General features: G+C 42.3%; 3 protein-coding genes across 5 annotated transcripts; 2 read left to right on the forward strand and 1 right to left on the reverse strand.

Annotated features, from left to right (window-relative positions):
• Nucleotides 1-5,202: 5,202 nt before the first annotated feature.
• On the forward strand, nt 5,203-55,402 carry MAOB (monoamine oxidase B). 2 transcript variants are annotated; one of them, XM_053935746.1, is made up of 16 exons: nt 5,203-5,280; nt 22,608-22,702; nt 23,532-23,669; nt 34,466-34,570; nt 35,286-35,377; nt 38,645-38,786; nt 40,073-40,222; nt 40,876-41,035; nt 41,773-41,869; nt 42,644-42,697; nt 46,752-46,809; nt 47,693-47,790; nt 48,882-48,993; nt 50,579-50,641; nt 51,052-51,213; nt 53,875-55,402. In XM_053935746.1, exons 1-15 carry the CDS (start codon nt 5,235-5,237, stop codon nt 51,205-51,207), a joined length of 1,566 nt encoding a protein of 521 aa, XP_053791721.1. In that variant the 5' UTR covers nt 5,203-5,234; the 3' UTR covers nt 51,208-51,213; nt 53,875-55,402. The 2 variants fall into 2 exon arrangements, with proteins under 2 accessions (XP_053791721.1, XP_053791722.1); XM_053935747.1 differs by lacking the exon at nt 5,203-5,280 and adding an exon at nt 21,932-21,957.
• Nucleotides 55,403-64,397: 8,995 nt separating this feature from the next.
• On the reverse strand, nt 64,398-98,533 carry LOC128784299 (amine oxidase [flavin-containing] A-like). Of its 2 annotated transcripts, none has more exons than XM_053935771.1 (15): nt 98,466-98,533; nt 88,269-88,363; nt 86,833-86,970; nt 79,629-79,733; nt 78,301-78,392; nt 75,875-76,016; nt 74,199-74,348; nt 73,072-73,231; nt 71,718-71,814; nt 70,349-70,402; nt 69,334-69,391; nt 68,812-68,909; nt 67,539-67,650; nt 66,184-66,246; nt 64,398-65,709 (listed from the first exon to the last, which is right to left on the reverse strand). In XM_053935771.1, exons 1-15 carry the CDS (start codon nt 98,509-98,511, stop codon nt 65,554-65,556), a joined length of 1,566 nt encoding a protein of 521 aa, XP_053791746.1. In that variant the 5' UTR covers nt 98,512-98,533; the 3' UTR covers nt 64,398-65,553. The 2 variants fall into 2 exon arrangements, with proteins under 2 accessions (XP_053791746.1, XP_053791747.1); XM_053935772.1 differs by lacking the exon at nt 98,466-98,533 and adding an exon at nt 88,046-88,188 and having other exon boundaries at nt 88,269-88,334.
• A 15,323-nt stretch (nt 98,534-113,856) lies between these two features.
• On the forward strand, nt 113,857-116,691 carry LOC128782588 (uncharacterized). Its single transcript, XM_053932997.1, has 2 exons — nt 113,857-116,159; nt 116,425-116,691. Exons 1-2 carry the CDS (start codon nt 113,857-113,859, stop codon nt 116,447-116,449), a joined length of 2,328 nt encoding a protein of 775 aa, XP_053788972.1. The 3' UTR covers nt 116,450-116,691.
• The last annotated feature ends 27,488 nt before the right edge of the window (nt 116,692-144,179 follow it).

Raw genomic sequence — 144,179 nt, forward strand, 5'->3', positions numbered from 1 at the left:
GCCATCTTGGACTGTGGAAATGTGCAGGGAACAACATCCCCCCATTATTCACAGCAGCATTGCCATGTACACACATTGTAACACCTAATACATGCACAATAACCTCCTTATCAATACATGATAGCCTGTGTCCTGTTGTTCATTACTTTAATTCTTTCCCAAGTTTGCACCTTAGGAGCTTCTGGAATATCTTCCTGTATGTTTTTTCCTTCAGATTAACATGAGTTAGGGAGTGAGGAAGAAGAAACATGGAGGCAAGACAAAGAGAATGAAGAACCAGAGGAATGCAAACCCAGAGCTTCTTTTGACTCCCATAAAGGTGAAATAAGTCAGCAATGAATTAATAATGAAGGCTGGTAGTGGACAGACTTGTCTCTTTAGGAACTCTTCGGATTAGGTTATTGGTGAAGGACATGGTAGATTTTTTTGTTAAAGGGATGAAAGTGTTTGATTTCCTCATGTATTCTGAGGCATGCCAGTGCATTTGCACAGGACACTGTCTGTTTAGAGGTAGGAGATGGAATTTAACTGTTCTCATCTGCTTTGCATCTTTAGCTTTTGCTCATCTAGTTCAACAGAAGAAGAACTGAGCTGAAATACATTTTAAACAAGGGTCAGTAAAAAATAGGCATTACATAGCAAAGACTGTTGGTTTTCAGTTCAGAGCATGTCTTCTGATTACTACTTAAAAAACACTGATTATTTTTGAGCAAAGCCCTTTGATTAAGCCTGTCCTTAGGTCTGTCTCTGTCTGAAGCAGCAATATGGTACCTGCTAAGGCACTTTTGTAACTCCTTTACATCTACATAAAACCTTATTTTCCATTTTGTCATTATCCATGCCTGTATGGGTGACCTGTGGGCCCATTCCCCAGGAATTCTGCATGGCAAGAACTGACATTGCCCATGAACAAATGCAAAGTGTCTTTACAAATTGGCACAAGTCCACATCACAGATGCCATGGCACTGCCAAGCACCTCTACATGCAGGTATTCATGCTAATAACAATAATGAACACCACCACAAACCTGAAAATGGATTTCTTTTGGAGGAAAATTTTACAAAAGAAGAGAAGCAATAGGAAATTGGATCAGCCTGAACTGTAGCTAATGTTCAGGAAAAGATTAGCACAGTGCAAGGATGAGCTTGACTTTGGGGAATTAATTTATGTTAGTTTAAGGGTTTTTCCCTGCTTTATCTTTGTTGGTTATATTAGTAAGTATGCATATATTTGCATGATTGCCATTATTGTTTTTAATCCTTCCATCAGAATGGTGGTTACACCAGTCACAGATTTGCAAAAGTGGGCTCATTAGGATAAACAGATGGAAAAGAAACCAGAGACTATGAAGTAGTCTGGAATGCTTTGAGACTTCACATCAGTTTTCTTCCACTTCTTCTTGGGGTTTCATTACACAAGCAGTCTTGATGAATGGCTTCTCTGTGAGATCTAATGAGGGGACATGTGACTGACTCCTTGTTGTGTTAGAGCCTTCATGGCCTCCCTCCACTGGAGAGAGGCTGCCTCTATACCCTTTTGACCAGGACGATCCTTAAGTCCACACAGACAGATGATAATAATAAGAAAACAAAAATTATTTTGTTCTAAAAACTTGTGCACTTATATTAAATAATTGTGGCATCAGTAGGGACCTAATTTTGGCAGCTGCTCCTGCCTGGGGGTGGAACAGGCCTGGGCTGTCACCCTCCCTTGGGGGTCCCCATGATCCTTGCCCCCATCCCCAGGCCTGGCTGCATCATGGTAATCAGACCCTTGCTCTGTTCTTGTGCTGTGGCTCTGTGTGTGCTCAGAATGTGACTGTTTACATTCATTCATTGCTTCTACTAATAGGCTTAATCTTGTAGATTTTACATTTAATGATCAGTCCTACTTTGAACACAATCAGATTGATAAGATATTCAATTTTTGCTTATTAGCTTTAGGTGAATGTCAGACTGTGTATGTTGGATTAAAACCTCTGGCTCTTAACATTTACCTTTCCAGTTAGCATTCACTGCTAATCAAGATACATTTCAGTCATGGCTGATGTCACTGCAGAGTGCAGGGGCAGAGCAGACAACCTGCTGAGACACCTTGCAGCAGTTTTCCCCTAGTGGAAAGCCTGGCATGCAGCTCATGCTCATTTAATTGTGCAGTATTTCAAAAGCTGTCACAGTTTCTGCACTGATTGCATGAGGGAAATTTGAAGCGGTGTAAAATATATGTTTAGCAAGGTATTTAAATCTGCCTGTCTTCTGCAACATCAGTATTCTGCAAGCACAAAGGCACTAGGCAGGAGATGGCTTGGTTGCAGATGAGAGAGGTGTCAAGCCATGTTCACCCCTCCTTTGAGGGATTCTCTACCAGGGATGAAGTGCAGGCACCAGATTCACTGGGGGCCTGAAAGCACCAAGGCTCAGGGCACGCTCAGGTTATGTCAGGACAGTGGGGGAAAAGGGTTGGAGGAGGATGAACACCCAGGGATCGCTGACAAGGACCTGGCACAGTGGGAATTTGCATTCAGACCAGGAATTTAGAAGAATTCCTGGCTTCAATCACACCCCTGCACCTGAAGCAGCTGATAATGGAGTCTGCAGGTAACAAAGGAATCCATTCTGATGCTTTGACTGAAGGTGATGTTAATATCCATTTACTTGCCAGCAGGAAATTTCAGAGATGTTAACCAGCTTGTCCTGAAGAAGAGACTTTCCCCCTGAACACGTTGAAGAAAAATCATAACACATAAACAACATAAAACTGGGTTTTTAAAATACACTTTTTAAGGAGTAGAAACTGAGAGGATGTGTAGTTTAAAAAGCTGCACAGTGATTTTACCAGCTACTGACCAGACAGTGATAAATCATGTGCCTAAATTCTACCTCTTACACTTTGTAAATGTAGAGATCTTTGACTTTGATCCCCTACTTCATCAACTTTCCACTAAGTCCTCAAAATTTAGTCCATGGCTGTATGTACATTTTCTACCAGAGACAGAGACAGCAGAGCTATTATGCCATTTCATTGCCACAGTGTCAGAAAGCCTAAGAAAATTTATGAAAACAATGTATTTTATCTCAGACAAGCTCTAGTCTGAGGTGAGAAAACGTGGAGGCTCTCAGCTGCTGTTTTCACAGAAAGTTTGTTTTGCTTTTAACACCATGCATTCAAAGGACAATGTGCCAAAATCCAGGCACAACACACTTTATCTACTTAATTAGTTAGAACCACATGGGATAAGAGAAGTAATGGGAACATAAAGACCAGAAGGTAAATCCTAATGTGATTAGATGTGAGGGTTCCAGACCAAAAAAAAAAAAAAAAAAAAAAAAAAACAACAACCCCAAAAAAAACCCAGAACAAAAAATCATCTTTATGCCATCAAAGAGGCTTTATTAGAGTTATGTACACCATCCTGCTTGTACCTGTTGAAGACAGATATTTTTGGACTGGGATCTGTGTATAAAATTGTTATTAGGATCAGCAAATATGTATCCCAATATTTGAGGATCTTAAAGTGCTTGACAAGCATCACAACATTGCAAACAGAAAAGCAAAGAGGGGAACACCGAACCTGTTTAAATGTACCATGGTGTGCTACCTTTTGTACTGGCTGGGGTTACCATCACACAGGGTGCAAACATTTCAGAAGCAGAAGCTACTGAGATGAACAAAAGGATCTTTGAACCAGACTTATTGCAGGAGAGAGGAGGGAGAAAACACCAACCTGGCTTTGGGAGAGCTTTGGCCTGCTCTAGACAGTGCTGGATTTATTCACTAGCAGGATTATATAATGTGTCCATGAACCTACAGAAACAGACTTAAAGACACAGATGTTTGCTCTGTTGTGTCTTTGTGCCCTCCAACACTCCCATGGACCTTCATAGGACGTGCACCACATACCCTTAAATGCAAGCAACACAGCCTTCTGTTTCAAACACACCTATTGAAAAAGAAATAAAAAAGATATTGATTCTTAGAGCAATAGGAAGAGAAAAATAGGAACTGGAAGAATCCCAGGAATAAGTGTTATATATTGGGAACATTAGGAGGTTGTGGCACCCGGCATTAAATACGTAAATATAACCATAGCTACCCTCGACAAGAGTCCATAAAATTTCCCACTTCTGCTTTTGGAATAGCCTTCCCCAATTTTCAGTGTTTCATATGGGATTTGAAATGTCTCTGCAACCATCATTTCTGATAATTTGATAATTGTGCCTCTCTCAGAGGTCTTGGAGATTGATTTAATCAGACAGATTCTTTTAATCGGAGTAAGAATATGCATTTTTGTTTTTATTCTATTTCCTGTTCCTTTAATTTTCTTCCCTCCCATTTTGCCAAAAAATTCAGGACTGTACCCATTGTACTCAATATTTGTACTTCCATCACAGATGCTCCTGTCTCTGAAACCCAAAACCTCTCACTAGAGGCATTATGGAAGAGGGACAGGGAGCCCTCTCCAGACTCTCATGGCCTGCTTTTTGCAATGTACAGCTCCATTCTCAATGGAGAATGACAGAAACTGAGCAAGTGTCTTTGGCTCAGAGGATGTCCTGGAGCTGGGAACCCTCTGCTTTGAGCCTGCCGGGTGTGGGAGGTCAGGTATGACTGACACGACTGCTGGATGGGATCCCTACAGATACACCAGACCAAACATATTTCCATGCTTTGACCATCCCCAAAGCCACTTCTCCCGGTGCCACCCTCACAGTAAAATAGAAACCTGAGCAGTGGAAAGCCCTGCTGGGTGCGTAGGGGACCAGCCTAAAGCATCCCGGCGGATTTGATGATACTGTCGCTTCTCGACGAGCCAGTCTCTGCCCTGTGGGGATGTGAGCCTCTTGGGGGTCACACTCAGCTCTGTGTTCGGAGGTCGGTCTGCAGGAGCACTGACACATGTCAGAGTCCCTGCCTCGGCAGCCACAGGTCCCCTCTGGCAGCCCCAGGGCGGCTGCCGAAGTGGATTCCAACAGAACCAAGCAGAGCGCCCGGACCGCTGCGCCTTGGGAGCCGCGCTGCTCCACCACGGCCGGATTCCCTCCGCAACGCGTGCGGGAGGCAGCAGAGCCCCCCCAGCCCGGCTGTCCCCGGCTGCGGGTCAGTGCCCGGCGGCAGCAGCAGCCGCGCTCCGCCCGCGCCCGGCCGGGTCCCGCAGCGGGGGCGGCGCCAGCGCGGGGCGGGACCGGCACAGCCCGGCCGGAGCCGCCGCGGGAGCAGCAGCGCCCGCAGCGCCATGGCCGAGAGATGCGACGTGGTCGTGGTCGGGGGCGGCATCTCAGGTGGGTGCGGGGGCGGCGGGGCGGGGACGGGGCAGCGCGGCGGGGGATGCGCGACCCCCGGCCGGCCCGAGCGCATCCCCAGCGGCTCGGTAAAGCCGGCTGAGCGCAGCCCCACCGGTCGGGCGGAGTGCCGAATGGTGCAGGCAGTATTTTATTATTATAAACTATTAATCATGTCAATGGTAGTGTTATTTTTATCTTATTTTTATTTTATAATTTACTTTGTCTTTAGTTTTGTTATTATTTTTTATTAATATTTTTATTATTATTAATTATTATTATTATTAATTTTATTATTATTTCTTTCCATCATTATTGATTTCCATTATTATTTATTTCTATTGTATTTTTTATAATAATTTATTTTTATTATTGTTTATATCCATTACCGTTCATTTTTACTACTATTGTTCATTTTATTTAATTATTTTTTTTTTATTCAATTTTATTTTATGGATTTACGTTTTATTTTTCTGGTTCTTCCACCGTCCAGTCCTGGCATCCTCTGATCATGTGCAATTCTTCCAGTACCCCTGGATCTTTTGGACAAGCGAGGCTAGAAGCACTCAGCATCCTCTGCACCCAGTCCAGGGGTGTTAGGTAGAGGCCCTCGGTCACATGTGATTAATTTGAATCCTTGGCTGCCTTTTGTTCAGCGCAGGTAGAGGCATAAAAGGAAAATGCCTGAAATCAGCTGGGTGGATAGGAAGTTTCTAGGTCCCCTTTCAGCACAGGTATGGGTTTGAGAGCACGAGCAGCCTGGCAGAATGGACAGACAGCACTGGGGCCCCGGAGCCTTCTTGTACTTGAGTGACAATCAGTTGGTTTTAACCCAGTCTGGGCTAGAAAACCTCTGTGCCTGCCCACAGTGAATCTCTCCCCTGTGCATTTTGTTCCGAGATACACGTACCAAATAAATTGTGCATGGGCAGTAGATTTTTTTCCCTGTGCCTTTGGCATATCAATAGTTGCTTTTTGGCCCCTTAGCATAAGGAAGTATGGAGTGATAGCTCCTGTCCCATTGGTGATCTCCTCAGAGCATGAGGAGTGTGCACACATCCACAGATCCAGCAGTATCTCCTGCCAAACCACAAACAATTACTTGAGATCTGTTACAAAATGTGATTTTGTCCATCCATTTTTCACATGCCTTTTAATTTCCACTGTTTACTTATATATAATTCTAGATGTCTGTTTAACCATCCTGTTAAGGTGTGTAGCATGCAATTTGAATGATATACAAAATCCAGAGACAAAATCATAGGCATTATTTCCTAAGGATGATTTTCTGATAGCAAACTGCTGAATAATGTTTGAATGTTTCAAGTATGTTTATACAAACAGCAAAAATTGACCATTGCTTTTCTATAAAGCACAGTGGATTCTGAACACAGTGCTATGGCTAATTTTTAACTTATACTGTATGTCACAGTGAAACTCAATTAAAGTAATTAGCCCGTGGTAAATATCTGTTCATGCCTTGTAAACAAAAACATTTCCAGTGGCGTGGTTTTCTACAGCAGTAGTGCTACATTTCCTCTGTTGAATGAGTTGGAGCGAAAGAGTCAGCGTAACAGCTTTTAAACTACCCTTGTTTTCCATGGTTGCCATGGGAATATTTTTGTGGCCGGCCTGCACAGTCCACTTAGGTTTTTCTGGAAGAGCATCAGAGCAGAGGAGCAGTGCTAAGCTCTGGTCAATCGTGTGCTTTGTTCTTTGCCACCTGTAGACAGCAGCAAGTGGCAGGGGGAACCAGTTTTCTATTTACTTCTCTTTACACCAATTATCCACCAAAATGCTCCTGTTGCTGTAGCAACTTTTCTACTGTCTTCTCACGAAGGCTGGAAAAATACACAGGCACAAAAATTGCTATTGACTAAGTACCCCTCTTCAGTCCTTTTTCTGTAGCTGTTGTGTACAGCTCCTGCTCACCTCTGATCCACACTTGTCTGTAAATCATTGAACTTGCAGCCAGGTGATGGAACTGTGGTTTTAGATCTCCTTACACTGATCTAAAACCCCTGCTAACATGCACAGCTGCTGCAGAGAGCTCTTCTTCTGTCCACCAGAGAGTGAAGTGTATGATTTTTAGAATGAGGCACCCCTTGGAGACCGGGGTTGTTGCTGCTCCACATTCATGTGTGTTCCTTCAGAAAGTCTCTGGATTTGTGCTGCCTGAGGCTCTTCTGACTGAGGCTCTGTGGCTGCTGCCTGTGAAAACAGCAGAAGGTTTTTGTCACGTTGAGGTGGCTCAAGCCACCTGCTCCAGCCCCCAGCAAAGCAGGGAATTGCAGAGCAAACAAAGACTTGCTGTGCCAGCAGGAGGATGCACACAAACAAGTGTCACGGAGCTGCCACTTGGCCATCTCCTTTCTCTTTGCTTCTGCAGGTAAAACAAGCTGTGCATTTGCAGGCTCAGACCCTCTTTGGCAGCAGCTCTGCCTGTCTTTTTATCCAGATGTCATTAGTAGGGTTTAAAATGTAAAGACTGAAAACCTGATCATGAAATAACAGTGCAGGGGCCTTCACAACCCTGGCAGTCTTTGTTCTTTTATTTGAAGATACCACTTCCTTTGCTGAATCATTTTTAATGTCCTTTAGTGCAGGTTTGGTAAAAGGGAAGAATAAAACTAAGGAACTGGCCAATTTAAATTTTATGTAATGAAAATCTACTCAAAATTAGTCTTCATTTCTTACAAGTCAAAGTAATGGTCTGTGGCTTTTCTGAAGATGTCAGGTGATCTCAATATTGATGATAATGAAGACCTTTGAGGAACAGGAGGATTTACTAAGGGTAGATTCTCTTTTATGGGTAAAACTTCAGCAAAAGTTTTTGAATTTTTTTGCAAATGGTGCAGATTAAAAAGAAATATTTTAAAAGAAAATTTCCCAGAGTCAAAAAGCATATATGAAAATGCTTAGCCACACATTGCATGCAGTATGCCTGGTACTAAAGAATATTTAGATCAGAAGCATAACAGACCCTCTTAGAGCTGGAATATGCATTGTGACAAATTCTTCTCTTTGCTTGGAGTCCTGTCTTTTACTTTGAAGGGCTTCTCTAGCATGAGGGTCAAAACAACTATGAGAAAACTATAAGGTTGCATCATCAAACTTGTTTATCTTAATTGAGACACCAATGACTTCAAATAAAATCTTGAAATCTGTTCAGAGATTTTGGTTACAGACTTTCTCCTTTTGTTTTCAAAAGTGTCTTCTTGTCCCTGCTTTTGCCTTGGGAACTGCTTTCCTTGTTTGGTTTTCAAGTAAATTATCAGATGTAATCCTAATCTTATGCCAGTCCTACTTAAGAAAATGCTTCTCTTAAATCCCGGTGCACAGATTTTACAATCAAAGTGAGGTTAATTGAATTTTTTTCTTTCCTTAAAGGTGAAGTCTTTTCTTAATTATGGTGTTATTTGAAGTATGCTTGGTGTTTTGCTGTTCACAAGCAACCTGCCATGTTCCTGTAAGCTTAAAACCAAAACATACTGTAAGATAAAGTAACTCTATTGTTATGTTGGATTTTAAAAATATTTCCATACCTATTCTTGCATTATATTGATGCCACTGTGCTCTCTACTCTTCTTAAGCCTCACTTTTAATTTGTGTGACAATTTAATGTGCTGTGTAATTACAGTAGCTCTCACTGCATCTGTGAACCACTGTCAAGTTACTTCAAAAATAAAAACTAAACCAAAGCATCCCAAAGCAGACCAGGTGTTTTGAGGGCTATTATCTGATGGTATTCTATCTGTTTAAAAATAGACTGATGCAGAGGGCAAAATTATTTTTTAAAACAAACCTGGGACACATCGTAGGGAAACTATAGATGAAATACATGATTTTCAGTAGATACTTGTTTCTTTTTGCCCTCTGGTAGTAAATTACAATGTCTCAATACTCCTCCTCTGAAAAGATGGTTTACCAAACAAGATAATGTTTTTGGAGAACATTACTAGTCTGGGAGTCCTATGCTAGATGTCCATTTGGAAAAGAAAAAAACCCCACAAAACCAAAACGGGGGCATGGATGAAGCAGCTGTTCACCATGAACCAGATTGGATCGGTCAGTGGGAGGACTCTGACCCTCTGCAGGGAATGTCACCCTCTCTGGGATGCACTCTGGCAAAGGGAATCCAGGACATTTTTCTGTCAGTTGGCATGATGAAGCTCTTGGTTCACATTTTCAGTCACCTGTCTCTGTATCTGACAGCAGGAATTTATTCCTTTTGTACTCAACCACTCTCATGGCTAAAGCAGTATGAGCCAGTTAGATTGAATCTGCATTTGACTTCTAGACATTTCACATAAAAACCTTGGCAATGCACAGTAAACAGAACAGAAAGCAGCTGCATAATGTTGTGAAATGGTTTGGTAGCCTAGGCAGCAGGGGCAGCTCTTGTAATTCACTGTCTGAGACCTCCTAATTGGTCTGAGGGTTGATTTGATAAGAAGCTTTCCAGCCTACCTGCAGGAGCCATCTCACCTCACAAGGCTCAGGGTGATGCATCATTAAGGAAAGGTTTTTCATTAGCTTATTTAACCATTATGAAAGGGAAAGTTCATTCAGTCTGTTCAGCAAAATGTGAAAACTACTGTGGAAGGGGAAAAAAGGTAAGTTAGGATGGCGAAACTTTGGGAAAGGAATTGCTGTTGTATCTATTATGGAAAATATGTTAAGCTATTAAGGGAAATAACTGGTAGGGAACCAAAGTTTTTGTGCAGCAGTGGGTTTTAAAGCTACAAGCTGGAGAGTCCACAGGTTTTTCTTATCTGTGCTGCTGAACAGCTGTTTTTTTTGTTTGTTTGTTTGTTTGTTTGTTTTTTGTTTTGTTTTGTTTGTTGTTTTTTTTTTTGACAAAAAAGATTTTCAGGAGAGACTGAAAGCTCTTTGTAAGCAAGTTCTGTGCATTGTTTGCTTGGACAACCACCTGGAGGGGTGCTTTTAGTTGGTGAGATTTGTCAGAGCTTGGTCTAGTGTTTGACTAGAACCTAATCACACTGGAGGTGGTGATTGGTGTTTGTCTGCACTAGGGAGTTGGTTCAGATCAAGTGTTTGATGTTCTGCACTATTTTTTCACATGGTCATTTCCAGCTGGTTGTCTTGGGAAACTTAGTTTCCCTGATCAAAGATAGTGACATGGAAAGAGTAGGTATTTCAATTTTGTGCTCTTCTTCCTTCCATGAAGACATAGTTAAAATTTCTTTACTTGGTCATCTTGACCAGAGATGTGCACCTGCATCCTCTATGTCCATCCTCTCTGTTTTCTCCTTACCTACTTCTCTTTCTTTCATTTTCTTGCAGCATCAAGAGGTTGCCAAAAGATCACATTCTGCGTACTTTGCTAATTTTACTCCCTGACACCATCAAGTTCAGGAGTTATTTTAGAGAAATGCAATTCATTGTGCTTCCCCTGCTGTAAGGAGTGTACAGTGTCAGTCTCCAGCAAGCAAAACCATGTCAGACACCACAGTGACACAGGTCTGGGTCAAACACTGGTGCCTGTGGTCCCAGTGGCTGTGATGAGCACCCCTCTGCTCTGGCTCCATCCTGGGGTGTTCAGGCTGTCTAAGATGATCTCAGGAGTGTGTTGACAAGAATGCTGTTGACTACTGGAGGTACTGTTACTGGTGTGTGTTTGTAGTCTTATCCAAAGCTGGAGAGATGTGCCAAAAAGCTGTGTATTCATGTTTGCAGCCTGAGCAGTGTGGGTTTACACAGCTCTGATAGTCCCAGAGGTAAACTTCCAATGCTGCTTGTGTAATTATAAACCAGCAGAGAGTTTGCTCTATATTTACATATCTTACACAGCAGCTAATGACAAAGAATTGGGCCTTACACTTAATTTAATCAATTCAGAAGGCTTTTCTTCTTCAGAAGTTATTATTCTGTATGTAATCTGGGGGATTTTGGCACATTTCCAACTGCCACAGTTTCCTTCTCCATAGCTCAACTGACAACTGCAATGAACTAGTTATGTTATTTCATGATAAAAAGCCATGTTGTCTCTCTGCCCTTTCCCAAAAGAGGAGTTGTTTGCCTTTGTGTTCTGTCTCTGTTCTGTAGCAGTTATTTCACAGAGTGCACTGATACAACAGTGAAGTTTATCATGCTTATAAGAGTTTACTGAGCAGGGTCCTAGATTATTGAAGACCTTCCTTTGCTGACAATGTGTCTTGATGTACTTACAAACCACTCAGGGATGATTCTAAAATCAGTCATCATTCCTGAGGAACTGTAGTCATAGGACAGTTTGGGCTGGAAGGGACCTCTAAAGGTCATCTATTCCAAATGCCCTGCAATGAGCAGGGACATCTTCAGCTAGATCAGGTTGCTCAGAGCCCTGCCCAACCTGGCCTTGAATGTTTCCACCACCTCTCCTGTCCAACCTGTTCCAGCTCTTCACCATCCTCATTGTAAGAAATTGCTTTCTTTACATCTAATCTGAATCTACCCTCTTTTAGTCTAAAAATCATTAACCTTTGACTTATTGTGACAGGCCCTACTAAGAATTCCATCCTCATCTTTCTGATAAACCTCTTTAGGCACTGGGAGCTGTTATATGGTCTGCCCTGAGCCCTCTCTTCTCCAGGCTGAACAGCCCAAGTTATCTCAGCCTTTCCTCATAGGAAAAAGTGTTCCATCCCTTGGATCATCTTTGTGGGCCTCCTCTGGACTTCCTGCTCCTTGTCTTTTTTGTGGTGAGGACTCCAGAGCTTCCACCAGGCTTCAGTTCCTGGAGGAAATTCCATTCATCTCATTAAAGTTTCAATAATTTAATTTTTATATAACCACATTTGAACTTGATGTGATTTTCCTTCTGGGCAGATAACCTGTTTCATCTTTGTAAACTTATGTCAGATATTATTATTATCTGCCTTGAAGGATGGTTAAAATGTGATCATTCATCTAATCCACTAGTTTTTTTTTTCCCCTTGTAGACTGATTAATGTCTAAGGTTTATAATTTTGTAATGCTGCATTATTCTTGCTTAACATTTTTTTGCTGTTTTTAGTGATCAGTGAGGCTGCACTACAAGCCATTGGTATTTAAAACATGAGTGACAAGCATTCTTCTAAATAACCCACCCATACTCTTGTATTTTGCACAACTTTCTCTGTCTTGTCAGCTTTCTGTTCGAACAGCTTGCTTAAAAGGAAAATCAGCATAAAGTCACTTGGAAAACTGTATTTTCTCCACACACCATTATTTGGTTTGGGGCTGGAAGAGAAGAGAAAGAAGAATGGTCATCAGGGTCTCATTTGGGGAGACCCTGGGTTCTGGATGAGTTAGTAATAAAAGAGATGCTGAAAAGTGCCAGAGAGGAATTGCATTGATCTAGTCAAGAAACAGTGATAATATTATTTATGGGAAGAGCAGGCTTCTGTCCCTGTGCCACCCACACCCCCACAGGACTCAACTATGTGAGTTTTGTGGGCTCTTAACAGCATCGGGAGCAGCAGCAGCAGTGGATGGAGGGCAAGGAGCTGCCCAAGGAAATGATGAGCATCAGGATTTTGTAGGGGGTCCGTGTGTGATTGTGTAGGGGAAAGGAGAGCAAGGGAAAGGATGGGGGAAAGCAAAGTGAAAACCATCCCTGGAAGAATAGGTGGTCTAGTCTAGAAAGCCTGAGACCTTGTGGATCACTTCTAGTAGCTGGCACATCTGGCAAAATAAATCACAGATGCATTAATTTTTACCACTGAAGAGTCTGGCTGTGGCTCATTAGAGGCTTGGGCATCTTGCAGAGATTAAGTTATGGTGTTGTCCTGGCTTCTGTTGGCATTTCACTTTTCAGGTGTTTACAAAGTTCCCTGAAGTTTTGATTCATTTTAAAGCTGCTCATCTTACAGATATTACTTTGTACTATTCAACTTCATGCTTTTCAGTTTCACCCAGCTGGAAGCGAGGAGGGTGGGAGGAAAGATGCCCCTGTAGCTTCCTGCCTCCCAGGCAGCTGCTCTTTATCTTGATGGTATAATTCTTATATAAAACGTTGAATTGAGTCTGTTCAGTTGACTGCACACAGCAACAGCTGATCAAACAGCAGGTTCACGCTGTGTACCATGATCACCTGGATTACTAGGATAGCTTGATATAAACTGGGCTCATTTTTGCTTGAGTAATAAACCTGTGTTTGAAGGTATTAAGTATTGGAACAAGACACCTTTTTTGTTCCAATATGAATTAATTTTTTATGAGGTAGCTTGGCCAGAGGCTGAATCACTGAGTTATGATAAATAAGGAGCACAAATGAGGAAAGGGTGTAAATGCTTTTTTCCCCCACTTTAGATATTTCTCTTTTCTTCTATGCTTCCTTCACCATTTTTGTCCCTACACATTCTATCAGAATGGTACAATTCTAGTGGTAGCATGTTTTCTTTCATAGCAGTGATGTTTTTATGAACTGTTTGGCTCAAACTTTCTCCTGCCTGCACTTAGAGATGGATGAATGGAAGTCACAAGTCATCTTATTTAGTGGCTCTCTTTTGGGCTTCTCTAGATGACATGTGCATTCTCAGCCTTTGGTATCTCAGCTGGGGAACGGTTTGGGCTTTCAGCAGGGTTCATCTTAATTTTTTGGTTGTTCAAATAAATAAAATGTTCACAAATCCTTGTAGGCTTTTCAATTTAGCCTCTCTGTGTGTGTGCACACCTACATGTATTTGTGGGCTGTGATGATGATAGAAGTTTCCAAAGAGTCTCTGGGGGGTGGCTGTTTGGAAGTGACATTGAGAGGTGCTCAGTATAAATCTGTAATTATTATGTGCTATTTGTGTGAAAATCATTAGCTGAAGATCAATTAAAATGTGAAACAAAACGGGTAGCCATGGAATGAGGACATGATGAGTCTGCTGAGCTTTGCTGTTGTCTAGCCTGACCTAGGTGAACACCTGTGAGTCATTAGATACTGAGAAATCTGGGAAATTACATGTTAATCTTTAATGTCAAGATATGAGATTTATACTCGGCTTATTTTTTAAGTTCACTTCTTACAGTTGATTGTTTTTTGAGCATTTACTTTTCTCAGAGGACTAAAAAAAAAGAATTTGGTTTTTGAGAACAAGCAAGACTTGGCAAAACAGATGAGCATTTCTGTTCTGAGGCAACTGTTGCATAATTTTGCAAAGTTTTCCAGATGCAGCATAGCCTTTTTTCCCCCACATTGCTTGTAGATCTCTTCATAATAGTAATGCCTAAAAGGATGCCTTTAGGAAACTGCCTGTATAGACCCTCAGCCAGTTCACTGTGTTCAGCTTTATTTGATCCAGTGCTATGATCTGTTTGCTGTAGCATTTTCAGTTCTCTCTGTCCTTTTTTTCCCCCTCTATTATGTCTGTTGTGTTTTGAGGCAGCCCAGATTGTAAACTAGCAGAAAAGGATGACCTAAGCTGAAGGAGGCCCTGGGACTGAGGGTGTGTGATAATATCAGAGTATACATGATAATTATATTATTAATATTATTATTAATATTAACTTTTTCAGTATATCCTGGAGCCATAGCAAAAGATGTGCAGAATGTGTTTGGGTTTGCTTTTTTTTACCTCACTGAAGCCTAGAAGAAGACTTCTGACATGCTTTTAAAGTGTGAGGTGGCCATGGCTGCTCATGACAAGTCCATAAAATGAAGAGAACACAATAAACGATTGATACCAGGAATACTCAACCTTTGAAAATCTGGAGTGCCCAGTTTTGTCAGTATGAAGTTTCAAGGGGAACTTCAGATGTAAAAGTGAAGTGGAAATGAGGGAAGCCTTGGGCAGAAGAACTGTGCCTTCAGTGCTTAAGCCTGAGTACCACTGTACCAAAGGTGTTGAGTTTCCACCCAAATGCCACAAATTGTCTTCATCCCATGCTTGGCAGGGCTTGAGCTTTACACCCCACAACTTTGGTCATCTCACTGATATCTGCTCAGGCTCTGTATCACCTAACCAGCTGCAATGCTTGGGACAAGCGTAGGCTGAATGTTTGTAATTCTGGTTTCAAGAACTTAATAAATGCTTAATAAAAGCTGCTCCCTGCACCATGGATGGATCATCCAGGAGCTCTTGCAGGGAGATCATAGAAAGCTAGGACTAGAGTTTATTCTCCCATGAAGTCCCATTAACTCATGAGAATGCTCATACTGACCTCGGTGACAAAATTACAGAATTAGAGCTCAGACAGAAAATCTCATTGCCTTGGCTAGACAATGAAATGCCAACAGAAATAAATTATATTTGCTCATAGAGTGCTGTATCTTAGGTAGAAATGTTAGGTCCTTTGTACAAATATTTTAAGTAAATGTACATTTTAAGCAGATAGGTTGATAATGTCTCTTTTCGCTCCTTGGGGTTTCTGAAACTGTAATTTTGTTGTTTTCCTAAGCTCTGTAATGTTCTAGGTGACTGATATTCATTTTAATGGCATTAATTGCAGCATGGTGATACAATTTAGGAAAACAGAGTATCTCCCCCCATGGCCAAAATACTTGGGTCAAAAAAGAGTTGCTTTGCTAGTTTTCACTGTAGTGTTTAGACATGAAGGTAAGGCATGACTGAGAGTAACAACTTACATTGGCCCAGCTCTGCCATGGTTTTAGGTTCTGAACTATACTTTTTGAATTTTCTTTGGGAAGATTGAGTCAGATATTTAAATTACTATTGTTAAGACGACCCAAATTAGAGAAGTTAAAAAGTTACCTTCACACTGAAGGCACAGTATTCTTCACACAAGCTCAACCTTCCTCAACCTTTCCATAATGTGAGGAACCTTACAAAACAATCCTGTACCACCTTAACTCACCCAGACCCTGGGTTTTGCTTTTTTGTTGCTGTTGTTGTCTTGGTTTTTGTTTTATTTACAATCCATATCTATAATGCCTTGCAGGCATTATTGTCTCAAGCCATTATTTCAATTAAAACATTTTAGCTGGCTGATGCTGAGTGACAGAGCTAAAGGTGACCAGCGCCAGGTTCAATCTCTCAGTGCTGGAGCAGTAATCGGATTGTGTTCATTAGAGCACAGACAAGACCAAGGCTATTAAATTGCAGTTTCTAGCACAGCAATGTAATAAAGAAGCTGTGGAGCACGAAGGAAAAATCCCATTGGTGCAAAATGGCTGCTTGGCTGTGGATGAGGTCTTTTCCCTGCTCCTGCCCTCCATCCCTCCAGAGTCACAGTGACATGGAAACTGTAACTCATGCTGGTGGCACTACAGGATGTTGTGGGGACATTTCTTAGAAGGAGGTCAGAGAGCCCTGAGTATAAACAAGGAGGGGTTTTGTTTGAATATTTGAGTAATTAGATCTAAACAACAGCAAACTGGATTCTTCCACTAACTGATCTAATTTTTTCATGCTAGAAAGTTAATTCCTGATCAAGGGAGTGCTTTTTTTTTTTCTTTCTCCCACAATTTACCTCATCTGTCTGGGGTATGTTCCTCTCAGTTTCTTGTTATTGACCTCATTAACTACAACTGTGTTGACCACGAATGGTGCTGTCCTTCCTAAATGTCCACCTGCAGCATTAACAGATGGATTTTGTTTCTTTGGGTACAGTGCAGCAGTTTTGGCCACATTCTTTTATTTGCTGTATGGATTTTGCAAGTATTCCTGAGCATCAAAGGTGATAGATCAGGGATACTGTACAAAGACACCTAATAGCAAGGAAAGTTGTATTTTCCATGTGATCCTACAGCAATAGCAGCTTCTATAACTTTTTATAGGTTTTGACAGATTTCCTGTTTTTTTCTTAACATTTTAGATACTTCAGGTGGGGATTATTAAATTTATTTATTTGGGTTTGGGTTTATTTTTAGTGGGTTTGTTTGGGTGGGTTTTTTTGAGACTCGTCACTTAAATTAAGAAAAGAAGTTAAATTCATGACATCTCTGGTCAAAATGAGACATATTCAAGATAAAGAAGAAGAATACAAAGATTACTAAAATAACAGCTTCAATGTGTTAAATATCCATGAACATCCATCTGTTGAATAATTTAATAATTTTGTTAAAAATACTTGAATTCATCTACCTTAGACCCTGAACTGAAGTCTTACATGTCTCTATATAATCAATTGCAATATGTTTCCTTTTTTTACTGTCAATCTTGTGAAACATTTCTGCATCCCACAGTTTCTCCATTAACCCCAGGGCAGAGGACTGTGCTTATTCTGCAGGCTGTTATCCCATTTCCAAGGTGCATTTTTGGGCACATCCTGGTGCTGATCCTGGTGCAGTGATTGTCCACTGCTCTGCCCACTGGCTCTGTGCAAAGCAGCATCTGCTACCTGACTTCTCTGCAGACTCACTCATTTAGATGTGGCTGAACAGGTTGACAGCCAGGAAAAAAAACATCCTTTGCAAACATATCTTTTGTGTCAAAATAAATACAGGGAGGAAGATGTTGGCAAATTCCATGAGTTGGAGGAAGTTCTGCATTAAGACCTGCAAGTTAATACAGCACAAGTACAATGGCAGCATTTCTTCCTGCTCAGTGTACAATTTTAGTTAAAGGGAGGAATTTTTATGGTTATAAAGCGAACAATTTTTTTTTGTGCCGGCCATTTTAGAAGCTATTAATTGAATGCCTGTGGATCAGAACTTTCTCTGCTCCCTCCATGAATTAAAATTTAGAATTTGTAGATGATTTTTATAATTATATGAGAGAAGCAATTTTTTTTCCTAGAAAGGAGATAATAATTATGGAGGAACTCACTACATGATAAAGTAGTGAGTAATACAGAGAAAGTAAAACAAGAATGCCTTCAGAAATTTACAGCTTTTCAGAGATGCAATTTCCAGTCATGTCCTTTCTAGTGTTTTTTTTTTTTTCTGAAATACTAAGATTAAAGGGTGTTTCAGTAAAACTGATGATTCCAGGCAGAACAAAATGGTGTTATTAAATTTCAGGTTTTTTTAGAAAATATACTTTAAACTACTCTTTAGATTGTCAGATACATTTGATCATAGGGCTACATTGTAGGGCACTTGGGGGTCAGATGAAAAATGAGATTCTTCTCACATTTATCAATTCAAATATAAATATAATAAAGATAATGTTTATATTATATATAATGCATGTATATGGAATCCAAATATACACACATAAATATATAAGCAAACATTTATAATAAAGCTTGGACTCTGTGATCTTGGAAATATTTCTAAGCTTAATGATTCTATGAAATAGCAGTTTGGATTTTGCCGTAGCAAAAATATTTACAATTTTTCTGTTTTAAAAAAGAATTAAAAATCTGAATTAGTCATTCTCTCAGGATAAGAAAACTGTTGATGTTAGGAAGTGAGGTTGTAATGAGGCTGTTTAGTGAAATGGTGCAATTTAAGGTGTTTGGTAGGTACAGAGACATCAAACAAGAAAGAAAGAAGTTGGAACTGAAGACGAAATAATTACTGTGATGATTACATTTGAGTCCAATCTGTGTGAATGCACAGTGCTGCATGATGGGGAAAGAAATGATTTTCGTGACTTGAACTTGTGTTATAAGATTCTGGGGGAAGCAATCTCCCACCAGCCTCTCTGGGTGGCTGCTTTGGGTACCGGGTTGCCGTGGTAACAGATGGAGGCTTGCCCAGTTGAGCATCCTCTAAACACGGTGGTATTTTCAGTCTAGGCCTTCAAATAATCATTTTTGCTTCTTTGCTGTTTGCATTAATTATCTGCCCATTGGTTCTTTGAGCAGACCTGCAGGTGAGGCTGCTTAACTGTTTGATTTCTGCTGTATCTCTCTCTATATATTTGTATATGGCTCTCTGTGGCTCCTTGGAAAAAGCTGACCTGCGCTGGAAACTGCACCCAATTTCTGTCTTCTGTGAAGTGGTGGCAAAAGTGGCTGAGCCCTTATATTGCAATTCAGATCTGATTCTACTGAAATGCTCCTGGGGAGGAGAGAAAGCTGCCTCTGGGTGACAAAACACTGTACATAGGATCAATAATAACATCAGTCACAGTTTTGGATGGTTTTTGCATTTGAATGCAACTCTCTGCCTTGCTTGTGAGGAATGGGGACAATGTCAAAGATCTGCCTTTTGTTAGTGATGTGTTAAAGTGGCAGGTAAGCCAGAGGCAGTGCTGGAATGTGCAACGTGAAGGGTTAAATGTAAAGGTCTCAAGAGGAGACCCTGTATCATGTGTGAGTGATTTTTCCAGGCTTTGCTTCACAGGTATTGTGGTGCTCTGTTTGCAGCAATCGAGGCACAGAGAGGCCACTCTGACTCTTACCCAGAAAAGAGGTTGTGGTTTGTGAGGTTTTCTGCAGCAGTTGTTAGTTTGTGAAATGCAAACCTGAACCTCATGCGCCAGTATTCACAGTCTAGTGTTCATTTCCATTTTAATATGCTTTTGTTGCTGTTCCTGGTGCCTTCCCTGCCCTTGTACCACTTTGGCTCAGAGCTCTCCCTCCACAACATTCAGTCCCCTCACTGTTATTATAGTGGCAGTCCATGACTCCATTTGGGGCCTTGGGTCCAGCTCCAGGAACAGGTATGGAGTGATGTGGCATTACTGTGATTCCCAATGTGCGAGGTACCAAAACCAGCAACATTCCCACCCACTTGCACTGTAATGTGGTATCTGTCACCAGCAGCCTTGAGTTTTCCTGTTCTGTGTGTGCTAAGAGACCTGCTGTGGTCCTTTGCTGTGCCCTCTGACCCTCCTGAGTCTCTGCCTTTGCTTCTTCCATCTTTTTCCTGTTATGTGTTTGTGACGATTTCTGCAGCAAACCTGGGACCAGAACAGAGCTGTGATGTGGCTAAGAGGAAAGGGGGGGGCCACCAGCCCTTGAACTGATCAGGTGATGCTCAGTTTGGGGACCCTGAAGACTGCATCTTCCAAGCCCCAGGGACACATCCCTCCCCCTGCAGAGATCAGATCTGCTGGAGGATGGGCATGGATGGGGCAGTGAGATATAATGAGCCTGATCCTTCCCTCAACACTGATCTGGTTTTTGTTTTTGCTTCAGGAAAGAGGAAACTCTTGTCCATCTTTAACAGGTCCATGTGTGAATGTGGCAGGGGGGGAAATAAACACTGGAGAATAACTAGTAGGTGGGTGCAATGAGGTGGAGGAAAGTTGCAGGAGGAAACGAGGAGGTGGTACCTGGGCTGCCAGTCAGCTGCAGTTCAGTGGAATATAGAGTTATCCTTTCACAAACTTCTCTGTTGGTTCAGCTCCTGGGAATAAACTGCTTTTGTTCCCAGCTGCACTGAAATGTTTATTCATTAGATTTTAATAAAGAAAGTCAAATCTCATATCCCTTAATCAGTGTTGGTAACTGAATGCTATTAATTGATTACTCAATACCTGTTAGCATGAAAAGCCAGCAGAGACCTTCAGTGACAACAGCCTTCAGTTAATGCATTCATTCTGTAAATTATTAATAACTACTATTGATCTTCTCCCAACTGATGAAATATTTGTCTTTTTTGAGAAATAGCTCCTTTTTCCTTTAACAGATAAGGCAGATTTATTTAGGAGTTTTGTTGCTTATTTTTTCTCCAGGAGCCAATCTCTCCTTGCAAGTTGTTCGAAGGGGTTGTCCATGTTTACATACCATGGCTGTTTCTGTATTATGTTCTTCCTTGGTATCTTCAAATATTTTTGAGTGTAGTCAAGGCCATGAATCCAGCCAGATGTTTTTGCAATATAATTTCCTCAGTAGGAAGTACAGAAAGACCTTTATCAGTTTCATTACTGATTTTCTCACCAATACTTCCATGAAAACCCAAGATGAATAAGCCCATGAAACTAGGAAAAAAAAAAAAAAGGTGCCAGGAGGATATGATGTTTTAATGGAAACATCTGCAGCTGTTCTTCAGAAAATGTCAAATTCTTCAGATAGATAATTCTACACTATTGTAACTTTTTTTTCCTTTTTTTTTTTTTTTTAATTCTTTTTTTCAGATGGGGAAAGAAAGAGCTTAACTGCAGCACACTGCAGCAGTTTCACTACAGGGCTAGGAACAGGACTGGGTTCTCCTGCTCCCAGTCCACGAGTTGGTGACCAGAATGTTCTGTAGCCTCTCCCCAGGACTGCTATATTTTCTTCATTTTCATTTCATTCAGTCCTGCCATGTTAGCTTGGGCCATCTGTTTTTGCTGTCAGTTCTTTTTTGCCATTTCTTCCACGGCTGCTTTCTGCTTGGAACAATCTGTTTGGATGACAACTCAAAAACTGCATGTACTAGGACACACAGAGGGAGCTGATTGCATTCTCATGGTAACAAGGCAGGGAGCCAGAAAGAGTAGATAAATTGTGATGTAGGAGTGTGGCTTCCAGCCTGGCCTCTTGCTGAACTTTATTCAACACATCCTGTTGGTTCAAAAAGATGATACAACCTGCTAGGATATAACTCTTGTCCTACTAGAAATTCACGTGGCCAAAGTAAGCACCTCGGTTTATTTAAATCTCAGTTTGTGTGCTGAAGTAAAAGGCAGAGATGATCTCAGGAAGTTGAGAGGTTGTGGGCTGGATTCCTTCCATGTGCACCCTTTCTAGTTCTCTTCTTTCCCACAGCAGCTTGACACACTTGCTGCAGGGCTTGACTCTGATATTTTCCACTGCGATTGTGAGGATTTATGACATCACAACTAAAAAGAGATATTGCTTCCTCTGTTTTTAATGTTCCTCCACTTGGGTGTCTCAGCTTCAAGAGCCGCAAGATGGAAATAAAATGTATTAGAAAATGGATGAGAAAAAAGCAAATTTTGGGGGTTTTCTTACCCATACTTTTAATTCTTGTTGCCACACACAGCTGCACATTCTATCTCTAAGCCAGATCATGTGTTCTTCTGGAGATGAAACCTCTGACCTGACTGTGTGGGAACTTTGCTACTGTACTTCAAAATATTCAGAACTGGAAAGCAGAGACACAGAACAAGTGTCAGGAAAACCTCACAAATTTAGGACAATCCTAATAATGCTTCTTCCTTTTTTGTTGTTTTGGGGGTTATAAAAAATGGAATGTTGGGGAGGTCAGCTTTCTGTTTACAAACAGTAAAGTCTGTAAGTTCTCTGCCTGGCTGGGTGACCATCATACCAAGTGCTGGCTGATGTATCAGAATTCCTGAGCACGTGGTGCAAAACTTGCTCAGCATATGAAAAATTGGACAACAAACTGTTTAATTAGGTGGCTTCAGTTCCTTTTAATGATTGTTGGGTTTTGAGGGTTTTAATTCCACCATTTCACCACTCTGGCATAGTGTTTGAATGAAAAATTCAGGATTTGGATGGACAGCTATGAGAGTATTTGCATATCAAGACACAAGAGCTGTGCAGTGCATATGCAGAAGTATTCTTTAATTGCTTTTCTTTTTCTCTTTTAGGTCTCTCAGCAGCCAAGCTACTGACTGAGTCAGGCTTGAATGTGGTGTTGCTGGAAGCCAATGACAGAGTTGGTGGAAGAACTTTCACCGTAAGGGTAATTATCCCCAGATCCATTTAAATACTACATATTCATGCTTACAATATGTGCCATGTGAGGGAAAAATTCTAGGGTACCAACAGGTAGAAAATTCCTGATATTGTACCAATAAGAGAAGGGAAAGACTGGGATGATGGTGGGGGCAGAATATTTCTGTGATCTTCAGGCTCTGGAGTCATCCATCTGGGAAGCAGAACACAATGAGCTAAGTTTCAAATTCATTTCCTGGGGAAAGACACTGCAGAAATCTCTACGCAAGAAACCATGCTGTGAAGAGTCTTGAGCTGAACTGGGGCATGGCCCATACAGAGTGGTGTAGGGCAGGGCTGGTTGGGAACTAGAACAACTCCCTTCTCTCCTTTCTTCTGCTCTGTCTTGATGTGGGACACCCCTCCTCTCACTCTCTGCCCATTATAAAATATTGCTTGTGCTGCTTCCTAGGATAGTGTGTTTTAAACTGGTCACTGGTGAAATGCCTGACTGAGCAAGAGCTGCACAGATGTCTCTGACTCTCTCCTCTCTCTGCCTGCCAGGCTCTTTTCTCTTTTTTAAGGCTGTAATGTAACAATGGGTCACCTATTCTGGTTATGAACTCCAAATTATAATCAACACACTGGTTTTGAGCTCAGTAATCATCACACTGGAGCTCTACCAAAGAATTCCTTTTCCATGGGGAGAATGTTGGCCAAAATGCTCTGGGAGTATTTAATTTCATTTCATTCCTCTGGATTGCTCTTTTAAATTGTGTGCTATTTACAAAGGGCTTATCTCTTTTGGTTTTGGTTTTTTTCCTTCCCTTTTTTGTGTGTTGTGTGTGATAAACCAGAATAAGCAAGTTAAATACGTGGACCTTGGAGGGGCTTACGTGGGGCCAACCCAGAATCGTCTCCTGCGGCTCTCTAAAGAGTTGGGAATAGAGACATACAAAGTGAATGAAGTTGAGCACCTGATTCACCATGTCAAGGTAAGAGATGCTCCTAAGCTACTGCTGTAAACATGAATGTTGTAGTGCTGTCCTTTCTCCTTGTTTTCCACTCTTGCTGCAATGGAGAACACCTGTTTGAGTATGCAGCATCTGAGTTTGTTGGTCAAAAAAACGTGTTGATAATGAAATCACCAACAAATTGCTATACCAGTACAAATTATGACACACACACATATTTATGTGTGTACCCTGTGGGTGCATCCTGTTAGCTCGTGCTGTGGTTCAGGTTAGATGAAAGCTCTCAAAAAACTTCCTTGTTTTTTGAGAGTCACAGCAACTCTGACTCTTCTGTGCAGGTCAGCTCTGATATGCATTGCCCAAGGTATTTGAAAATCCCTTTCAGAAGTCCTGGATGTATCTCCAGGGGGGGCTGAAAGTCTCTCAGGATGGGCTTCCTAAACCAGTGACAGTAATTATGCCGATGAAAGAAACATGAAAGGCTGTGTCTGTTTGTGCTGGTGGGGAGACTTAACATGCAGAGTAACAAAACAGTAACTGCAAAAGGCTCTGGGAATCAGACAGTCTTGTGGAGGCAGATCTGAGCCTCCACATGGTCTGAAATAGAACAGCTATGGCAAAGCTGTTAAAAAGCCCACGTATTCTCAGTAGTCATTCTCCAAAAGAGCATTCTTTCTCCTTTCCTGATATAGACTAATGCTGCACTTGCACAGAAAGGAAACTTTCCTTGTCAGACCCAAGGAAGTTAACTCTGGGTTTCATTATATGCTTAGGAAAAGCCATTGTGCAATGACTGGCAAAATATTTGTAGTCGATGTTTGATCAAAGGTTAAAGACATTGACAGTTTTTAAAACAGCAATAGAGAAAAGATGTCCTCTCATGTTTTCCATTATTTTTTTCCACTCAACTGTTATAAAAAAGAAGAGTGTTCTCAAAGTGCTGTGGTTGAGTGCTTTCAATGGTCTGTAGTTACCATTTCTGCGGTAGAACTAATGATACTTCTGCACTGCTCTGATTTGCGTGCCTCTGGCATTGTCTTCAAAGCCAAATTTTCTGTTTGTTCACAGTATTTAGCCTTCAAATCCCCCCAACAATGACAGGAGGTCATGCCACGAGGGGAAACACTTGACATGGCCAGTCAGGATGCCCAGCTTTTCAGGGCCACCTGCTGTCCTCGCATGGTGGCATTCCAAAATACTGGCAGAAATCACTGTGTCTTGAGGTTGTTCCCAGTCCAGTGTTCAAAGTCTCCAAGGGGAGAGATCCCAGCTGCTGGCTGAGTACTCCCAAGCCATGCTAAGAGCCTAAAGGTTGTATGGAAACATTTTGTAGGCTCAATTGCCTGTAGGAACTCCTGAAGAGAGGAGGGAGAGAACTGTGTGCCAGAACTCCTTGGTAGCCAGGCAAGAGGTAAAGAGAAGAGATAATTCCACAGTCAACAGCACATCCTTTGCATTTCATGATTTCATTCATTTTAGATCCTTTATTTCCATTTTTCTCCTGTGTTTATACAGTTGTGGGGAATCATTAACATGGTTGAAGTATTACTCACAGTTAAATAATTGGCATGTGAGCACTATATAATAAACAGATGCACTGGCTAAATCTTTAGCATTCGTGTATCTTCAACAAACCTTGCAGGTTTTTGAGCCATGTGACTTGTCCATGATTTCCCTGAAAATGAACAGTGCTCGTGTGCTCCGTGACATCTAGGCAGTGCTCCCAACTCGTAGATTCAAAGCACACAAAGGGCTGTGTCCCCTGTGTGAATTTGAATTCACATGCTGACCCAAGCTTTGTGACTGTGGTCAAATGTAATTAAATTCTGGACCACAAAATTATCCGAGCCCAGAGAAGCAATGAAACCTAAAGGTTTTCATTCTTCTTTTGCTGCACAAAAATCAGGCATCACAGTGCATCTTGTAAAATCAGTCACTGTTTTTACTTATACCTAAAGGCAAAATAAAGCCTTTCATAGTTAATTAAATTCATTTTAGAAGCTTTTTAATACAAGTAATATATGCAGCTTCTTTGTACTACAAAATTAAAAGAATTCATTTTGTTGATCTCTGGGTGGGTCTCTGCTAATTAGGCTTTACCAACTTGATTGGGTTGCATGGTTCTTTTCTCTTTTAATCTTTTTTAATGCCAGGTTCTATTGTGAGATTATTTTTGGTCTTGCTTATATTACGTGTGATATCTTCACAGAAACTCAAAATTATGTTTCTTGCCCTACATTTTTTTATTTTCCCTCCACTTAAGCAGCCTTTTTCATGGTCTTTGAAAAGAGATTAGTATGTTCTTTTCATTTTTGTAAATACTGGTTCATCAGCCTTAGTGAGAAAATTAGTATAGCTCTGTAAGTAATATTTGGTAGGCAAATTGCTGCCTGAACACCATTGATTTTTCAATAGCCTAACTGAAATTAGGTTCATAAATCCAGATTTAAGAAGCAAAAGCATAACTGCCTGAGAAGTCTTCATCTCCTAACAGTTCTCCCAGTGGACAGGTAAGCAGATGTAAAATCTGTAAAAATGCTTCTTAAAATGAGATAACATCTTAGCTGCCCAGGAGAGGATTCAGGGTCCTACCTTAGATATGCAAATTTGCAACTTTTGACTAGTGGTGTTTATTTTCCTCACCAAAATGACAGCTTTTGTCTTTTAAAAAAGCAAAGCTAAGAGCATATAGTCATGGTAATTTTTACCATGTAACAGTCTCTGGAAAGACCGAACTATGAAAACGTGCCAATTATTGTGGGGGTTTAATTAACAAATTTTCCTTGTTAATTCAAGCTGTACTTCACTCCCGTGGAGTCTCATTAGCTGTGCCAACTTTGTGCATTTTAAAACATGAATTTACCATATTTTCAGTTGTAATGCAGGTTCATTCTCCAAGATAACTGTGGAACTGGTTTACTCTGCTATCCTAAGTCTCTGTGAGGAAACATTTCTTTATATGAATGGCTTGCCCAGTGAATGTTTTTACATGATTCCTTCATGTGCTGTGAGGATGATCCACTCTTTTTCCAGCTGTGGTGCCAACTGAACATCCTCTGATCCTATTTTCTGTTTTTATGGGATAATGTCATTGATGCTTCCTGCAAATTCCATATTATAAAAATTGGTAGAAACACTTGTTCCTTCTAATCTCTGTGTTGTCTCAGGGCATGCTGTGGATAGTGCCATCAGCTGGCTGAAGTAGCTGGGTATTTTCACAGCCTATTGCACCTGAAATATTCCTCATGTGGTTATAACTGAGTTGTTTTAGCACCAAAAAAGCCCCATTGCCATGACCCCAGTCCTGGGAGGTCTTTCAGGTTAAGATGCTGGAGGAAACATGAAACATCCCCTCCCCAGTCACTGGAAAAGTTCTTGACAGCGACTTGCAACCATATCATGACCTCAGTTAAGTTCCCTGTCAGAGGATGGAGTTTCCTCATGCTCATCCCTCTGCCAGCAGCACTGGCTGGAGGTGTCTGAATGCATGACATTCCCACTTGAAGTTTGGCACCACTTTCATACAAAGATAAATAATTGACAGCTCTGGAGAGAGTGATAATGTGAACCCTGCCTGCAGTACCTCATGCAGGTGAATATTTAATCCTATGCACAAAATACTTTTAACCAGGATCCCAAATTTGCACTGATTTTGCCAGGTTACCAACTGATCTACGGTAGACTTGCAGAACAAAATTTTACAGCCCTCTTGGGTGTCATTCATTTTCATCAGTATTGTGCTTATTAAAATGCACTTTGCAGTGGTCTTGTTCATGAATTAGAAATATGATGGTCACGTTGTATTGGGATTTAATTAGCAGCTGGATAAGTGACTGCTGTGTCTAAAGCTACTGAATTTAGTGGTGTTTCTTCTGTGATATCTGTGATATATGCACTGAAGCTAAGCAATATGATTTATTTAAGCTGCTCACCTGCCTTGTCTGTAAGTCTAAGGACAGTATCTTCTGGCATAGTCTGTAGTATAGAACAAAACTGCTTAAATGCATTTTTGAATGACTAGATAAAAGTGCTTTCATTGCTCTTTGTATATCTCAATTAGAGTGCAGTGAGAGAATGGAAAGACTGTGAGACTCAGTAGCTATCAGTTTAAATGAGGTGAAATAGCCTTGTGTCTTTTGTTTGCTCTCCTTTTTGGTGACAATTTGTGAACAAGAATCTGGGGAACTGGGAAGACATCTGAATGTTGAAGAAGCTGGGCATCTGGTGTCTTGAAAGGGAAGCCAAGTAAATTCAAAGACACTTAAATTGCTGCAGGGCCTTGATAGTGTCGCGTGTCATTACTGGAACACTGATCTATGTTCTTTTGAGGATGCAGACAATCCTGCCACAAGATGCTGTGTCATTATCACACTCACCTGTAGCTTCAAAAGTGAGTCTGAGGTTGACCAGGCTCAAGTTGGTGAAAGCATCTCCCAGACCCCCAGAAGGGATGTCCTCCAGTTGGAGAATGAAGAGCAGCTTTTGGCAGGAGTATAGGAAAAGCTGGACTTGTTTGGTCTCACTGGACCTGCCCTGTAAATAGAGGGGCATCTTTTCCCTTTTCTCCATGCCAGCCAGCTAGCAGTATTTGCAAAAAGAAATCTCCTAATTAGGACTTTTTAAATTAAAATATAGATATTTGTGTTAAAGCAGCTTAAAAGAAGCAATTATGGACAGCAAATCTGCAAAGTGATCTCTGTCAAGGGGGGCTGTAAAGCAAGGTTTTGCAAAGGGTGTTTATTGATCAAGAAGATTGAATGGAAGGCTGGAAGCTGTGACCTAATGGTAGCATGAGGATGAAAGCAGTAAGAAGAAAAATTAACTGTGAATAAAGTATGCATTTCTTAATTAAATTTGAGGGGAAAAAATCTTCCTGAGTCTTAGCTTTCCCAGGCTCCATGGGAAGTCTGTTCATGAGGAGACAAGGAAAAGGACTCGTTCTCCCAGCTAGATTATTTAATTGAAGCTGCTGGGAGAAAAGCTTCAATTGCATCTGATTGTAGAACTGATTTTTGTTTCCCTTGAGAAGCTGATCAATGTCTACGGGAAAACAGAATAAGGGAAATGTATACTTAATACTAGAACAACTGGCTGAGCATACTGGGTTTCACATGGCTGTAAAATTTTATGTAAGCTTTCATATTTTTAGTGACCCCAAAGTCATGTTCTACGTAAACCCAGGGCTCTTGTTTTGGGACAGTGTGTCTACTCTGTTATACTGTGGGCAAATGCTCTTTTAAAGGTTTTCTTTCAAGTGAATCCCCACTTTTCTCTTGTTTTCATTTTCATGCCCTATTTATCTGGTTTTTAGAAGGGAAGGAAAATTTTTCTTAAGAATAATTCTAGAAATACTGAATAATTTTCAACTGATTTTATCCATTTTGTTGACTGGTTTAATTCAGGTGTTGAAAGCTCACATAAAAGCTCAGTATCAAAGAGTATTTAGAAATTAAGTCCTTATAAATCTGTGCTTCATAAGATACCTTAATTTTTTTTTTAAAGGTGTTTTTCAGTGTCTGAAAACAAAAAAAAAATCTCATTCTAGTAGGAAGGACAGTTGGTTAATTATTTTCAGAGCTGATTGGAACAAATAATTATGTATATATGTAGTTATATGTAGACTTTAAATTCAGAGCAGATCCTCAAGATCTTCAGTTTCACTTTCCATATCACTTTGGTGGTGTTTCTCTAATTCTGCTTTTTTTCAAGTATGACAAGTATTTAACAGATTGCATGACCAGTGCAGCAGAGTGAAGATGGACTTCATTTCCATAATACAACAAAAACAAGTTGGTTCCAGTTAGCTCCTTTTCAGAATGCATATTTCAAGCCTCTGTGTCTGGCTCTGCAGCACTTAACATGGAATTAGTTTTCTTAATGAAATTCCCAAGATGTGTTGGCATCCACAGCTGATGAACTCAAATTAAATATTGAAAGATATTTGGAGGACATTTTGGCATATCTTAATGTTCTAGCTTTGCGCCATCAGTTGTAAAATTTCTTTCTGCTGCAATTATATTTTCTAACCTATAGATCTTACTTGTCAGTATAGTAACCAGCCAAGCATTTGAGATCCTGAACAGTTTTGCAATGAAGGGAGCTTTATGGTAGCTCAGCTCTGTTACAATTTCTAAGTAGGTTGTAAAATCCCTCTAATTTTGGTCCAGCTACTTGCCATTTTTTAATTGAGAATTATACAAGGGGCTTAGTTTCAAAAATGTCTTGTTAGATGTTATGAATTAAAAACAAACAAAAAAAAACCCAAAAAAAAAAAAAAAAAACAACAAACAAACACACGCATCCCCCCCAAAAAACCCCAAAAAGCACCCCCCAAAAAACCAAACCAAAATTATACTTTTCCATAAGGCAGCAGATGAGAAACAGCATCTGAGACAGGTACAGAGTTACAGCCAGAAGTGATGCTTTTCTGTTTCTGATTTTCCTTGTCACAGCTTGGGGTCTTACGGTTCCTGAGCTTTGTATGAATGACATTACTGGGATTTTAAACTGAGAAAACAGTGTGTGCGTGCTGTACCAGTGCTGTGAATCAGCAGAGGGCACTACGTGCTAATAAACCTGTGTGGCTGTGAATTAACATGCAGAGTGACAGTCTTTGTGAAGTGAGCATCGGTTAGTCCAAGGTTTAGATGGTTTAGGTGAGGGAATATCTGTGCTCAGCGAGAGCTGACTTTATTTATAAGATGTTTATACTGTGCTATGAAAAATGCATGGATCATTGTCACCAGGGGCTTCAGTTCACAGTGCTGCATCTCACTCTGGCACTACCTGGGTACATAATGTTTAGGGGAGCCTGAAGTTGTCCTGGGCCTGCAAAGGCAAGTTTTCTCCTGAGACTCCCACTCTGCATTGAGAAACTGATATTTCCTGGCAGTCCTTTCTCAGCCAAGCATTTTCTCACTGTCACCTTCACAGGAGAAGGCATGTGAGATCTGGTCCCTGTGACCCCCTGAGTGCTGGGGCTGATATTCAAGGGGCCACTGATATTCAGTTGTCATGTTATGGGATTTTTCCCCCTGTAATAACCCATTTCTTATGTCAGCTATTTGAACTGAAACAGACCTGATGTATAAAGAAATCTTATTTCTGCATGACTTACACGGGTCCATTGTAAATCAGGCAAATGTTGGTTGACATGAAGCAGATGGCTGAGGAAAATCTACTGGGAATTGTAAAGTTTGTGACAAACATTGGGTTTCTCATTTCCCTACTGGTTTATTCCTGGGACAGCTGGGTTGCATGAGTTTCCTCCCTTTAGTTTCATCTTCTTCAGAGAGCTTTAGCCCCCACTGCACTACCAGCCTTTGTGAGCAGCAAGTGATCCCTGCAATGGCTGGTAGATCTGCAAGTGCTGATGCTGCTGTTGTGGCTTTTTTTGAAGCATTACAAGTGGCATCATGAAGCCATTTCTAAAATTTTACATGCAGATAAAAAAGGGTGAGAAATACTTCTGAGCATCATAGAACTGGTGTTGAAATACCGTGTCAAATGATTGGAAGGGACGGTTATTGTTGGCAGTTTCATACAGCTTTGATTTAGGTATAAAAATCTTTGAAAAGGAAACGTTTTGTGCATCTTGGGGCATGCAAGTGCTTTGTTATTCTTTAGAGATTACACACCACCAGGAGGCAGAGAGAATGCTATTCCCAGCAAATAAGCAAATTTTGCCTAAATATCAAAAAGGTTATTGTGTTTGCAAAAATGCAAATTTAGCACAAGTGAAGCTGAAATGTTTTGGTTTGTTGGTAACTACTCAGAGCCATCTGTAGTCTTTCTTTGCTGCTGCTAATTTTGTTTCTGTGTAGAGCCTAGTCTGGCAGTCTCTTCTCAAACAAAATTCTGATTGACAGCTCCTGGAGTTTTGTTTGTGAAAAAAATAAGGATCAGGCCTTAGGAGCTCTTGAAAGTAACTTTCACAGGAAACCCGCTACCTTTGATGGCTGCTTTTATTTTTTTCAGGTAGAAGTTTGTTCGTGTACTTTATGAGACTTACCACCCCAGATTCCTACACAAGAGACATACCCACAGTTTTGCTTTTGGCAGTTCAAATGCAGTGAAATAGAAGAACAGTAAAACAGAAATATGGTTTGTGTGTCTCTTAGCAGTGCGCTCATGAGGAAGCACCGCAGGGAGTTCATAAGACTTGAGTTAACTCAGAGGGGATAACTGGGTTAGGGTTGCCTCTGGCAGACCAGGAAGCTCAGAACAAAATCAATAATTAGAATAACCCATTCTGATGCTGTCCTGGTTTTCATGAGCACAGCAGTATGTTTGTTTCATAAACCTAAATTTGGGAAATAGCAGGTACTTGAAACAAAACTGATAAGCTCTGGCTTTGGAATACTTACAGGATGCTGACACTAGTGAAGGCTCCAGAGTGCAGAAGAAGCCACAGTAAAACTGACTTTTTGAGCCATAGGGCCAGTTATAGAATTTTAATGTGCCCCAAATATCTAAAAGATAATTTCCAACATGGTTGAGATGTTATCATGTGGGACAGGAAAGCACTTGGTCTGAGAGGTTTTGCTCTTCTCTCACAGCCCTATATTTTCCTAATTCCAGATTTTTTTTTTCTGATTCCAATATTTTCATACAGTTGAGTACAAAAAATGTAGAAAGGCACTTTGATTTCATGCTGAATGAAAAAAAAAATAAAGACAACCCTTCATTTTCTGGGTGAACATGTGCCAAAATGTCCATCCTTAAATTGGAAGGGCTAGGTTTAGTGGAAGGTTTTCAACCTTGGTGCCTCTGGCACATGAAGTGACTGGAGATCTACTCTGGCTGTGACAAAACTTCTGGTTGAAAGCTTCTAAAAATTTGATTTTGCTATTGTAAAAAACATAATTTATCCTCCAAAGAACTACAGAATTAAATTGTTGCCTTGTAGCTACGACTTGTCCATTTACCAAAGAATTAAATCCTTTCATCTACATTTTGCTTTCTTCCTAACTTTCATTGCCTTAGTGTTTTTGACATTCCATTAGGGTCTTCTATCCATAAAGTCTAGGTGAAAAAACAGTTTCTTCTTCACTTTCTCTGACCTGTTTGGGACTTTTGTAAACTAATTTTCTCTTATTCATAGGTTTGATTTTTTTTTCTTACTGATTTTTGAGTATCCTTCTCTTTGAATTGAAAGTCCTCAAGGTTATTAGCCATCATTTTTCAAAGTTATATCTCATTTTATTATTTCTAGACCAAGTTTTGAGTGTTTCAAGATCCCTTTGTGCCCTTTTACTGTATCTTCTGGTGCTTGCAGACACCTGCAGATTTGAATAATATGCTCTCTGTCCCTTCTTCCACAGTATTAATAAAGAGGCTAAATCAAATCAGGCCTGACATTTCTTTGAGTAAGTGGTCTTTGGATATTTCTTTTCAGAAAGACGCTGCTGTTGTTGTTACCTGGTTATAAATATTAAATCTTGGTGCAGTATGATTTTGTTAAGCCAGTGTAAATACTTTTTTAATGATGGGTTGGTGTGGCACTGCATCAAATATCTATAAAAATTAGTAATTCTACTGTTTGACATTCATGCTCACACAGTGCACACTTAAATACAAATATAATATAAATTAATATAAATTAATATAAAATTTGAAAAATAAGCTGTGGCCTACAATATGGCTTTTATTATTTTTATATGTTATGGACTCCAGAATGCACTGTGAAAAAACAATATCCAGATAATGCTAATGAGCCTTTCTTTGTGAATTTTTAAAGCTATTAGGCTGCCATCCATATAGCCAGATAGGGAAATCCCATGTAAATAAAACAGCTCTAGAAATTACACATTGTCTTCCACTCTTAATTAAGCTCGACATTCTGAACGTCTAGTAATGGAGATTTAGATACAAAAAAATCTGACTATTAAATATGTAATGATGTAATTAGGACATTGGTATTGGTAACACTGTCCTACTCTGTAATTTACAGCTAGGGGTCTTGGGCTGGAAGAATAAGTCTTATCTGTAAATGCTACATTTTCTGCAATGCTGGTAATTTTTAGGTTAGCTGGGACTTTTTTTTTCCCCAGGAAGGTCTCTGAGCTATGATTTAGTGTATAATAAAGCTTACCACAACTACTTTTTTTCTGATTTTTAAAGGAAAAAAAAAAAAAAAACCACCAAACTGCCAAATGCAACTAACAGTGAAATGTTGTCATGAACAGTTAGGAGGGAAAAATAATTAAAATAGATAAATAAATATATATATATATGTATCTCTCCTTTTCAGTAGCTAATAGCCAATTTTTCAACTCAGTCAATCAGTGCTGTTTCATCTCATCTTTTTGGTCTGATATTAGTGGCTCTACTGCAGGGTGTTAGTTTGGTTGCCCAGAATTACCAAATGTGAAGCTTTGAAGGTAAAGTATCAGTTCTGCTCTGGCTTGCTAAAGTCTGACTTGCTAATTCAGCTGTGTATCACACTAAATTGCACGTGCAGAAGAAAGGAATAACAGAATAACCCCCTAGAGCTGATTTCCAAGATCATGTTCAGGCAACCTTTGAGTATCTCCAAGGATGGAAGACACCACTTCTCTGGGCAATCAGTGCCAGTGCTCAGGCACCCTCATGGTGAAAAAGCATTTCCTGAAGTTCAGAAGGAACCTCCTGTGTTTTTGTCCTGTGTCCTGCACACACAGACAGTGACCCATCAGAAGCTGCCACTTGCATTGATTAAATTTGTGCTTTTTTATGAACACTTAACCTTTTGGCGCCGCTTCCCATGCATGGAACCCATGATTACGGTTATCTTTTGGGGTTTTTAATGATGTTTTTGTTTGGTTTTCATCTTTTAGGGTAAATCTTACACCTTTAAAGGCCCATTCCCTCCTATGTGGAATCCCTTGGCCTACCTGGACTACAACAACCTATGGAGGACCATGGATGAAATGGGAAAGGAGGTATGGCATGAGCATTGCAGCTGAATCAGCTCAGCTTGTCTCCATGAGGGGCAGAGGGAAGGGATGAGGGTGCAGACAGGCAAAGCTGCTCTGCCTTAAACAAACCCAGTGCTGGCAAGAGCAGCCACACATTTTGGTACCCACTGATGGCCAGAGCACATCTGAGAGTGGCCACCTGGCAAGCTCTTCTGAATCCTGTGCTGCTGAGGCTGTCTGCACGCATCCCTTCGTTTTTCTGGTTATGGGAATGTCAAGGTTTATGCCTGTGATTGATATTTACCACTTTTCCTGATGATTTGGTAAGTAATATTTTAAGACGCTTGCAGAAGTCAAACATTTGCCCTTTTCTACCCTGAAATTCAACTTGTCTAGAATTCATTCTTGTCTTGTTCTAGTTTTTTACCAGTTTTCCATTGACTGAGCTACAAAATTTAGAAGATGTTGCTCTTACTTGTCTAGATAAATGTGAGAGTTATAGAATAACTTGGAGACATTTCTTAACTCTAAAACTGTTCTCTATTTTTCAATATGAAAAAAAAGAATAATGTTAAAACAAGCAAACAAACAAATCCCTTCCCCCAAAAGCATTCTCTGTTAAGTTCAGTGCTACCTGCCAGAAATTTGCAGGCTGAATTAGCATTTAAAGACAAGAGTATTTGTATTTCTTTGCCATTCATTCACTAGCTGATAAATGCTTTTATTTATGTCTCCTTAGATTCCCAATGAAGCTCCATGGAAGGCTCCACGTGCAGAAGAATGGGACAAAATGACTATGCAAGATTTCATAGATAAAATATGCTGGACAAAGTAAGAAACTTTTTAATGTGAAATATAATGGCTTATATTTATGCACTTTAGAGCTCCAAATAAGCATTACTGCTTTGCAAACAGATATAGCTATCACTAAAATACAGCCCTTTTAAAGAAAAGGGGTGAGAAAGTCCTGTAATATTGAGCCACGACACTTGTCAGCACACTCAGAAGATTCTGTTACATTTCCCTAACGTTTTAGACAAAAAGAAAAAGAAAAAAGAAATACATTTGGGAAGGGATGCTTCTGAAGAGATGGATAGTACCCTAATCTGTTATGTGCACTTTCCTGCTCTTTACTGTGTGTTTAGCCTTTCAGAGAAAAATGTTATGGTTACAGCAGGTTTTTGAATCAAACTCTTGATGGAACAACACACATTTATTCTGTGCTGGACCAGCTGATTTTACCACAGTGCTTTAAAGATAACATTTGTCTTTCAGTAGCACTAAATCACTTTAGAACTCATCATTCTATTGTTTAGCTGTTGCACTATATACCACCCAGGGAAACTGAAAATGCTTTCTGTTTTTATGAATACATCAAAGCAATTTTTCTTTACTTGCCATTCAACAGCAGTTTGATTGTTTTTCTTCTCACTGTAGGGAAAAAAAATCCCATTAATCCTGGTTGCTGTGGAGCAGATTGATTTCTACAGCAACCTCTTCAGAATTGCTGAGTATCTGACATGTGGCTGCCGTGAGCTTGGTGAAAAAACCTGTTAGTGCCCACTAGGGCTGGAGCTGTCGCTGATAATTTTATGGGGCATTTTTATGGCTTCAGGCAGCCCCTAGAGAGCAACATGGCCTTTGTTGCTGGTGTTGGGCCTGTTGGAGTGAGTCCAGATGAGGCCACAAAGATGATCTGAGGGCTGGAGCGCCTCTGCTGTGAAGATGGGCTGAGAGGATTGTTCAGCCTGGAGAAGAGAAGGTTCCAGAGAGACTTTAGAGCAACTTCCAGTGCCTAAAGGGGCTACAGGAGAGCTGGAGAGGGACTGTGAATGAAGACATTAGTAATAGGACAAGGGGTTCTGGCTTTACACTGACAGAAGGCAGGGTTAAATTTGGTATTTGGAATACTTTTTTTTTACCACGAGGTGATAAGGCATTGTCACAGGTTGCCCAGAGAAGCTGCCCCATCCAGGGTAGTGTCCAAGGGCAGGCTGGAAGCCACCTGGTCTAGTGGAAGGTGTCTCTGCTCATGACAGGGAGGTTGGAACTGGAAGTGATAAAGGACAGGACACTTTAAGTTCTTTCACCATTCTAGAGTTCTGTGATTGTTAATGGACAACAGGCTGTTGTCCAAACACTTGGAATCTTCCGGTTCATGGTTTTGCTTTCACAAGAGTGACAATTGTACAGAAGCACATAGAAAACCTTTCTCATTTGTGCCATGTTCCATATTGAGTAAAACCAAAGGGAAATGTTTCCAAAGGGAAACCAGCTGTGCTGGCCCTCTGAGCCTTGGACAGGGTGAGGAACTGTGCAAGTGAGCAAAACACCACACACTGGTGCTCACTCAACATCCAATAGCTCCTGTGACTACAGTCATGTTTTTTCCAGCTCTGATGGAATGTGACTTGACATTTTACCTGAATATTGGCATAAACTGAAGATGCTTTTCAGATTTTATATGTGCATCTTGGTTTGATTTGCTCTGTTTGCTCAAGACTGAGGTAGCAGGCTGCAGAAACATCCTACCCTGGAAGGTAATGTTCCAGAAGGACAATCTTCTACTCTCCTCTTATTTAACAGACTGTACAGGTTTGCTTTTGGCTAGAGCTGCATGCTGGAAATATCCTGAGTGCTCTTGGTTGAAATCATACTGCCATTTCTAGATAAAACATCAGGAACTGAAAAGCAATGGGAGAAGGTGGCAGAATCTGGTAGAATGTAACCACCGTGTAATAGCATCTGCTTATAAAGTATTAATAAATACATATGCATTAGGCAAAATATCTCCTAGAGTTGATAGTATTTTACATGATGTGTTTATACAGATGAATAACTTATTAAAAATTCCTGTATTATTTTTGGCTGTCAGGAATGAATTCACAATGCACCCATATTTCAGAAAATGGACCAGTTTTGTACTTGAGTGGGACTTTGCATCTTTAGAAAGAAAATAAGATTCCTTTTTATGTATAGATCTAGTGTTCTTTGAAACACTATATTAGAGTTACTTTTTTTTTCCAAGGTTGAAGACTAAAAGAAAAAAAAGAAGCAACCAGAAGTGGATTCTGCACTGGGTTTGATGCCTTGCATATGAATTATCTATAGAATCTTCATCCCTATTAGTTACAATGCAGTTAAACTGAGAATCTCCTGGTCCTGTCCATGTCTCTTTAAACTCCTCCTCAGAGTGAAGGCAGAGGGAAGTGTTTGCTTATAACAGGAGGAATATTTCCCTGAGTCTTAATTAATCCTCTGCCTTAGTGCACTCCAAAATCTTGTACAGGCTTATACAGTAATTTACAGTAGAGCTGCTAAGAAAGAACAGCTTACAGGACATAAAGCAGTGATCCCTTTTCAGACACAGGTCAATTTTCTGTTTCTGTGTTCATTGCCACTGGATAACAAGAAACTGTTTAAAATACTGAGTTGAGCTACCAAAAGTATCCTTTCCTTTTTCTTGCCAGACTTGGCATGAATTCTGTCACTTCTGCTGTGGCATCCTACATATATTTCTTTCCTTGTTGTGTTCCAGCTGCAAAACTCTCCCTGAGCAGAGGATTGGACAGTGAATGGATGCTGAATAATCCACTGATCTTAGATAACTAGCTTAGAAAAGACTTCTAACTTTTTTTACTATGGGTTTTGAATAATCTCTGTGCTGTGTTCTTGAGGGAACAAGTGTTCAGCAGGGGCAGACAGGGATGCAGATCTGGTTTGTAACCCAGAAACTGAGGACAGGGTGGTTTGAGAGTCCAGTGAAGACAGGAGGGCTTGCTGTGTTTAATCCTGAAGCTAGGATGACAGGCTAACTTTGCATTAGTAGCATAAAGTGATATCATCTTGGGCTTTGTCTCTCAGTGTCCTAATTTTTTTTGGCATACAGGAGTGTTTCATTAATATCTTTTTGCAGAATTACTTGAAAAATGTTGCATAAAAGGAATTGATAATTCCTTACTTCAGCTGATATTAAGGAATTCTTTACTCCCACAGTGAAAGAAAAGGTTGCCAAAGAGAGGCTCCTGCCTACTCAAGAACAATCTTGTCAGCATTATTCTGTTTTTAAATTAACTAGCTTTCCTGTCTTTGTTGCAGAGCTGCCAAGAGTTTTGCAACTCTGTTTGTGAACGTGGATGTCACTTCTGAACCCCACGAGGTCTCTGCCCTTTGGTTTTTGTGGTACGTGAAGCAGTGTGGGGGCACAGCACGAATATTCTCAACGACCAACGGGGGCCAGGTACTGTCAGCCATCACCTCCTGCAGCTCTTGGCAGGACTTGGTTTAATTTCATTCTTTGGCTGGTTTATTTTAGTCCAGAGACATCCATGACTTTTGAGCAAGTAGCACACTGATAACTAGTTTTATTAATTTACTCTTTAATCTGGAACTTGCAAAACTAGTGCTGAAGATTGCTCCCTACTGATGGCATTGCCCCCAGGGATGAGAAGATTTGTATCTGGCTTTTTTTTTTTTTTTTTTTTTTTTTTTTTTTTTTGGATACAGATTAAAGCATTTGCCTTGCTTATCCTCATTGAAAAGAGAAAATTTTACTTATGGTTATTTGTGTCATGAGGCTGAAACCATCCTAAGTACTGCAGAAGCACTTAATGGAGATGGCAATGTCAGCTGCAAGTTAATACTAAATATGTAGCCCTGAGCTGGGTTCCTAAGATGCAAATTTCCAAGCATTAACAACATTAAGATTTCAAGATCAGTCTAAAGAAAATGAACACCCCTACTTAAATATGGTATTGCTTTGAAATGTTTGCAATCTGGTATATTAGAACTGCTTCTGCATTTGAAGAAAGTAAAGACTCTGTTAATGGTCTTCTACTTGAGTAGTGCAGATTTCACTAATTGTATTAGAAATGGATATATTTTTAGAAATACTAATTATTTAATCATAAATAAAAATGCAAATACATTAACCATATTAAAATGCATAAATATGCATAGATAAGCAATTACTGTAGATAATTTAAGTTAAATATGTTTAATTAAATATGATTTGAATTCTGTACTATGCTAGAGATGATTTGTGTTTAAGTTGGGTTGAATTATATAGTGCAGCAGACATTTTTGATGTGAGCTATGTGACTTCTTACACCTTGTTATTTATTATGAAGATCAAGTTTCCTAGTTCTGATACACAGAGCTCTGCAGGGATGAGTGAGCTCAGAGAAAGGTTTGAAGGTTTAAGCACTTTTCAGAAGTCTTGCTGATTCACACAGGCCTGTAGAATCTTTTTGGAGACCACATTTGAGGAAGGGATTTTCTTACAAGGTTACAATTGCTTTTAGTTTTGACTAGAGTTCAAATGGTGGTCAAATGTGGGAAGGATTTGAGAAGCTGATGGAAAAAGAAAGAAAAATGGGTGCATTTCCAGGTGAGACTGCAAAAATTCACAAAAACGGCTCGATAACAATGGAAGAAGGGGGTTTGTTTTGAATGCTGAGAGAAATGCTTGCCATGGTACATGCTCCACAAGCACTGCTCTGCTGAGCTGTCTTTTCTGTGCTTCAGGAGAGAAAGTTTGTTGGGGGCTCTGGGCAGATCAGTGAGAGGATGATGGAGCGCCTGGGGGGGCGGGTGCGGCTGCGGAAGCCGGTGGTGCGCATCGACCAGTCCGGGGACGGCGTCATCGTGGAGACCCTGGACCACGAGCTGTACGAGGTAATGGCATGTCCAGTAAGAAATCCTTAGTGGTGGGATGGGTGGCTACAAAATCTTTAGCTTTTCCTTTTTGGACTTCTCCAAAGTCCTGTACAAAAATACAGCAGATATTTAAGTGGCTATGACAAAGTCACACGTTCTCATTGTCCTGAAGTAACAGCAGTGTAGGAGCTTTAAAGTGCTGCCTAAAAGCAAAGTGTGAATTCAAACTTTTCCTTTCCTGGCATCTCTTTGTGTTCAGTTGCTTTCTGAATTAGAGGGCAATTGTAAGGTGTAAAATGTAATTTAGCAACAAACTTTGAGTGAAAAACACTGCAAGCTTTGCTTCCAGGTTGTAACAGAGGAGTCCAGATGGAAGGGAGACCAGTGGACTCTTAGAGCACAGTGCTTTTTTTTAAACACCAGGGGAAGGGCAGCTGCCCATCATTTGAACAGATGGCTGTTTATGTAATGCTTGTTTGTTATTTAATGAGCACGATTTTGTGAGGGTTTAGTTTTGCAATTCTTATGCTAAATGCCAAAATTGCTTCACAAGATACACCCTGCAGCCTCCCCAGATGTCCTCCAAGACTATTAGAGCAGTACTAGAGCAGTACATACTTGGGCTGAAGTAGGGGAGAATGTATTTGGCTTATGGATAATTTCTTTTCCAGGGCAAATATGTGATCAGTGCCATTCCCCCAGCTCTTTGTTTGAAGATTCATTTCAACCCACCTTTGCCCCCAATGAGGAACCAGCTCATCAACAGAATCCCCATGGGCTCAGTCATCAAGTGCATCGTGTACTACAAGGAAACTTTCTGGAGGAAGAAGGGTATTGCATTTTAATGAAAGGAATATTAGTGACAGAGAGAGGGAAGAGAATACCTGGCAACAGAACAGACTCTTTGTTCAGAGCATGCTAAACCTTAGAAGGAGACTTCATATTCTTCTATGCCTTTTTTGCCTTCCCCGTGAGAGAAACTTGAGAGATCACTTGGGAGGAGAGGGTGGGTGAGGGAATGAAAAATGGAGGCAGTCATGAAGGGAGAATTCATGCCTGTTGCTTATTGCCTTAGTTGTTCTGCTGTCCTCTCCTTGAGTGGCACCTGGGTATGGGATGAGTCTCTCACTTGTGCAGGGCTGTAAAGGTACAAGTGATGTGTGATGGAAGGGTCTGTAAAAATTCTGCTTTCTGGATGGACTGGTCAGCATTAACTGAAAGTGTCTGCACATAGACACCCCAGCTGGGCTAGTCATCCTGGGCTCCTCTTACATGCTGAATGCTTCCATCATGACTCCTCTTTTGGAATTCACTGAACCCAAGGCAAACTGCAGTGCAGTAACACCCACTTCTCATTATTGGCTTTAATGAGCCCACTTCTGTTTGCCTACAAATGTCATCCACCCCCAGCCTTTGTAAATGAACTTGGGAGTTCTGGTTTCTGTCATGTTCTGGCTATTAGTCTTGGGATGGATCAGCAGGAGGTGACTGAGGATTTTACAACTTCTTGGAAGCTCCTGTGTTTTGATTCATGGATCATGGCTGCTTTTCCATCCTGTTCTTACCAGGGTATTGTGGTACCATGATCATTGAAGATGAGGAAGCAGCAATTGGTCTAACACTTGATGACACTAAGCCTGATGGCAGCTTTCCTGCCATAATAGGGTAAGGGACAAAGAAAGTGTCTTGTCTAGTTAATGCTTTTTATTTTGTCTTAGAGGCAACAATTGAAGTGGAAAATGTGATACTTTTGAAAGAAAATACTTAAAAATAATTAAAAGTTGAGTTTCTCAGTACATGGTAATGTTCTATGATTGTTGTACTTCAAAATTTTCCTCTATTTTCCTCTCTCAGACCTTCTCTATGATTTCATTGCTAATTGAAAAAATTAAATTCTACTTAACTTTCTACTTTTTATCACTGTAATCTTTCACCTTTGTGTGCGGCAAAGTACAAACTTGGAGAAGAGGAAAGGAAAGAGAAGAAAAAAGAGGATAATTGAAAAATGTAAAGTTTTCTCTAAGTACTTCAGTTCTTTAAATGATAATTTGTTTTCTATAATTAAATTTTATTTTGTTCTGGTTATTTTAGCAACCAGAGAATATGATCAGTCTTAAAAGTTTTATTAAAAAATTATTTCCAGCTCAATCCCAGGTTTTGTGTCATCGCTATATGCCTTCACCCAAGGCTGTATAAAATTAAAGTAATTGGGAACCAGCTCATGCAAATATTCTAACATGAATTTCAGAGTGGTTCCTTCCTAAATGAGTCCTGCAAGCAGCAGGTAGAGCATTATGCAGAAAGGTGGAATGGATGGTTTTATTAGAGACCCTGAAGCTATTACTGTGAATCACAGCATCTCATCATAAGTTATTGGCATTTTAAATAATGCAGGCGATGTAGCAGCATAATGGGAGTAAATTGTTTGTGGTCTTCCAGCTTCATTCTTGCTCGGAAGTGCAGAAGACTGACAGATCTCACGAAAGAAGAAAGGTAAGTACAAACCCTGAAGATCTGTGTGGAATTCGAGTCAAAATTTTTTCATAAGTGACCAGAGCAGGAAAAAAAATGCCCTGATTTGAAAGAAGTTGTCTGTAAGCTTGTGCCAGTAGGCAGACATTAAGTGGTTTTGGATGAAGGACCATTGAAGGGCCATTACTTGGTTTTGGGTGAAGGAATCATGGAATTCCCACGTAGCTCTTGCACTTTGGAAACTCTCTGGCCCTGGTTCTTATTTTCCCACAAGGCTTCTCTATTTATGTCACTCTTGCTAAGGAACAGCTCTAAGGTGCTCATTATGAAAATATTGTAGATATTCTGCTGGAAAGTGTCCAGGACCAGCCTCCTTTTCCCGCTCCTTCTCCCACTGCTGCCTCCCTGGCTTCCTGCAGGTGCCCTGAGCTCTTGGAAAGCTTGTCAGAAGGGAAAGGTTTGACCTCTGCATTTGATTTTATCTTTATTTTCTGTTCACCCTGAGGGTCCTTTCAGTGTCTGTAACTTAGTGCAACTTGAACCTGTAGCTGCTATGAGCAAGCTTCAGCATCATGAAGGGATCAGAAATCTGCCTCCATCTCTGCAGCCTCAGTATGGGGAAAAAATGCCCTTCAGGCACAGATGAAGGTCATTTTACTGTCTTCTTGAAACAAATCTCTGCATAAAGTAGTGCTCTTTGGTATATTACTAAAATGGAATTTATAAAGTAAAGATTTTTTATTTTCCATCTCACTGATTCACTGTATCTGATCAAATCAAAGCTGTAAGTAGAAACTGTGGATTATGAGGAGAGCCTTGGTTTAATAGGGAGAAAATACATTTGATTTTAAAATATGATAAAGGAGCAGTGTGCCCAAGTAAACATTTTTACAGTAATAGCTGGTCTAACTAGAGAAGATGCAGTCATCTCAGGTAGTCTGGCAGTCTGGGGATAATGGGTCTAAATGGAGCTGTTCATGTCCCAGTCTTTTCAAATGACAGCCTGGTACCACAGAGCCCTTTTCATTTTGGCAGGAATGGGCGAGCACTGAGGCTTTGAGATAGAGGCCCAGCAGGTGCCAGATGATAAAAGTCATGTAGGTGTTCTGAAACCCAGTGTGCCCAAAATTTTGAGCCATCCTAAACACCAAATGGTGTCTTACACTGTGTGTCAGTACCCTCAATACAACTGAGCGTTTGCAGTCCTTGAGAACAGCTTTTCTTTCTATGAAATTAGGGTCTGTCCTGGCTGTTTGCAAGGCACCATCCTTTTCCCTGGGCATTAAAAGCACTGGCACAATCATCTGATTCTGCTGCTGCCAGCAGCCAAGTTTCATTCAGGAGTTTTGAACTCTTGTCTTTTGTGGACTAAACCTTAGACTAGGCAGGATTTTGCTTTGGTAAAGAATGGTTAAGGAATGTGCTGGCTGTACCCTGGAGCAGGGCTGCCTCTGGCTCCAGCAGTCTTGGCCACAGCCAGAAAGGACAGGAACAGCTCCTGTCCTCCCCAAGAGCACAACTCTCCTTCCAGTGAAATTTGGGGTCCAGGAGCAGGCAGAACATGAGCCCAGACCTTCTCCCAGTCTACACTCAGAGTGCAACCAGGTATAATTTAGTAACGAGTATAATTTAGATGAGGGCTGTCGTGTTGCAGGGAGGGATCTCTTCTGAGCACAGGATTCTTGTGACACCCTGCAGAGGGTGAACCTTGCTGAGATGCTGTGCTTACCTACCAGCGCAACCTGGGCTCTCCCTTCATTGTCCTGAGGACAGGGTTTTGGTAATCCTTGGCTATGAAGAGTAGGCTGTAGAGTCTGTGGCAGCTATCCTAAATCATGACTTGGAAGCTGTGGGGGAGGATGGAAATCTTTTTACAGCTAAGCCAGACTGAAGGGAGTAAATTTCACTGCTGCCTCCCAGCTGGTCTTCCCAGGTCAGGTGCCACTGGTGAGATTGTGCCCTGCCTTTCAGAGCTGTGCAGTGAAGGCCATGGCATCCCACACTGCTGTGGAGTAAGAGACCAGAAAAAGAGCTGAGTGCCTGCATGGGCACTTCTTCCACACTGGGCACAGTGTGACTCTCAACAGGAGCCTACCTTGGTAGCTCCAGGCATAACATTCCTCTTATTTAGTGCTTATAGCAATTTCACAGCTGAGCCCAAAGCTGAGAAATGAGGGTTTTACTCACTGCATATTCCATGTAGTGCTATTATGTTCCATACTACCATTAACTGTAAGTCCATTAATAAGAATTTCTTTAAACTTCTCTAGGACAAAAAGTGCAGATCTTGCAGAGAGACCAGCAAGATGCAAAGATTGCTCTTATTAGGGGTAATGTCCTCAGTGATTGGTTTGTGTTGATACAATTCAATCCTTTGGAAACTGCTGGTTTGGTTTTTGTTTTGTTTATTCATTTGGGTTTTCTTTTCTTGTCAAACAATTCCTTCCAGTGTCTACAGTTCTTAAGAGTCTGAAGGTGCCCTTCACCTGAAGCTTAATATTTTCCTTTGCACAGCTGTCTCAAACTAACTAATCTGTGTTTGCAATGTACTCAGCACACAGCTGTGAACTTGCACCTCCGTGGAGCCCTGCAGTTGGCCACAAGTGGCAATACCTACCTGTCACTGGTGTGCCATTTCCAGGCTCCCTGGAGGGTCTGCAAGTCATTGTGGAAAAAGGACAGGGCACAGGCAGGTCTAGCAGGGTCTTTCTCATCCCTGCCATGGTGCTGGGAGGAGCAGATGGGTCCCAAGGTGATAACTCTCTTTCCTGTGAAGCCCTGTGGTGTTTCTGCTCTGAAAGGAGGAATTGATGGCATTTGTGAGATACCAGCAGAGGCTTGTCTGGATCCTGCTGTTAAAATGGTTTTGTTCTGTTCAGACAATGCTGGTGGTCTGCAGGGCACAGTGCTCACCTCACTTATGGAGAAATTGGGAAATCACCCTTTTCCTTATGGCTGTTGCTGGATTTGTGTCACCCCTGACTGCAGGGGAATGTTCATATTCAGGTCCTGGAGCTCTCTGAGCCTTCCTGGCCTCTCACTGCTTCTGGAGCAGGCTGATCCTTGTCCTGTGCCCCAGGGCAAAAGGAAGGGGCTGTTTCCTTACCCCTGCTGCTCCTGGGCTTCACACCAGCCCAGGGCAACAAAACCACCCCAGGGCCACAGCTCTTCCGAACTGCAGCAACCTTCAGGTTCTTGCTCAAGCTCCAACCTGCATGTGAAGACACCTTCAAGGTCCTTCAAGTCATTCTGTTTCTCTTCATCCTCTTTCCATGGCATTCTTTGAGTTCAACTACTCATGGGTATAGCTGGGCTCCTGTAGAGCTGGGTTGCTTTTTACAGCAATTACTTGTGGTTTCCTCACATGCTTTTATAGCTGAAAAAGTAACCCTCACAGTTACAGAGCTGGGACTCCTGTGCTTCTGTGCCCAGCATGGCTTTTTGTGGAGCACTGGATTTTCTTCCAGAAGTAAATGTCTTTCCAGAGCTGTGTTTGCTTTCCATAAGTGTTCTTTCATCCTGATCTTCTTGCTTTTGGGAATTGATGCAGTGTGGCTAAGAGTAAGACCCAAGGGCTTGTAGGAACAAATGTAATTGCACTTAGGGTTTGCTACAGAATGAAGTATATTCAATGATTTATAGACTCATAAGCTTAAAACAGGAGGAAAATTTATATAAACAGAAATAAAGTACTGATTCACTGAGGGCCGCAGTTATTGAGACCTGCATCTTTGTAGGAACAAACTGTAAGTTAGACTATGTGCCAAGACAAAAAAATGCAATGCCTTACTACTTTTTTCCTGGCTGGCTGGAGACCATTTCAGTAATTTGAGAGTTTGGGCTGCTGGAGTTATCTTAAGAGAACAGCTTGCAAAACTGCTGGAAAACCAGCACTTATGCAGCACAGGAGCTCAGGTTATTTCTAGTGATCCAGAGGCTGATTAATTGGATCCTCAAAAGCTAGAACCTCAAATTCAAGCAGATACAATATTTGTCCTCTTAGAAGAGGGTATATTAGAAGTGATTTGTTTTCTTTTTCCTCACACTGAAGTCTTCTGTTGCTTTTCTCTTGCAGGAAGATGAGGCTGTGTGAGCTCTATGCAAAGGTTCTGGGATCAGAGGAAGCTTTACATGTAAGCACAAAATCTCTGGAAAGGTACCTTTGGGAAAGGTACCTGCTATGGGAACACTTGCTGCCCTCACTAGAGGAGTGGAGAGAAGATTATGGCAAGCCTTGGGTTGGATTTGACAGTGAGGATAAGAACGAGCTTTATGAACATTAATGAAACATTAAAAGGTGTTTTTGTTGATATAGTCTTTCCATTCCCATGGGTGGGATTCTCAGTGCTTGCCACCATGAACCTCAGCTGCTGTGACATATGACAGGCTTTCTTTGCCTCTCTGTCCGTGTTGTGTCTTCTCTCTTACTAGTTAAGATCCACTGCTGCACATGTGGTTTGTTTTTCTTTTGCCTTTCCCTTGCCTTCTCTTCCCTGTAAAGGTAAATGACTGTTAGGATTTTTGTGATCTCACACTTAGATTATATGATTAATGCCACTTTTAAGGACAATTTTAGAGTTAAAAGTTGCAGACACCAATCTGGAGAACACATCATTTTCAACACAATGATACTGTACACAGAACCATGCAAGTGCCCCATTTTGCATTTTTAACAGTGTATATTTGTACCCAGTGTACACATTACAAGTATTACAACTGTATACATTGGAGGTTAATTTTGCTTTACGTGGCTCAAAGTATTTGCACAGACAGATTAAGAGGATTATGCTCTACAATGGCCAGATTAACTAGTTTTTTAGACACTGTATTCCTATTTTTAAAAAATTAGGCCTAATTGTGTTGAGTTCATGCTGCATTAAGAGACTTGTTAAATGTGCTCATTTTGTCAGATGTTGACATGCAACCAATGATAAACTGTTCTTCTCTCCTCAGTTCTGTTATTAACTTCCTCGAGGCTTTGTCCTTTCCCTGAGTGAATTAATCTCTGTTTTACAGCCCGTGCACTATGAAGAGAAGAACTGGTGTGAAGAGCAGTATTCTGGGGGCTGCTACACAGCCTACTTCCCACCAGGCATAATGACTCAGTATGGAAGGTACAGTGTCTATTTATAGTGGGCTTTGGAGTGCTAAGATAAGACCAAGTTAATAAATATCCTCAGAAAGGATTATCAATCCTCTGTCACTGTTTGCTTCATACCTTTAAGATCACTGGGGGATGTTTCAAACAGATGGGATAACCTTCCACTTGTCTCTCTTGGGCTTTATGATGGATGAGTACAGTATCATTGGGGCTTTTATCCATTCCTGTTGTTTGGTGAGTTCAGCTGAGGAGGTTCTGGGAAGGGAGTTGGGAAGCTTCCATCCTCTGCTTACAAAAATGGCTTTGGGTATTTGGGATCAGTGTAGCCATTTCAAGCATACCTTTAGCTGATGATTTAAAAAACTGACAGAGACTTAGTTCTTGCTGACATTGATGGTAATGAGTGATTTCTTTGGACCACTCCTTTCTTTTTAGCAGTGAAAGCTTAATATAGTGATCAGTGTGCCACTGTATACAGTCCTCTCGCACTTAAGTTTTTGCATGAAAGTAAGATTTACCAAGAAGAAAAAGACTGGTGATTGGATTACTTCAGACTGGTGATTGGATTTAGATACACAGGTTTTAATGTGGTAGAAGAGCTGCATTTTTTAAGTTTAAGTTCTTGTAATTTGAAAGTAACTTAGAGCAATAAAGCATTGTAACAAAGAGCTTATGGAGGCCTTAGTATTTGAAGTAATTAAAATTATAATTATTGCAGATTCTGGCAAAAATAGAGTTAAAACAATGCTTTTTTGTTTATTATTGCTTGAAATATTATGGGGATATATTTCAGAATGCTGCCCTGTGCCAGTAATGCCTGGCATTGGTACTTATGCCACAGGCTGGAACTGTGAGATAGTGTGAGTCTCATCCCAAAATAGTTTTCCTTTTCACCTATGAACAGTGTAAACATTTAAAAAATGTGAACACTGGTGAACACTGGAAGAAATTAAATGCAACCCAATCTCCTCCAGCTCCACTCACCCAGAGCTATTATCTTCAAGTGCTTGTTGTCATTTAAAACACTTTTATTGCAACATAAACCGAGGTATTTCAGTTCTTTCCTGATACAGCTGATGAGACTTTTTGCTTGTCCTCCTCCAGGATCATTCGGCAGCCCGTTGGCAGGATCTATTTTGCTGGCACAGAGACAGCCACTGAGTGGAGTGGATACATGGAGGGGGCTGTCCAGGCTGGAGAAAGAGCAGCCAGAGAGGTACAGATGCTCAGGGGACATTGTAAAATGTCCTGTGGAAAATTAAAGATCTTGGGGTTTGAGGGGAAATGAGAACTGAGTGTTGACAGCTTCAGGTGTTCTGAGTCTTGATGCAAATCCCTGCAAAGGGGATTGACTTCAAAAAGGATGAAGGTTTTGCACTTAGATTTGAAATGTTAGGAAGGGCTCTGGTTATTTTGTCAAACTCTCCCCTTGTTTCTAGGATTAAATTCTTTCTTCTTTTACAGAAGTCCCAGATTGTCCCTCAGTCATTTTTCTCCCAGATCTGTTAATCATCATACTGAGAGATCTTGGCTGTTAGAGCATGGGAACAGCTCAGTCTTGCAGCTCTGCACACCAAGCCAGGCCCTTCCTCAATGTTTCCAACACTGTGAAGTTCCACTGAGACAGCTGTAACACAGAGTCACTAAACAAGGACTTAGATATTCTTCTTCTGAGAAAATGCCAATTCCCCCAGAATTCCCAATTTTCAGGAACATTACAGTTTATGGAGCAGCAAAAGTAATTTAATCTTTGTTTTATGAGGTGAAGGGAACCTTGTGGCTAAAAACTAGTCAAGGAACACAAATTGTCCTGGAAGGAATGTGGAGAGTTCATCTAGCCCATGCTCCTGCCCCAAGAGACAGAGATCAATTGTTCATAAATTATCCCATTTGAGAAAGTTATACCTAAGGTGATACTGAAAAGATCCAGAAGTCTCATGACCTCTCTAAGATAAGGACATTACAGCAGAGCCTCCTCAGCAGAGGACTAGATAGGTGCACTTGACTGGTAAAAATTTTGATGTTTTCCTTTCCGTATTTACTTATGAAAGGAAAATGTGTTGAAAATTCAGTGCTTCTCACTCTCCTGCATTGAAGGGTTGACATTGTCCATGAATCTTATCTACACTAAAAGCCCCTTGTAAAAGATGTTAAATCTTAAATTTACAAGTGCCTGGAATAGAGAAAACATTATCATCACCATCTCAATTTTATTTCACTGTAGAAGAAGCTAATCTTGCTGGCTTGCCTGCACATAATTTCAAACAGTCTTTGCTATCCTACTGATCTCTGCTATCTTTGATACTTTGAACGGGATCTTCCTCATTGCAAAGGTTTTTGTTTTAGTTTTGCTTTTCTCTGGCTGAAAGTAGTGGTCTGTCATCACTCCTAGGATGCTGTTCCTCTTCCTACATCATGATAAAATTTGCAAAACAAGCTGTTACTTGTAGCTGGTGTCTTCATGCCTCACTTTGCCATGAGTGTCTGCTTAACTCTTAGTCATAATCACATTATCCTGCTCCCCTGGGACTGGCCAAATTCCAGTATCTTGCATAGACTAACTAAGCATAAAGAGATTTTTCTGTTTCTGTGTTCTGCTAGGAGGAGTGTCTTATAAAATATCAGCCCTCCCCAGAAATAAGTGTTAAAAGGTTGAGTTTTCTTCTAAAATTTGAATACATTGATTTGATTTATGTGCTCAGTCATCATGCCATTTTTAAACAACAGTTGAAGCCAGCTTTTTTTTTTTTTTCTGTCTTGAAGAATCAATGGTACTTATTGAGAATGTTTTTTATTTTCAGATACTGTTTGCTATGAGGAAAATCCCAGACAGTGAAATTTGGAAGCCAGAACCTGAATCAGTTGTAAGTATTTTAAGTATTTATGTAGATAAAATGGATTGAGGGTTTTTTCTGCTGTTTTGCTGATAAGATAAATTTCTTTGTCTCTTTTTATATAAGTTCACTGAAACAAATCCACAATAAACTTCCCCTTATTCACCAAAATGTCCCTTCCCTAAAAAAGGAAGAGGATAGAAGCCCATCTGACAAGCTTGTAAGGCAGGATTGGAAAGAGCTGCAGTTCTTAACTGGGCTGCAAATCTTTTCCATGTGTGTGTGTTCTTCCCTTTAACTGAGCAGAAAATCTGGATATACTGCTTCTTGATAAGATATTACTGCTTCAACCCAGCTCTGTTCCTGCTGCAAGAATCTCTTGATTTATATCCCTCCTCACAGTGGAGATGGTATGTGGATAATGGATGTTCTCCCCACAGGATGTGCCAGCTTTGCCCATCACTACAACCTTCTGGGAGAGGAACTTGCCATCTGTGCCAGGACTGCTAAAGCTGATCGGGTTTTCCACTTTCTTCACTTCTGTGGCTGCAGCTGGGTTATTTGCCTACAAAAAGGGACTCCTGGTTCGAAACTGAAAAAAGGTGCCAACCCAATGCCTCACAATTGAGGGATTTTTTCTTTTTTTTCAGAGGTTTTATTTTGTCATGTACTTTTCTGTCTCCAAAATCTGAGGAAGAGGTGAAAACAGTAGAGAAAATAGGCAATAGAGAAGGGATATAGTAAAGAGATCCATATTGAAAAAGAACCCCTAGGGTCCAGGCCTACTTCTAGCAATAACTTTTTGGTTGTTGAATTTCTGGGGTACCAAGCGTTATCACCTTGAGGTTTTGATCCAGATCTCAGAACAGAAGTGACAAAATACCTCTCTGAAGCCTATTCTGATGAGATTTCTGGTTGGTTTTACTCTTAATGTCGAACCAGACCCTGAACCCCAAGTCTCCACAGGCCCTATTTGTACTGTACTGTACAACAAAATCTCTAGTTGTGAACAAGGGATCTCTGCCTTCCTGTGGGGCAGACTGAGAAAAGAAATCCACAGCTTACAGAGTAATCAGATAGTTCATGCAAATTACTGGTAAGAAACAGTGTTTTTATTTCTTACCTAGATGTCCAGAGCCCAGGGAGTACCTAAGGGACAAGCCAGGCTAAATTTATCCATCTAAACTTTGCAAGGGCAGCCACAGGATGCTGGCATTTCCAGTGGCATATATGTCCTACTGTGAACTAAAGGACAAAAGTTCTGTTGTGTTTGGCAATGTGGTGGAATTTCAGGCTCCCCAGATGTGTTCACAGCTGCCTGGCACAGCAGAACTCCTGTCCAGTGGAGTCTGTCCCTGTGAGCACCTTGAGGCTGTCTCTTGCCTGCTAGGGCACAATGGGCTTGAAAATGTAGTGTTAGCATTAAACAAGCAAAATAAAAATCAAACAAAACAAAAACCCCTCCAACTTATCTGCCCCCAAACTCTTGCTTCATGCTGAACACAGATTTGCTGATTCAGAATTTTGGTCTTTCCTAACAATCATATTGATGGGACTAGCACTTCCACTTCTGCCTGCTGTGCTGTGTAGCATTGACTATGCACTTTTGATAACTAATAAGGGGTCTAAATGATAGTGAGATCAAAGAGAACTGTGGATTCTCATGCAAATGCATGCAAATGCTTCTGCTCCCCACAGCTTGGTACTGTTAAAAAAAAAAAAAAAACAATGAAAAAAGAGAAGATAGAAAGAAGGCAGTATGCAGGGGTGGGGGAGAAGTAAAAAAAAAAAAAATCCACCCACCAAAACCTCAGTGCCTACTTGTCAGCATGTTGGTACCTTGTTCTAGATATTTCTGCTGTGTTACCTGTGCACAAGATGAAACGGGGAGACACACAGGTATGGCTGAGAACAGGATCTGGTGCACATGAAGTTGGAGATGTCTGGAATTTTTCAGAGCCTGTTTGCTGCACTCTTCCCTTCAACGAGTAGCAATTTATATGTAAAAAATACTGGATTGCAGTAAAGAGGCATGGAGGGAAGTACAACAATAACTTCAGCAACTGGTGTGAGCAGACGGTGGAGGAGCTGTATCACCAGTCTCAGGCAGAATTTTTGGGCTAGCATCTGATCTTAGCATCTTGTGTAGAGCAGTACTTTGTTCTCCAAATAGTCCCATGGAAATGTACTGAGCTGCTTGGAAAGCTGTAATATTTGTGAGCAGTACCTCGCTTTCTGGCCCTTAGGTTTTGTTCTTTTTAACTTGATGTGCCTGTTAAACATCATCTTGTAGCAGCAGCTTGGATTTTATCACAAATGAATAGCCTCATAACAGCCTTTTAAAATGCATGGGGGAACTTTTCAGGCATAAAGATCTTTAAGGCAGAAGAAGAGTGCAGCAGTGTGCATATGGCCTCTCTGGCTGTATCACATCAAGCTCTAATTTGCTGGGACATTTGCCTACTGCAGAGAGCTTCTACGTGGCTTTCTCTCCCTGTGATTTATTTACTGCATGAATTAGGAACTGAAAGCTGAATGGGAAGTTCAGAGCTTTGGCAATGCACACAATTCTCAGGCCAGAAATAAACACAGGAACCTAAATTTGGGAAGACATTTTTGAAGTCCTGACCCCAATATTTGTAAGTGCTAGACAGTGAATACATACGTTACATATAAAGAGCTGCTGCATTTGCAGATGATTTTTCTGCCAAAACTGTTTGGAATTCAGGTCCTGCTTCTGCCCTAGAAATATTCCACGTTCTCTAAACAGGACAAAATTCATGAAACTAATGAGGATAAATTGGTTTTATTCACATCCAAAATATATTTCTTTCTTCTTTGCTCCTGAACCTGGCAGAAGTTTTTCCCAGTTTAACAAGATCATGTTGTGTGCCACAGGGGCAGAAATTCCAATCAAAACCAGAAATTAGGTAGTTAAAACTGAACTGAATCATAACTTAAGCTTTTCATGAGATTTGCCAATTAAAAAAAATATTGAAAAGTTTCTGTACTTATAAACCTTTCTTATTCTTAATTCCAATGCGAAAGAAAAATAGGAAAAAAAAAAACAACAAAACAATCCCACAAAGCATTTCTCATCTTATTCTTCCACAACTAAAGTAGGTGAGACAGGGATTTATTCACAATAATTTATTTAAAATAAAATTTTGATTCCCTGAGATTTCTAATCAAATCTGGTTGGAGCTGGGAGGTCTGAATTGTGACATTTGTAGTAACACTAAAATCTGTCTTCTTCCTTGCAGACTGCCAAAGCTTTTGGAAAGCTCTTTCTATCTTTACAGCCATGTCTTGCTATGATTGTGCTGTGGACCTTACCACTACTATGAGGTTAAAAAAGGATTTGCCACTGTTTTCTCAGCATTTCCACACAAAAGGAATACGTGGTACCTTGTGTACATGGATGCCAGCATGATGAGGGAATTGACAAATGGAGGTAGAGAATCAAGCTGCTTCCCTGTGGCTAGAGGGAACTGTTAGCACTGGCTTACATTTTTGAAATTGAAATTCATGCCAACCCTTTGAAGAGAGGAATGAAGTCTGTTTTAATGGATAACCAGTCGTGCTGTATTCTTAATTTATTGACACATTTGATGAGACAACTGCTATCATGAAAGTTCCAAGAGTTTACCAGCTTTGTAAAATGTACTATAGGAACAACCATGGAAATAATGGTATTTGTCTATTACAAACTGAACTGTGTTACCATGCATATTTTGTAATGCTCATAAGAGTTCAAAAAAAAAAAATTTACTTTCTTGTACACTGTTCTGATAGCCACTGTACATTGCAAGGAATGAAGGGTCCTGGCATAAAAATCTGTGTTAACCAAAGTACTTGAAATCTAATTGTACAAACTACTCAACAATAACAAGGATGTGAGCAATCTGAGGTACCCCCTTGTCTTCCCTTTAATTTGTGCATTTTTACCCCAGTGCAGCTCTTGATTCCAAATAGCACATCTGCTCTCAATATGAAGACATTAATCAAGTAATTAAACTCCTCTCTGAGCATTGTCCATCACTGGAACCTATGGCCTGGACAAGAAACTATGGGGCTTAAAGAAATCTTTTTATGTCCATAGTGGGACTGTTGTTTCACTGAAGTAGGCTTTACAGATGTCCAGAAATTTTAAATTTTTTTCCCCTTTTTTGAGACATGAAAAGGTAGTCTTTTTGAGGAAGAAGGAATTGTATGACCTCCAGAAGTACTAGGGAATCAAGATTAAATAACAGGCCTGCCACTGCTCTTGGGCAAGAAGCAAACCCCCTCAAATCACAGGTGACAAACATTCACAAATAAACCTGACCTATCTTCAAATGAACTAACATTCCCTCTCCTGTCTCCACCACCTTAAGACCACCCTGATCTTCCTTCTGTTGAAGAACAGAGTGTAAAAATGAGACAGCCAAAGCAGCCTGGCTTTCCAAGTGTCTCTCCAGTGAATTCGTTTAGGCGTTGTCATAGACTGCCGCTTATAGCGTGTCTGCTGTGGTCCTGTGCAGGTCAGTGCTCAGTGGTGCCTGCCTCTGTGTTTTGGGAAAAAAAAAAAAATTTAAAAAGAGTGACTTCACTTTGCAGGAATATATATGCTGTGTGTGTGATGAATTTGTGCCTTTTATAACTGTAGCATTTTCTAAAGTGCCTCTGTGGTGACTGTCTCCCTTGGTTTCCCTCTTCAGCTCTCTTTTAAATAGGCTCTGCAGATATTTTTATCTGACATCTGTGAAATTTTTTTAACCTTAATTAGAATCAATAAATATTGTCATGTCACATGTGTTGTTTGAGGCTTTTCTTTTGTGGAAGCCCCTTTTGACTTGGTTGTGGTGGTATTACTTACTGACACAGTATTTTGCATTTCGCACTGAAATCTGTAGGGTAACTTCAGCTTATTCTAGTAAAGAAAACTCTGTAAAGAAAAGGAGCATATAAAAAAATACAAACCTACCCAAAACAGTGCAAAAATCCCACTCAACTCCTTAAATACACAATTAAAAAAAATCAAACCACATTTGGTAGTAGTATAGATGACCAACTCTCTTACACTTAAGAATTAGTTTTTACTATTATAGGGCAGGTGGCTCAAACTGAACATAAGAAACAGACCTTGTAACACATACTGTGCGATGTAAACATAAAAACCCTAGAAGAAAAGAGGGACCAAAATCACTTAATTTCATCTACTGGCTCAGTGTCAGTGCTAGTGAGATAATGGAACTGAAGAACAAATTTGCTCTGGGGAAGGGACCTGTGTTGCACAAAACTGTTGGCCATGAATACTGGAGGAAGTGTAACCATCCATGTGAGAAACATCTGAAGTGTGCAGTGCTCTTTGTATAGGCTTAACTTTCAGCATTACAAGTCATAAAGGAGCACAAATACAATGAAAGCAAACACCCTCAACTAATCCTTCCCACACTCTCGAAAGCATCTGTTCCCTAAGAAACGTGTCAGAATCAGCAATGCGTTTCACAGCCCTCAAAGCAGCCAGCAACTGGTTATGCCTCTAAAACACTGCTGCTGTGTGGGTTTGTATGGACTGGTTTAGGAAGCAAGGGGGCTACAGAGGGGGGCTTCTCTGAGAAGCTTCTGGAAGCTTCCCCCATGTGCAGCAGATCCAATCCCTGACAGCTCCAGGAGGGACCCGCTGCTGGCCAGGGCTGGGCGGGTTAGAAAAGGTGGTAACACCTCTGGGATAACAAATCTAAGAAGGAAAAAAAGCTATAGTGCAGATGTAACTACAGGCAGAGGAGAGCAGGGTGAGAATGTGTGAGAGGAAGAGCCCTGCAGACACCAAGGGCAGTGCAGAGGGAGGGGCAGGAGCTGCTCCAGGGGCTGGGATTCCCTGCAGCCCATGGTGAGACCCTGGTGAGGCAGCTGTGCCCCTGCAGCCCAGGAGGGCACAGGGATGCAGAGATCACCTGCAGCCCGTGGAGGAGACCAAAAATGGGGCACGGGGATGCTGAGAGGAGGCTGTGAACCCATGGGAGCCCAGGAAGAGAGGAGCCCACCCTGGAGCAGGTTTCCTGGCAGGACTTGTGACCCTGTGGGGGACCCACATTGGAGCAGGCAGTGCCTGAAGGACTGACCCTGTGGAACTGTGGCCCATGTTGGAGCAATTTATGGAGAACTGTTGCATGTGGGAGGGACTCACATTGCAGAAGCTCATGGAGAGCTGTCTCCCATGGGAGGGGTCCCACATTGGAGCAGGGGAAGGGCTCCTCTCCCTGAGCAGTGGCAGGAGCAACATGTGATGAACTGACCATAACCCCATTCCCCATCTCTCTGTGCCACTGGGGGGAGGAGGGAGAGCTGGGAAGGAGGGAGGGATGGGAGGAAGCTGTTTTTGCAATTTATTTTTACTTCTCGTTATCCTGCTCTGATTTTGTTGCTAATAAATTCAATTACTATCCCCAAGCTCAGCCTGTTTTGGCCATGATGATATTTGATGAGTAATCTCTCCCTGTCCTATCTTGACTCATGAACCATTTGTTATATTTTCTCTCCTCTGTCCAGTTGAGGAGGAGAGTGACAGAGTGACTTTGGTGGGTGCCTGGCATCCAGATGTTTTTGGTACTGAAACCTGGGATCATAAGGATTTTGAGATAAGGATGGTAACTGGGGATATTTGGGCAAAACATGGACTGAACAATGTTAGAGAGTAGAATGTCCATGGTGAATTTTTGCTGTAACTGTGGTGAAGGCACAAGGGGTGGATTTTGTGTGAATTGCAAATTTTTGTTCTGTGTTGTGATGATGTTATCTTGATTTTTGTGTGGGGAATTTTTCTCTTGCTTTGTTTGATTGGTTTTGTTGATGTGAGTGCAGGTTGTGTGATGGATGTGGGTTTTAATGATAATTCTTAAATAGTTAAATATGTGATTCACAGAGGTGAGGAGTGGAAAGTGGAGTCAGATTTGACCTACCTTTCAAACCCTTTGTTCAGACATATCCTGGAGCATCCCAGCGGACATAACTGAGATGGTATTAACATAGTTATTTACAAAGCTTCAGTGTGCATTTCACAGAGACTGTGTCAGCCAAGGGGTGCTTCATTATTTCCATCAGTCCAGCATACAGAAAATTAATGTGGACAGATTATTAGAGAAGAAATCCATTTTGTTTAACATCTATAAAAGATACAATTATGATTTCCCAAGAAACCAATTAGAAATCCCACTCATTGTTTAGAAGGGGATAGGATGTGTGTGCAAATTATTTGGCTAAATCATGCAAAACTCAGTGCTACTTCAAGAGCTGAGGATAATTTTTTCTTCTTGTCTTGTTGTGTAATTATACCAATTGCTCATCTGGAGCAGATCCCAAAATGTTGGAGGGACTGATGAGTTTTGTCTTCTGGGTCAAGACATGATAAATTCTCCCTGAAACTCATGAGCCTGTGGAACTGCCTCAGAAAAAAATAAAAATCCAAGAAGGATAGGCCTCAGATGGTGGAACCAAAGTACAGTTTGTTATCTGCTGGAAAAAAGACACATTTTTTTCTCAGGTTGGCCCTGCTCTGTGGTGTGGGTGTGGAAGGGGGTCCTCATCCTTATCTGCTGTTTGAACCCATGCAGGTACTGTAGGACTTTCTCTGTGTCCATGTAGGAGGGATGGATGGGATTTTGAAATTCAAATATTGGATGGAATTTATTTGCATCTCACTTTTCCTGCAAAGAGCACATATTTACCCACCTAGAGGGCAACTAAAACTCGGTTGCCTTGTGCCTCTCGGACATTCGAGAGCACCTTGTTCAGCCTCCAGCTGCTGCCCCAATAGGAGGCAGCTCTTCCAGAGGCCCAAGGGAAACATGTCCTAAACCAGCCTTGCCCTGTGGCACAGATAATCTTTGGGTACCAAACTAGGCAGCTTCTACCAACTGCTGATGGCAATTAGGTACTTCTTGGGGCATTCAGCTTTGAAGAAATGCACCAGGGATGATGTGGGCTCTGTAAATCGAACACGTTGCATGTTAATAGGTAGCTGCACATAAAAATGTGTTAATACACAGCTGTCCTTTACCCAGGCAGGCTATAGATGAATTTGTTTATCACTGGAAACAGAGTCATGATATTCTAGTCATAATATTAGCAGAGTTTGCTAGAAAAGCCTTCAGTTAGCAGCTGAGTGCCAAGATAAGCTGTAAAAAAATACACCTGAGTAAGAGGCTTTGTAAGTTGATTTTAGTGTGCATGATTTGTACAGTCAGTAGCAATAAGCTATTCTGAAGCTAGGCTAGAAAAAGCTCAAAAAATAATTAAAAAAAAATCATAGAATAGTTTGGGTTGGAGGGGATGTAGAAAAGGGATCTTTCTAGGTCACCTAGCCCAAACACCCTGCCATGGGCAAGGACATTTTCAACTTGACCAGGGTGCTCAGAGCCCCATCCAGCCTGGCCTTGAATGTTTCCAGGAATGGGTAATCTACAACTTCTCTGGGCAACCAGTTCCCTAGTTTTACCTTATATCTAATCTAAATCTATCTTCTTTTATTAACCCTGTTGTTCTATCACAACAAGCCTTGCTAAAAAGTCCCTTTCCAACCCTTTTAGGTACTGGAAGGTTCTCTGATGTCTCCCCAGAGCCTTCTCTTCCCCAGGCTGAACACCCTCAGTTCTCTCAGCCTGTTGTTATGGGGGAGGTGCCCCAGTCCTGTCATCAGGACCATTAGTGACCCTCCCCTGGGCCCACTCCAGCAGGCCATGTCTTTTCTGTTACCAAAATACCTGTGAAACACACACTGCTGCATCCTCTGGGACTGTACCCAGTGCCATGCTGGCTCATCTCAGTTCTCCATTCTTCCTGGCACTGCTGAAAGAGGCAAACCAAGTTGTTTTGAGTCCAAGCTGGTCTCACCCTGTGTTTTGACAGAAGGTGAGATGCTGTTTCTTAGAAGCAAAAGGTATTAGCTTTCTTCCAGGGCTGTTTTTTTGCTGTGTGCACAGTGAGTTTTCTGATAGCAATGTTTCTAATCCTTTCTTAGCAGAACAGCCCTAACAAAATAATCCATATCCATCCAGCTCTGTTTACTCTGACATCTAAGGTTCTGTAGACTCCTTCCCACCATCCCTCCAGCTTTGTGGGGGGGAAAAATCCTCATCCAAATCTAAGTGATCCATTCATCTGACCTACAGCAGAAAGGGGCTGAGCAAACACAGACCAGCCTCATCTGCCCGAGGGCATAATGTCATGGAACTTTAGCAGCATCTTTGAGAGGGGGAGTGTCTCTGGGTCCCATTTCCCTACAGCAGCAGAGACTCCAAGAAGCACTTGAGGAAGTGGTACCCAGCAGAAACACCAGGCTTTGGATGATTTGGTTTGTCAAGTGGCTCTGTTTGCCCCTCTGCCTACTGGGATTTAACACTGCTCTTGAATATGCTCTGGTGTTGGCTGGCAGGGAGCAGGGAAAAGGAAACATATCAATAATGCACAGAGGCATCCTTGTCAGCCCTCAGGCGGTGCCCAATTTGCATATGCTCCAAGCTGTAAGAAAACACTTTGCACAGCAGTGTTGCATTTAGCAGAAATTACATTATAATTTCAGATGTAGAAACTTCTATTCCAGGTCTGAGGCAGGGAGGTGTCCCATTGGGCTGTGCAGTCATTATCTTAAACAATTGAAATGCATGCTTGTACTTCATCAAAATCAAGGGAAGACATTATTCCAGCCTCCACTTGCCAATTCAGTCCAAAGTGGAACAAGACTATTTAACTAAATTAGAAACTATATTATTTCCCAATAATTCTTTATGAGATGGAGTTTGGCCAGAGCCATTTTTCAGAGTGTGCATATTTGAGCCAGCACCTCTATCCATCTCTGCAAAGCAAATTGCCCCCACAGAAACTCCCTTCTTTGAGAAGGGGAATGCCTAGGTGTATTTAGGATCTGTGCTCACACTTTTCTTCCAGCTCCTTTATGCTGCCAAGCAGGAGACAGGACTCGAGTTGCCCTTTGGAGGAAGTTTTGCAGTGCTGGCAGGGCTTGGTGCCTTGGCCATTTCACTGCCCTGATTTCTGCCAGGGACTGGCCAGGGCCAGGAGGCAGAGGCTGCAGGGATGGAGCCTGCCTTTCTCTGCTTCCTCCAGTGTGGCACATCAGAGCCATTGGAGATGGGTGAGAACTTATGCTTAAAGCTGGGGACTTGCATCATTTTCCTTTAGTGTGCTTCTCTTCCAGAGTTCAATAGGAAGGGTGAACACCAGTGCAGAAATGCCCACACAGACCTTTCTGCAAACCAAAGTATGAAGCTCCTGACACATATTTTTTTGGGAGCTGATAAAATACTGCTATGAGGTAGCCCAGAAGATGACAGCCTTTATTTCAGCCATGCTGCTGAGCTGGCTGTGTTTCAGCTCAGCTGCCTGCAGCTGATGTCTGCTGACAGAAGCCCTCTGCAAATGCCAGCCTCTGCCTTTTGGAATTCAGCCAGGTGTCCTGGATTTTACCAAGGTTTTGATGAAAATGATGGGGCTCAAGCTATAATCCAAGGAGTTTTCAAGTGAGTGATCTGGTCATGGAAGTCCAAATGCCAACACAAGCAATAATTACATCCTTTGCTTCATTTTCAATCTCATCTCAAGTGGCAGCTGCCCTCTTGTCCTGTGAGTGGCAAGCATATTTTATAAAGAAGAACTGTAGGAAGATACAGACAGCAAAGGGCATCTCTCATATTTTCTTGTGCTTGGTAAGGTTAGAGACAGTGCAAATTCATGCCCCTGTCTGATCTGTTCATTATAGGCCAGGGAACACCACATCCCTGCTCTGGAAGAACAGATGTGTGGCTTGAAGGCACTGCTGATCTCCTCTGGCACCCAGCAAGGTGCCAGCACCACTGCTAAAGCTTCCCTCTCCTCTCATCTGTAATGGGCTCTTGCTTGGGAAACTTTTTTCCCTGCTTCTATATGTCCTGGGTTATCCTGTCTCTGTTATGTAAGATGACTCAAAAAAAAAAAAAAAAAAAAAAACAACCCAAAAAAAACCACAGGAAAAACAAAACAAAGAGAGCAAGGAACAAGGACCAGGACCTGGAAAGCCAAGCACTACAAATAAAGAGCAGAATAGGAACTGCAGCTGGAGCCCAAAGCATTTTTTGCCAAATGCAGGAGCTGAGTGGGAAAAGAAAAAGTTACAGTTCACTCACAAAGAGCACATTTGATTTCCCCTCCTGGATTTTCACCAAGATGAAATTTCCTTTCTCTGTGTGTGCGTGAAAAGCAACTTTTGCAGGGGTGCAACAGCCCACAAGGAAGAGAACTGACTGACTATTGCCATGTTTCACAGTAGAGGACTCTCTGGTTTGTCTCTTTTTCTATGTTAGGAGCTGGGAGCTGAACTCTGTGCAGAGAGCATAAAACCAGTCCCCAGCTTGACCCCAGCATGGTTTCTGGCTGAGGACAGCCCTTGCTGTCTGGCATCAGAACCTGGTCATTGGGACATGGGAACCAACTGGTGGGAAAGCTGGATGTTGAGATGTGTCAGACTGTGTTGGCACATCACCCTGGCTGGTGTTTTTGTTCAAATACATAATGCTAATTTTGCCAGTAGCTGGGGAGTATGTTTGATCCTAGGAAAAGAGATCAAGTACAATCCTGGGGGTTGAATCAACTGTGAATTAAAAAGTATTGTTGGTGAAGGACTAGCAAAGAGACCAAATGAAGGCAGCAACCTCTTGCTTCCCCAGAATAGATTTTCACATAGTAATAGAATGGAAGGGACCATAAAGAACAGGTTGGAGGGGACCTTAAAGATCATCCCATTCCAATTCCCTTTGATTAAAAACAAGCTGCTTGGGGCTCCATCCGGGAAAACCTTGAACATTTCCAGGAATGGGGCATGCCCCAGCTCTCTGGGCATCCTGTCCCTCACCATTTTGAAGCTGGATATACCTCTTTAGCAACCTGGGTGTGTCTGATCAGACCTCCCCCTTGTCCCACACAAGAAGCATGACTGGAGGCCCACTGTGTCCCTGGGGGACATCCACATTCACTGCTCCAAAACATGGAGCCCGTGCAACATGGCACTGCTTCCTTGGGGTGGTGGCCCCTTCCCAGACTTGTCACACAGTAGTTCCCAACCAGAGGGGTTCAGGCTGTCAGTTCCCATGCAGGAGGTTGTGGGCTGGGAGGAAATGAGGGAAGGAAAGCCTTGCTGGGCTGATGGTGCTGAAAATAATCCAGTGGCTCTTCTCCTGCACCTCCTGCCCATCCAGCTCTAGCTGACCTAGCAGCTCACCCTGTTTCAGGGTCCCTGTCCCCATGGGCTGGTTGATGGCAGCTAGGGGAGAACAACCATGTCACCCTTTGCAGGCAAGAGCTGCAGCCAAGGGGAGCAGGCCAGAAAGGAGGAGGGAGAGTCTCACAGGAGTGTTTTTCCATCCCCAGGGCTTGGGCAAAGCTGCTGTGCTATCTGTAAGCAAACCCAGCAACTTGATTAAAGAGAGGAAGATCTTCTCACATATATCATCCCTGCTTGCTTGTTTTGGACTGCCTGATCTATGTGCTCAGTGGTGTTTCTTTTTTCACTGCTACTATGGAGCATTAAGGGTTATTTTTCTCCTTCTGCCAGTGCTTGCTCTGGTCTTTGTTTTCCTTCCAGCAGCTCTTTCACCTAAGGTCTTTTCCCTAAGGTCTCTCACCTGGTCGTTTCCCAGGGGTGTCAATGCAATTTGGTTCCCACACTGGTGCTGAAGGACTTGATGTGGACCTCGGCCTCTCCCATCTCACCCTGTATTCAAAGAGGACAGAACATTTCCCACTTCTGCCAAGGGAGTGCAAAGCTCTTCCTCCAAAAACTGGGGCACTGAGCACCCCTGGTTAAGGATGGTGTCCAAAGGCTTTCCCATTCCCCAGCCTGGGTGAGGGCTCTGCTTGGTCCTCGAAAGAAATAGCTGCTTCTCCCTGGTGCTTGATCTCACAGCTTTAATATCAGCAGCAGCTCACTTGGGGAGTTGTCAGTGGTAATAAACTTGGTCCCATTCTGTTTCAAAATTGGTTTAAGAAAGATGCCTGGCTGTTTAATATTTAAGCTAAATGTTTAATGTTTAAACAGGGAAATTGGTCTGATGGTCAGAAAGGGCATTAAAGCAGGATGGGAACTGGTCTATAATCTCTGACAAATGCTGCCCTTTCTCTGCAGCAGCCTGGTGCCTGGGAGCTGCAGGAGTTTCAGAAATGCCAATTTTAATCAATCTCTTTCATTTCACTTGCTGCCTGCCAATCCCACAGCAGTGAGACGTGCCTTTCCCTGGGAAGGGGGCAACGTTGTACCTGGCCCTGTTTAACAGTCTGAGATTAATTCAGCTGAATTGCACTGGTATTTCAAACCCCAAAATAATTTCAATAGAAATGTGCACAGATAAGGTGAAAAGTGCAGCTGGACAGTGTTGGCTCATGGGTGTATTGCAGATGATTTGGGGTCCCTCTTGTATGTGCACACAGAAGTTCGGATGTCAAGTCTAAAGTAAGCCTGAAAATGAATGTCTCTAATTGCTACAATTACACCTATGGATAAATTATTTTTGAACAGGTACAGGCAGTATTTCTCAGGTGGTGGAAATGTCCCCCTGGGGGAAGCATGTGGCAGTGTAGAACTGTTTCACACCACAAAAGGCTCAGCAGCCTGTGCTCCCTCCCTGTGCCAGGTTGCATGTACAGGGTAGTCCTTGTGTGCAGGAATCCCTGCTCAGAATGGCTGGAGCTGGGGAGAGCACATTCAGCAGGGAGCCAATCAGCAATTCATGTAACTCACAAAAAATCAAGCAAGACAGAATCTGAAGAAAAGTTTATAAGAAGATCAAGGTTTCAGGACTATTGAAAGGCACATTTCACCCATGTTGAACGACAGCTGAGTTCATGAACATGTACAACGCTCAAAATTCATGGCAAAAAGACCACATAATGATGGTACATTGTGAAACATACATTCCAGACTTCAGTAAAACACTAAAGTGATTATTTTTAAGTGTATCATGTACATAATAAGAGCGGAACAGGCAGATGCATCCAATTACTGTAATTTACAAGGCAGTAATTCGAGCCTCAAATACATTTCTCCTTATTAGAAGAAGGGGCTACGGATTAGCAGCAAAATGAGGGGCAGCAAATGGACAGGGAACAAGGAAGCTGCTGCCATTTGGAAAATAACAGCCAGCACCTGCTGCAAGTCAGGGGAATTTAACTTTGCTAATTTATGTTAGTGTGCTGCCACAGCACAAGGCTGGGCTGCATGGATGCTCTCAGGGCAGGCACCCTGCAGAGCAGATGTGCACAGATGTTTCCTTGGCAGTGGGCAGGATGAAGTCCAGCCATGTCTCCTCTCTCCCTGTTCAGTGCCTCGTGCTAATTATCTCCTTTCATCCAGCTCGGGGTTAAGTTTCACGTTGCGATGATTAATAATTAATCAAATGCATTTGAAAATTAATTTGGCAATTCTACGACTGATTGGCATGCTAATCTCTTCTGTGCAGTGGGGATGGTATAGAAACAACCTCGGATGTTCTGAGCTGCTGACTGAGGGGAATGCATGAGGGCATTTACTATCTTGTGTGGTGAAAAATAAAACACTGAGTGGAAACAAAAGCATTCTCCGAGACCTCTTTGCAACTCAGAAAAGGTGTGATCTGCATTTTGCCTTACCTGTCTTAGGCAAGGCAATATAAGTATGATAATATCATTGATATTATCATGTCCAACCAAAAAAAAAATGGACAAATTTGAAGAATGCCCCCACAGCTGATTTATTTCTGTTTAGCTGGTAGCAACTGCAGTAGATTCGATGCATTAATTATGAGACGAAAAAGAAAAATCACAAGGAGAATAACTCTTGCTCTTTCCAGCTGTCCATGCCACTTTACTCCAAAATAACACTCATCTGGTAAAAGGGGAGGAGAGGGGGTGTGCAGCTTCCACTGGGCGCGTGGTCCCCGCTAGTTTCGGGTGACAAGTCCCTTTTTACAGACCAAGAGCCCCGCGGCAGCCACGGAGGTGAGACACAGGGTGCAGCTCAGCAGGCACAGCAGCCCCGGCGCCGAGGGCAGGTTCCTCTCCCAGAAGGTGGTGGGGAATGGTCGGGCTGGGACATCCTGGGGGAGAGAGGAGATGGTGACTCTGCAGTGTGCCCCCTCACCACATGAGCACAGGTGGCAAACCATGAGGCTGGAGAGGTCACAGCTATTTCCCAAGGACCAGGTCATGCAGGGAAGAAGAGTCATGGCTGAGAGATGTGTTTTCTGTCATCCTGAACAGCCACAGGACAGTGAAGATGGAGTTACTTGTGGCTGGAATGACGTTCTATTTGGCTTTAAACCATGTCCTGGGACTGGGCAGAATTAGGCTGCATTTTTCAGTCCCCCAGGTTCTGAGATCAGTGTGCTTGGCTCTTAGTTATCCACCCTTCAGACATGGGTAACAATATTCCTTGGAAAAGTCACAAGCCATCAGCATGTGAGGTGACTAAAGGCTTGCCTGGGAGCAGGGTGCATAGGAATCACTGAAACAGGGATACACCTGACTGAGGGGTCTGTGCCTGACTGAGTAACAGTGATGCTCTGGCTTACCTTTGACTCTGGCTCTGGCATCCAAATTTCACTCTTGGAGATCTTCCCCATACTGTGCAGTACCTAGAAGAAAAAATTATTTGTACCACATGAAAAAATTATAACCCACAATACTTCCAGCTTTGGAGAAACAGAGGAAGTCAGAGCAAGGTGACATTGATAAAAGGTGTCACCTTTTCAGCTATGACTAGCTGAAAGTGTCTTGAACCAGAAAATGTATGGTGATTTCTACTAGAGTTTCTCTAAATATTTCTGTGGGATGTTTTTAGGTTTGGATTTTTTTTTTTTTTTTTGAGTAAAAGTAAAAAAGATTTTCTCAAGGCAGTTTGAGAAATACCAAGGTGAGGTTACAGCCATGCACTTGGGACACAAAACCTGTTAGGAGTGATGCTTCTGGGATATAGAAACATGAGAGATGCAACCCTGAGGCTCTCACAGCATAGAATTATGGAGCCCTCCTTTGCCTATTCAGCAGTACAAAGCTCATCAAGGATTTTTCTTGAGAATAAATTGATTGTAAGAATCACGGGGATTTTGGGGGGCAAATGAATGCCTCCAGAAGACAGTTCACTGTCTTTGTAACTACTGCTCACAGGCATGGAGAAAAGAGAAATTAGGTGACTTGAAACAAAACAAATAATAAAGATTATAGAGCATTATATGAAAATTACATTCTGTCAAATGGAAGTAAAAGACTGATTTTCCTTTAAATAACAACTCTGTGGCTTTGCCATGCAGCAGTTGTAATTATAGTGTGTACCCTTTAATGCTTTTTTCCCCTCCCTCCAGATTGTTGTAAAGGGATTTCACTGTGACTGGGAACCCAGCCCAACGTGTGTCATTCTGAGGAGATTTAGACATTATCAGAGCTGCACATCACAATTCCATAAAGCTCAGCTAACAGGAGTGTCCTGTAGAAGGAGAAGCAGAAGGGATAGATCAAAAATGAGAAAAATGTTCAGATTTTCAGATTTCTGCACAGGAAATAGCTGTGAGCATTTGAAATTACTTAGACTAGTTTTAAAACATGCAGTGATTAATTTGTTAGAAACCAAGGTAGTGTATTTACAAGCAGCATCAGGTTGGGGTTTTTTTTCCTCTAGACATGCAGTACATGGCATAAGCCTTATTTTAAGTCTCCAGTTCAGTAATATTCTGATTTGGTTGAGATTCTTGGCTTCACTTTATTCAATAACTAATAAAATAATTAAAAAAAAATAATTTGGGCACGCTGTTTTTTGGGATCCCTCCCTGTCAATTCTAGCAGCCTTTGCACTAAATCAGATTCTCCAAGCTGTAATTAATCCTTTGTAGCCTTTTGATAGAGATGTTGAAAGCAGAGCAGTGGTCTGTACCTCTCTGGCTGCTCTCTCTCCTGCCTGCACGGCCCCCTCCATGTATCCGCTCCACTGGGTCGCTGTCTCCGTGCCAGCAAAGTAGATTCTGTCAACAGGCTGGCGAATGATCCTTCAAAACAAGTGGAGAATGTCAGGTGACAAGTGGCAGGAAGGTGGTGATCCTTCTGAAAGCAATTTATGGCTTGGATGGAGCACCTGGCTTCAGCTCTCCAGAATCCCTGCAGACCTGGGCTGAGGTGCAATAAGCTGTCCCTGCAGGACCACCTGCTTGCTTCTGCACACAAAATTCAAGATCTGAGAGAGAGAAAAACCTAAGGCACAAATCAGTGTTCCCAGCTTCCATACAAAGTAATACAGGCCTTATTTTAGTGCTGGGGTAAGGGATAATCCTAACAGCCTCCAGCAATGCAGTGCAGCTGATAGATTTGTGTCTTCTGCATGGCAGCTTTGCTGTTATCCTGCCATTACAGTGGGATGTGGATGATGTTTCCGCAGTGCTAGATCACCAATATCAGCTTCTGCTTGGAGGCTGGACTTGCCTGGCTGCTGAAGGCCTGGCATTCAGGGGGCTGCACTCCCCCCACAGGGTCATAAAGCCAGTCCCTCAGCCCTGCAGTGCTGCACAAGCATTCCAGCCAATCCAGCTGTAGGTACTGAGCTCCCTCTCCCACTGGGAATGTGGCTGGTGTAAGGGCTCCCATCTAATCCCCCACTGGGTTTTCCCTGTCTGCTTGGCAGCAGCTTCCCCGGGCCAGACACCTCACCCATCACTGCCCAAGTGTTTGGATAAATGACAAGAGGAGACTGTACATGGAACAACTCCTCCCCACGTGACCCGGGCTCAGGCAGGGTGTAAGCCCATGGACACGTTGAGGAGCTCCTGGGCTTCTCCTGAACCTGATGCTCCACCTACACAGTCAGTGGAGACTCTTCATCTGTCCAAGATGTGTGTCCTCAAGGGCTTGGGGTCACCAGAGGAATCCATTGCAAATACTGCATAGCACAAACTACTGTAAATAATCCAGAGGGGAGAAGTTTTGTGGCTTTAGCAGGTCCCTTTGTGACCGTGCCTCATTTCCTTAAAAGCCACAAGAGAAACTCTGCTCTTACTGCAAATAGCAAGATCCTTGTTAGCTGAGGAGTAGGGGAGTGGAAAGAGGGTTGAAGTTCCCCTAATATTGTAAATATGCCATGGGTGTGTTGCATAAGGAATAGCATTGTACATGAGCTAAGCAATGTGAATTAGAAAGCAAAACATTCTCTGTTTTACCTTCCATAGGAATGCATTATGCCTGGTGGGAAGTAGGCTGTGTAGCAGCCCCCTGAATATTGCTCCATGGCCCAGTCCTTCTCTTCATAATGCACAGGCTGTGAATTTCAACAGAGAAAACAGTGAGACTGACAGAGAAATTGGAAATAAAGAACATATTTCTTTTGAAGAGGGGGATAACAGGCTAAGAATACCTGACAAAGGAGTGCTGTGTCATCTGGCTAATGCTATCCATCTGCACAAAACAAATTTTTGTGCTTTTACAGAAACACCAGTCTCCCATGGGCACATGACAGGACAAATAAACACATGCACTGCCTTCTCTTTTCTTGTGCAGGGTGAGACTGGCAGTTCTTTTCTTCTTGTACTCAGTCCTCCCCTCCCTTTGGGAATATAGATTGCATGGCCCAACATTCAATTTTAGGTAAACATTTTAGGTGCCAGAAACTTTGCCCTCATCATCCAGAACAAAGGAGAAACATTATTGTACAACAGAGGCAAAACCAGGCATTAATTCCTTACTTGTAAAGCCTCTTTCATCCCCAGTGCCTTGGCATATGCCTCACTGATCTTCTTTTTCCTATGTGAAAATAAAATCAGAGTCAGAAAAAAAAGAATGTGTGTGGAGGGAACCTCTCCACTCTCATTTTTCTTATTAAAAAAAAACCAAACTTACTGCAACACATTGGAAAGAAAGTTGGGTTAGGCTTTGTTTTTAAGTCAGATTTCAAGTTCTTATCTTAATATACATATTTCAAATGCTGATGCCTAAAAGTTACATCTAAAATGGACCCAGGGAATGGGAAATGAGGGTTGATTTTGGCAATGAGCTCTAAAAAAATAAATCTTTGTACAGCTATTTTAGGATGCAGAGCCAATTCATTCTCATGTTCGCTGGTGTAAGACCAGAAGAAAAGCAATATAAATCAATTAAATCCCTACAGATTTACTATAGCTGGGAATAAAATATGAGCTGAAGAACACTGCTCACATTCCTAAGCAGAGCTCCCCTTTCACTTGCACAGTACCAAAATTCACATTTAGAAAGTACTGTTTGTTCATTTCACTGACTAATGGGGAAACCATTCTTTTATAAACATAGAAATTTAAAAATTTTATATCACTCAGTCTGAATCTGAAGGAGACACAAAAGGAGACATGTCAGCACTGCTGTATCCCTGGGTTAAAGCATCATTCAGTGGAGATGTAGTCTGGGAACATGGTTGGAAAAATCTTCTTCATTCACACAGAGACCCAGAATTTGTAAATCATAGCATGGAAGAGTGGGTAGGACTTGGAAATTTAGAAATATACACAACTGGATGAATATTAGCTTTAGTGTCTCAGCCTGTTTATGCTAAAATCTCAATTTCTGCCCCAATTTCCAGTGTTGGTAGTTGCACTGAGCATGAATAAATGTGCACATTCACACACATATTCACACACATATTCACACACATATTCATACACATTCCTGTGGGGAAGCATCCCAGAGAAACAATTTGTTTCTGAATATCTACAGCTTCTGAACTCTTACCTCTCTTCCTTGCTGAGATGGGCCAGTTTGATAGCCTTTCTGGAAAGGATGAAACTGAAAACAAAAATAAGGTATATGCACATCACCCCAGCTGATTTGCAGGCTCTTGCTCAAAATGACTCTAAAAAGGATTGGCAAAGCACTTTACTGGTAATGAGCTTCATGTTTGCCATCAACATTAAATAATTACAGGTCAAACCATGACATCAGGTGAAAAAGCCCATGCAGGGTAACCTGCAGAGTTAACTGAAAGGGAGAGTGTGCATTCCCTATTTAGGTCTGATCTGAAATTCTGAGCTTTATTAAGCTTTTGAAGTCCAGCAGGCAGCTCCCTATGTCACTTGGTGTTAGTAAGTGATGGCAGCCTGCTGCTCTGACAGGCACTGCACAGTGTCATGGATCACTCCTGCAAGAACTAGGATTAATATTTATTCATCTTGAAGGAATCAGATTTGACAATTAGTTCATCTGACCCTAGTGGAGATATCCAGGGAATGAAGTATGTTCCTACACTCTTTTAGAAAGTCAAAGAAATCCATGAGGAGAAAGAAAGCTTTGCCATATGGGGTTTGGAGGAGGCCTGCTGCTCTCAGGTAGGTCATGGAAGCTTTTAAGCCTTGAACATGCCCATAAACATGTACAGTTCAGTAGAAGTGGTGAGCTTTCCCTGACAGACACTTAAGGAGTAGTTGCCTGACGTTTATATTGGCCTCTTTTGGCAGTCTCACCTCAGGTTGTGGTGGAAACACTTGTAAAGATTGTTTGTTCATTTGGTTTCAGCTGTTTTAAAAGCTGTCATGTATTTTCCCACCTGTTTGTCCACACTGTAACAGTTTTACTTGTCAGTTTCTACAGAATCTTGATTTTTTTTCACTGCACAGCTGCCTCCCTGCTCCAGCAGCTGATGTTCCTTGTCTTGCCTCAGCTCAGTGGGGAGAGGAGACAAATAAAGATTTCTTGGACAATTGCTCTGTCATTTTGGACCAGGCACTAAACATAAAAGCCCAACATAAGCCAAATACAGGCTCAAACAGATAGGTAAGAGAGGGATTTATTTCTAAATCTACTCCAGAGCAAAAAAACAAATGTGAACTGAGTGCTTAAAAAAGACTGCTGAATTCAGCAACTCCTTCCCAACCACATCCTTGGTGTTTGGGATCCTTAGGCTGTTTGTAGCAGAACCTTCACCAGAAAGTTTATATGGACTAGAGAGGCACAAGAGGCTTGGCAGAAGTGCAGTCCTCCATCTGTGCAAACTGTGGAAGTGGGAAACACTGATGTAACCTGGTCATTTCCCCTCTCCCTCCTGCTCCCAATAACTCTTACAAGAAGAAATACACATCTGTGAGTACGGGCTAGCAGCTTTTACCCCATAATGGCAGGGAAAGTTCCATCAGGTTTTGTGTCATCTATGGTTATTCCAATTGGAGACTCTTCATCCTCAATGACAAAGGAACCACAATAACCTAAGGGGAAAGAAACCCCAAGATGATTGTTAGAGAAACATGTTGATGATCACTGTTTCTGCTAGTAATGAGCAAGGAAAATTATCCATAAAAGGAATTGTACAGTATTTCTGTTATTACCAATAATACCTACGTGTCTGAAGTGCCTCTGTAACAGTTTCTCTCTTCTCTGTAACTCTGGGAAATTGTGTACACAGACTTGTAAAAATCTTTAAAATTCTATTCTTAGCTAACAAGGAATTTCTGTGGATTGCTGCAAGTCCCTTTGGCTTTCTATTTTGGAGAGAATAAACATTAAAAATAAATGGATGCAGTCATAATTATGGTGATTCATTCCACGAGTAACTTTGACCAAAACAAAACCCAGTGTAATTACATCTGATCACTGCAAGCTCAAATCTATAATATTTTGATTTTGCTGGTGATAAGATTGTTAGGAATGGTGTTCCATAACAGTAATGCAGCAGAGACATGGGCTGACTAATCTAGGATCACATCAGGACATGTTTCAGATGTGCATGCAAAAAATCTCATCTAGAGGACAATGTACACATCTGACTGTATTCCTGCCTAATCTCAATGGCCAGTTCATGCACTGAAACATGCAAAAATTATATTACTTTGATAAGGAATTATTCTTACCACTCTCAATACTGTTAGGAAGAAAGTGGAACTAATCTATTCATACAAATAATTCTGAAAATAGTATCAGTTACAGCTGAGAAAAACAAGATATTACAGCATGGAAAAAAAAATCTTGAGCTAAACAAAAAGCTAACCTACTTTTCCCAGTCCTCTGAGATATCAAGTCTGCAGAACAGAAGATTAAAATCAGGGAAAGGTCTTGCTTACACCTTAAGCTCTACTTGTCATCTGCTGTAAATTCTCTTTGGCTGACATAACTGTCCCTGGCAGGAGAAGGAAGCTGATGCTGCAGGGAAGCTGATGCTTCTGTGCTCTGCAGGTTTCAGCAAGGTTTTCCCAGGGAAACATTGCTTGTTCTCTTGGTTATCCCACCTGAGCCAACTGCTGTGAGATTTGGGATCCAGTTTGGGTCTGGACTCATCTTTGGGACAAGGCATGCACTCAAGCTGAGAGAAAGATTTCTCCTTTCTAAGGAGCTTTACTTTTCACTTTTCTGAATGTTTGATTTTGGGGTTTTGCACATTTAACCCTCTCTTGGATTTATTCCCTGATTGTTAGACAGCAGAACTTCAAAATTTGCTGTTTCCCAAGTCCTCTGCTTTCCCCACCTACCCTTCCTCCTCCAGAAGGCTTCCCTGTAGTACATCATGGTTTTTATGACACTCCCCATAGGCAAACGCTGAATTAACTGGTTTCTGTTTGGTGGCAGCTCTGGTTTGTAATGAATCTTCGTTGTCAGGATTGGAGGGATGGCACTGATCACGTACTTGCCCTGAAATGTAGAACAAAGTCAGCACAAGGCACTGCCTCCCCGCGAGCTCAACCCACAGGACAGTGTTTGAGAGACACTCTTAATAGCTGCTAACAGCTTTCCCTCTCCTGACCCTAGGTGGCTTTCCCACACACAGATTTCCATGTGACAAAAGTAATTCTGCCATTTCAGAAACATGGAGCTGGAAAAAACAGACCAGAGTTGAAACTTGGCTGGAGACAGGTGGGAAATGGGACAAGAGACATCCTATGGCCTGGGTAAAACTGCCTTTATCATCTCCAGGAAAATATGACCCACATTTGTCCCAATTATAAGATACTAAACAAAATATCACATTTGTGCACATTCACGGGATGCTGCTTCAGGACAAGGAATACTAATGGTGATTCCAGCTTTCCTGAATGTGCTCCATCCCTCTCACAGGCCCTGGGTCTGACTGGAGCAGTGCAGGACTCTGTAGGGTGACCCCATATCACAACATTGCTGCTCTCAGGTGCTCTCAGATTGGTGGGGCTGCTGTTGCCCCATGGGTGCCATTGTGGGTCATTGTGTGCTGATGGAGCATTTCAAAGCACCACAGTACAGAGGCAAAATCTTACTAAAGGTGTTTGAAATGTTTTTTTTTTTTTTTTTTCTCCTGTGCTGCAAACCACAAACTTAGACACTAACAGGAAGGTTATTTTTCCTTCCTTTGAAGTGGTCTCAATGCAGAACTAAAACATAAAAATATATGAAGATATAGAAAGTTAAGGCAGAGAAGTCAGAGTAATGACAGAAACCAAGTAGCAGAACACCAAGAAGAGAGCCAGTCATAAATAAATCTGTAAAGCAGGTTCCATGGAGTGTCAGCATAGTCCAAGAAACAGACACACACAAATGGGTATTTCCTGATTATAGCTGGCTAAGAGATACAGCAGATATATTCCCCTACTAAATGCATACTCTACTTTTATTCTGATTGAATTACCTCATATATCTCATGGTTTAGAGTCTCCACAAGGACATTATCACTTGTCTGATCGATACTGATCACAGGTCTCTCCAGTTTAACTCTGCCTTTGAGGCGTTCCATTATTTTCTCTGATATCTGACCGGAACCCCCTTTGAACTTCCTCTCCTAAAACAACAAAGAGGAAAGAAACACAGACAAAAAATCATCAGCATTAATCACAATGACATTGAATATGACTTCTGCTCACCATAACGAAATTGCAGGCCAAATCTTCAAGTCCTAAGGGTTCATAAAGACACCCAGACTTTCAGAACAGCTAGAACATAAACCTGAGCTCAGTGGTGATTACTGACTAAACCACTTTTGCAATGGCTTCCCCAATGACCTGGCTTAAAGACTCTTTAAGCCTAGAGAACATGCACATATAATGCAGGCTTTCTAGCGAAAATAAACATATCACTTCATTCAAAACATGTTCTGAGTATTTTACCCACCATGGTGCCACCAAAACCCTCAGTGTGACAAAGTAATCAACTGTACAGTGAAATACTGTGCCAGCCCAGAAGCAACATCTTTAACTGAGTCTGGTCTCAAGGTAATGAGCTTCCTCCCTGTGTCTTCCTGGGAAGGCACAAAGACAGTGCTACCAGGAAAAAAGCACAATCTGTGACATACATTTCCCAACAATGTCCATGCAGAGGGTCAGGGGAAGCACTAAAACCTCTTTCATCTACCAGCCACCAGTGGGAGGTAAAGCAGCTCACTTACCTGTAAGATGCTGGTACTGGCAGGGAGGAAAGGATCCATAAAGTTTTGTACTGAAAGACTGAAATGGCTGCCCAAGCAGGTTTTATAAGACTTAGAAGGGCCACTAAGACAGAAACCCTTAGTGCTTTTGCTCAACTAGAATTGATTGGGGTGAGAGAAGAAGGAAGCATGGTATGAACAAAGACAGCTTTTCCCATCCAGCTACAAAGAAAAGGAAATGCTCTTCCCAGGTAGCTTTCCCTTCTCCAGGTTTCCTTCAGCTATGAGTATCTTGGGATTAATTTTATTTTTAACTCTTGCTGCAACATCTAGCAGCTGCTAATGTGGGACAGCAAACATGACTGAGGGGCTCCTGAGGAGGAAGGCTCTTAGTCAGGTCTGTCTCCTACCACAGGACAGCATCAGCACTGCTTACATCCTTCCTGACACGTGATTGTCTACTCTTACCACAATGGACAGATGTTGATGGAAACTGTTGCTATGTGAGCTGACCCAAGAAAGAAAGGGCCTTCTGCTATTTACTTCCAACTCCTGTCATTAAAGGCTTCAACACCAAAGAAACATCCACATTTCACTCTGAAGTACACTTGTTCTGAACTCTTGTAAACATTCAAATGTGCCAAATAACCCATAGAAAATAAATTGGCAAAAAAGCAACACAAGTGCAACAACAGAACTGAGCTGAAGTGAATGCAGAAAACCCCCAATTGTTTAAATAGTCCCAATTTATTCCACATCTTAGCTAATGAAGTCCTTCATTAAACAGGGTTAGTTGACAGGGCTGTATCACCCCATGAGAACACGTTTCTCTCTGGTGCCACATACTCTCATCTTTTCATTAATTGCAGGGTTTTGCAGGGTACAACACTGCACTTGCTCATTAGAGTTTCAAGAGAGGAGGAAGGAAATGAGACATTTTGTACCTGGCCCCCATTGGTGATAGAGAAAATCCTGAATGTGCCCCCACACTGCCTCACATACCACAGGAACCAGAGGGCAGAGACTTGGTGAGGCTCAGACGTGACGTTGACGTTCACAAAGACCGTGGCGAAGTCTCTGACAGCTCTGTGTGAGACACAGGACCAGGAAAGGACTGTGAGAAAATATGACTTCCTGACTGCTTTCAGGATTTTTATTTGTCATCCTAAACAAGGGCTGCTTTCCCAAAGTCAGAAAAGTCAAGTTGATTAATATTTGTTTAATTTTTCAGTCTGTAGTGAGTCTGTTTAAATAGGTTTCTACCAGCACCTCCTTCCCTCCATGAAGTATTTACCCATTTAGTTTGAAATCCCACTGATTTTCACCTTAGTTAAATCATTTCCCAGCTGCTATTCATTTAATCAGAACAAATATTTTTCTCAGCAGAAGAACATTTTTTGTAATCTGTCAGTGAAATCTTTCTGCATTTCTCAGGGGGAGCTCATTGGGCAAATCAGTTCCAGGGTCTGATGGGTCCTGAGGGACTGAGCAGCCATGCAGCCTAGACATTCCCCACCTGTCATGTAACACTGCTGCACTGATCTTTTGTGAAATCAAGAATCAAAGTTGGTAAATAACCCAGACAGGGAAACCAAATTGGCAGTCATTGCCATAAAAATACGGAAAGAGTCACCTGTCTACCACAGTATATCCAACAGAGGATCTGGCTATTCACATTTCTTGCATTTGTGGCCACAGATTTGTAAGAAAATTGAGATAATTTTGCAAAGAAGGTAAAAGGACTTTGACTTCGGTGAAGCTTCATGAAACAACATGAATTTATAATCATCTGATAAAGGAAGGAACTTTGCAAGTTATCTAGGCTAAAATATGTAACTTACAAACTTTTATAACCTCATTTCCTGAAGTATGAGGTCCATTCACCCCTATTTCACTAGCTGGGATATGAAAACAGCCTGCACACAAGAACCCTCTGTGACAATTCTGAGAGCACCAAGGCCCTAAACAGTTGCAGCAGGTTCAGGCCTAAAACGTGAAAAAAGTCTCCAGGATCAGTAGATGCTGATCTGTGACACAGGGCAAACAAATCTTTTGTTATCTTGGCCCTGAGTCATACAGAAAATGCCGTGGAAGAGCTTTTCTGTTTAAGCACTGTTTTTTAACTGTGTGTAGAAAAATGTGGCTTGGCTTAAAATTGGTTTTTACTAAGTTTTTGAATGCATTTCAGCTGAGCACATCCATTAAAACTGGATGCTGTACTGACAACATTGGCAGTAGAAGCTGCCCAGCAGAGAAGTCTGTTAAAGGAGGGATCACTACAAACCCAGTCCTGCTTATGCTCCACCAGGTCCATGCTGAAAGCAGCAGTAAAACTAGAAGAGGAAAAGTCAGTGCACTTGCAACAGCAGTTCAAACTAACCAAGTCTGCAGGCAAAAAGCTCATAAAACTAATTGCAAAGAAAAACTCCAATGCCACAGGGAGCCTGAGCAAGTCCAAACGGCTGTACAGCATATCCCATGGAGCTGGAGCAAGACCTAAGCCATAAAAATGATCTTCAAATGGAGAGGTTTGGTCAGGAAGCTGCAGGCACAGCACTAAACTGCAGTCAGAATGAAAGGGAAACAGAGCACAGCCACACAAATAAAAGACACTGAATAGGAGGGAGAAGAGCATTAGAGAACAGCACAGGGGCTGGCACAGCAAGCGGGAACACGAGTGCTCATAAGAGCATATTTCTCTATCCCTTATAAAGAGAAATGATTGAAAAGATTGAAAAGAGAATTTCCAGTTGTCATCTCCTCAATGTATTGGACATTGTTCCTTTTTTAATTTGTACAGTGCAGTCCCTCACAGAAAACACACTGGTCATCTTACAGATGATACAAGACCTTGAGCCCTCTTCCTACCAGCCATTGTGGGTGTTCTGTTGGATCTGTTACTCACAAACAAGGAGGACCTGTGGGATGATGCAAAGGTGAAGGGCAGCCTTGGCTGCAGTGGCCATGAGACTGGAGTGGAGTTTAAGGTCCTGAGAGGAGTACAGCACACAGCAGAATTGCAGCCCTGGAATTTGGAAGGGCAGATTTCATCCTCCCCGAGGGCCTGAATGTCAGTGTCTCATGGGAAGCTACACTGTAAGGCAAAGAGCCACAGGAGAGGTGGCTGGAGTTCAATGATCCAATGGTTTGAAGGGAAAGGATGGTGGGAAGGGCCCACATCACCATTGCTGTGTGCAGGGACCTGCTGAGGCAAACCCCAGGCTCCCCCAGCACCTTTGATGCCACCTGCCAGCCAACCAAAGCCCATCTCAAACACCTCCTGATCTGTACTTAGCTGTACCACAGAACCTGCCAAAAAGCCACTATCATTCCACAGCTGGAATTTCAAAGCAGATAAAGAGTTACGTACTTGGTCCAGCAAATCTTATTTATCAGCTCTTTCATGGTCATTTTGTCCCATTCTTCAGCATGTGGAGCATCCCATGGTGCATCAACAGGAATCTGGAGACAGAGGTGAAACATCCAAGAAATTATTCAGTACTTCAGTACCATTGCCTGCTGTGCTAGATAGTAGCACATATTTAATTCATATGTTGGCCAGGAGTTACTTTTATCCCCTGCAAGTGGATATAAATTTGGAACAAATTCACTAAATGGAATAGTTTCCATTCACACCTTTGGGCATGAATTGTACCATGACCACCAAATCTGTCTTTGGCTGACCAGTGAACCATATCCTTCTGCTGGGACTCCTCTGGCTTTTAGTTGTCCAGAAACAATTCCAATTTAGCTGTCTTGGTGTCCTCAAGAAATTAAGGGGAAAGTTGTTTTTCTAGTCAGTTCCAAGATGAATATCCAAAGGCCCCTATGTCTCTCTGCAAATTGCAGAGTAAGAAAAAATTTCTACATACTTTTGAAATATTTTAGGCAGTTAAATTCTTAATAATAATTCTTTGCATGTAAGTAATGTGATGTGGAGGATACTACCATATCCCTAATTCTTTAAAAAATACATTATTGACAAAAAATGTGTAGTATAATGCATAAATTTGATTCTGCAAGCCCACATAAAACCAGTGGAATTTGCAGGAGTACAGAGAGTTATGCTTGAAGATTCTGATAAGGTAAAGCCCTTGGTTTGTTCCATTTTATGGAAACTGATGAATATTTGAAAGAGAGTATAATGCCCCAGGGGCTGCAGTTGTACTGCTAATGTTTTGAACTTTAAAAGTAAAGTTACTGTGAAGTCAAACTGGAGTCCAGCTTAAGCAGCTACCAAAAAAAAAAAAAAAAAAAAAAAAAATCATCTTTGCTCAAAATGCTGTCATGAGGGAAGGGGAAAAAAACCCTCCTAATCTCCCAGCGCATGGAATGTTTTTTCCTGTCATGAGAAAATACTTACACTGTTCAACCTCATTTTTTCAGATATCTTGGACACCTCCAGATCTTTTTGTCTCCTCTCATAGAATCATAGAACAGTTTGGGTTGGAAGGGTCCTTTACAAGTCATCTAGTCCATGCCCCTCTCACTGAGGAAAACCTGTTATTTCTGACAGTTCCTGGGCAATACAGAAATCTTTCTGATGGATGCTTCCTGTTTTGTTTTGTTGTTGAGGTGTTTTTGGTTTTTTTTTTAATATAGTAAAGAAACAATAAAAAACCCTGCCAGAAACAAAACAAAAACAAACTTGATTTATTCATGGAGCATTGTAGGAAACACAGAATTTTGACAGCCTACCTCTTTTCCCATCTTGTCCATGGTTCTCCAGAAGTTATTGTAATCCAGATAAACAAAGGGATTCCATGTTGAAGGGCAAATTTCTGTGATATTTTGTGACTTTCCCTGAAATGCACATAAAAACACAAGCAGCTGAGATACAACAGAGCAAATCTTCATTACTCAAGAACACAAAATTCTCAGAGTCATCACATGTTTGGCCTTTTGCTCCAAATGACCTGGCTGGGTTTTTGGGTTTTTTTCTTTTTTTTTTTCTTTTTCTTTTTTTTTTTTTTTTCCTACATATGAATGCAAGCAATGGAATGCATGTTGCTAAGTAGGAGGGATAAAAACAGCTGGACTGGCATTAAAAAGGACAATAACACCTTCTTATAATTACTATTCTGAAGGGGTGGGGAGGAGTACATTTTTTCTGAGCAGACTGTCAAATTCTGGGTTAAGGACACTCAAGCCATGGCCAAAGAGGTAATATTCCTTGTTCCTAAGCATCCTTCATTTTTACACTTAAATGAATCTATTTGCCTGCTGCTGAAACGTGCATCCTGAAATTTGTGTGGGTCTCAAATTGAATGCATTTCAAACGATTTAAGCACCTTTATGGTACACCTCACTTTAAAAGCAAACATACCTCTTTAATATTCCATGGAAGAAACCTAGCTTATAAAAAAAGTCTGAACAGGAAGGTTTTGGCTGCAGGAAGAAAAATATTCTAGACTTGCAAAAATGGTGTCAGTAGTTACAATGTGTGTGACACAGAGTTGCAGCAGTGGCTGAAACTGTTATCATCTGAAACTGACTGTTTCAGATAATCCTATGATATAATGATAAGAGAAACAATCTAGCAGCAGCTGCTTCTTTGTGATAACTTCAATCTGAAAGAGGACAGGCTAAGCAGGTAACATTTTCTCTTATTAATTTGCTTTGAACCTTCCCCCACCTAAGTCAGTGGTGAATTTCTCATCTCACCCCTCTGTTCTCTGCCCTTCCAGCTGTGTCAGAAGTTTGTGTGAGGATGCAGGGAACACTCTGAGCATGACAGGCAGGAGCTGTGGTGCTAAAGCAGTTTGCAACCTGCTTTTCAGTGCCATGGAGCCTGTGCCAGCCCATCACGCCTGGCAGGTGAGGGTCACAGACAAGAGAGAGGCTGCAGTGCTTCAAGTGTAGGAAATGGGGACCTGGGGATAGAGGACACAAAGCAGGAGCCAAAGATGCCTTCCTCACACTTGTTGAGAGAGAATTTATTGATCTTCCCCACTGATAATTGTGTATTTGTGTGTAAATATGGGTTTCTGATATTTTGCAGAACCTTTTTCTCTGCAAAGGTCATAACAAAGATAAAGGCTGCAAGGTGAAACTCGGAGATCATAGTGAGCTTTCAGACTTGGCAAAAGCAGTAAAATGCTGAAATTCCTACACTTTGGTGAACTTTTGTCAGCTCCAGGATAGGTACAGTAGGGGAGGCAAATGCATCTGGGTAAGGGACCACAGCAAGCCCTGGCTGACGCTGCCTGGTCCTGTCTCCTCTGGAGTCCATCAGGTCACTCTGTGCTGTTCCTCCTCATCATCTTCAGTGAGGGCAGCATCAAAGCCACTCTCCTGTTCCATCCAGACTCAACAATTTCTGCTCTGGGCCAAGCAAAGCATCAGCTGGTTCAGCCTGAGATCCACAAGTTTAATGTTTTAAGGGTGTTTTGGTTTTTGTGGTTTTTTTTTTTTTGGTTTTTTTTTTTTTTTTTTTTCTTTTTTTTTAATTTCCAACAAATGTTGCGCTTTCAAGTCGACAGGAAGTGGTTGGTTACCTCTGGATTTCTGGGTATGCAATCTCAATCTTGTATATCACATACTTTTTTCACTCTTTTATCCCTATTTTGTTCTTTTTCAGACTTACACTGAAGGAAGGTGGCAGGGGGGATGCTGCTCCAGCCTTCTGCAAGTGCACACCTGCATGCAAAACATTTCTGCCATGGCAAGAGCAAAGTAAATGCTGCTGTGAACTCCCAGCGGGGAATCCTTGAAATGACACTGGCTCCTCCTTTCCCTTGAGGACAATTTCTCACTGCCAGGCTGCAGCACTGTGTTCAGCCACAGAAAAGAGGACCAAACAGTGCATGCAAAGGGATATACTGCATCCTACAGCTTTTACTGCCATAAACTAATGCTGTATCCAACTAGGAAATACTGATACCAAGCAGTAGCACACTACGAATCATTTTGTTCTTATTGTGCAACATTTTGCTTTTTTAAAAGATCATCAAACATTGCTTCTCAAAATTAATTTATTGCTAGTCTTTTTATTCTGGCTGGGAACACAGGTGCCATCCACATTCCTTCCTTGACATGCTTTAACCCCAATAATTCTGCCCTTCAGCAGAGATGGGGTGCAATCCTGTCAGGCCACCCAAATCAGGATGAGGAGAAGTTATTACTGCTGTTCTGTCCTGTTGATACTGCAGGGGGACAAAGGAAAAAGATAAGCCTGTTCCAATCAGGAATAGCACCAAAAGGTTCCCAGTTTTTCACTGTCCAGTGAAAATCTCTTTTCAAAAGTCTTTCTGATAAGTCACTGTGTTTGTACAGAGTGATGTAACTTGTAAACAGCTCTCCTATCCTTAGCTTAAAACATCTTTGGTCAATGGCATAGCCCAGGGAGATCAATGGGAATACATGTTTTATTCCCTGAGAACTACAAAATGCCAACTGGTGTTACTTGTTGCTCTCTTCTGCATGCAAAAAACCCACAACTTCAGTGGGACTGGAGCCCAATGTCAGGAAAAGCTGGGAAAATACAACAGTGCTAGCAGACCTGGAAGAGGTTAAGACTGAATTCAGAGAGGCTGAAACAGTTCACAGACACAGTGACCCTTGTGTGGTGGGGCTGTACCAATCAGAGATGGGATCAGAGGAAACCCAACTCTAGCAAATTCCATGAAAGAAAATTCCATTTCCCATCAGGCAGCACGAGCCCAACAGCCTTAGACACGTCAGTTCTCCAACTTTCTCTCTGGCTCAAGTATCTCCACAGCAGGGAGTAAATCCAGCCTGAGTGAGCTGGGCTGGTAAGTTATTAATTTGGTTTTAATATTGTCTCCCTGCTAGGCAGAAGAGCTCTGGCTGCAAGTTTCACAGAGGAGCTCACTGCAAACATATTTGTATGTCTTGCAATATTCCATTTTTAAACAAATTTATAGTGTTCTGGATGTATCATTTTCAGAACTACTGTTTTCTTAACTGAAAGGCAAATAACCTACTGGCTTAGCTCCCATGCTAGCAGACGGCTGCCTGACTGACCCACAGGGTTTATCTAACTCTTTTTTTCATTTCCTGCTGTGTCAAGTGGTTTCCTGCAGACCTCAGATCTGTCTGCTTGGATTAGTTACCCCACACCAATCCAAAGAAAACAAGATCCTCAAGCACCATCCCTCAGTGGTTAGAAAGAAGGCAGTGAGAGATGAGTTCTGCCAGGTCCCTTCCCTGTCCAGGGCTATGCTGGGGCTTGTAGCCAAAACTACAGGAATTAACCCCAAGCTGTGACACCACCCCAAGTTTCAAATAGTGCCAGAGGAGCAGACAATTTTGCCAGACTTGAGAAAGGCAAGTCTGTCTCCTGCCTGCTGTGCCAGGGCACACATCAGGAAGCACAGGAGGAGCATCCCCCACGCTCCAGAGCAGGGGTTGTGATTGCCTGGGCTGTGCCCAGCACAGATCAGCAGCTCCCCAGGGTGTGATCCCTCAGGTGAGAATCCTTCCCTGGTCCCCACCTCCAGCAGGTCTAGCCCTGGGAGCAGTGCTGGGCCTGGGGCTGTCTGATCCCTGCCTGAACAGCAAGATTGTGGTTATGTGCAGGGTCTTAGTCACAGACCCACCTGCTGCACCCTGAGCTCTTAATCTCAAGGCAGGGTGAAGGAAAGAAAGGACTAGAGGGCTAATCTGAAGCACTGTATAGAAATCCTCATATTTTATCAAGTGCTCCCTCCCTCTGAAAATCATAATTCTTTATTAAGTAATATTATATATCCTGGAGCTGTGTGCTGCTGCCAGATATTGGAGGAGTGCAGTTCCATGAGAAGGTTAACACCACACCAAGGCCCAATGCCTTTACTTTCTAGGGTCTCCTACTAAAAAGGTGAAAACAGCACAGAGCTTCAAGAACCTCTGTTAAAACAAAAAGCTGTCTGCCAGCCAAGGGAAGGGAGAACTCCAGCACATCTGCCCTTTCTCATTCCAATAGCATTCTTGCTGAGCTATGGGACAGTAGCCACAAAGAAATTTAGCTGGAAAGAGGGCTCCTAACAAACACTTAAGTTTTAAGTTACAGATTTACAAGGGCAGGATACAAAAAAAAAAATCCCGACTGACATTAAAGGAGTCCATGTTACTATGCTATCTGATGAGAAACAAGGAACAAATAAAAAAAAAAAAAAGATAAACAATAGTTACATATTTGGATTTTCAAAGAAACTGTAACTACAAAGGAAACCTGCACCAATGAAGCAATTTGGTTATTAAAGCTTGCAGTATGTGGAATTTTTCCACACACATATGGGAAAAATTCCTGTCACAGAAAAGAAGCTCATTAAAACCCTCTGGGGATTTTCACTTTCTCTTGGTTGCTTCCGCTGCTCGGATAAACCATTTTCCCACTTTCTCCCAGCTCAATCCAAGCAGTATCCTGGAAATCTTCAGAAAAAGCCGAGCTGAACCGATTGTTGAGGTAAAAAGAACAAAAATCTCTTAATCCAAGGGTGCTGGAGATTACATACAGATGTCACAAACACAGCTAAAGCTGTGCTTGGTCATTGCTCAAAACACTTCCTCTCCCCTCTGACAAAACCACACAACATTGCAGACTTTGGAGAAAGCTCTTGGGAGGAGACCTTCCTGTCTGGCCCTGGCTCCACACTCCTGGACAGCCACCAGACAAACACCAGACAGCTGAGACACAAGGGGAGAAGATTTAATCAGACCTTTCAAACCTAAAAGGCAGCAGGTGGCCCATGGCTGATGGTGCATTAGCCCAAGAGGCTGAAAACATCCATCTTTCAGATTAATATTTAATTTCTGGTGGATATGATCCTTTAATATCAAATAATCTCTTTGCTAACACTTTATGCCATCTAGGAAATACCCCAGCCACTCGTGTTCCTGGAGCATCTTTAATGAGTGTGAGGGGTGCATCTGCAGCTGGGAGAGCACAAACCCCCACCTGCACCTCACCATCCAGCCTCCAGCCTGGCAACAGTGTGCAGCAGGCAGGTAAAAGAGAGAAAGGTAAAACAGAGAAAGGTAAAAGAGCCCTGGGCATTGAGCAGCCCAGCCAACAGCCAGGACTGCACAGATGGAGTTTAATAAGCTTCTTCTAGAAGTGGGATATAAGAGAGGGTTCAACAATACATCCCTAAATCAAAGGGCATGGTGACTTCACAATGTCTCGAGGAAAAAGAAAGGAGAAAAAGCTGTGGAAAACCTTAGGAAAATAAAATGAAAGAAAAGGGCTACAATTCACTGGAAGAGGATGTGGGAGAAAGGACACCTACAGGAAAAAAAGCATCATTATTATTCATTCAGTGCTTAAATCTGGGAGACCTTAAAGCCCCTTTGCTGTCACCCTGGTCCAACAATTACATCTCCCTTGGGACCCTGAGTAGCTCAGCAGGACCACGATGACAAATCCAGAACTGATCCATAGCCTGTGATCCAGCTGAATAGCTCATAATGCTGCCTCTTGCTTAGAAATATGCTTTCACTTCAAAGAAAACATACAAAATTACATGGTCATTAGCAGGGACGAGCATAATGCAATGTGGGACAATAAAAAGCTGCAGCTTTGGTGTCAAAATGGATTAAGGGCTCAAAGTAATGTAACTCATTAGAGCCTTTTATTTAACATAAAGAAGATAAGTGCCTTGTAGGATGCTGAGATATTCATGCCTGAGCTTAAATTAGAGTGGGACAAACATTCTGCTGGTACAAACCACCCCATCCCTCTTTCTGTAGAATTACATCAATTTTGCATGAGGGGGTGACAAGTAAGTTTTTTAGTATGATGAAGTGGCTGTGCAATTATTTAAGATGTGCCTGTTTTATGAGCATGGCATCAATCTGCCCAATAAGTAGTGCTTGCAGAACCAGATGGTAAAACTTTGCAGCGTGAACACATCGCTCTAATTCTTAGGAAAAAAAATGGGAAGGTAATAGAAATGAAACCAATTAAGGATCCATCACATAGGATGGTTTGTCTGTATCAAGTATGTTAACTGTGACTCATATAGGATTCAAGTTCTGCCAGAGTCTGTTAAGTGCCAAAACTAAAGAATATTTTTTAAAAAAATTGAAAGTGATGGTGTTTGCAAATTAAAATAATACTTTGAGTTATGGTTACTGACAGTCACATCTCACACCTATGAATCTTAAGCCTTTCTTTGTCCTTCTCCCTGCTGCTCTCACCCTGCACTGTTTTTGGCAGCAGGTCCTGGGTAGGACCTGTGCAAAAAAATCAGTGGGCTAAAGATCTGGCACAAGGGCTGGAAATCTGCTCTGAGGACAGGTTTCATTCCTGTTCACTTCAGCCACACCAGTACTTGCTCAAGAGTGGCCACCTGGACTCCTGCTGCCCCACATCTCAGAGGTGAAACTTTTGGTGACTCTTGGGAAGGGCTTGTGTGTCACCATTAGCTGGAGAGGGAAGCTCAGAATCTCAGATTAGATTATTAACTTCCAAACACCCATTTGTGAGATGAATCCCACTCTATGGAACTGGGAGAGATTTCATGTGAATCCAGTCATGTGGGTAAAATATATTATCCTACTCCCACTCTAATTCCATAATACTGTTGTCCAGCATCATCATTCAATACTATCCATCAAAACTATTATTTTTTTAAATTTAAATTTAGCTTTTATTTCTGAACAAATATTTCCTGAATTTCAGGCAAAATTTCTTTGGAGGGTATGTTCACAAACAATGTGGCAAATACATCCCAGATTTTTTAGCTGCTGTCAGCTGCATTTTCTGAACACTTTTAAAAAGAAGATAAGAACCATTTGTTGCACTCCCAACAAGTTAAAACAGAATAACAGCACTTTGAGCAGGTGCTGTCTGGATTACTAAGGGTGAGTTTTAAATGCAACCCTTTTGATGACTGTCAGTAATTTCCAAGTTTCAGTGCTACCTTTGGGTACCTCAGCATAGAAATGCAATACTTACCCCTTTGTGATGGAACATGCGGCCCTCGACATACACTTTATAGTTCTCCACCCCCAGCTCTTTTGCCAGTCGCAGAATCCGGTTTTGGGTAGGTCCCACATAAGATCCACCTACATCTACATAATTCACTTTATCATTCTGTGAAAAAGAATACAGGAATCAGAAGCTGTGCAGGAAGCTCCCCAATACAAACATCTAGAAGCAGAAAGAATTGTTCCAAACTGAATGTGTATGGAATGTATGTGTATGATAGTCAGGAGGGATTTGTTCATGGGCTGAACAGGGAGGTGGTGGAGTCACCACCCCTGGAGATGTTTAAGAAATTCACATTACTTTTCTTGTCATTCTGCAGCTGAAACCACCTTCAGCATCAAGGCTTGTTTTCTCTCTCTAGATACCTGCTTAGACTTAATGCTGCAGGTGCTGAGCACTGCACTGCAGTTTTGCAGGAGATTAATCTCCTTTGCAGCACTGCACACCTCGGCTCCAGCTGCTGTCTGGGCAGGGACCCCCAGCCATGCCTGCCATGAAAGGTGCTCAATGCACCCCTCAGACCAGCACCCCACTCACTTGGGAAGTGGGAATAAAGCAGAAGGGATGCACACTATTACAGCAGGCTGATCTCCCAAGACAGTAACTCTTAAACACTGTTTATAGTAAGTATTTTAAGTCTGGCATTCTCAGTGTCACAGAAGGATGGTGTTTATGCTCCATGTTTCACACACAATGATTTCTGCTGGAACACAACTGTTTATCTCTGGTTCCCCAGCAATGGCACCTGACATAATTTACACCTCCCTCAATTCCAGGGTGGGAAGCAGAGGTAATGTCTGTATTACATTACCATGTGCCACAAGTGACTCTTCATTTCTTTCATTTTTTTTTTCTAATGGAAATCAAGATGCAATTCATTTTTAGAAGCAGAAGTGTTATTTCATATAATTTTAAAACATTTTAAAACATATGTCTGAGTCATAATGATGCCTAGTACTGCTCAGGCTGCTTCTTATAGTTATCATGTTCTAAGTTACCATGCTGTTAACTTAAGCTCAGGCTCTAAGTTATCATGCCTGTTACAGTATGCAAAGGGAGATGGGAAAAAGAGGGGAAATGCTCTGACACTCATGGTCCCAGATGATGGTTTTCAACACATTATTGAAGTCTACGTAGACAATATTAATTTTTCCCTCATCTACTAAGCCAGTCACTGCACCTTAGAAGGCTGTCAGGTTGGCCAAGCAGGGATTCTTCTTGGTGAGCACAAGCTGACTGATGACTTTTGGATTAGTTGCTCTGTCACCTTCTGAGGGATTGAGCTGAAGCTGTAGTTCCCTGGATCAAAATAATTGCAGTTCCCTGGGTCAAAATAACAGGAGTGACATCTGTCACATTGCAGACCAGCACAAGTGGGAGTCCTCACCTCATGCAGCACTTACCCTGATAGTGAATGTCCTTCCTCCCACTCTGTCCCGGGCCTCAAGGACCACCACACTGACCCCAGCCTCAGACAGCAATTTGGCAGCTGACAAACCTATCAAAAAAAGAGAAAGTGCATTAAAGCCAGTGGCAGCAACCAGCCACATTCATGGTCAAAAACTGAACCAAAACTTCAAGGTCAGAGATTTCAATAGACTGTTCTCAAAAATCCCTGAGAGGAGTTAGGAGCTTTGCATGGTATCTCACCACAGAAATCCTGTGGCTGCTGCTTAGTTGTATTTAATAACCACTCACAGACTGAAGTTTCCTCCTTGGATTGGCATTTTGGCCTTTTAAAAGCAGCAAAACTTCAATTATTAAGGGACAGACACACATCCTACTCTTCATTTGTGCAGCCTATGGAAAGGCAGCACCCAGCCTGGGGGCCTTGCAGTGCCACAGTGACATCAACAATGCTCCTCTCCCACATCAGCTCTTGCTCCTCTGCTGTCCCTTGGCCTCATTCACATGCAGAAGGAAAGTCTGCTTCCCTGTCAGGATTCATTTTCAGCAATGCAGTTTGACCATGACAATCAAACAGGCTGCATGTAGATACTGTATAAGTGGAATTATGGTCTCAGCAAAAATCATCTAATTAGGGAACTTTGTGATGGAGCCACTAGAGACAACTGAAAATTCAATAGGACAGGAGACCTCTTTGCTCCTGACAGATGTGAGCTGAAATTGTAAAAAGCAATCATGAGTTGGTGAAATCAGATTATGCCAGTGCCCTGCAGGCCAATTTGGCACTGAAGCATTGTTTCTTGGGAGTTGTTTCCCCTCCTTAAGTACACAAAAGGCAGCCCTATTGATCAGAACTTCCAAGTTACCCTGCAGGCAGGAGTAACAATATTACCCTCATGTTTATTACACTACCTTGAAATGTGATTAAAATCAACTTTTTGTGAGCCTACAAAGAAGGCATGTCTGAAAAGACCAGGGGAGAGGAATCATTCTGGGGAGAGTTAAATGTAGTCCTTTATTCTAAGGGCAATGCAGAATTGACCATAAACTCCTATGCATAGTATCTTTTAATGGGAAAGTGGAACACTATTCACTGGAAACCAGACCTGAGGAAATTCAAATGTCTTACATAGGCAGAAATTATATATATGATTTTCATACTCATCTAAAAGTAACTTTACACCCTTGCACCATATTCTTCAGATTGCTGCTGGAGCAAAATTATACTAAATTCTTCCATCTATTTAATAATTTAATTTTTTAGATTGCAAGCCATTTTTCAGTGGAGTGGATATCTTATAAATTGATCTAATTTATTTCAGTGATAATTTTTTTCCTCCATGAAACTCTAGAAACAATTTTTTTCTAGCCAATTCCTTAATCCATTGAGTGATGGTTTCTCTTCCTCCCCAGCATAAATGTAGGAGATGTAGGAGACACAAATCTATGATGTTGAAAACACAAACTACAATATTTTCTTACAAATATATATTTTTTTATATGCAGAAAAATGAGATTTCAAGAGATACAGCAGGTTTTGTCAAAAAATAGTGGATATCATATACATATAAAATAATAGGCTGAATTCTCTATTCTGTATAAATACCACTGGACACTCAGACATGAGTGGGTCATTCTTTTGTAAGAAAGTTTACTGCAGATATACATGCCTTGAAAAAAACTGAACATGAAGCCAAAAGAAGTCCAGCCTAGGTATGAAAAAAAAAATTAAATGCAAATCTTTGGTGCCTAAGACCATAATTTCATGCTGAATACAACAGCTCTATTCCTGCCACAGTAGTTTAGGAAGAATAATGGTTACAGTGGACTGAGTTGGAAGTTAAACTCACTACTGGATTATAGCTTAATTATGGGATGTATCCAAATAAAGAAGGGCTGCTAAGGGATGAAGAATGTGTTGTCTGAATGTGACTGAGGTTCTATAACCTGTTTGCCTGTTAAATTGTACTTGTTCTCCAGACTTACAGACAGTTAAGTTTCACTACTGTTAACCCAATGGTCATCTGAGAAACTGGTCAAAAAAAAAAAAAAAAGAAAAGAAAAAAAAAAAGAAAAAAGCTTTGAAGCTTCATAAACTGGGAAACAAAACAGCAAGAAATACATTGAGACAGCAATGGCTTACTGGGAACTGGGAGAGGGCATGACTCACAAGTATAAACAATACAAAATATGTTTATTTAAGATTACTACTACACATTTATTTGCTGAAAGCATGGAAACTATTTTCTTTCAAAACAGAAGACTAGGAACAACATCCACACACAGCATCTCTATGTCTGTCTCCATCTCTGTCTGTTGGACCCACCTCTTTAGCTCCAGCCTGGTCAGACTGAAGTGTACCAGGTCCAGGTCCTTCCACAGGTTCATCTCACACACCCCACAGGTGATGAAGCCTCTGTGCTTTTTATACACAATTAACCTCTAAATTGACTGCATAGTTACCCTTCATCTTCTCCATAACTTGAGTTTTCAAGACTTTTGTTGCTGTTCCCATATCCTGGACAGGACTGGACACCAGAGAGTGATTGATTGATGGGATAAGAATGAGAGAGGAAGGAATGAGACCACCTCCCTTCCTGCTGCTTGCCTCATCCCTGCCTGCTCAGGAGCTATCCTCCCACTTCCTCTACATCATCTCCATCCCAGAGGACACCATGAACTTCAGCAACTCCCAGGGGGCAGGGAAGAAGCTGTGGATGCCCCATCCCTGGAAGTGCTCCAGGCCAGGCTGGATGGGGCTTTGAGCAACCCGGTCTAGTGGGAGGTGTCCCTGCCCACGGCAGGGGGTGGAATGAGATGGGCTTTAAGGTCCCTTCCAACCCAAACCATTCCTTACAGGCACACTATTCCAGGCCAAAGTGGGCTCAGTGCTCAGACCAGGCAATGCAAACACTCCAGTGCCTGCTGGTGTGACTTGGTGCAGACACTCCTGTCACAGCTGTGGCTGTGTCACCTCCACCTCCCCCGAGGGCAGCCCTGAGATAAAGCTGGAAACCACCCCAAATCACTGGATAAACTCCTTCCAGATATCCCCTGGAATAATGAATTAGAAATACACCACTTGCCTCAGCAAGATGGAAGGAGCCTGCCAAAAGCACGGCTCATTCGCAGTGTCTGGCTGTGGAAATTCACTTACTGTAAAATGAGAACAAACAAGGCCAGACATCCTCCATAAGGGTTTCTATGGAAATCTCACAAGCAGCTCCCCTCCTCTGAAGATGCCATGCAGGAAAGCTCTGTTCCTATTGATTTTGCAGTGCTATTAAGGACTCAGAATTGGTGCTGCTACAGATCATACTGTGGCTGCCTTCATGCCAGAAAATTGTCATAATGCTACCACAAGCAAAGCCCTTTGAAGTGCATCAAAACACTGCATATACAGTAAAAAAAAAAAAAAAAAAAAAAAAAAAAAAAGAAAAAAGAAAAGAAACTAAGATGAACTGATGCCAACAGGACACACCCCATGACTGAAACATAAGGATGCTGAACAATACTGAATTTTGTAATACAGCAAAGCCCATCTCTACCTCACAGGAAAGAAAAGTTCAACTCCACAGGTAGTGAACAACATTGGGACTTAAGAGACTTGAACTTGATTCCAGAGGAGTCCTGTAATGTGGAAAATGGTTCCTTGTTTTGTAGGGAAGTGTTTATAAGTGTAGATTTATGAGAATAATTCCAAGTTGCCTCAGTACTTGGGGGTTGATACAGGCCATATGAGCAGAGATGAGTTCTGCAGCAGAAACAGTGAGAGTTTTTAAGAAGTTACTTTATTGGAAATGTCCTAGTGATTGGATACTAACAGTGTAGAGCTATACCTTTCAAAATCTAGGCTCTGTAAATACAGAACATTCCTTCATAAAATCCTTATTAATCCACCCTACTGTACACAACATGGGATAGCCACATTGTGAGAAAGATTAAGTCATTACTGCAGTGTTCTAGCAAGATTTAATTGAGAAAAAGGGGGAAAATCATCCTGTAAAATCCCTACATTTTTTCTGATCTTGAGTGGGGAAATAATTTTAAGAATTTTTTTGCTTATTTTTCCAATACGCATCAGTAAAATAAGAGAATTGGAAATATATCATTATTAAAGTTCCATTGTAATGGCATTCTAATACTGTGATTATTTTTACTGTTTCATTGATGGAAACCCCAACTTTTTCTAAACACAATTGAGTAATTAAACCTGGCAATGACCACCTTAAAATCAGCTCTCGTTTTTCCAGCTAGAAATCCTTTTGGCAAGTAAAAATTAACCTGTCAATGAGAGATGCAAAACATTTCTGCCATGACCATAGGGTAGAATTTCCCTTTCTCACCTCTTTATTTTTCTCCTGCAACCTTGATTACCCTTTCATTGGAATTTTTGTGTACATCACAGCATTTATTTAAGTCTTAAAACACAGTTAAAATGTGCTCAGTTACATCAGTTTGACCAGAGGACCCACTAATGGGCAACAACACACAGAAAGCTGCGAATGAAAAAACTGTTTCCTTTCACTGACTTGAAGATTTTAAATTGCCACTGAAAATATAAAAAGACCCCAAGCCAACAGTGCTATTAATTCAGTAACAGCATCTTAAATTCACACAAAAGAGCAAGAATGCACAGTGTAGATCACAAGTCTACATTTATTTCTACTTCAGTGTTGCCTAATACCATAACATCACTAATTTTCTGCTTGTCAGAAACCCTGTTTTATCTTGCCATACTTTCTTTCATGTCCCTTCTTGTAGACTTGGTATTGGAGAGAGATTGAGTAAATGTATTTTGTCCTTTTCAGGTAAATCTATTTAATCTCTTTTTCATCACTATTTTTTTCCCTTCTAGGAAAAAAAAATCCACTTGATTCAGCAAAGATCTTAACCAAAAGAGAATAAATATTTTGTATTACAGAGTACATTGTCCAAAGGAGAACAAGCCACTTACTGGTCTCAATGGCATCACTGTCTAAATGCTTTCTACAGATGCAAGCCTTGTTCTGAAGGGCACAAAGACAGTTTCTCATGGACAATGTTAGCAGAAATGCAGTAGGCAGGAAAAGGGAATTCTATCCCAAGGATTAATCCACTCCACACACACCCACTGGGATTTTTCATGTCCATAGCTTCTTGCACTAAACTTTCCTTCCCCAAAGTAATGTCCTTCCCCAAAACAAAGGCAGAAAAAAGTTAATGAGTATAAGCACAAGGTTGGAAATGAGGCATCTTTCCTCCAATTAAAATGAGCAGTTAAAATTATGACCATTTGATCCCACCTGCTAATGGAAACAACCGTGGTAATTACACATGTTATGACTATTGACAATTTTTTTTTAGTTAGTGTTGTGCAGAATAAATTCCTATTACCTAAATGGTGACTTTTAACTAAAAAAGAATGACAAAAAATGTTGCTGCTAATTTATGATCAATGTCATCACCACAAATACCAATAACATCAGTGCTGGTATTCCCAGAAAAGACATAATGCCTGTCCCACGCCTGGTTTTGTTATGTGAGGCCATTTTTAGTGATGTGTCCTAACTACTTGGCTGTTTCTTTTGCTTGTTGAGGCAAATAACACTCATAAGATTTCAACAGCAAAACAGCAGAACACATTATGAAGGAGGCAAATGGAAATTGGTACTTCTGCTTATTTGCAATTATTGTAGAAAGCATCCATTACACTTTGTACAGGATTCTGGGAGTTTTGTTCCTGCTGTAAATTTTTGCCATAAAAACAGCTTGCTAGGAGTGCATTGGGAACTCAGAGCTCTGTGAAACATTGTTATTTATTATTGCATCCCCAAAAATGGTCTTTAGGAATCTCTGTTACTAAATGACAACTTTATCACTGATTACCACCTTTCTAGTTGGATCTAGAAAGAAGGAAGGCAGGAACCAGGTAGATGGAACCCAGCACAGGGCAAATGCAAAGTGATAAACAGAGAATACATTTTATTAATCAAATATTACATTCCAATAGGTCAAATCCCAGGTAAATACAGAAGTAACAGTAGGGGGAAAAAAATATTGAAAACTACTCCAGATTTACACAGGTCAGGCTGATTCTATCTCACACCAACAACTGTGTGTTTGACAGTTTATCTGACACCAACACCCACCAGCAGCTTGGCACGCTGTCAAAACAAACAGGGCAGTGTACAACAGAAGTTGTGCTGCCAGGATGGCAATCAAGGAAAATCTGCATTTCCTCATTATTCAGTCTTTCACTCAGAGCCCACAGCCAAGGCGTAGGTAGCTCGAGGGGTAAGGCTGTCGATCACACACTGTGGAGCTGGAGATGCCAACACAGAGTGCCTTTCCACAGAGAGAAAAACAAAACTGTCTTAATAATATATCATATGTTTTATTTCTATATAAAGGCTAATCACTACTATTTTTACATCCCAGCTTTTCCTACAATTTGTGGCCCTTGGAATCCTCCATAAGTGCAGCAGAAAACAGTGCTGTTTCCTGCACATGGCTGGGAAATCTCAGCTTTGATTTTGTAGAACAACACAATCTCTTCTTTTCTAGATAAAAACAAACATCTTTTTCTGTGGAAATAAAAACTATCCATGTCAGCAAATCATAGTCTTAAGTGTCAGATTCAATTATGTCTGGTTTTCTCTTGTATTTTGTACTTGTAACACAATGTGCTGAAATTTCTTCCAAACCATATTTCCATACAAGATTTTTTTGACTTCTCTGCTTCTGGACATACTTCTCCATATCTGCTGCCTCTCTGGTTTGCATTATGTAGACAAACATTTTTAATTCTCCATGTAGTCTTCTGATAAATTGGCTTCCACATGAGGTAAGGCTGGCACATGAATATACTCCCATGAAAAAAAGTTACGGTATTTTGCTTCCATTCTTCTTTTTATTTTTTTTTTTTCTTTCCAAATTTGGAACTATTTAAGCTTGAATTTTCAGGGTGTATTTTTCAGGGTGTGTTTTTTTGTGATTCTTTTCTGCTGGAAAATCTTGGTCAAAATTGACTGTTTCTAAATGCCTAGGGAAAACATATTCTTTGATTTTGAAAAATCATGCCCTTTTTTAATGCCTGTTTTGGAAGTTGCAGCAGCTACTTGAAATTTGGCAGGGTAGAGTCAACATAGCACATTTTGTTACCCATGTGAAAATATGCCCCAATAAGGTCAGTTAGAAAGTTTTGAGAAATTACAGAAGTCATTCTCAGATCTGACAAGCTGAAGTATCTGAGGCTTCTGTCAAAACTCTCTGAGCACTTAATGCTGTCCAGTTGTTCATGAGCAGTGCCTGAGGAGTGACTGAGCACCCAGGCCCTCCTTACATTTTGTGCCATCAGCTTGCTGGGTTTCAACAAACACACAGTCAAGTAAAACCAATCATGTCAAAATCAATCCAAAACAGCACTCTTCAGTTCAGTAGAAAACCCTATAAATAGAAAATGGGAGCAATATTTGAGCCATAGGAATAAAAACTCCCTGTGGGTATGGTGAAAGTCTTTAACTTCAGGCACCAGTTTATTTAATATGCTTGGGTATAAAAGGCTATAATCAATATTAACTGTATTACAGGAGACATTATCTATTAAGAGTGACACAAACACGTGCCTGGGGCTTTTACTGGCCACAACCCACATTTTTAACATGCAAGCCCAAGTGGAAAGAGGAATCTATCCCAACCTCTGCAGCTCCCTCTCTACAGGGTGCAAAGGCACTTGCTGATGCAGCCTGGACAGTTTGAGTGCAATTCCATGGGGTACAGCAGGAAAATCCCAGAGGTAGAAGCCATCCAAGCAGAGATTTCTTCCAAAAGCTTTTTCTTCCCAAAGCACTCATTGCAGAAGCTCCCTCCACCTCTAGACTGCAGCTCCCTACAGGCAGAGGGGATTCTGTGTCCCTGGAATGACCACATTGTGGTGTGCATGCAGAGGCCAGGAGCAGGGATGAGCAGAACATGTGCAGAAATTCATTGTCCAGAAATTGCCTCTCAGGACCATGCTTTGATTTGAGAAACAGACAACTCCAGAGCTGCCTGTCAGGATTTGAGCTTCATTTCACAAATACTGGACAAATAGTTTTAAAAGCCACACCATCACTGCTGGGATGTTCACACTTAATAGAACAAGCACCTTGCTTATACCTCATACAGATTTCATGTATTTGCTTATACTTCATTTCATGTATTTGTAGTAAAGAGCTAGTTTATCTCAGAGTTTCCTATCCTTTCTTCCAAGCACCAGGTAATGAGTATTTAAAATACAATAGAAGGAGAGGAGAGAGAAATCTCACCAGATAAGTGAACTGCAAATTCAATTTCACAGATACAAACAGCAAGTCAACACTGGAATCAGAGAGATGTTGAGGGGAAATCCTGTCCATACTGGAGCATGTTTTACTATGTGTTCCACCAAAAGCAGAACTTTTTTTTTTTTTTTTTTTTTTTTTTTTTTTTTTTTTAAGACCAGAAAGCACTGAAGCACTGTCTAACTTCTTGCAGAAATGAGGTGTAGGCATATTGTTGCAGGAATGGCAGTGACAGAGAAGCTGTGAGAAAAGCAAAACAGACCAGAAGCTGATCAGAGTTTAATCCCCCAGCTATGAATAGCAGTGTAGAGTAAAAATGGATTAATTATTAAATAAGGCATTCATTGTCTATTTTTCAATGGCTGTTCTAATTCATAACAGGCAGACACCAATGTCTATGCCACTGGCATGGAGTTTCCATTGGCATGAAAACTGTCCCTGTACCCCACAAGTGCTGTGACATGTTTATTTGTCTTCCTCATGCCACCAACAAATTTTCAGGGAACTGTGAGCACTGTGAAATTTTCTGCTTGGCTCCATTTCAATCCCCAGAGTCTTTGGTCCAAGGCATAGGTGTTGCAAAGTAACTTACTGTTTTTGTATGAGTGAGGCAAGACATCACACAGAAATGCTCAAAGCATTTTCTAAAACACTACAACAGGTTGGGGACCTAGAGGAACGAGGCACCCTGAAGGGAACAAGAGCTTGTCAGAGCTCTAAAAACCATATTAAGAGGATGTTGCCATCAGCTGCACACAGAATGGGTGGTAATTCCCTAAGGACACTCTGTGCATTACAGGAACCCCAAGGATGAAGACCAAATGTCTCATTCTAGCAGGAAAATTACCAGGCATCTGGTACAACTAAAAAGCAAGGAAATCTACATCCACACTCTTCCTTTCTGTTTAGAGATGCTACAGATTATTTGCGTATTTACATATTCACCAACAATTATTTAAAAAATTAATGTTCTTTTAGTAGATGAAATAACATAATTATGTTTTGCTGTTTTATACATTAATTCACTGCAGATTACACCAAAGGAAAGCCTCTGACTCCTTCTCAATGCTAATAAAACCTAACTTTACCCACACCAATAATGGCTGGAATATCACTGATATTACACAGTCACAAAACTCACCTTTTCTGAATCATTAGTGAAGTAAGGACTGCCTGAAAACTTGAGACCTGGCCAAAGCTGCCAACACAAAAATGACCTGAGGGACAAGCTAAACACTAATTTTTTCTAACACAGCAACATTCTCATTGTAGGTAACAGAAAAATAATTAATTAACAGGGTTTTTTTAAGCATAGGGATGAGGGGCCATGATGCAACTGCTGGTGTGAAAGTAGATCTGAAGAGGTGTTGCCTGGTGAAGTGTGAGGAGCCCATGGCACTTGGGAAATCAGGCTGCCTCCAGAACAGCTCTTCTCATAGCAGGAGAACCCAACCTAGAGATACTCCCAGATGTTTATTCTTCAACATTTTCCCAAACAAAACATCTGTCACCGCTGCACGGGCAACCTGAAAAAACCACGTCCAAACACCACCTTCGTCGGGATGCACCAATCCCAGCCTGCATCCCCGCATCCCTGCCTTGTCCCGCACCTGTGGGCACTGCCAAGTCACTTTTCCTCCGGCCTCGCCCCCGACGCGCGCCAAGAGCGACCCAACGCAAGGAGCAGCGATTTGTCCCTAACGCAGGGACACGGATCATTTCCCCTCTCCCTCCCCGAGCGCACCTGAAGCCCCCGGGGCCCGGGCCCTGCGCTTCCATCGCCAGCCCCGCGCCACCGCCCGGCCCCGCTCCGCTCCGGGAGCGCTCCCGGCGGGATGCCCGGGGGAGGCCGGCGGGTGCGCGGGGGCCGCGCCTTTCCCCCCGACCCACCTGAGATGCCGGCCCCGATCACGACCACGTCGTATCTCTGTGCCATGGCGCTGTCCCCGCTGTGCCGGCTCCGGTCGCGGCCGCGGCTCCGTCCCGGCCCCGCGCTCCCGCAGCTCCGTCCCGCCCGCCCCGGCCCCGCCCCTGGGCGTGGCCTCGTGGCCCTTCCACCAATAGATGCGATCCGGGGGAGGGGCATAGCCTGGCCACGCCCTCCGCGCAGCTCGGTGTGCGGCCCGACGGGGCGGGGGACGCTCGGCAACACCGGGAGCACCGGGAACACCGGGGACAGCAGGAACACCGGCTCCGGGCCCCAGGGATGGAGGCAGGCGGGCGGCAGCGTGCCCGGTGCGGGATGCAGCGTATGAACCAGCCAGCACTCGCTTAACCCCGCGCTGGAGACCCGCAGTGACTGCGGGGGAGGAGGAGAGCCATGGAGCCAGAGGTTATGGCAGCCTGCAAGCCTCACCTCCGGCTAGAGTCAAGTCTTACTTGATCCATGAGCCGGGGAACAAGGGGTTAACCTTTCCACGGACGTATCTTCCCAAAGACAATGCCTGAAATAATAATTGGTTGTCAAAATTCCGTTTAAACTTAGCTGCCATTACTGCTCTGGAATACGTGATGGTTGTGATATTCCTTGCCATGCGTTTTACGGCTCGTACAGGTTTTACTGCCAAAGTGTAAATGTCATCTCTGTGGAGTGGAAAAAATAGAGAGCCTGTCCATTCCCTTCCAAATAAGCACAGGAGACCTTTACGGTCCACACAATTACAGGAAATCCTAATGTTCTTTCATGTTAAATATCGGTATAAGTTCTGAGAGTTGCCCAATCATATTCCAAGCCTGGGTATGACCAATGAATCCAATGAGACTGTAATACTTTTTGTATTTGCTGTTCTTTGAAATGAGTTGGTTTTCTCTTCTATAGGGAAAATATAGGACTTTTGGTTTTTGTTAATTGTCCAGGTGAGTGAGATGTAGACCTGTTGGTGTGAACCAGAGGAGGGCTACAAAAATGTTTGGAGCACCTCTCCTATGAGGAACATCTGAAAGAGCTGTGATGGTTCAGCTTGGAGAAGAGAAGCCTCTGGAGAGACCTTATTGAGGGCTTTCAGTACTTAAAAGGGGACTATGAGAAAGATGGGGACAGACTTTTTAGAAGGGCCTGTTACAACAGGACAAGGAATAACAGGTTTAGACTAAAAGAGAGCTGATTTAGGTTTGCTTTTATAGCAAGAATTTTTCACAGTAAAGGTGGTGAAACCCTGTAACAGGTTGCTCAGAGATGTAATGGATGACACACCCCTGGAAACACTCAAGGTCAGGTTGCTCCTAGCAACGTGGTCCAGTTGAAAATGTCCCTGCTCGTTGCAGGGCGAGTGGACTGGCTGAGCTTTAAAGGTCCCTTCCAACCCAAACCATTCTGTGGTTCTATGACAGCAGTGACTGAATGCAGAAACATCAATAAATCACTAAGCAACGGTGTGGGAGACAGAATAATGGATCTCAGTCACCAATAAGAGCAGGTACTTTACAAGGTGTAAGTGTGGAGCTCAGTAAGTGTGTTGCAATATCTGCAGACACAGAAGTGGCAGACACTGTAGCGAGGCAGAACAGCAGATCCCTGCCGCTCTGGGAGATCATCTGCTGACACAGAAGTTCATTATCACTGCGATTGCTGCTGCTCCATGCCAGGGTAAAGAGAGCACAGCGGGAAGAGACCAAGGCTGTGAGAGTGGTATGGATTCTGAAAGAGAAAACCTAATGTACCAACACCCACTTTGTGTTCAATGGAGAAAAAAGTCTCTGTTTCTCGGGGGAGAAAAGGACACCCACTCCCACAGCTCTGCTGGCTCCAGTGGGCAGGTCACAGGGAATCTGACAAATAAAAAGCTTCCCTCAGGGGCACCTCCCTCATAATTCAGAAGCCAAGTTTGGAGGAAAGCAACAAAAACATCCTTTGTGATAACAGCAGGAAACTTGTGTGCATCTAGATAAATTGCTGATAGATAAGCTTGCCAACAAATCTCCAGTGCTAAAAGGAGCCATAAGAGTCTTGTTGAAGGGCAGTGGAGACTGAAGTGGTTCTACCTAGACCAGCTCTAAAGATGAGAGATGATATCCAAGTGTAAATTATACAAATTGTTGGCTCAACCACTGTAGTAAAGACTGAAAAAATTCCTGAGGGGTTACCAAGGGTTACCTCAGGCTCTGACAGATTCCAGAGGTAGTGATGCCTGTCAGAGCCATGTGACTGCTTAGTCCTTGGCATCAATAAGAGCACTCAGAATAATTCTCTCTCAACACAGACCTGCAGGCATCTAGGATTTGGGAAAAAAATAAACCCTGAAGCCTTGCTTGAGAACAACAGGATAAACCCAATAGACTTGCTGAAAATACAAGAAGTAGGGAAGGAAGAAGATGATGTGTCATATTGAGAGTGATCTTCCTCTTCTAAATGTGATGATCATGCCTTTAAAAAATATTTGAAATGTGTCAGAAATCAACAAAAAATAAAAAGATGCTGTGAGTTTGCGGGCCCCAAGTTGGGCAACTCCCTGGGGGTTCCCCTGGCAGGGGAGACCCTCCTGGAGCAGTTCTGTGTCAGGAATGAGAGATGCATTGGACTTTTTCAGTTTTCAGCTTCTGTTTATTGTTATCTTATCAAAACTTCAGCACACTGTCTGCACCAGACTCTGCGTGCAGGAAAAACAGCACAAAAATGGCCAACAATCTCTTGTTACAAGGCCTTTTAAGTCTAATCAAAAACTAAGCTACCCAATTAAGAAGTGACACCTAAATTATTTTCCTTTCTAACCCAATAACTGACCCCTAAAGACCCACAGGGAGGATTTTTCTACACAATTACAAGACACCACCTAAACCCAAGAAGAAAGAGGGAGAAGAAGAAAGAAGAAAGAAGAAAGAAGAAAGAAGAAAGAAGAAAGAAGAAAGGAAGTCAAGACAACACCCTGTACCCTCCATCTTGAATCAATCTATAACATACTAAAAATCCTAAAACCTAAATTTCTCATCCATGTAGCATACTACACTACTCTCTACAATCTCTATAATCTATTTCACACTTTTGTGGTTTCTAGTTTACCTTGAGGCTTAGGAAGTTTTCTCCATGAATGAGGGTCAAAGTTGGTGCTCCCCTGGGGGTCAGGACACCCCAGAGCAGACAGAGAAATATTCCCGGTGCCCTGGGTTTCCACATCATGCCAAACCTCACACTTAAGGAAATTCCAAGCAGATAAAATTTTATTTGGAAATAAATCAGCTGTTGCTCAGAAAGGAGAGTTGATTAAGAAGGAAATGCTCACCAATGGGCCCTCTGTGTAATGCAGTATAAAAAACAAGGGATCAACACTGAAGGATGAATATAGGAAGCTTCTGTTGCTGAAACCATTTCCTAGCACTCTCTCTAGTTGATTTATGTCTGCCTCAGTGATTGATTTGTAGCAATAATTTGCTGAGCCTGCAGAATGTGCATGATCATAAATGTGAAGGTATAGAAAGTCACAGACATAGACTTTCAAATTTGCTGGGGAAAAAAACACTGAAAGCTGCTGAGAAATACGGTGGAATATCAAGAACAAAGCTTTCATGTGAGATCATGTCTGTGTCAGCAACAACAAAAATTGTTGGGTAGCCCCAAGAATGGGCAAAAATTGATTAATTTGTTGATCAAAGAACATGAAGAAAAGTATCCAAAAGTAAGTGGTATGACCAAGTCTTTTATTGTACTACCAGTGTTTTGCTTTCAGTTTTGCCAACTACTGATGTGAGGAAGTCAAACTTCTCAGGTCATGCCATCAAGAGTCACAGTTATTTTGTGTCTGCTCAATACCCCAAATGATGAGTAAAATCAGTCATAATTGTGAAAGACAGAGATATTTTGCATTCCTTTCTGATTTCAATGTTACTTCTTTTGCCAATGCATCCAAAAATTAGAACACAAACAGGGAAAATCTCTAGCATTAAAATAAATTGTTTTTGTAAAAATAATATGTATTATCTGTTGTACATAAATGTATATAGTACAGGTTTTTTAGTTATTTATTTGTTTTCTGAGTGTATTTTGAAAAGGAAATAGAACCTAAGTGCTGTAAGTGAAGAGTGCATTATCCCTGGAAGACTGATTGCCATTACCAGGGTCATAATTACCACCACTTAGCCACCTCAGTCATGCAATTCTTGTGTCTTAATGATACCAACAAAGCTCTTCTAAAGTACCCTAAAACCTGTCATCTTTAGTGTTACTGTCAGCTGAAATTCTTGCCATTAACTCATCATGTGTGTTGATTAGCACTCTACTCTGCACACACAAAGATGAGCTTTCCAGGGAGCACCAGAGCCTTTTGCAAAGCCTAAATCAAAGAAATTTGCATTCACACACATTTTAATTCTGGTAATTACAGGGTTAGCAGTGTGGGTTGCATCAAGCTGAAATGTGGAAAAATGTGAAAAATAAACTCTCCCAGACATCAGACTCAGTAGCTCTGTTTGCAGCCCTTTTGTGGGGTAACAGGACATGTGGTGGGGAGCAACTTCAGAACTCAGCTGCAGGGGATACTGTATTTTCTAAGACCTGTTTTCTATTTTGGAACAGTACCTTAGACTATCTTAGGCTAAATTTAGGGTCAATAGGTAATTTATATGGCTAAGGACGTTTATAGATAGTGGTTTACTTCCCCTTCCCCTTCTCCTCTCCTTGCCCAAGGCCTTTATCAGTAACAGAGATCATGAAATACCATGTAGCACATGGCATTTGGACAGTGTTGCACAGCATAAGTAGGAAAAACAAAGTTCCATAAAATGTTCCAGGCTTTAGAGTATTTTCCTCTTAAACAAATTCCGAACAAATAGCAGCAGATCATTGTCTCAAAGGGTTTTGTGCAAGAGGAAGATGAGAAAATGTGTATTCACTAGCAGCAAGGAAGGGGCAACCCAGCCTTCTGCCCAAAGCAGATCCAGGGCTTGTGTAGGTTGAATGCACTGAAGGATGGAAAAACCCTGAGCTCTGTGGGCTTCAGGGTCTGACTACCCTCAGAGTGAATTCTTTTTTCCTTATATTGTGCTGGCATTGCCTGTGGCTCCAGGCTGTGCTTGCTGGCCCTGTTCCAACTTCTCCTGTTGGAGGCATTTCAAGAAGCATTAAAACCATGGCACTGCAGAGTAGGTCTTGAAAGTAAAGCATCATGATACCATGCCCTCAGTGAGTCCCTTAGGGAATATTCCTACAATCCCTTCACCTCTCTCTGGTCCCCTAAATACAGAGTTATCTAGATCCACTGCAATGGTCCCAGCTGAGGATTCACAAACAGATTGTTCAACATGTTGGCAAAAATTGGTTAGAATCAAATTGGTAAAATGTGGATGGTATTGTTGAGTATTAATCGTTGTTTTTATAGACCAGGATGTATATTTTTAGTTTTTCAAGATAATTTTCTTCCTTAGATGTGTATTCAAAACCATCTGAAAACCATCACCAGTCTGATGTTGCAGAACAGTCTTCACTGGTACAAAAAATGGGTTTGTGCACAAAGATGGCTGTGGAGTATTTATTCATCAGTGTTCATTTTTACTGGCATGTTTTCAACAGTGCTAGTGATCTCATGCTTCCTGACCAGCTCTTTTTCAGGCACTCTGCTGAACTCTAATCAATGAATAAGCACCTTGAAGCAAATGATCATCAGTCATGGCTATTAGCATTTGCTTAGTTCATTTTGCCTTATAATCACAACCAGGAATCTTCTGATACATAAACACAGACAACAAAAATTCACTGTCCACCCTCTCCTTGACTCGTGTTTCCCTCTCGCTCATTTACAGAGCATCCCACAAATCTCCTGATGCAGTGCCCGAGTGCAAGACAGTGGCAGTGGGACATGGAAGGGGATGAGGGGAGTGGGATGCTCTGAGTCAGCCCCCAGCAGTGGCAAGGCTCCTGCTCTTCACTCCCTGATTGATGCAGGACCTCCTTATCCACTCCATCCCCTACACAGCTCCAAAGCTCTCAGTTCCTCCACGGCTCTGGATGCAGAAGGCATCATTATGTGACTGCACTGCATTTGAGGGCCTGGGAACTTTAAGTAGGGATAGAAATATTGCAAGGGGGGGTACCATGAAGACAGATCCAGGCTCTTCTTGGTGGTGCCAAGGACAGGAGGCAATGAAGAAAATGAAAGAAGTCTCACCTGAACATGAGGAAGAATTTCTTTCCTGTCCAGAGACCGAGCACAGGAACTGATTGTCCAGAGAAGGGTTGGAGTCTCCCTCACTGGAGATATTCCAAAACCCTTTAGACACAATCCTTGCTATATGCTGTGGGATGACCCTGCTTGAGCAGGGAGGTGGGACCAGATGACCCACAGTGGTCCCCTCCAGCCTGACCCATTCTGTGATTCTGCAGTGGAGAAAACAGGCAACTGCATGTCAGGAGTTTTCTTAAAGCTATGAAGAAAAGGACAGCTACTATGACTTCAGTGGCCCTAGGTAAACCTAATAGAATATGTTTAAAGCATTAATTCAAATTTCAAAGTGCTCCTTTACACCTGGGAACAGAAAAAACAAAACACAAGCTTGAGACTTGCTCCCTCAAGAGCAGTACCCTCAGCTACATGCAGTGAAACTTTCTGTTACCCCAGAGATACTTGTTATGTACTCACTGGATGAAATTTCACTGCCTCAAGATGCCAAAAGATATTTTGGCTCCACAGAAATGTGGAATAAAATTTGAAGTTCTTTTTAGCCACCAAAGAATTAGGTAAATGTTTTCTGTCTTTTCTAGGATAGCATCAATAATTTCATTTTGCAAAATATTTCCAACACTTTATTTCATTGTGTAATACCACAGAATTAGGCATATGGGGTACAAAAATTCAGAAGATAGTTTGAGAAGGAGACTGAATTACCTCATTCAAATTTTTAAAGTAACTCCTCTGCATAGTTGTGCAGTCTGACTAAAACACTTGTTGATCTTTTAACAGCATCAGACACTCCTGTTTGTATGTCTCAGAATTGTAAAATACTTTTAAATTAAGAAAATGTTTCATTTTTCTTCAAATTTTGAGCATCCTACTGATGAGCATTAGGCAGGCTTCATCAGTGGCTGAAATACAGCACAAGTTTGCAGGTACCAGAAGCCAGGTGTGCCCAGGCAGGTCTCATGCAGAGAAGCTGTTTGGTTCAGAGTGAGGAGAGTTTTGTTCCTGGTGTTAGAAGACACGAACACAATGCTCCAGGAAGTAGCAGGTGAAGTGCAACAAGCCCATTTTTTCTCCAGACTCAGCCTTCCCCCACACACAGCACCTCTGAGAGAAAACAATGATTTTTAGATGTCTGTACAATTTCACAGCTAGTCGAGTTCCATTACAGTGGCAACAACAGATTTCAGACTACCTCTTGACAAACATCTTCTGAAGGCAAAATGATCACAAAATACAGTTGTTGCCTTTACAAATGTACAATTCCTCTGTGTGGGAGTGGGTATTTTTTTCAGAAGATGTGAAAGAAACATAAGCTGCTGATACATCTCCTGTTAACAAAATAAATAGAGGTAATTCAAGTTAAAGTTAGTATGTGTGACAGAAAAGATTATGCTGGTAACTTGTTTTTAATCTCTTTAGCTCTCTATTTTTTTTGTCTTTAATTATGTGCATTAGTTCAAATGACAATGTCAAGACAGACATGAAGTCTTTCCCTTTCTCTCTAATTTATCTTCATGACTCATTTGTCTTTGAAAGGAGTTTATTGTAATAACTATGGAATAAAATGTAGTCACTGACTGCAGTAATAAGGATTTAAAAAAATATATATATGTATGTATTTGCTTTCAAGTTAAAGAAGCCCTGAGATGTTTTCATCAAGCTTAAATTAAATAAATCTTTCTGGAACTTTTGTTTGACTGACACTTTCAGATCCAATATAATGTCAGTAGGGGAGATCCTGCAAGGGAGGTCTGGAAGAAGGGCTCCAGGCACTCCTCAAACCTCTGGAACTCCTTCATCCCATCTTGATGGGGGAGGAAGACCTTGCTGGGCAGGACACATGGTGCTTTCAATGCTGTCCAAATAGCTGCCAGCAGATGTCTGCAAGATTTTTGTCCAAAAGTCATGTAAAGAACCCAGGAAGAGGCACAGGTGACAGCAAGGAGCAGCCATGGCAGAGCTGCCTGAGCTCTGGGAATTAGGAGAAATTTCTGTGTCACCTCTCCTGGGCTCAGCCCCTCAGCAGGGCATGGGTTTAACACTCCACCTGCACATTTCAGGTCTCTGACTGTCCCTGTGTACCAGACTTACCTCCTGCTCTTTATGAGGGCATGTTAAATTGACTTAGTTCCATTCCTAGTTTAGCAGCTCCTGCTGATTTGCCCAGACTCTCTTTTCAGGTTTGGACCCCCTGTGACCTTTGGAGGGAAGGGTTGGTGTTGCACAATGAGTGACCCAGCCAGTGAATGGGACTTTATGTGAAGGCTTGAACTTTGCCCATGTTGTTTGAAGCACTTGAAGCAGATTTGTACTCTGCAGTGTCATTGGTGCTATCAAGTTTTCTCTGTGCCCTTCACCACCACTATAAAAAAAAAAAAAATATGCATCAGGTTTTAAAATGAACTTTCAGTGGCATTAACTAAATGTCCCCTTAATTGCCAGCTCCATAAAAGGGTGGCTTGGATATAGCTCATGGATTGCTGGTATCATTTGAGGTTAGATCAAAGCTTGTATAAGAGATAACAACAATCTGAACATAATAGTGCCTTTGGAGAACAAGGATTTGTTACACATCACAAAGCCTGGCTGCAGCTTGGATGGGATTTTAGAAGCAGAGCTGCCATTACAGGCATATGGGGAGATGAGTGGAGATCATTAGTGTAGACATCAAAATAGCAAAGAAGATTTGGTCTGGGAGAGCAAAAAAGCGTGGTAGAAACACTAGCAGGAATAAATAATCCACTTACAGACATCAAACTCCAGCCAATAACAAAAACAAGCAAACAAAACAAAACATCAAAAAGCTTTGCTATAACTAGATCAGAGAAATTTGACATTCCCTCTCACTGTCTATCAGGTAAAACAGCACTGGGAACCTACAGAACCATCCAAAAAGAAATAAAGGTTTTTCTCCACTGAAAATCCTGTACAGGTTGTGGTGGACTGAAGCCATGAGTACAATTTCATCTCTCTCCTAGATAATTGACTGCTTCACTGGACTCCTAAAACCCTCAGAACTCCTCCTGAGAAGCAAATTTAGTGCAGGGGTTTGGGAGCTGAACAACCCTTTCTGCCAGCCCTCCTCTCCCTGCAGCAACCCCAGCCCTGAGTTCCACCAGGCAGAAATCAGTCACACAGACACAATTCCCTACCTCTGCCAGGTAGATGAGCTGAGAATAACAGAAAAGTAATTTCCAAGGTGCCATTTCTTCTTTTCTTTAAAGTCCTTCACTGAATGTTACCCTGTAGATGCAGGATGTTTTCTGGTGTTACCCAAGGAATCACATTCTTGTAATAAGTAAATAATGTTAATTGCTTGTTTTTCTTTTTGCAAACCCAAACAGAGGATCTGAGATCCCAACATTGTGCTCATTCCTAAAACTGACTTAGAGGGATTTGCATCCTTTTTCCTCACACAATCACTCAAATTTGGATAATTAATTATTAGAAATTGGCCAGAGCAACGAATAAGCAGATATTGTAATTAGGAACTGTAAATAAATCCATGAGAATTGTTAGTAAATTCATTGACCTCTGGTGTAACTATACTGTCTCAGCAGTATTTATGGTAGTGACTATTGCTTATCTGGTGATATCAAACATTCTCTAAAAGAATATTGATTACTTCTGCTTTATGCAACTGAGTAACGTATTAAACTTTTTGACTGCTTCAGAGAAAACAATGTCTTAATCTGCATCTGTGGCAGCACATTTCTCTCTCTCTCTCAGGATTTTTCATAGAGGTGCACAGAGAGAAAGAAAGAGAAAACAATTTCTATTTCTGCTCCTTGTTTTTCTCATGTGGAATGTGCTTAGAGAATTGTTTACCTGGGGTGATTGCTTGATTGGATTCTGGTGAGGATTGTTTGGGCCTGATGGCCAATCAGATCCACCTGTGTGCGGACTCTCGAGAACAGGGTCACAAGTTGTGAGTTAGATATGGTAGTTAGAGAAAATAGGTATGTAGTTTTAGTATCTTCCTTTATGCAGTATATTAATGTATTATAGCATAGTTATAATAAAGAAATCATTCAGCCTTCTGAACTGATGTTGGACATCATAATTTCTTCCCATTGGGTTCACCTGCATTTTCCAATATGCATCTCCATTTAAGAACTCCCTGAAACCAAAAATAATCTCTGATCAAGTCTGTCAATGTGCTTCCTGCAAAATAAAAACAACTGAGTGTACTCTGTGATGAAATTCATCAGCACCACCCTATGCAGTTTCTCAGAGCTCTGTTTAGCAGTAGTCACCAGCTTACACCAAAAAAAAAAAAAAAAAAAAAAAAAAAAAAAAAAAAAATCCATACAGTCCCAGAAGGGAAATGGAAATCCCTGCCTACACATAATTTCTTGATTAATAAATGTGGATGCAGCATTCACCTGCAGAAAGCAGGCAGGGTGAGCCTGCAGGACCCCAAAGGGTTATCCCCAATACAAGCAGAGCAAAGCAATCAAAGTTGAATTTGTAGTGCCAGGGCAGCGGAAGGGAGAGCCAGAGAGCTGCTCTCAGACTGAGCTGCTGCTCCTTGCCTCGGTGATTCATCTCCAGCCAAAATCCCCAGCACACACGTAAGTGAGATTTGCAGCAGAGGGAGGCAGCTGTGTTTGTGCTCTGCCTTTGGCACACACTCCAGGACAGGGCTGCACTCCTGGTGCCAGCACAGGTGCCCAAACAGGGTGGCAAAGTCCTTGCTGTTGCCAGCTCATGAAGCTGGGAGAGTGGGAAGCAGCAGCAGGCAGGTTTACAGGGACCTTGTGCTCCTGAGTCATTAGAAAAATACATTGCCTGTTTCTCTCCTCCTAATGAGTCATTTAAGAGACAGGGTGATCACTGCAATTTTCCTAATTCTTTTGAGATATTTCTGAAAGAACTGTAAAGGTGATTCTCAGTCTTGTGAGCAGTGTTATGAGCCACAGGTGTCACTATGAGTTCAAACCTCACCTTACACCTGTGAGAAGAGGACTGAGGGAGAAAACACACATGGGAGTGTACATTTACTTTGTGCTGACAGGACTGAAGGCGCCTGATGCAGTCAGGACAGGCATCAGCGGTGTCCACCAGGGCTACTCTCCCAGGAAACCCCTCTGCCCACCAGTCTGGGCAGCCAGTGCCACGGAGGCAGCAGGGACAGGGGACAGCAGCCAGTCCAGGGTGACGCCATTTCTACCCCGGGGTTTGGGAGTGGAGGCACCTGGCTGAGAGGAGTGATTCACAGCTCCTTTTCTTGTGTGTCTGCCTTGCACTCAAAAGAATCCGGAGGAAAACTGTGTCCAAGAGCTGCTTTCTGCCCCTCCTGAGGAAGCTTGTGACTCCTCCACCTGCTGCACAGTCTGGGGGATGCAGCACAGGCTGAAGTGTTCAGCCAAGACACGAGGTGAAAGCACCACCAGCAAGAACTCCCACTTCATATCTTTCTGTACTCTGACTTCTCTTTCTGGACTTTCCCTATTTTCTACATGACAGAGCCACCTGAGACAAGTTCTTGTAGCTTCCCCAGCCTCTAACAATTGGAGGTGCTTGCCTTGCCTGATGCAATGCCTCAGTGTAAAGATTATTTCTGTGCCTTCAACTGTACAGAACTTAAGTAAGCAAATGCCTTATTTGGTGCTCTTTGGATTTTGACTTCTGGCAGGTCTGAATTTTATTATCTTGAACATCATAGAGCTATCAGAAAGTACCTACGGCAATAAACAATTCATTCTGATTGTTCTCCAGTGTGAAAGTACACTTTTTGAACTGTGTGAGCCTCCTATGTGTGAGATTTCATATCTGCCTGAACCTTTTACCTGCAGGACATTTTGTGTTTGCAGGTGTTGAAGTTTACACAGTGATGAATCGTGGAGTTCTTTAAAAGGAGAATTTTACCTCTTCTGCAATTTGAGTGGCTTTCAAATACATTTCTAAAGAAACAATACCTAGATATATTTTTTTTCCTGAGAAAACATTTATGTGGAGAGAGAATAACTACCATCAGGAGATTTCTGAAAAGAGAATGAATAAACAAAGGTGCAATAAAGTATTAGGTATACAATTCCTGTGTGTTTGTGGGCTAGGACATGGGTATTAGTGTGAACCACTCCCAGAACACTTTGTTATATGTTTTCTATGTTTTTTTCTATGCCTATTTGTCCTAGGGTGGCTGTATGATGCCTTTATCCCCAATCGTCTGCCCTGTTTATGTTGAATAATAAGTTCTACACCTTTAAGTCTTGTTCCAAGAGTGAGAGGAGGAGGGAAGAAGCTCAGAGTTTGTTTTCAAAAAACTCACTCCCTCCTCCACATTCCTGCTCCGGGACGGTGTTGTCTGCGGACAGACGGACAGCGAGACAGAGCTCTCCTTTGTTTTTTCTAGTTAGTTTTAGCTAGCTGAGGCAGAGAAGTTCCCTGGACTGTGTTTTTTTCCCTTTCTCTGGACCTGCTCTGGACTGAACACCAGAAGAGCATCAGCAGCTCACATCTGTGGCCCAGCGGGCCGGGCCTGGGCCGCGGCATTGCCAGCGCCGGAGGGACTGGTCAGAGACTGAGTGAGCTGAGCTGCAGCCCGGGGGGGATTTGCTCTGAATTTGTCTCTCTTAGAGTGGCAAGAAGTCTTATTGTTTAATATTGTCTAAGTTCTCTTGTTTAATAAACAGGTTTTTTCCACTTTTTTCCTCCAGAGGTATTTTTTCCCGAACCGGCTGGGGGAGGGGCCAATTGAATCTGCTTTCCTAAAGGAACCCTTTTGTGGGGGGGGGGGGGGAATTCTTTCCCCAGACTTGCCCTGAACCAGGACAAATACATTATTTGGCGCCCAGCTACCGGGGCTCGAGAAAGTGGAAAAAACCTTTATTCCTCTACTGATTGCATGCTGGTTGTGTTTGTTTTGTAGTGGGTTAAAGCACCCAGTAGCCATGTTGCTTACATCCATAATATCTCTTGGGGTGGAGGCCTTCATGTGGTTCTGGTCACTAGGCCTTTTTGAGGTTTTAGTGCTTTTCTGGTCACTAGGATTGTCCCTTACAGGCGGTTTTTACAGTAGAAGAGCACAGATTAAAATAGCTATTGTGCTGGCCTTGGCAATAGTGATTTATAAGGCGCTTGTAAAGATACTGGATTCTGTTCAAAATATGTATGCTTTATGGTTTTTTCACCCTACCCTGCATCCTAGTTCCAGTAGGATGTTCTGGGAGTTTATTAGTAATTGCACCTGGTTTGTTAGAGGAGGAGCAGAGGATGAGGTTTTCCAACCCCTCCTTTCCTTCTTCTCTTTTGAATCTGTCATGTCATTTTTTGAGAATGTTCAGTCTCCCCTGAATGTTAAAGAGACCCTCTTTCTGGTATTTATTCTGGGAAACTCCCTGGGAAACTTTCTTTATACAGCCTGCAGTTTCTCTAGAGTGAAGGCTGAAATATCCAGAGGGACTGATGAAATCCCTCATCCGGATGTGGAAAATCCTAAGTGGTGTGGAGAATGGGAGAAAATAGGCCAGACCCTGAAGGAATTTTCTGACCCTGTAGAGTGGGATTTTCCAAGTGAACAAATTCAGAACCCAGATGAGGTAGGGAAATACCTGAAAGAGAAGTGCCATGATGATCCAGGAGAAGGACCCTCAAAGCTAATTACTGACACAAAAGCCGAAGTTAAGGCAACTGATGCAGGATCAGAAGCCACTACTGAGTCCTATTCCCTGAAGGACCTTCGTGGCCTAAGGAAGGATTACACTCGACGACCTGATGAGTCTATAATTAGTTGGTTGGTCCGTCTTTGGGATGCTGCAGGGGAGGCTACAATTCTGGATGGTAGCGAAGCGAGACATTTGGGATCCCTGTCACAGGATCCTGCCATTGATCAAGGAATGATGAGGGGGGCTAATCCTCGCAGCCTCTGGGCACGGGTTCTGGACAGTGTAGCACAAAGATACCTGTGTGCAGATGATCTTTATATGCAGCAAACCCAGTGGAAGACTATAGAGCAAGGAATTCAACGCTTGAGGGAAATGGCAGTGGTAGAGATTGTCTTCTCGGATGATGTAGATACTGTAAATCCAGACTTGGTACCATGTACATCTGTGATGTGGCGAAAACTTGTAAGACTTGGGCCAGATGAATATGCTTCTGCTGTAGCAATAATGAAGCAAGATGACGGTGAGGAGACTGTGCTCGATATGACAAAGAAGCTCCGAGCATATGCAGATGCTGTACATGGCCCAACACACATGAGAATTGCAGCAGTAGAAACACAACTGCAGAAACTAGAAAAAAAGATAGAGAACAAGATAGAGGAGAATCTTAAGAGATTCAGGGAGGAGATTAAAAAGGACCTTCTTAAAATTTCTGCAGTACAGATCAGAGGTCCTGGTACCCAATGCAGACGTCCCTCAGATGGGGAGAGAAGGTACACCTCACGAGCTGAGCTGTGGTTCTTCCTGCGCGATTGTGGAGAAAATATGAAGAAATGGGATGCGAAACCTACTGCTGATCTGGCACAGCGGGTGCGTGAATTGAAGGGAAGCAAGACTCTGAGAGGAATTTTCACCAAAAGGGAAGCAGCTCCAGTGACCCATAACCAAACTGCCATATATGATGATGATGACGATATTTTCGATCCCCTTGAAGGAACCTCCAAGACATATGCCCCAGGAAAGAAGGATAACCAGGCTTAGAGGGGCCCTGCCTCTAGCCAGGTAGAGGCTAGGGAAAACCGTATTTTTTGGACGGTGTGGATTCGTTGGCCTGGCACATCAGAACCACAAGAATATAAAGCTTTAGTCGACACTGGTGCGCAGTGCACATTAATCCCATCAAACTATGTGGGGACAGAACCTGTTTCTATTGCTGGTGTGACAGGGGGATCACAGGACTTTACTTCAGTGGAAGCTGAGATCAGCCTGACTGGAAATGAGTGGAAGAAACAGTCTATTGTAACTGGCCCAGAGGCCCCATGTATTTTAGGCATAGACTTCCTCCGAAGTGGGTATTTCAAAGACCCAAAGGGACTCAGGTGGGCATTTGGGATAGCAGCTGTAGAGACAGAGGGCATCAAGCAATTGAACAGCTTACCTGGACTATCGGAAAACCCATCTGCAGTAAGACTTTTGAAGGTAGAAGAGCAGCGAGTACCAATTGCCACCTCAACAGTGCATCGCCGGCAGTACCGAACGAATCGAGATGCCGTGATCCCCATCCACAAAATGATCCATGAGTTGGAGAGCCAAGGGGTGGTCAGCAAAACCCATTCACCCTTCAACAGCCCCATCTGGCCTGTGCGTAAATCCGAAGGAGAATGGAGATTGACAGTGGACTACCGTGCCCTAAATGAGGTGACTCCACCGCTGAGCGCTGCTGTGCCGGACATGCTGGAACTCCAGTACGAGCTGGAGTCCAAGGCAGCAAAGTGGTATGCCACTATTGATATTGCCAATGCGTTTTTCTCCATTCCTCTGGCAGCAGAATGCAGGCCTCAGTTTGCTTTCACCTGGAGGGGCGTGCAGTACACCTGGAACCGACTGCCCCAGGGGTGGAAACACAGCCCCACCATCTGCCATGGACTGATCCAGGTTGCACTGGAAAAGGGTGAGGCTCCAGAACACCTGCAGTACATTGATGACATCATTGTGTGGGGGAAGACAGCAGCAGAGGTATTTGAGAAAGGAGAGAGAATCATCCAGATTCTCCTGAAAGCTGGTTTTGCCATCAAGAAGAGCAAGGTCAAGGGACCTGCTCGAGAGATCCAGTTCCTGGGAGTGAAGTGGCAAGATGGACGGCGTCAGATTCCTACAGATATCATTAACAAGATCACAGCGATGTCTCCACCAACCAGCAAGAAGGAAACACAAGCTTTCTTAGGCGCCATAGGTTTTTGGAGAATGCACATTCCTGAGTATAGCCAGATCGTGAGCCCTCTCTACCTGGTCACTCGCAAGAAGAATGATTTCCACTGGGGCCCTGAGCAGCAACAAGCCTTCACCCAGATCAAGCAGGAGATTGCCCATGCAGTAGCCCTTGGCCCAGTCAGGACAGGACCAGATGTGAAGAATGTGCTTTACTCTGCAGCCGGGAACCATGGTTTGTCCTGGAGCCTTTGGCAGAAGGTGCCTGGTGAGACTCGAGGCCGACCGCTAGGATTTTGGAGTCGAAGCTATAGGGGGTCTGAAGCCAACTATACTCCAACAGAGAAGGAAATTTTAGCAGCCTATGAAGGAGTTCAAGCCGCCTCGGAGGTGATCGGTAGAGAAGCACAACTTCACTTGGCACCCCGACTACCGGTGCTGGGGTGGATGTTCAAAGCAAAGATTCCCTCCACCCACCATGCCACCAGTGCCACATGGAGCAAGTGGATTGCCCTTATTACGCAGTGCGCCCGGATTGGAAAATTGAATCGCCCTGGGATTTTGGAGATAATTACAAACTGGCCTGAAGGTGAAAACTTTAGTCTTGAAGATGAAGAGGAGGAAGTGGCACATGCTGAAGAAGCGCCACCATATAACCAACTGCCAGCAGAAGAAACACACTATGCTCTTTTCACTGATGGCTCTTGCCGCATTGTAGGAATGAAACGGAAGTGGAAAGCAGCCGTATGGAGTCCCACACGACGAGTTGCGGAAGCTACTGAAGGGGAAGGTGGATCGAGTCAATTTGCTGAACTCAAAGCGGTTCAACTGGCCCTGGACATTGCTGAAAGGGAGAAGTGGCCAAAACTCTACCTCTACACTGATTCATGGATGGTAGCCAATGCTCTGTGGGGGTGGCTGGAGAGGTGGAAAAAAGCTAATTGGCAGCGTAGAGGAAAACCAATTTGGGCTGCTGATGAGTGGAAAAACATTGCTACCAGGGTAGAGAAGCTACCTGTGAAAGTTTGTCATGTAGATGCCCATGTCCCCAAGAGCAGAGCCAATGAGGAACACCAAAACAACCAGCAAGTAGATCGGGCTTCAAAGATAGGGGTATCAAAGATAGACTTGGATTGGCAACACAAAGGGGAATTGTTCTTGGCACGATGGGCCCATGATGCCTCAGGCCATCAGGGTAGAGATGCCACTTTTAAGTGGGCACGAGATCGAGGGGTGGATCTAACCATGGACAGTATATCTCAGGTAATCCACGACTGTGAGACATGTGCTGCCATCAAACAGGCCAAGCGGGTAAAGCCCCTGTGGTACGGTGGGCGGTGGTCCAAGTACAGATATGGGGAGGCCGGGCAGATTGACTACATCACACTGCCCCAGACACGCCACGGCAAGCGTTATGTGCTCACAATGGTAGAAGCCACCACAGGATGGTTGGAAACCTATCCTGTGCCTCATGCTATGGCCCGTAACACCATCCTAGGCCTTGAAAAGCAAATTCTTTGGAGGCATGGTACCCCTGAGAGGATTGAGTCCGACAATGGAACTCATTTCAAGAACAGCCTTATCAACACTTGGGCTAGGGAACATGGTATTGAGTGGGTGTACCATATTCCCTACCATGCACCAGCTGCAGGAAAAGTAGAGAGGTACAATGGATTGTTGAAAACCACACTGAAAGCATTGGGTGGGGGATCTCTCAAGAATTGGGAACAGAATCTGGCAAAAGCCACCTGGTTAGTTAACACCCGAGGCTCTACCAGTCGATGGGGCCCTGCCCAGTCTCAGCTTTTGCATATAGTAGATGGAGACAAAGTCCCAGTAGTCCATGTTAGAGGCTTGTTAGGAAAGACAGTGTGGATCAATTCTGCCTCAAGTACGGACAAACGCATTCGTGGGATTGTCTTTGCTCAGGGACCAGGTTGTACATGGTGGGTAATGCAGAGAGATGGAAGAACACGATGTGTACCTCAGGGAGATCTGATTGTTGGGTGAGAACTATGTATAAATATCACTGTTTGCTGAATACTGCTGCCATTGTCTGTGTATAGTTGTATATTAGATGTATAATGTATCTATTTATAGGGTTTGAATATATATATTAGTTTTAGTAGTAAGCTGACGATATGGGGATAAGGGGTGGAATGTCCTAGGGTGGCTGTATGATGCCTTTATCCCCAATCGTCTGCCCTGTTTATTTTGAATAATAAGTTCTACACCTTTAAGTCTTGTTCCAAGAGTGAAAGGAGGAGGGAAGAAGCTCAGAGTTTGTTTTCAAAAAACTCACTCCCTCCTCCACATTCCTGCTCCGGGACGGTGTTGTCTGCGGACAGACGGACAGCGAGACAGAGCTCTCCTTTGTTTTTTCTAGTTAGTTTTAGCTAGCTGAGGCAGAGAAGTTCCCTGGACTGTGTTTTTTTCCCTTTCTCTGGACCTGCTCTGGACTGAACACCAGAAGAGCGTCAGCAGCTCACATCTGTGGCCCAGCGGGCCGGGCCTGGGCCGCGGCATTGCCAGCGCTGGAGGGACTGGTCAGAGACTGAGTGAGCTGAGCTGCAGCCCAGGGGGGATTTGCTCTGAATTTGTCTCTCTTGGAGTGGCAAGAAGTCTTACTGTTTAATATTGTTTAAGTTCTCCTGTTTAATAAACAGGTTTTTTCCACTTTTTTCCTCCAGAGGTATTTTTTCCCGAACCGGCTGGGGGGAGGGGCCAATTGAATCTGCTTTCCTAAAGGAACCCTTTTGTGGGGGGGGGAAATCTTTCCCCAGACTTGCCCTGAACCAGGACACTATTTAAACCACCAGCTTGTGACACTTGCTTGTAATTTTAATAGCTCTTCTTTTCTAGTGTATGTTTGCCACTTCCTCAAAGTCCTTGTATGCCTGAGGTGTGCTGATCACATCCAGATCTCTTAGTGACAAATCTGATGGAAAATAATCCCATTTATTAAATATTCTTCTATCAAGACTCTGCTAGATCTTTTTATCTTATTTTCCACAGAAGAAAAATATCTGTTCATGTGTTACGCCATGTAATTTAGATACGTATGCAGTAAAACATATGGATTATCTGCTTGGTTGTTTGTTTGTTTGTTTTCATGGAGTTTTCCCTCTGCTGGGAAAAAAAAAAAAGCTACAGTGTAGTAGCCAAGGGCAAGCAAAGCAGGTTGCAGGCAAATGTGACAGAGTTGTTCCTTTCTAACAGGGCAGGTGCTGACCTACAGGACTTGATGGCTTCCAGGGTCTTCCTCTCCAAGCCTGGAGAGAAAGCTGGATCCTCTGCTTGCATGGCTTTAGCCTCCTGTACATGAAAATACATTACTAATTCATTTCTAGGACACCTATAACCAAAAGCATCCCTTATTGTCAGGCCAAGTAAGCAGGGAGTGGCTCTGAGCACAATGCAGCTCTCCTGATTCATCTAATGAGAAGAAATTTAAGCTGTCAGTACAGTGCATGGAGTGAGGTGTATTTCACTGGCAGAATTAATTCTGCTTAAATTGCATTTCAAGGTAAATGTGTGGCAGTGGTAGGCAATATAAACACACAAAAAATACAGAAAAAATAAATATTTGCTTTCAAGAAAACTGTAACTGGGCAGGAAATGGCATGAACCAGATGAGTTCCTGCACAGCACACAGGGCTGCTGTCCCCAGGTTCACTGCAGAATGTAGAATGATGAGATGCATGAGCACAAGAGACAGGATCACAGCTCCTACTTATGTTTTTATGCACTTCAGTGCTTCTTTGGCGTAGCTGAGACTTGCAAAGGGAATTGTTGAGATCCCAAGAGAAAAATTTCCCATTCCACCACCCCCAAGACAGATGTGCTGACGGTATTTGTTCCCTCTGGAAAATTTCCTCCTCAGCCCATCACTAGGTTTGTCTAAATGAAGACAGATCATCCGGATTTTAGTTTGAGACATGTGGACAGCTCAGGTGGTGATCCAGCTCTCATGCTCCTAGCTTGACCTGCATTTTGATGGTTGCCATCAACCTGCTAAAATTACAGCACAAAAATCTCTCAGACAGGAGGATGTGCAATGAGCTCTTGACAGTGATGACTGCAGCCAAAAACTCCTTCTCATTCCCAAATCCTTTAACAAAGGAATTGTGTGCATGTAATTTACTTTTTTAATTCATATACATGTGTACACACGTAAGCACACAGAATCCTTAAGGCTCAAGCACACCTCAGCCTCTGCTCACCAGGAATTTAGCATAAACACAGTTCACGTGCTAAGGCTACTTCCACAATCCATTACACCAGAAGCTGGCAAAGCCTTTAAAATGAAAATGCTAATTCAGAAAAGGAAAAATCTATTAAAAATAAACTAATGCATTAACAAACAGAATATTTAGGTAGTTAACAAATGTGTTTTCTGACTGACTAGCAGCAATTCTTTCCAGAAGGCAGCAGGTATCTTTAAGCACCTGTGAAAGAGAAAAGAAAGGATGTTTTCAGTTGTATAGGATTATAGCTATAGTGGCATAAATATAGAAAACCTCAAAATCCTGGAATACCTGGTAAGCATTAACTGATAACTTAATTTTCTAAAAGTAATTTCTGAATTTTATGATTTTTTTTTAGCAGTTGATGTACTTTTTTTAATACAGTTAATGTAGCAGTTAGATGAATTTCTTTTTCTTTTTTTTTTTTTTTTTTCTTTCCATGAATAGCAGATAAGTGTCTGCAACACCTACTGCAAAAACAGGCAAGCAAGGAAAAAAATAATCTTCTCAAACATTTCTGGTTTCTGAAGATTGCATAGGATGGGCAGGGCTAAAATCTAACTATGGAGTAGGTTGTTCAAAACTGCAACCCAAATGATGCAGTGCCATAGGCCAGCATGGTTTCCTGTGCAGTTTGACAAGCACAGTTCATGACACAGTGTCTTGGTTTGAAAAGACAGGTGTCTGCTAAAGAAGGCAGGAGCCTCCCTTGAAATGGAAGATGTAAACCCCCTCCCTCCAAACTGTTATAATTTTGAAATTAAAAGGCTCTCAGGCAAAGATATGGGAATAGGAATAGCAGTTCTGTACTAGGAAAATTAAAAATACAAATGCAATAGTACACAAAAACCACTGACAGAGTCAGAACAGACCTGACACCCTGTGGGTCAGAGTGGTGGCAGCAGTCCCATTCCATGGGGGCTCAGCCCTCCTGCAGTGCCAGCTGTGCTTCTGCTGGAGCAGGGATCCTGGACAAGGCTGGAGTTTTCCTCTGAAGCTCCAGGGCTGCTGGAGATGGGCCTGGGCTTCTTCTGGGAATGCACTGGAGAAGAAAGCTGCTCCTCTAGGAATGCAGTGCACAAAGGCTGCTGTGGTGCTCCCAAGGTCAGATTGTATCCAGGTAGGAATGCTTGGCTCCTCCCCCTGGCCAGAGCATCTCCCCATGGGATGCTGGAATTTTCTCAGCCATGCAGGGAGACTCACTGGCCATGAACAGAAGAGATCTCTTGGAGGGAGGATGGGTGGTGGAAGAGATAAAGAAAAAACTGCCCAATGAACAGAAGAGAACTGCCCCACCTCTGACAGATGGCAACAGAATACACACCCCCATTTCCAACCAAAGACACATAGCTTTGATCCTGTAGGAAGGACAGGAATGATCTGGGGACAGCCCCTGACCACTGCTGCAGCTGCTGCAGAAGCAGATGTGCAGCTCTGATGGGAGTGAAACGCTGCTGGTGAATCCATCAAACTGACACAAAGCCAGGCTTTATTACAGTTTCAACCTTTGACATCAATAGAGGCCATAGTTGTCCCTCATTACTTTGCATTTTCATGCATCTCTGGCCACAGTCCATCAGATTAGGATGGGATACAAAGCTGAGATACTACAAGGATGGCTCTTCTCACAGGAACCAGCATCCACTTTTCCCCCCAAGAGGTGTGGCAGTTCCAAGCAGTGGACTTGGTGAAGAGAAGGAGGATGGGGGTGCACCAGAGACACCTGATGCCCCAGAGGGATTCTGCATCCTCTTTACCTCCTTCTCATCACACTCTGTGAGTGATGTCAGGAGCATTTCTGAAGCCCAGCTGACTGTGTGTGTGACACTCTCCTTACCCAAACACTCCAGTCCTTCTGACATTTTGAAACCCCTGAGAAGTCACCTCTCCACGGCTCAGCAGCCCCTCTCCAGCTGCCCATGAGGGCAAGGCTGAAGCCATCTGCTGATGTTTATGCCTGGTGACCAGAGGTGCAGGCAGGTGACAGAAGGGAACACATGAGCAGTGCTTACACCCAAATCACGGGGTACACATGGTCTTACTCTCACAGCTTCAGGGGCAGATAGCCAAGATCCATCAGACAGGGTCTATTAAAAATAAAAATTGGCTTAGAATTGTTTGGAACAAAGAAGAACCATAGAAAGAAAAGAGGTATTTGTGCTATTTCTTTCACTGTGTTAGAGAAGTTACAGGGGCAGTTTCTTCTCTGCAGCTCTGGACAGCAGAAGCTCACTCCTCTAAAGCCAGAACAATCCAATACAAATCCAAAGTCTTAAGGACTTGCAATCTGAAGTTTTAGAGACAAAGTGTCATAACCGTAGGATTTTTGGTAGAGGCAGAAGAATTGGCTGGTTTTGCATCTCAGTTGCATGGAAAATCCAGCAGTTGTAGTAAGTTTGAAAAAAGCAAAGAAATTTTGGGTATGACTCTGGGAAAAGAAATCCTGGGCTTTCTGTGGTTGTTTTCTTTATTCTTGTTTCTCTACAGTCAGGCCTGAGGCAGCTGGTACAAACCTACAACATTTCCAGTAGTGTATTTCCAGTAGTGCATATTCCAGTGATTTCTGTCCAAGAATAATGATTTATGTAAAAATGTATGGCACCCCCAGGAACCAGCTTCCAGAGACAAGATGTTTTATAACAATTAGAAATACAGATCTCCTTCCACACCTACATACTGCTTGGACCAATACTCTCCCATAATAAATGCTTTCCCTCTTTTTCTTTCCACACCAAAACACAGGCTGGGTGACATATGAAGTATTTGTACAATGTTTGCAAATAATTTATGTAAAATCCAGTTAACACAAAGTGTTGGCACTAAGATGTGATATAAATCAGGTGCTGCTTTCCTGACAGACAGCAAGATCAGGCTGCCAGGCCCCCTGGATGCTGAATTTGTCACTGAGCTCATGTATGTCCCTGTCCCTTACCTTCTCCTCGTTCAGTGCTGGGGGACAGGAGCCTGCCAGTGCCACCCTGCCACTCCTCTGCCCTGGCACCTCGATGGTGACCAGGACAGGACACAAATGGGACTGGGGTGGAGGACAGGTCCACTTACACTGATATTGCCACATGAAGTGCTACTGCCATGAGTTTGGCCCCCCTCTGGTGCAGGACTCCTTTTCCCAAGCCTCATGAGCCCTTCACAGACTGGAGCAGGAAAGTCCCAAAGTCACCAGCACCTTCTCCTCTGGGTGCTCCAATGTCCTGGACAGAGGTGGTGGCCCAGGCACAGGAGAAGAGATGCTGGGGAAAGTGAACCAGAGGTGGAGTTCCACATCTGTTTTTGTTTTAATTCATTGACCTCTGAGCCACAGAAGTGGAATTTCTGAGGCTGCTGATCTCACCAGCAGCACAGCTCATTGATGGTCCTTTACATGACTTGTTAATTGCAATAATGATGTTCAGCTCCTTCACTTCCGTGATATTTAACAGAGACATTTTGAAAACATGGCACTGAGCAGGAATGTGACAGACTTCACATTCTTAACCATGGCTGAAAGGGTTATATTACACAGATTTAGCCTGGATCACGACGTTTCCCAAGGGAGTTTACAATCTCAGTTTTATCTGGACAGAGGAAGGGAAGAGGATGTGTACCCCTGTGACAGCCACCATTGCAGCTGAGACAGCAGTGGTTTACATGTAGGTATTCAGAGATAAAACTGTAAGCTGGCTAAGCTTGACCTAAAGAATGAACATCAGGGGCTGTAGGTGCTCCTTGTAACAGACCTCAAATAGTGGATTACAGATCTTTCACGGGCTAAGAAAAACAACATTCCTGTGGTCCCACACAGCTGGCTTGAATTCATTCTCCTGCTTCCAAACATGAATAAAAGACTTGGTGGCAATCCCCAGCTGCCAATTAAAAGTAAAGATATCTAGGCCTAAACTGTGACAATAAAGAGTCACACAGTAACAGGCTCCACAGTAACACTGCCTCCTTCTCTCCAGATTCTGGTACTTGACTCCCACACGTGAGACAGATTTTTTAGCAGGGCCTGTTGTGATGGCACAAGAGAAAATGATTTTAAACTAAAAGAGGGTCAGGAGCAGTCCCCACCTGTGCTGGCAAAGCTGCTCCCTGGGACCAGGTGTTTGGCATCACAGGAGTTATCTGATTGCAGCAGCAGAGAACACCTGGGATTCCACATGCTCTCTGCTAATTGCTGCTAATGAATTGCTGAACTAAAAAGGCTTAAACTCCGTGATTTGGGTCAATGTCCACGATTCATTCATCAGTGGACACCACCAATAATTTCGAGTTTCATTAGGCATGCAATTATGCTGAAACCCCTATTTCTCATACATGATTTGGACTACCAAGAAGGGGGAGTAATGTAGAAAAAAACCAAAGCCTCTGACTTTGCACAAAGCATTTGCCCAAAGTAAAAATGTCTCTGTGGCAAAAGAATGCTGAGGTCAATAAAATATTCCACAGATGTAGCCAAGCTGGGGCTTAAGACACAAGCAAAAGCACTAATGATGGAGATTCCTTGTTTAATTGAGCAATGAAATTACTCGAAACCCCAAGAAAAACTTCATCAACATCAATAAGTGTAGAGGTGCTTTTTTTTGGCCAGTTTGTTTATTGCAGGTGATCTCCTCCTGTGAGGAAGTGGACTGAAGGTTGGTCAGTCTTGTTCTGTGATTGGCCTCTGTTGGAAGGAGTTGTGAGGGGAGAAATGAGGACAGGTCAGAGTCAAAGGGCAGCAGGAGCTCTAGAGACGTGGCTCATGCACAACTGGTTTGGCATTACCTCCTGAATTTTTCTGCTGGAATTAATAAGCTGGACTGTGACAGAAAGGCTTCCTTAAACCAGCATCAGAGCACATCTAGTAGACACAGGGGTGGAAATAAAGGCAAAATAAGACAAGTTGAGAGAAGGCATGGTCTGACACAGTTACTAGTGGAGTCCTTTTCTGAAATAAGAATAAACAGAATGAGATTTTCTGTCTGTGTTGGGAGAATATATGTTGGGCAGTTAAAACAAGATCAGAATCCAACTTCTCCAGTGCTGGTAAAGAGACCTGGAACAATCTGTCAAGCAAACAACCTTGGAGAGGATCATCAGGAAGGCACAAGGAGAGGAAGCTGAGAAGCTGACCCGAGACCTCCTTTTGGTTTTACCAATGACTGGTCAAATTATTGCTTTGGTATTTTAATAGCCACTACCTCTGCAGAGACCTGCTGGATGCCCCCTGTGCAGGGTGAGGTAGGATTTTGCTGTGGAAGTCACACCCATGCAAGGCAGCACCTCCTCAGAGCTCCACGGAAAAAAATTGCTCAGGTAAATTATTTAGGAGATCTTAAAAATAACAGTTGAAAATTACTTTTACTTCTGAAATTTCCATCACTACACCCAAGGCTTAGCAGACAAACATGTCTTTAACATGGGACAAGCAATACCTTCACATATATTCCTCAACACTGTCTTTGAAGGTCTTCAGGGCTTTTGTGGCTTGTGACTCCTGGCATTGGAGAAGCTGGAACAACAGGCACAGATCAGAGGGCTGGGCAGTCTGAAAAACCCATTTCTAAACTGGGAAGACAAATTGAGTCTATTTTTTTGGGCCATATGGTGTCCACAGAAATAGAATAATAAATGAGATGTCTTTTAAATGACAAATTTCATTATTTTGGATGGATACTTGGCAATTCATGTCTAATGTTGTGAACAATATGAAAAAACAAAGCACCTGTGTAGCATGCACGCATATACCTAAACAGAGTCAAGATGATCAGATTTAAAATATTGAATAATGATAAAAAAGGGATTTAGGTTTGCCAAGTCTTTCATCCCTTTGTCCCATTGTCTTTCTCATGGTGACCTCCCAAGCCTGTTTTTCTCTGTTGTTCTATATTTTCCCCTAAAGTGCAAATCCTGGCACTGAGTGTGGGGAAAAGCTGCTTCACCCTTTGGAGATACTCATAGTGGCAAAGGACAATTTTTAAGGTAAGGACATGATTACAAAGTTACATTAAAAAATATTAAATTAACTCTCATAGGGATTTGGAGCAAAATTAGAAAGGACTCAAACAGCCACTAATGCAAATGCCCTTGACTTTGCTTTTCCTTTCCTGAAATCAAAAGAAGTGTGTGTGAACTGGATGCACTTTGCTGCACTGAGCCTATTAAAGGAACCACAAAATATCCAGGTCTGCTTCACTGTATCAAGCAGGAGAGAGGGAAAGCAATAATGAACACCAAAGAGACTGAGACAGAGCAAACAGAATGTAAAGGTTCACATAGAGGTGATCAGTGGCTCACTGCTCCCTCTGCTTATCCAGAAAATATGAACTCTGTGGATAATCACCACATGCACTTGCTGACTTTTGTTTCCCAAACATACCAAACTGTGTTAAAATGAGAATATATAGAATAATTACATCCACAGTGGGCTGGAAAGCAGGAACTTTTTAACTTTGCACCACAAAAATGCTGCAGGGGAGATTTTAGTTGGGAGGCAGGATGGGGCAGGGCCCAGAAGAGTGTAGTGAGTCCTCCTGAATTTGTAAGGAGAGTAATTGATTGTTTCATGGCCATAAATGTCCAGGATATCTCTTACTATTTTTTTTGTCCAAAATCCTTCCTCTTCTGTACACTTTGAATCCCTTTCTCTAAAATGGATCAGCCCCCAAATGCACACAGATGTTCTCTGGACCAGGTAAAAGAAAATGTTGGTGCTTTCCAGCCAGGAGGAAATGTGACATTCCTGATGAACTGAAGAATTGGGAGCTTGAAAAGCAATACTCAGAAGCCCCCAAAAGGATCATAGAGAAACCACATTATGCAATGGGAAACCTGGCTGCACAAGACTACGTTTATTTATTTATGCAAATACATGATTTATGGCCACACTGGTGATTTGTAGTTCAGCTGTACAATGATTAGGCAGAGCAATAGATTTTAACCAGAGTGTCGTCTTGGGTCTTTCCTAACTCTGTTTGGGTATTACATCTAACAGTGAAGACACTGAAATAAATTGTTATTGCCTCTGATATGCAATCAAGTCCTTGTGAAGAGCCTCTACACTTGGGGAGGGTTTGCTACACTGACAAGTGAGTGTTTGTACTAGAGCTGTTTCTGTGGTGCCTTCTTACCCCTTACATTTGGGGGAAAGTAACTCAGTGAAAAATGCTCACAGTTCCCTCTAGTGCCAAGGTTAAATCCTCCAGATTTTGTACCAATGCTCATTAATTTTTGGGCATCATCCTTCCAAGACCAGCAGCTCTGCAGTGCTCTTTCCTCATGCCCAAAATGCTGTCAAGCTCCAAGAAACAGCTCCGCAGATGTTCTGGGAGATGGAGTGCTGGGCCCTCCTGATCCAAGGGGATTGTGAATAGCAGCAAATAAATAAGATTTGCCCTTGAGATGAAATTTAAGGAGCTCCTGCATTCTTTTTCCATGGAAAGATTAATTTAGTGGAGAAAATTGTTGTCCACTCCCCTAGCCTCTCCAGGCTACTTGGTGCCCTGCAGGCTAGGGCCAGGTGAGGTGCAAACATCCTTTTTGCTGCTGGCCCCAGTTCAGCATCCCAGAGTTGTCCAGGCACTCAGGTCAAGTCCCAACAACAGGAACCTTGCCTAAGGCAACAGAAAAAAACCTTTGCCAGGGCAGGGACACCCTCAGCTTTTCCAGCTTTGACCAGATGAGGTCACAAGATTTAAACCAGTGTCTGAAATCTCAGCCTGACTCCAGATTCCCTCCCTTGGGGACTTGCTACCAAAGGGAAAATAAATTTCTTGTAGGAACTGCTCAACACCACGTGCAGTTTGGGTCTGCAGCACAGCTTTGGCAGGGCTTTTTGCTGTCTGAAAGTAGAGACAAAGCACTTTCTTCAGCAAAGCTGCCTGGGAAACCCAGTGCCTTGGCTTGGAAGGAAGAGCTCGCTGGCTTCATCAGACCCCTAATTAATCAGCAGAGCAGCCCCAGGGTTGGTTTGCCTGTGCTGATTGCCCCGGGCAGGAACTTTCTGCCTCTGAGAGCAGCTGACCTCGCACCCACGTCTCCTGCCTTGGGGAGCACATACAAACAGGTCTGGAAATGCACCAGCGAATGCAAAAGAAAAGAAAGAAAAAACTGAGGAGCGCCGCTCCTGCCAATTCTACACCCTGCCTTTGGAAAGGTCGGGGTTTGCCTGGAGACCAGCAGGCAGCCCGGATTTATTTTATGTTTTTTTTTTCATTTCCTACAGGAGCAGGGGAGCCTGGAGCTCGCGAGAGGGCGGCATCGGCTCGGGAAAGCCGCCGGGAGCAGCGGCACACCGGGGCCGGGAGCGGGGCCGGGGCCGCCCGCGGCAGCTCCGCGCATCCCTCCCTCCCTCCCCCGCATCCTCCCGCATCCTCCCGCATCCCTCCCTGGCACCGACAGCCGCCTCTTTGCGGAGCCCTTCGCCCTTCACATGCAGCGTGCACTCAAATGATAAAGAGGACACTGCATCCTGTCTGGTTCACCACCCCCGAAAAAAATGAATCCAGCTGGGCGGAAAGGAATTGCAGGCTTGAACCGTAGGTCCTCCTTCCAACAAGTGTGGAGAGCTCCCAGAGCCACGTCAGCCGCATTTGCGGGTCCGCGGGGCTGTAAGGGCAGAGCGCTGCGAGCAGATGAGATGCTGATGCGAGGGAAAGCATCCGCACTCCCATGGCAACCGCCGGGAGGATGCTCCGCTCCCCTCCGCTCCCCTCCGCCGCGGAGGGACCCGGCACCTTCTGCTTCGCACATCCCTTGGATTCTCTGGGTTACGACAGGGTTTGTTTAGAGCCGGACTCCTCCCGCAGGTGTGCTATATTTAGTTTCAGCCAGCTGCACCGTGAGCTAATGGCAAATCCAAACCCGCAAATTTGCTGTAAAATGTAAGAAAGTAGCTCTGTAGCTTTTTCACTTAGGAATCCGAACAGATAGATTTTTTTTTTTCTACCCCTCTCCCGTGGCAAGGACATAGAAAAGGAATTATCCCCATTTTAATATTCCTTCAGGAAAGACAATGGGAACAATTTGCTTTTCCAGGGACATCTGTCCCTTGATGACTGTCTTTACAAGGAAAGAGCTCCAGTCTCAGCTAATTCCTTTGAAAAACCCACTGAATAAAAGGCAAGTCATTTTTCCCCCTGATTAGAAGGACAAAGTAAAGACAAAATCCCACAGACCTTTCATCACTTGTGATTGCTCAGTGCATTAGGACAATAGCTTGGTCTGCCTGACTTAAGACTGTGACTCCACTGCCTCAAGGTTTGGGTCTCTTTAAATGACGATAGACTCCCTCCCTCACTCTTGCAAAGTGATTACCTGAATCTATGGGCTTTGTTGACACAGGGACCCATTTCTTTTTCTTTTCTTGGTGTGGCTTTGCCAGCTCTCCCATTCCCATAAGCTTAGAGCATTTCCAATGCACCCCTAGGAAGTGCAGCCCTTCTGCATAATTTCAGAGGCATGTAATTTTATTTTAGTTGCCTGGCTTTCTATATTTATATAATTCATATATTCTGAAGCTCCTATATTGCTTCCTTTCTATTTTTTCTGGCCTCATCCCTGCCCAGTCAGGTACAAATAAAGTTTGACCTTCTAGTTTAGCTGGTGAACAGTGTGATCCTGCTGCAGAGAGCTCCTTGGCAATCTGTAGTGCCCCTCTGTGTACACACACATCCATGCACGGACCTCAACTCATTTTTACATGCTCTACTTTGAAGTTTTTGTGATGCAAATGGTGCACTGGCCTAAGAACTAGGTTTTACAGTCTTTTGTATCTATGGAAAATCAGCAATATGTTAATCTAGAGATTTAGATAGATTAATGCCAGGGAAAACTCAGAATTGGAAACTATGTCCAAAGAGTAGAAAAATATCCACAGATGTTTACAGCATTTTCCATTTTTGCTGTAAACCACATTGGTTTTTTTTTTTTTTTGATGGTCATCTGATATTCTCACAAGATCCCCGTGTCCAACATTGACACAGAGATAGAGACAGTTTGCTCTGGTTTAGTCGACAACATTACACTTAGATAAATGGCTACAGGGTTTTGTTTGCTGCACCCATCTACATTACACCAGAGGACTAAATGAGTCTCCTTTGAGGACAAAAGAAGGTCATATGTCCCTTTAATTGAAATTGCTCTTTTGGAATGGCACAAACAACCAGAAAATGAACACAGAATTGTTCCATTTCTGTTGAGTAGAATAGAAAAATGCACTGCTTTTCTGAAATGTTGTAAACAATAATTACAAAAGCTTTCCTTTCTTGTCCAGTTTCCATCAGTGTACTAGCAAAGCAGCTCTGTGGTCTGAAGTCAATAATTTTTTGATAAAGATTTATTATTTTGATAATTTTTAATTTATATTTTAATATCTGTTCTTTCAGAAGACATTTCATTTTTCTCATGGACTTAGAGTAGGTAATTTCTCTTGCTCCATGCAATATGGAGCAGGAAACAGGGAATACCACACAGCTGTCTGGTTGAGATAGCTGTAAAATCAGCCTCCTCTGAATCTTCTCTTAATGGAGGTGGCAAAAACCAGAGCTTGAGACTTCAGGATCCAGTGATGTAAGGTGTGTAAATCCTGTGCATTAAGAGCCTGGGCTCTTGGGCTCCCTGAAGTGCTTTCAGGCAGAGCCACATTGCAAAATGCATGGAGGAAGTTTTTTCCCCACCAAAAACTACTAAAAAACAATGGTTGTTTTGAGTGTTGTCTAGACAGTCCTACTGTCTGCTAGGGACCTACAAAACTGGGAAGTCTTTTGCTATGCTAGCAAAGCACGTGGGAAATAACACACAACAGAACAGTCCCAGGGATTCCAATCAAATTAAGCCACGTGCTTACAAGCTCTGCTGAATTGGAACCAAATTGCATTAGCTGGCTTTAACCTCTTCACAGATCACAAACACCAAGCTGGAAACAGCTGCCTCAGAGAGCAAGAAGCCACAAAGCCCTGACTGGTGCCTGCTGAGGTGCTTCAGGGTAATGCTGAGCTCAGAGTGTGGCTCTGGGTTTCAGCAGACCAAAGGGTTAATTCTGGTGTGATGTGTCGCCTGTGCTGTGATTTGGGAAAATGAAGTCAAACTAACCAGAGGTCTTGGCCAGCCTCTGTTGACTTTGCGAGGGATGTTCCTGTGTATGGAAAAAGGGATCTTCTGCATGTTGAAATGGATGGGCATAGAAGGATCTGTCAGCAGCAGCATCTTCTGGAAGAGGAGATGAGACAAATGTGGGCTGGCTTAGGGCCTGCAGTCAGTGGAGTGGCACCTGCTTCTGATGTGTGTGATGTGGGTGAATTCAGTCCTGTGTTGTTACTTGGGCTTGGTTTACACTAACAAGGCGCATTACCAACACTGCCCGAGCCACCTTCCCATACTGCAACACCTGCCATTGCCACTGCAGCTGCTCACAGGGACAACGAGTGCTTTACAAGGATTTCACTGCTTAATCCCATTCTTTTAAATCGCATTATGATTTTTTTTTTCATCTGAAATGCTAATGAGTGGTGTGCTGAAATTCTGTTCCTTCAACACCATGGCAGAGCTTACATGAAATGCTGTTTTTTTCCCTTAGGGGTGCCAAACTGAAAATGGTGTGAGATCCATGGGTGGTACCCTTTAATGTGAGTAAAATTAAACATACTCAGCACTGGAAACCTGTCAGAGATCGTTGATGGCATCCATTCTGAAAGCCATTACAGCTGTATCTGGGACTTTCTGGCAATTTGCAGGTATCCATGGACCAAGTTGAAATAGTCAGGCTCAGTTTTTCATGCTTAAAGCCTTTAGATGTGTAAGGAACTGACTCCTCTTCAGCCCATTTTCAGTGTGCCACATCCCAATAGAGTTTTTTTTTAATTTGGTTTCTCTTTTTTTGAGAGACCCTTAGTCACGTCCTGCCCTCATGAGGAGACTGAACATTTGCTTTGGGAAACCTCAAGATGTGAAGTGGATGTCTCCTAGACAGCTGGTTCAAGCCAAAGCTCTCCATACAATGAATAAATATCTCTGACTATTTATGTTTTCTCATTGAAACATGGTCAGTCACAATACAAGCCAATAATATTTATTTATCAACACTTGTAAGAGCAACCAATGATAAGCAAGTATTCTTTTTTATGTGCTGCAGGAACCCTTGAAATGCAATTTAGTGCCAAGCAGAAGTCCATGTTTTTCATAACTGTCACAAACACTGGCAGCAGTGAAAAGGTGCCTGTTCAGCTCACCCATAACTCTCTGATAGATACAGCACCAGAAAGCAGAAATTAGTATAACATAATGTAACATGATGCAATAATATGATCCAAACCTGAGTGATGGAAAGGAATAAAAGAATGATCTCTGAAGACAAAGCAATATCCTGGCTCATTTTGCATAGTCCACTGGATGGTTTCTCAGTCCATCTCCCCAGAAACTGGCAGAACAGAAGCAGATTACAAAAGGGAAAAGCACATCTGAAATTATAGGAAACATCCTATTTTACAGTCACTATCCAAATTACATTTCAAGACAAATGTTTTCTCTTTTAAACTCGCATATCACATCAAAGTATCCTCTGAAAACTACAATCTAACCAGGAAAATATAGAAATTCTCAGTATTACTGCTTTTCTCTGGGCAGGGAAGAGAGGGAAGGATGAGACTGGTCAGACCTTTTGCATTTCTACAGTTTTCAAGGACCCCTTCACCAGTTTGCCTCACCTCCCATATTCCAAAATTGTCTAATGTGTTACCAGCAAAATAAAATAAAATAAAATAAAATAAAATAAAATAAAATAAAATAAAATGTAGTTTTAACAATTAGTTTTGCTTGCTACTTTTTCCTATGGTTGCCTGCTACTTGCAATCTGCTCTTCAGACCCTTCAGTGTTATACAGTCCACATCATCAAATCTATATCAGCACTGGATCATTGAATTTCTGTTAGCATATTAGAAGAATAAAATACAATATCAAAAGTACTTTAGACTTTGTTTCATATGAACACTTTCAAGGATAAAAGCATCAGATGACCTGACAAAACTGCCATAAAATTTACATCAACTTTCCTGGTGCAGAATTAGGCCCAGAGAAAATCTTGAATGATTTGCTCTGCAGACTTCAGCCTATGAACATCTCACAAGACTCATCTCACAGATAATACAGATGAAGTGTTATTTCTTCAAAATGTGGAAGTGAGCATTGAAGGAAAGCCAATACACAGTGAAAGTGCTCAGAGTGTGAATAGTCCATCCAAAATCTTTCAGCATTTTCATTCCTTTTTTTTTTTTGTCCTTGGGAGTGGCTGTCACTTTGGTGACCCTTCTTGTGAAACAGTAGCTTTGCTGCCCTCACTGGCACACAGCTGGTGTGAACTGCCAGCTATTCTCCTTTATATTAATGTGGAGACCTCAGTGCCCTGACAGAAGCCCATGGAACTAGTTCAGATTTGGCTAGACTCCTGAGAGCAAGATTTAACAGAAAGCAGAACTATTTCAGTAAATCTAAAAAAGTCTCAAAATTTTCCGAGTGAAACGACACTGATGCATACTGTGCTCATGGCAGTAACATCCCTGTGATAAACTACTGACATATTTGATAATTTGGAATAGCTTTGATACCTCCAGTTTTTATCTGCTGTATGATTACACCTTGCAACTCCCTGATAAAAAAACCTCTTTATTTCCTACCCTTGTGGATTTATTTGACTAAAATTACACAGCCATTGGGTCTCATACCACTAATACTCTTCAAAAGTTCAGTCTGAAGTCCAATACCACCCCAGTCGTCCAGAGTGTCCTACCATTAAAAACCTAATGCATTTGTGTAAGAGGAAAAAAAACCCCAAACATACCCAAACCATTTGTGTCTATCACAGGGAGATCTAAAATGAAATAATTTTTGGTTTTCTTTCTGTTCCAGGTCATACTCCAATAAAAGGTGAGCTATAGAAGTGGTGAGATACAAAAGAAGGATACATCATTTAATTGATTTTTTTTACCATTTTTTTAAAATAAAATGTGATAGAAGATTTCTAGTGGAACAGCCTAACATGGTCCACTTACATGCAGGTGGATCCACCTACTTTTTCCAGCCTCTGCAACCATTCTGAGCCTGTGCTAGCAGAACTTGGCTTTTCCTTTCTGACTTTCAGCAGGAGAAAACTTTCCAGAATTGCATTTCTGTGATGTCACTCAGAGAGCATGAGGTTGTTCCCTGTCGTGAGATCCTACTTGGTCTCCTTTGAGTGCTTAAGTTTTACTTTGAGTTCCTGGGATCATCCAGATCTGAAAAGTTCTACCTTGAATCTGCCAGAGCTTGAACTGAACCTACGCCTCCCTTATCTTCAGCTGGAACCTAGACATTACCCAACTTTTTTTGGTGGGTTGTTTTTTTTTTTTTTGGTTTTCTTGTGAAGTTAATTACAGGATGCTTTATCCTTCTGCCTTTGTGGGACACCCACAAACATGTAGTCCCTGTTTCAGCAGGAATGTTGATCCATTTAGCCACTGCTTTTTAGAAAATAACATACTTCTGCAGGCAAATATTTATGGGAAAGCTGTCAGAAGGAGTTTCTCTGACTGGCTTCAGATCTGAGTTACACTGAGGAGTAGAAAAATCTTGCAGTGCAAATTTGAGACAGCCCACGTTATTAGTATATAGACACAAGCAGATGTATCCCACAAGATTCTTTTATTAAGCCAAACACTCCAGTGGTTTAAGCATCATGGTGATTATTTGCAAATTATTGACCCAGCCTCCAAATTCAGTTCATGCTAGGGAACCTTCCTTATAGCAGATTTTCCCTTAAAGCTGCAAAAGACGGCAACATGTTCCCTTTCTTGCTTTTCACTTGCTCAGGAGTGAAGTTACCTTGGCTGCTCACCCCATGGCTGTATGGATCTGAATGCAGCACTCACAGCCATGGCTTTCTTCTCTCCTGGACAAGACAGCTACAGGTTCAGTGCCAGCCTTCTCCCATTGAACCGTAGCAAAATTTAATTATCTGTAACAAGCAAAGTAAAAACCTGCTTCCTTATCAGTCCTGAAAGCTGTACCCTCACTAACCAGCACCCAGCCTGCTTAAATTGAGAGAAATCACTTATGGCTGGCCATGGTCACACCTGGAACTGGCCCAGTTCTCCTTTAAACTTGAATAAGCACTGGGAAAAGGTCATGCCATGCACAGGTAAAGCCCCAAATTATTTTGTTGGGCCAGATCACAATCCATGCAAACATCCTTATGCAGCTGCCAAGGAGTCTCCAGACATGCACAGGGATCAGTGTTTTGGAAGCAAACATGCACTGCCAGGCTGCTCCTGGTGTGTGCACCATAACCCTCTGTCTTAGGTTGGAAATGGGGGTGTATATTCTATTGCCATCTGTCAGAGGTGGGGCAGTTCTCTTCTGTTCATTGGGCACTTTTTTCTTTATCTCTCCCACCACCCATCCTCCCTCCAAGAGATCTCTTCTGTTCATGGCCAGTGAGTGTCCCTGAATGGCTGAGAAAATTCCATCATCCCATGGGGAGATGTTCTGCCCAGGGGGAGGAGCCAAGCATTCCTACCTGGATACAATCTGACCTGGGGAACACCACAGCAGCCTTTGCCCACTGCATTCCTAGAGGAGCAGCTTTCTTCTCCAGTGCATTCCCAGAGGAAGCCCAGGCCCATCTCCAGCAGCCCTAGAGCTTCAGAGGAAAACTCCAGCCTTGTCCAGGATCCCTGCTCCAGCAGAAGCACAGCTGGCACTGCAGGAGGGCTGAGCCCCCATGGAATGGGACTGCTGCCACCACCCTGACCCACAGCATGTCAGGTCTATTCTGACTCTGTCAGTAGTATATTTTTTTTTTTTGTTTTGTTTTGTCTTTGTGGGGTTGTTTTTTTTTTTTTTTTTTTGTTTGTTTGCTTGTACTATTACACTTGTATTTTTTAAATTTTCCTAGTAAAGAACTGTTATTCCTTTGCCCATATCTTTGCATGAGAGCCTTTTAATTTCAAAATTATGATAATTTGGAGGGAGGGGGTTTACATTTTCCATTTCAGGGGAGGGTTCTGCCTTCTTTAGCAGACACCTGTCTTTTCAAACCAAGACACTCTCCCAGTATGCACAGGATGGGATTTGGGTGCAGAAGTGAGGTCATTTTACACAGGACATACCCACAGGACTCAATTTACTTAAATGCAGCTGATGTTGAGGGCTGTGTGCACTTGAATCTCCAGGTTCTCCACCTTCTGCTTCAGAACCAGAGCCTTGCTCCCTTTACCCCAGCAATCCATTTATATAACTGTTCAGACAAGGCTTTTTTTGCAGTGTAGAAAGGAAAATTACACTGGCTGCTAACTTAGAGCAATTACCTTCCTCCCCAAATAGTCCCACTCCTTTCAGAAAGGGGTCACTCAGTGTGAATGAAGAGAAAGAGGTTGCCCATTAATTATTTTGCACAGCTGAGCTTGTCCTTTCTGATTTTAGCTTCTTTTCTAATCTGAAGGTGCACAACCATGGGCTCTGTGGGAGCCAAGACTGAAGCTGGCAGGGGTGAACTCGCTGGCTGGAGCCAGTTTGTTGATCCTGCCTGCTCAGTGACATTTTTTTCCCAGTCTGTTCCATCTTTGGAAAGTCACCCTGCTCAGATTGGAAACTATGAAGAATCTTCTTTCCTCCTTTCTTGCAAATTGGCTTCTCTGCACTCCAGAAATCATTGCTTCCCTAATATATAAACAGAAATATGGATGGAAAGTTCAAATGTGTACCATTCAGTGGATGGTAATGAAGTCTATATTTATGAACTATGTCAAATTCTGATTTCATTACTTTGAACTCACTACCCTAAGGAGAAAATGTATGTACTTATGGACTTCAGAAACCTGACCATCTATAAAATAGTGGAATAGTAGAGGTAGTGTGTTGTTTTCCAAGCCTTTTTCCAAGCCCTAGAAGTCTTACACATCTTTAAGTCCACCTAAGAAATGCATTGAAAAATATGTCTCCTTTTTATACAATTCTCTTCCTTAGGAAAGAAAGAAGTTTAGGCACAAAACTGTTTAAGATTCAACTTTCCTTAACTATCAACAGATAGTGAAACAGATGCTGGCAGGCAGTTCTTCCACACCTGAAGATACAGAATTACAAGCATAAAAGGAATAAGAAATGCTCCCAGCATGCAGACACTGCTGGCAATCGAGAGGTCTCACAGCTGTGCATACATTACTCTGCAAGTAAATATGCAGAGTCTTGGCATATTGGGGCATGAGCTGTATCAACCCTTACCAAGGGGTGATATTTGTGCAAATCACAATACACACACAGAGAAAACAAAATAAGAATTGATCTGTGAGCTTCTGAGCAGCCTCTGAACCAACAGTGCTTCTAGCAAAAACACACAGTTCTTGACCTGCTCCAGCTTTGGTCGCTCCCTGAAAACCTTCCAGTGGAATTTGCTGAGTGCTGTTGCCACTGTGTAAGACTGGATACACAATAAAATTAAATACACACATAGAGAAATAAGCATGGATATGATAAATAAACAGCAGAAAATACTGCAAAATTTAACTGTGCAAAGCCTACATTGTTGGAATGAGCAATTCAGGTTCTCACTCTCAAATGTATTTGTGCAGGGAGGCAGAGGCACTGAATGAAGAAATCAGGCATCCTGGTAGTGTTCATTGCTCTTTCACAGCGTTCTGGTATTGCCAGAGCCAAGGCACCTCCAGAGGATGAACTGTCCCACTCTTGAGAAAAGTGCCTCAGAGAAACAGCATTTATCACCTTCTGAAGGGATCTCTCCCCATGAAGACTACATGTAAAACAAGCTTGTAGCAGATGCTTGACTTTCACAAGGTTGAAGTTAGGGGAGATGAATTCCTTTCCTGCATTAGTCTGTCTGCTTGGAAAGTTGAAGATAATGACACTTCACTCTCTCAGAGTGCTCATCTGAACATCATTAGTGTAGGTATTGCAGTAAAAGTACTCTGAAGAGGCACAAAGGTTTCTGGAAGAAAAGAGTTTGAAATAAATAAGCCCACAATAAATAAGCTTCACAAGTTTTAGGAAATATATTTCCATAGGAGGAGAAAAGGCAGGAATTATGAAAAAAGCTTGTTTTGAACATCACTGAGGCACAAGGAAATGGATACCTCTTACCAAGCATGATAATGTTCAGCTCTGTGGCAAAAAGAAGCCTTGGCTGTTGATGCATCCAGAAGCACATCAGTCATGCCAAAGTGTCCAGTGTAATAAAAATATATCAAGTATTCCAGGATAATGGAAAATACAGACTTCATTGGTTTGTAAGAGAAGTTACCACAGTGGAGCCTTGTAGGAATTCTCATCAGGTTGAAACGAGTGGGCATTGTACCAACATAAATGTTTATTATTCATAGCAGTTATGGGAATATACATTTAAAAACTCTTCATCATTAGTCTCATTCACAAAAGCTGTTCATCTGCTCCTCTGTGGATACTACAGCCCAGACTTTCTCCCCAGTCCATGTGCAGTCCAACTTTCTTTTCTTCCTAGCCAAAAAGGCACAGTCTGCTCCGTGTGAGGGTTCACTTTCAGCCATTTATCTATTTATCACATTTATTTTACAAATCAAATTATATAGGAAAAAGGGGCTTTGAATCTCAAGGATCATTTCCAACCTGTGGTATTGTTGAGGCAACTCTAGTAAGTAACTAGAAGGCATTAGTGATTTTGCACTAAATAGGAGTATTGTCCTTGGATGACGATTCTAGCACATTTCCTGTCCTGCAACAATTTAACTTTTGCTTTCATGTTGGTTTGTTTTAAAGAAAAAAAGATATGCCTTTCTATAGGGATATTACAGACAGAATCCTGCAGGAAACTGCTGCATCTTTCCAGTAGAAATATCCTCTCTCACACATGATACTTTAATATGATAATCTAAACTAAAGCTTGCAAAAAACCATGAAATCTCTGAAACTGTCCACCTATTCATCAAATCTCCCCTCACCCTGAAGAGAGAGGGCCCCACATGGAGAAGGGACAGGGTTGGCTCCACACCAGGGTGCTGTGCTGGACTCAGAGTGTGAGACAAGGAGAAAATTCTTGGCCAAATGCAGGCACGTGGCTGCACTCCCCGAGCCAGCTCCCTCCAGCTCAGTCCCTCTCAATACCCCTGTGCATGTCCTTATCTTCTCCCTGCTGTGAAATACCATCCCTCAGCTTAAACCTCACTAAGCAGAACTTAAGCCAAGGCACAAGGCCTTAATTTGGGCACATGAGGAGCAAGTTCCAGTTATTGAGAGTAAACTGGGCCAAACACCCCATGTTTACCAGCTTTAAAAATTATGAACTAGTTAAAAAAAGCTTATGTGCTGTGTGATTTTTTCTTAAGTAACTTTTACGAGGACATGAAATGAAAGGCTGAGTCTGAGGGACATTTGGCTGTCCTTGCCAAATGCAAGGACTCTGAAAGCAAAGGCACTCCAGGGTACATGAATCCTCTGGGAATAGGAATATTTGTAATGTCATCCAAAAATGCCTTTATTTTCCATTTGTCTAAGTGTGTGGCCAACTGCCTTCTCACAGCCCAAGACCTAAAGCTCTTTTAGCTTTACATTTGTGTAGGGGTTCTCAAATGGGAAGGTTGTTAAGTCGACTGAGAACTATTTGTGGTCAACTTTTTTGTGAAAAATAATCTGTCAAACATATCAGCCTAATTACAGGGGCTCAGTTTCTGCCAAGATATAATTAGCAATCTCACAGTGATATTAAGTGCTCTGAGAGTTCTTTTTGAGATGAAACTTGGCCTGAAAGACCCATGTCCAGGCCTTCTATTTTTGTAAATATGCTTTATAATAGGATAATTATAATAACTCTGAACTAATCTTTTAAGCACATTTAATATTATTTGCCTATTTCTAGCAGAACTATGCATTTCAAAGCATGGGTTTCTATCACTTCCAGCCCTGTAATTTGGGGTGGCCACTGTTGTTTAATCCCTCATGCAAGGATCAAGGGACAGGATCAAATGACAAAGCATAACTGCAGAAAATTAAGTTAAATGCCAGGTTGGATGTAAACAGGAATGGGATCCCTTCTCTTCACTGGCCCTCAACTCGGTCAGCTGTAAGCAGTTATTTGAGAGCAAATCTTTAAAGCCATGAGACATCATGAGCCTCCACCCCTGCATTGCTGCCTCACCAAGGGCCAGGCCAGCAGGGTGCTCTGGGGGCACAAAAATGTCATTTTGAAGGCAGGGCAGGTCATTTTGGGGACAGCCAGGGGCTGAAGTGCTGACACTGGAGGGAACATGCCATGTGTAAGTCTGTCTGTGTCTGTGAAGTGTCTGGCTCAGCAGCTCAGATCCTGTCTGCTGCCTCTGTGATGAACAGCGGAGTCACTGTATGGTGACAACATTCTGGTTTTTGGAGTCCTTCCATGACAAGATGGCACAAAACCCCACTCTGCCACCATTGCAGTGGTACCCAGTGAGCTGAGTATCTTCCCAAACAGCTGGTTAGAAACAGACCAACCCAAAATGTTACATTTCTGACACAGGCTACACTGCTTCCCTTCCACATTTCTAAGTCAAAAAAACTGGGAAAATCACTTTAAGTTCTTAATTTCAGCCTGCAAGTAACTGCAAACTAAGAGCAGTTTCAGCCCTGCTTAAGGGGAGAGCTAAGGATTTCCCTTGCTGGGCAGAAAGGTCTCTGTAAGTTAGAATTAAACTACATCAGAGCAATTTACAGAAAGATAAACTCAGGCATTTAATTCCCTATCTGGAGAACTGGATACGGTAAAGAAGCTAAGATTAATCTGCATTTATCATCTCCTGGTATTAGGGCTGGCAAGGTAACCTGCTCTTATGTAATTGGACTAATAGCTGTGGTTTATTAACATCATTAAATCAGTGCTGCCTAGTAAACTTTCCTTTTAGCTACCCTTATCTGCCCTGGAGAAAAGGATTGGTTTCCTGGAAGCACATCCTTCCACATCATGTGTGAATCAGGCATGGACACAGAGTCAGGGGGCAGCCCTGGTTGCTTTAATTAGAAGGGAGCAGAGATTGCTGGGTTTGATGTGCAGGGTTCCAAAGAGCTGCTGCACTTAGACTGGCCTGGCTGCCAGCAATCCCTGACAGCACAGAAACCCCAAATCCACAGTAATGCTTGCTAATCTCGCAGAGAGAAAACATTTGTAGCAAAGGAAAAGGGCAGCTTGATCTGCTTTGCCATAGGGTGTTCTCAAAGCAAATTAAGATTTTGTATTTATTTGAATTTATTTGCTTCTTTGACAGTAAAGGATTACAAGGAGAAAGCACCACCTCATGTTGTGCCTCTGCCATCCTGATGAGGCTGCAGCTTGTCAGGCTGCAATTTGCACAGACTACATTATCAAAGGAGATGCTACATGAGGAAAGAGGGCTGGGTATGCTTGAAGGCAGTGGGTGATGTGTAAGATTCAAGTAAATAAATAGAAATGGGAAAAGAAAACACAGGCCCAAGGAGTGCTTGCCTCACTTGGTTTGTTATTTGAAGATTGGTGGATATTTTTCTGTTCTAACCATTTGCCCTTATAATTGGAGCAGTAATGGGTGAAGAGAAATCCCCAGTTCCTGCTGGTGCTGTCTCTGTTTTCCAGCTGTCTCTCCTGTCAAGGTAAAGTCTTCTACATTCCCCACACCTGAGTTTTGTTTTTGTGAGTCTTCAATACTTACTTCCTCAACAAGGGATGCCATATAAAGGGAACAGCAGTATGGGTAAGGTAAAGAAGTGAAATTATGTAGAAATTGAGGAAAATGAAAATCAATTAAAAAAAAATACCTATGCAAGCCCTAAGTGGAAAGCACAAGAAGAAGGGAGAAAAGCCTTCCTGACTTGAAAGGATTGGAGTGTGTGTTTTGAAGAGATGGGCCCACAAAGACGCAAAACACTGGACAAGAGGTCAGGAGAGGAGATGGCCACCAGCAGTAACTCTTTACCAGTTTATTTGATGTGATTTATTCACTGAAAAGGTTGTCAGTCACTGGAACAGTCTGCCCAAGATAGTGCTTCAAGGTGTAGTGGTGTACTTGGCAGTTCTGGGATGATGGTTGGACTCCATCATCTTAAAGGTCTTTTCCAACCTACACAATCCTATGATTCGGTGTTTATCCTCTATCTTAACAGTGAACTCCAGGCATCAGACAATGTCTTGTTAATATTGATGTAAATTAGTCACAAAAAGCGCAGTTGCATCAGTGATGTGGCCATGAAGTCTTTTTTTTGTTGACCACAATAATGGAAAAAACCATAATTATGGTCATGCCAAACAAAGTGCCACTTACAGCAGCCTTGTCAAAGTTTATGTCACTTATTTTGATTAAAGGTTTGTCAGTGGAATTTCTGGCAGTACTTTCATTGTCTGAAACAGTCAGTATTGATATAACATAAAAATGCCTCTGTCTATATGTTAATGCCTTATCTCAAGGAAAAAAAAAAAGGATCATCCTGTTCTTCATCTACTTTTCTATGAAGTTAATTTAAAAACCTGAAATAAGATCAGCCCACTGAGATGTGCTTGTCTGATTGTCATCCTGGAGAGTGACAAGGGTTTCAGAATATGAATGTGATGTCCTTCAGGATCTTGCTGAACTAGTGCCTAGCTGACAACGTTTAAGCAGCTTGGCACTGCCAGGACTCAGACTTTGCAAACCAGTAGGCCATGGGAAGAGGTGGCCCGGGGTGGAAGAAGAAAGTCCCAGTGATTCTCAGTGCCCTTTGCCTGATACCTGGAACAGCTCATCCTCTCTCTTTGTTCACTGGCCTATGCTGCCCCGTGGGCCTGACACTGTGGTGCTGTGATGATATCTCTGTACAGAACTTTCTTTGCAGAGTTCATGGCCTACACCTTCAGAAGATGTTAATTTCATATAGCATGACTTTCAGTGCCCAAAACTAGACTAATCAAGGATGCTCTTGTATCCCATTGGTGTAATAATAAATTAATGTGTAGTCAAATTCATGTATTTGTTGTTGCAAGCCATGACAAATGCCTAAATGCTATGGGTGCCACATTAGAGGTGGCTTAACTCCTTTTGCAGGTATTTGCTTTCCAGTGTAGGAGACCTTTTCTTCCCATGCTTTCTTTCCATTCCTTTCATTAGCTATCATGATTTTATAGATCAGTTTTACCTGGAGGAGGTATTTCTGTTTTAAACTAGTATAAAAAATTCTTCTCTTCTCTTCTCTTCTCTTCTCTTCTCTTCTCTTCTCTTCTCTTCTCTTCTCTTCTCTCTCTTCTCTTCTCTTCTCTTCTCTCTCTTCTCTTCTCTTCTCTTCTCTTCTCTTCTCTTCTCTTCTCTTCTCTTCTCTTCTCTTCTCTTCTCTTCTCTTCTCTTCTCTTCTCCTCTCTTCTCTTCTCTTCTCTTCTCTTCCCTTCCCTTCCCTTCCCTTCCCTTCCCTTCCCTTCCTTCCCTTCCCTTCCCTTCCCTTCCTTCCCTTCCCTTCCCTTCCCTTCCTTCCCTTCCCTTCCCTTCCCTTCCCTTCCCTTCCCTTCCCTTCCCTTCCCTTCCCTTCCCTTCCCTTCCCTTCCCTTCCCTTCCCTTCCCTTCCCTTCCCTTTTCTCCTTTCTCCCTGAGCATATCAGGTGTCATTTGATGACAAATGTGTTTCTGAGCAGGTCTTTCAAGTCACCTGGGAGCTGTTACAGAACTGTGAGAAGCAAAGGCTGAGTTGAATCAATAGGAAATTCTCTTTATTATGGGCAACCCCTGGGGGTTCTGTGCATTTGTGTTTCTTCACTCGGTGCTCTCCATGTGCCACCTGCAGGCTGAAGCTACTGCATGTCCACATGGGACTGCTCCCAAAGTGCTCAATGAATTTCTTTTAATTCCTGTATATATGCAAGGCCCAAAAGCTTCATCTGCCCTACAAATTCAGGTTCAAACCCAGCCTCCTTTTATTTTTGTCATTGTCTATGTGGATAAGATGTAGATTCTTCCTTTTCTAGTAGGCACAGGTTTGAGTTAATCCAACTTTCCTCAGATCACATCCCAGAGCAAGAATTCCAGTGTCAAGGCTGTGCACATTTGCATGGCTTTGTCTTTTGTCAGAAGGGAAGGGGAGGAAGGGTGCTACTCCTATCACAAGCTACAGTGCAATTCACCCATGGGATAATTTCCAGAGAGCAGTTCAGTGTGGAAAAAGCTGTCTGGCAGTGAATACTCAGGTGGTTCATTAAGGAAAATTCTGGTGGAGAAACCTTGTGTCTAGATGTGATGAAAAGTTAATGAAACACACACAACATCCCTGTGATCTGCAGCTCATTTTGAGCAGAAGCTGATCTCACACAGGTGCATCTGAGGATTTTGGTAAATGTTTCATGGGCATTTGTGCATGACCCAGACCTGGAAGGCAACAGGGAAGGGAGCAGCTAAACTGCCAGGTGAACAGAGGGAACCAGGGCAGTGGGGAGGAAAAGGGGTCCCTCGATGTCCCTGAATGAGAAACAGGACACCAATAAGAAAGTGAACACAAGGATTTTAAATCTGTAGCACCCTGGCTACCAGCTCTAAGCAAATGAGCAGCTAATTAGTTGAAAGAAAGTCTAAGAAATTAAGATACAGTGAAGAACAGGATCCTGTTTGCAGTACTGCTACTCCAAGACTAGAATAAAATGTTGGTTAACACATATTTTGCAGTCCTTTGTTTGTTTGAGAAGCTTGCAGTGGTATCTGTATTAGATCTGGTCTGCAAACAAATCAGTGCAGTATAGAAAAGGAACTGGTAATGTGTGGCTCAATCCTAGTTTTGGTAGCAAGTACATTAGAAAGTCAGACAGATGCTATCTAGGAAGCAGGGGGAATCTCCAATGATACAAAATACTCAGATTCTGTGAACTTGCAGATAAATTTGTTCCAAAGCTCATACCACCATATAACATAACCAAATCCAAGCTGTAATGCTGAATGCTTATGAGCTTACAATTGCTTTTCCAGCTATGTGTAAATTATGAATGCATTTTGCTGTTCTGGATTGTGTAGTTAATAAGACTCAGCCTGCTTGGAAATTGGCTTGTCTGTTTAGAAAGGCAGGGTATGTGTGAAAGATGAATGGATAACCAACAGGCTCACAGCTCTGGAAATAACACCTCCTGACAGTGCTCAGGCAGAGCAGCCCTTCACCCAGGGAGAGGCACTCAGCCTTGCTTATGCAACATTTCATGCCCTGACTGCCCTAGCAAGTGAGGCCCTTTTCCCTGTTCCACCAAGCCCAGTGAAACAGCCTTCCATCAGGAAAACACTTCCCAACAGGCTCCTTTCTCCCCTCATCTTACAGATTTTCCACATCTCAGATGCATCAGGTGCAGGTTTCCCCAAATACTCAGTCACTTACAGGCACAAGATAAGCTGGAATGATGAGAGGGTGGAAAGCAAAAGTGCAAACTACAAAACCTGAAGCAAATTTAATTTCCTGTTTCTGTGGCACATTATCCTTACAGGATGAAAGATCACCTGGAGTTCACACAGGTC

This window comes from Vidua chalybeata, chromosome 2 (genome assembly GCF_026979565.1).
Source record: "Vidua chalybeata isolate OUT-0048 chromosome 2, bVidCha1 merged haplotype, whole genome shotgun sequence".
Taxonomy (NCBI): domain Eukaryota; kingdom Metazoa; phylum Chordata; class Aves; order Passeriformes; family Viduidae; genus Vidua; species Vidua chalybeata.

Coding starts and splice junctions, on each gene's coding strand:
- MAOB (XM_053935746.1), top strand. CDS start 5,235: ATGGCCGAGAGATGCGACGTGGTCGTGGTCGGGGGCGGCATCTCAG. Junction 35,378..38,644: donor GATAAAATATGCTGGACAAA/GTAAGAAACTTT, acceptor TCTTTGTTGCAG/AGCTGCCAAGAGTTTTGCAA. Junction 48,994..50,578: donor GAGAAAGAGCAGCCAGAGAG/GTACAGATGCTC, acceptor TTTTATTTTCAG/ATACTGTTTGCTATGAGGAA.
- LOC128784299 (XM_053935771.1), bottom strand. CDS start 98,511: ATGGCACAGAGATACGACGTGGTCGTGATCGGGGCCGGCATCTCAG. Junction 71,815..73,071: donor AGCCTTCTGGAGGAGGAAGG/GTAGGTGGGGAA, acceptor CTTTCCCCTTAG/GTTATTGTGGTTCCTTTGTC. Junction 68,910..69,333: donor GGATGAAAGAGGCTTTACAA/GTAAGGAATTAA, acceptor TGAAATTCACAG/CCTGTGCATTATGAAGAGAA.
- LOC128782588 (XM_053932997.1), top strand. CDS start 113,857: ATGATCCATGAGTTGGAGAGCCAAGGGGTGGTCAGCAAAACCCATTCA. Junction 116,160..116,424: donor GCTGCAGGAAAAGTAGAGAG/GTACAATGGATT, acceptor GTCTTTGCTCAG/GGACCAGGTTGTACATGGTG.